General features: G+C 45.8%; 7 protein-coding genes across 11 annotated transcripts in view; 3 read left to right on the top strand and 4 right to left on the bottom strand.

Annotated features, from left to right (window-relative positions):
- Positions 1-1,843: 1,843 nt before the first annotated feature.
- On the bottom strand, positions 1,844-14,399 carry LOC128104563 (dipeptidase 3-like). The gene is given in 12 exon segments (XM_052729507.1): positions 1,844-1,903; positions 2,382-2,472; positions 6,113-6,366; positions 8,052-8,187; positions 8,541-8,616; positions 11,107-11,191; positions 12,150-12,326; positions 12,434-12,503; positions 12,780-12,921; positions 13,003-13,132; positions 13,547-13,673; positions 14,029-14,399. Coding segments are annotated over 12 exon segments (1,635 nt in total). The 5' UTR covers positions 14,316-14,399.
- Positions 14,400-27,289: 12,890 nt separating this feature from the next.
- LOC128103502 (dipeptidase 2-like) lies at positions 27,290-34,595 on the bottom strand. 2 transcript variants are annotated; one of them, XM_052727963.1, is made up of 11 exons: positions 34,482-34,595; positions 33,424-33,715; positions 32,786-32,912; positions 32,369-32,498; positions 32,142-32,283; positions 31,814-31,883; positions 31,524-31,700; positions 31,081-31,165; positions 28,555-28,630; positions 27,713-27,848; positions 27,290-27,602 (listed from the first exon to the last, which is right to left on the bottom strand). In XM_052727963.1, exons 2-11 carry the CDS (start codon positions 33,651-33,653, stop codon positions 27,363-27,365), a joined length of 1,413 nt encoding a protein of 470 aa, XP_052583923.1. In that variant the 5' UTR covers positions 33,654-33,715; positions 34,482-34,595; the 3' UTR covers positions 27,290-27,362. The 2 variants fall into 2 exon arrangements, with proteins under 2 accessions (XP_052583923.1, XP_052583922.1); XM_052727962.1 differs by having other exon boundaries at positions 34,475-34,583.
- A 4,389-nt stretch (positions 34,596-38,984) lies between these two features.
- Positions 38,985-42,281, bottom strand: Dpep2nb (DPEP2 neighbor). The gene is made up of 2 exons (XM_052727964.1): positions 42,215-42,281; positions 38,985-39,280 (listed from the first exon to the last, which is right to left on the bottom strand). Exons 1-2 carry the CDS (start codon positions 42,279-42,281, stop codon positions 38,985-38,987), a joined length of 363 nt encoding a protein of 120 aa, XP_052583924.1.
- Positions 42,282-45,875: 3,594 nt separating this feature from the next.
- On the top strand, positions 45,876-46,392 carry LOC128103501 (60S ribosomal protein L32). Its single transcript, XM_052727961.1, has one exon. It carries the CDS (start codon positions 45,938-45,940, stop codon positions 46,343-46,345), a length of 408 nt encoding a protein of 135 aa, XP_052583921.1. The 5' UTR covers positions 45,876-45,937; the 3' UTR covers positions 46,346-46,392.
- Positions 46,393-48,120: 1,728 nt separating this feature from the next.
- Positions 48,121-49,989, bottom strand: Ddx28 (DEAD-box helicase 28). Its single transcript, XM_052727987.1, has one exon. It carries the CDS (start codon positions 49,971-49,973, stop codon positions 48,324-48,326), a length of 1,650 nt encoding a protein of 549 aa, XP_052583947.1. The 5' UTR covers positions 49,974-49,989; the 3' UTR covers positions 48,121-48,323.
- Position 49,990: 1 nt separating this feature from the next.
- Positions 49,991-96,261, top strand: Dus2 (dihydrouridine synthase 2). Of its 3 annotated transcripts, XM_052727988.1 has the most exons (16): positions 49,991-50,102; positions 53,395-53,536; positions 61,005-61,050; positions 70,297-70,388; positions 72,268-72,311; positions 73,567-73,627; positions 75,805-75,852; positions 82,685-82,750; positions 82,864-82,934; positions 86,299-86,385; positions 89,380-89,548; positions 91,217-91,338; positions 92,536-92,685; positions 94,452-94,539; positions 95,452-95,525; positions 95,718-96,261. In XM_052727988.1, exons 2-16 carry the CDS (start codon positions 53,411-53,413, stop codon positions 95,953-95,955), a joined length of 1,482 nt encoding a protein of 493 aa, XP_052583948.1. In that variant the 5' UTR covers positions 49,991-50,102; positions 53,395-53,410; the 3' UTR covers positions 95,956-96,261. The 3 variants fall into 3 exon arrangements, with proteins under 3 accessions (XP_052583948.1, XP_052583951.1, XP_052583950.1); XM_052727991.1 differs by lacking the exons at positions 49,991-50,102; positions 70,297-70,388; positions 72,268-72,311 and having other exon boundaries at positions 53,473-53,536; XM_052727990.1 differs by lacking the exons at positions 49,991-50,102; positions 53,395-53,536; positions 72,268-72,311 and having other exon boundaries at positions 61,029-61,050.
- A 6,052-nt stretch (positions 96,262-102,313) lies between these two features.
- The window catches only part of Nfatc3 (nuclear factor of activated T cells 3), a 91,551-nt gene continuing 71,509 nt past the window's right edge, over positions 102,314-122,355 (top strand). For both annotated transcript variants that reach the window (XM_052728079.1, XM_052728080.1), the window contains exon 1: positions 102,314-102,655. In XM_052728079.1, the coding sequence (XP_052584039.1) occupies positions 102,553-102,655 (103 nt within the window). In that variant the 5' untranslated portion in view covers positions 102,314-102,552. The remainder of the gene's footprint in view (positions 102,656-122,355) is intronic.

Below are 122,355 nucleotides of genomic sequence, written 5' to 3'. Positions count from 1 at the left end.
CGCCTGTAATCCCAGCACTTGGGAGGCAGAGGCAGGTGGATCTTTGTGAGTTCGAGGCCAGCCTGGTCTACAGAGCTAGTCCAGGACAGGCTCCAAGGCTACAGAGAAACCCTGTCAGTGGGCCACCCTGCACTCCCAGAGCTCAACAGAGACCGGGGGGTGGGGGTGGGGTGAAAGCAGTGATCAAGCTCAGTTGGTAGAATGCATACTACATAAAACAGAGGCACAGGAAGGGGTGCCTGCCTGTAACCTCAGCACTTAGGCTAGAGGCAGATGCAGGAGGCTCAGAAGTTCAGTTATCCTTAGCTACGTAAGGAGTTTGAAGCCGACCAGCGGATGAACTTCACAAACATTTTGCCGAGGTAAAGACACCAGCCAGGAGTCACACAGCATAAGATTCCATTTGTAAGAAATGCCAAGAATAGGAGAATCCACAGAGACAAAAATCAGGTTGATGGCTGAGTGGGAATGAAGGAAGGCAATAGAGAGTAACTGTTTAATGGTGGAGTGTCCTTTTATCATGATTTAAGTATTATGGAACTGTAGAAATGATGATCTGTGAATGTACCAAAAGCTGCTGCTGGGCTAGGGAGATAACTCAGTGGTAAGGTGCTTGCCTTCTGTGGTATTTAGTCTTGTTTGCCAACATGATAGGGCCTAGAGTCACTGAGGCAGCAAGTCTCTGGCACACCTGGGAGAGATTATCAACATTAGGATAGCCTCTAGCCATGCCTTCGAGGAACTAACTAGTTTAAGACAATTGCAGTGAGAAGACTCACTTCAGTTGTGGGCGGAGCCATTCTATGAGTTTTGGTCCTGGATTGTGTAAGAAGGCAATGCCAGGCCTGGTGGAGCACGCCTTTAATCCCAGTACTCCAGAGGCCGAGGCAGTGGATCCCTGCGAGTTCAAGGCCAGCCTGGTCTACAGGGTGAGATCCAGGAGAGGCACCAAAACTACACAGAGAAACCCTGTCACGAAAAAAACAAAAAACAAAACAAAACAAAAAATTATTAGCCAGACTGTTACCACAACGGCCCTGTGGACACCACAAGTTGGGCCACTACCTGTGACCAAGTTGATATCTAAGGGGTGTCATGCCAATCCAGGATTCCTGCACCCCCCGCCTAGGACCATGGTGATGTATGGCCCAGACTGCTGCTGGGGGCCATGTCTGGGTCCATGTCTCTACTGCAGCTGGGCCCTGAGTTGATGTCCATGGCTCTTGTTGCTACCGAGGGCCATGAAGAGGCCTGCACTTGAGGCCATATTGGTAGTAGAGGGTTAAGCTGCTGCCCAGGCCATATAGACCTGGGTGGCCCATGCTGCCACCAGGAGCAACGGTATTGTCTGGTCCAGAACTGCAGCCCTGGGCCACGTCTGGGTCTGTGATACTACTGCAGCTAGAACATGTGTCTGTCCACGGTTCCTGTTAACATCAAAGGCTGAGTGGATACCTCAGGTCTGGGCTGCTACCTGGGGAAATGTTGGTGTTTGGGCCACACCGCCATTTGGGCCATGCCAATCTGGGTGATCTGCAATGCCAACTAGGACCATGATGACATCTAGATGTGCTGTTGCCAAGGACCATGTTTGGGTCCATGGTCCTACCTCAGCCTGAGTCTGTGCTGTCTGTGGCCCATGTTGCCACCAAAGGCCACACTGATGCCCAGTATCTGGGCCTTCACCTGTGGTCTTCTTGGTGCCCGAGGGCTATACTGCTGCCAGGCCCATGTAGACCTGAGTAACGTGCCCGCCACCCAGGGTCAGGGTGTCATTTGGGCCTGAGCTGAGGCTGGGGCCATGTCTGGGTCTGTGGCCCTGACACAGACAGGACCTGTGCTGCTATCTGAGGCTCCTGTTGCCGTCGATGGCAGTGTGGATGCCTGGGATCTGGGTCCACACCTGGGGCCATGCGGGGGAGAGGGGGTGGTGTGGGGGTTTGAGGGCCATGCTGCTGTTGGGTCCTTGCACTGCCAACTGGGACTATGGTGACATCTGAGCCCAGGCTGCTGCCAAGGACCATGTTTGGGTCCACGGTTCAATCACAGCAGGGGTCTGTATTGATGTCCGTGGCACATAGCACCTGTAATGGCCACTCAGACGTCAGGGACCTGGGCCACCACCTAGGGCCAGGTCAGTGTCCAAGGGTTGAGTCTCTGCCAGGGCCATGCTGATCTGAGTAGCCTGTGCTACCACCCAGGGCCATGATGTCGTCCAGGCCTGGGCTGCTGCCGGGGGCCACGTCTGGGTCTGTGGCCCTGCTGCAGCTGTGGCCTGTGTTGATGTCTGTGGCTCCTGTTCCCACCGAAAGCAATGGGGATGGGACTGCACAGAGCTGGCCCCATCCACAGCACTAGGGAGAACTGTCTCTGTCCCTCACCAACTGCACCATTCTGGAGAGCAGGCCCTGCACCTCTCCAGGGCAGCACCGGAGAGCTGTTCCTGCTGGTGGGGGTGGGGGTGAGCCAGGCCTGAGAGTGGGAGAGCTAACCCCACACTCTGTCACTCAGGGGCATGGGCAAGGGAGAGATACCCGCCTTGCTCTTTGCCCCTCATCCCTTGCCACCTACTGCAGGTGGGAAAAGCTGGTCCTGGGGCCGTGAGAGTGGAAGAGCTGACCCTGACCCTCACGGGGTGCAGCACTCCGGAAGAGTGGGCCCTGCACCTTGCTGGAGCAGCATAGTAGCGCTGACCCTAGGGATGGAGGCGCAGGTGATCGGGCGCCTAGGATGTGTATGGGAGACCTGGCCCCACCCTTCATCTACCATATGGTGGAATGGGCAAGGAAGAGATGACCTCCCTCCTCCCCTGCCCCTTGCTGCCTGTGGTGGGTAGGAGAGCTGGCCCTGAGGTCATCAGAGTGGGAGAGTTGGCACTGCCCCCGACTGGCTGCAGTACTAAGGAGAGCAGGCCCTGCACCTCTCCAGCAGACCTGACAACAAAACTGATCCCATTGAGTGGAGCCAAGATGAACAGGGCTGGGGGGCATGAGGGCAGGAGGACTGACATATGGTGGCATGGGTCAGGGGAAAAAATGCACTCCCTCGTCTCGACCCTTGCCACCTGCGGCAGGTAAGAGAGCTGGCCCCAGGGCCATGAGGGTGGGAGAACTGTCCCTGCCCCCCACCAGCTGCAGCACACAGGAGAGTGGGCACGGCACCTCGCCTGGGCAGCACACTTGAGCTGACCCTGTTGGGAGTGTGAGAGCAGGAGAGCTGCCCCTGCCCCCTCTCCGGTATGCCACTGGATGGCAAAGGTAAGGGAAATATGCCTCCACCTCCACCCCTTGCCAACTACTTGTGACAGGTGAGAGAGCCATCCATGGAGGCATGAGGACCGAAGAGCTGGCCCTGACCTTCACTAACTGCAACACTTGGGAGAGTGGGCCCTGCCCCTCACCTGGGCAAAACAGTAGAGCTGGCCCTGGTAGTGTGAGTGCTGGTGAGCTGGACCCAAGAATGTGAGAGCAGGAGTACTGGCCCCTGCTCCTTGCTGTCTGCTACACTGGTAGCTGAGGCAATGCTGGAGAGCTCACCTGAGTGGTGACAATGAGGGAAAGCTGGCGGGTTGATCAACCCAGCTACCACCCAGGCCCAGAACTACAAGGTCGCCCATCCCAACACCCACCTCATCTATGGAGCATGTGAAGGGGACAAACCTACAAGTCCAAAGCTGCAGGAGCTCCATGACACAAGGCAACAAGAGGATATCCAAGAGGAGTCCTAGTGAGGGCCCAGTAGTGAGGGTGTAACGGAAGCCAGAGGCCTCGAACCAGACCAATGACCCATTGCAACAAACACTTACAAATAGCTATATGGGTTAAAGGGTATACTGTGTGACTCACTGAATTTTTGCTGCTGTGTTTTGGTTTTACTTTTACTTTTTGGATTGTTTGTTTGTTTGTTTGTTTTTTTGGCAGGGAGGTTGCAAGGGCACAGGGAGGGAAGCAAGGAGACGTGAGACGAGTGTGTTAGCATTTAGGCATCTGTATTGGCCTGCCCTTAGGGTCCTGACAGGATATACCTCAGCTGCAGCCACTGAGAGCATCTCCTGTGTGAATCGGCTATGTTTCCTTATAAAAGGCGGGCCTTGTACACCTCCTGTCTCTCTCTCCTTTCTCTTTCCTTTCCTCATCCCCAGGGACTGGTCCCTGTCCCCTTCTCTGCCCCTTCTCTTCCCTCCCCTCAATAAATCTCCTACGTGGGCCCTGTTGTATGGTGTGACTCCTTCCCACCATTTTAAAAATACAAGAGTGGGATCAGGATGTGAAATCCACAAAGAATGAATAAAAAGTTAAAAAAAAATTATTAGCCAGACATGGTGACATTCACCTTTAATCTCAGCACTCGGGAGGCGGAGGCAAGTGAATCTCTGTGAATTCCAGGCCAGCCTGGTCTACATTGAGAGTGCCAGGCAGGACAGGGCTATATAGTGAGACTTTGTCTCAAAAGTAAAACATTTATTTATGTGTATGAGTGCTGATTCACCTTCATGCGTGTCTGCACCATGTGCATGTTTGGTCCCTGAGGAAAGCAGAAGAAGGTTTAAGATCCCCTGGAGTTAGAGTTAAGGACAATTAACATGCCAGTATGTGGGGTGTTGGGAACTGAACTCATGTCCCCTGGAAGAGCAGCAAGTACTCTTAACTAACGAGCCCTTTCTCTAGCCTGTTTGTTTTGAGAAAGGATCTCGCTAAGTAGCCCAAACTGGCCTCAGACTTTTGATCTTTCTGCTTCTACCACGTCAGTGCTTTGGGAATTTTCTTATCAGATTGTCTGACTCCAGGCACAAACTGTCAGTTACACAGCTAAAGTGTCTCCCTGGCTGGGACTCATCTTCTCACTCTTTTGGCAGGATTTGGTAATAGTGCACAGAAGTTACTAATTTTAACAACTTACTCTCAATTGTTTCCTTTGCTCGTCCCGCTGTTTATGTCCAGTGTCTCTATATTCAGGCCAGAACTTTTCCCTACATCATCCTGTAGAAGTTTCTTGCTTTTTTAAGAAAGGGTCTTATGCCAGGTATGGTGGCACACAACTTTAATCCCAGGGTTTGGGAGGCAGAGGTAGGCAGATCTCTGGTAGTCCAAGGCCAGCCTGGTCTACAGACCAAGTTCCAGGGGACAGGCTCCAAAGCTACACAGAGAAACCCTGTCTCAAAAACAAACAAACAAACAACAACAAAAAAAGAAAGGGTCCTACTGGGTATCCCTAGTTGGCCTGGAACTCACTATATAGACAGGCCTGGCCTTGAATTTGTAGATGATCTTCTTGCATCTTAAGATTAGAGGTTTAGACGGGCGGTGGTGGCACATGCCTTTAATCCCAGCACTTGGGAGACAGAGGCAGGCAGATCTTTTTGAGTTCAAGGTCAGTCTGGTCTACAGAGCGAGATCCAGGAAAGGCGCAAAGCTACACAGAGAAACCCTGTCTCAAAAAACCTAAAAAAGATTAGAGGCTTGATGGTCACCATACCTAGACCAGGACTGATTCATTCATTCATTCTCATTCATTCTCTCTCTCTCTCTCTCTCTCTCTCTCTCTCTCTCTCTCTCTCTGAGAAAGTCTCACTATGTAGCCCTAGCTGGCCTAGAACTTTCTATTTAGACCAGGCTTGCCTCAAACCTCGAAGTTATAGAAATCTGCTTGCCTCTGTTTCCTGAGTGCTGCCAAACTGATTTTTATATGTAGTAAGGAAAACCAGAAAGGTAGGCTTGATGGCACATGCGCAAAATTCTAGTCCTTGGATGGCAGAGACAGGAGGATCACTTGAACCCAGGTGTTCCAGGCCAGCTAAGGCAATGTACAGAGATTTGCTCTCAAAAACAAAACAAACAAAGCCCTAAAACAAACAAAAACACAGCCTTTCACTGGGAACCTATTCACTGTCCCAGTGATCCTTGGTTACTTTGCTGTATGGGCTCCAGCTCTCAGGATAAGAATCTGGTGAGCTGTCTCCACTGGTCCAGAGGGCCACAGCGGTGGGTTCCCTCACCATGAGTCCTCTGACCCTAATCCCAAAGAAGAAAGGACAGGAACACTCGGCTCGATGTTTCAAATATTTATTCTAAACATAAGCTGGGGCCTGGGCAGTGGGGAGCGGAACTCTGACCTGTGGCCAGATCACCCAAACCAAAGGATGAGGGTTAGGGAAGTGATAGTCGCTATGAGGCCTGGAAGGGGACATGGCGGGGCTTTGGAGAACTTCCGAAGGACCTGATTAGGTGGCCGCTTGGTCACCTTCAAGTATGTGTTCTGGTGTTTTTCCTGGGGCTGAGGTTGGAGGTGGGAGTGGCAGGTGCTACTCAGCTGCCTGTCTGGAAACTTGACCTCCACAGGGCTCTGCCCCCTGCTCTTTTCTCTCACCTGTGGAAGGAGGAGTCAACAGTAAGACACTCCCACCCCTCCAATGCTCCACCAGTGAACCGCCTATGTGTGAAGGCCAATCTCTCTCTCTTTTTTTTTTTTTTTTTTTTTTTTTGTTTTTGGAAACAGGGTTTCTCTGTGTAGAACCTGATTGGCCTAGAACTCACATATCCATAGACCAGGCTGGCTTTGAATGCAGAGATCCACCTGCCTCTGCCTCCCAAATGCTGGGAATAAAGGCACGTGCCACCAGCACCAGCTAGTGATGGCCAATCCTAATTGTTGATTTGAGGACACTTGTAATCAAGTAAAACCCAAGCACCTGGACAATCCTGTAAGAGATTTTCTTTCTTCCTTCTTTTTTTTACATTGTTAATGACATTTTTATTTTATGTGCACTGGTGTTTTGCTTGCATGAATGTCTGTGTGAGAGATCTGTGAGATCCTTTGGAACTGGAGTTACAGACAGCTGTAGGCTGCCTTGTGGGTGCTGGGAATTGAACCTGGGTCCTCAGGAAGAGCAGTCAGTGCTCTGAACTGCTGAACGATCTCTATTACCTCCAGAAATTTTTCTTTTCTTTTCTTTTTGACTTTTCGAGACAGGGTTTCTCTGTGTAGCTTTGTGCCTTTCCTGGAACCCACTTGGTAGCCCAGGCTGGCCTCGAACTCACAGAGATCCGCCGGCCTCTGCCTCCCGAGTGCTGGGATTAAAGGCGTGCGCCACCACTGCCCGGCTCTTTTCTTTTTTTTTAACTTTAGTTTATTTCTTTTCTTTTAGGGCTTTTTTGTTTGTTTTGTTTTGTTTTTGTTTTGAGACAGGGTTTCTCTGTGTAGCCCTGGCTGTCCTGGATCTCGCTCTGTAGACCAGGCTGGCATTGAACTCACAGAAATCCACCCACCTCCCTCTGCCACCCAAGTGCTGGGATTAAAGGTATGTGCCATCACTGCCTGGTCAGAGATTTTCTTGATTGGATCATCTGAGGTAGGAAGACCTACCCCCTAAATCTTGGCCAACACTTTTTGGTGGCTGTCCAAATAAAAGAATATGGAAGATGATGTTTTCACTGTTTGCCTGCTTGCCCTCACGAGCTGGAGAGTTCATAATCCTGTTGCTGAGGCATTTTTTTCACTACTTCTTGAGGCTTTTTGTTTGGTTTGGTTTTTTTTTTTTTTTTCCCCCCGGGACAGAGTTTCTTTGTGTAGCTTTGGAGCCTATCCTGGAACTCACTTTGGAGACCAGGCTGGCCTCTGAACTCACAGAGATCCACCTGCCTCTGTCTCCCAGTGCTGGGATCAAAGGCGTGCACCACCACCGCCCGGCTTTTCCCTTCTTTGGGATTCTGATATAAACTGAAGATCAGCGCTCTCCAGGAATCTTCTGGGACTTCAGCCCTAGATGGAGACAGCTGAGACATCCAGTCTTGTGGACTGAACAAATACTCCATTCTTGGCCTTTCCATCAGGAGACAGCCATTGTTGGACTACCCAGACACTGCCTGTAATACATGCATTAATGTCCCACCCCAGGTGTATATATATATATATATATATATATATATATATATATATATATATATATATATATATATATATATTAAAAAAACTGTGTGTGTGTGTTCTCTATCAGTTCTGCTCCTTCAGAGAGGCATGACTAATACACTATCCCTTCCTTACAACCAGCAGACCTGTTCCACCTGTCCGAAGACCCGAAGCAGGTTTCCTCGAAGGACACCTTGCAGCTCCTGTTCACTCCAGCCCCGCCTCAGCAACTCCTCGATGAGCACTGGGTATGTAGACACGTCCTCCAGCCCCTGAGGGAACCTGTGCAAATACCCACGGTGAGACCTTGGCTCTGATCCTTGTCTAGTGCCTGCTGTCCCACCAGCCCCAGGCACATATGCCCACAATTTAGGGCCAAGTTATTTAGATTAGTGAACACAACTTTAGAAGTTTTTTATAGATAGAGTTCCTGTGGCTACACCCAGCTCACAACAGATCTTCTGGGCTGGGGAGTGGTGCATGAACAAGATTCCTTTAGCCTGGGAGTGGGGAGAGGAGACATGGGCTGGAGACCAGAGCATGTAGTGTAGAGATCTGAAGGATGTTGACTTTTGAATGGGGAACTAAGGCTTAAAACTTCTGCCGTTGCACCCCAGCCCAGGGGAAACACTCACCTTCCAGATCCATCATAGTTTCCACCAATCCCAATGAACTCAGAGCCAATGACTGTCTTGATGTGATCAAAATGATCTAGAAAGTAGAGGATGGTAGAAGAGTTAGCAATTGGGAGTACTTCTAATCTGAGCAGTTCAGTCCTGGCCAGTTACCCGGTTCACATCTGGGTGGCAGTGAAGAGCTGAGTTTATAGTCCCTGGAAGGTCTGCCATTGCCCAGCACGTGCTAGACTAGTAGAGCTGTCTGAGAGCCCTGGTGCTGCAGTTCAAGTCAGAACTGCACAGAGTTGAGGTATGTGTGGGGGCAGGGCAGAGAGATGGCTCTGTGGTTAAGGGCACTGGCTGCCCTTCCAGAGGACCTAGGTTCAATTCCTAGTAACCACATGGTGGCTCACAACTACCTGTTACTCCAGTTCCAGGGAACCTGACATTGTCTCTGGCCTCCAGATCTCCACGGGGCACCAGGGATGCACATGGTACACAGACATACATGTAGGGGAAATACCCATAAACATTTTGTTTGTTTGGTTGGTTGGTTGATTTTTTTTTTTTGAGACAGGGTTTCTCTGTGTAGTTTTGGTGCCTGTCCTGGATCTCACTCTGTACACCAGGCTGGCCTCGAACTCACAGAGATCTGCCTGGCTCTGCCTCCCCAGTGCTGGGATCAAAGGCGTGCACCACTACTGCTTGGCTTTTTTTGTTTTTGTTTTTTAAAATTAAATCAGCAGCCCTCCTATACACAAATGATAAAAGGGCTGAGAAAGAAATCAGAGAAACATCACCCTTTACAATAGCCACAAATAATATAAAATAACTTGGAATAACACTAACTAAACAAGTGAAGGACCTGTTTGATAAGAACTTTAAGTCTTAAAGTTGAACAAGATATCAGAAAATGGAAGGATTGCCCATGCTCATGGATAGGTAGGATTAACATAGTAAAAATGGCAATCTTACCAAAAGCAATCTACAGATTCAATGCAATACCCATCAAAATCCCAACACAATTCTTCACAGACTAGGAAAGAACAATACTCAACTTCATATGGAAAAACAAAAGACCCAGGATAGCTAAAACAATCCTGTACAATAAAGCAACCTCTGGAGGCATCACCATCCCTGACCTCAAGCTCTACTATAGAGCTATAGTAATAAAAACAGCTTGGTACTGGTATAAAAACTGACATACAGACCAATGGAATCGAATTGAAGACCCTGACATTAATCCACGTACATATGAACACCTGATTTTTGACAAAGAAGCCAAAACTATACAATGGAAAAAAGAAAGTATCTTCAACAAATGGTGCTGGCATAACTGGATGTCAATATGTAAAAGATTGCAAATAGATCCATATCTGTCAGCATGCACAAAACTCAAGTCCAAGTGGATCAAAAACCTCAACATAAATCCAGTTACACTTAACTAGATAGAAGAGAAAGTAGGAAGTACTCTTGAACGCATTGGCACAGGAGATCAATTCCTAAATATAACACCAGTAGCACAGACACTGAGAGCAACAATTAATAAATGGGACCTCTTGAAACTGAGAAGCTTTTGTAGGGCAAAAGACACGGTCAATAAGACAAAAAGACAGCCTACAGAATGGGAAAAGACCTTCACCAACTCCACATCTGACAGAGGACTGATCTCCAAGGTACATAAAGAACTCAAGAAACTAGACATCAAAATACTGAACAATCCAATTTTAAAATGGGCTAAAGAGCTAAACAGAGAATTCTCAAAAGAAGAATTACAAATGGCTGAAAGGCATTTAAAGAAATGCTCAACATCCTTAGTCATCAGAGAAATGCAAATCAAAACAACTCTGAGATACCACCTTACACCTGTCAAAATGGCTATGATCAAAAACACTAATGACAGTCTATGTTGGAGAGGATGCAGAGCAAGGGGAACACGCCTCCACTGTTGGTGGGAGTGCAAACTTGTACAACCATTGTGGAAATCAGTATGGTAATTTTCTCAGAAAACTGGGAATCGATCTACCTCAAGACCCAGCCATACCACTCTTGGGCATATACCCAAGGAATGCTCAATCATACCACAAACATACATGCTCAACTATATTCATAGCAGCATTATTTGTAAGAGCCAGAACCTGGAAACAACTTAGATGCCCGTCAACTGAAGAATGGATTAAGAAAATGTGGTACATATACACAATGGAGTACTATTCAGAAGAGAAAAACAATGACAGCATGAAATTTGCAGGCAAATGGATGGAACTAGAAAATATCATCCTGAGTGAGGTAAGCCAGACCTAGAAAGACAAACATGGTATGTACTCACTCATAAGTGGATACTAGATATAAAGCAAAGAACAGTCAGACTGCAACCCACAGAACCAGGGAGGCTACCTAGCAGGGAGGACCCTAGGATGACTGTGGCTTATAATAAGTTTTGGCTGTACCCAATCACTGGGCAAGCTTTAGTGAAACATTTCACTATTAGGATAAGAATCTGTACTGTATCAAGCTGATAATAGAAAAATAAACAAATAAAAATGAAAAGAAGAGGAGGAGGAGGAGTTGAGGTGGGACTTACCTGCCACAGTGGACACATTAGCAAGCAGACTGCACTGCAGCACCCCCATGGACAGTGTCACCATCACGATGCCACCATTCTTTTTCTGGAGGGACAGATAAAGGGACAGTCAGTCCAGCCCCACTGGACTGCTAGTGTGCTTCCCTTACTGGGGGGACCCCTGCAGGACAGCAATCCAGAAGAACCTTCTCTTCTGAGTTTGGGGGTCCCTGGGTGAAACTGATTTGGACCTGGGTTCCAGAGATGAAGGAATGTTAATCAGCCTGACAGCTTTCTTTACTTAGGGTCAAAACTCCCAGTCAGACCTGGTGGTGCATGCCTATAAGCCCAGCCCTTGGGAGGCTGAGGCAGAGGTATTACAAGGTCCAGGTCAGACAGGACTATTTATGTAAGAAGCCCTACCACAAACAAACAAACACGACTCTTCCATTCCTTTTTGGATTTGTGAGGTAGGATTTTGCTATGCAGCACAGACTGGCCTCAACTCATGATCCTCCTACCTCCACATCTCACGTGCTAAGGCTGTAGTCATGTGCCATCATGCTTGGCTTTAAGACCCTCAAGATAGTCAAATGTACTGGCACATGCCTTAAATCCTAGCAACTGGGAGGCAGAGGCAGGCATAGCTCTGCAAGTTCAAGGCCATCCTGGTCGACATATTGAGTTCTAGGGAACCCAGAATCAAATAATGAGACCCTGTCTCCAAAAAATGGAAAAAACCTGGGCAGTGGTGGTGTATACCTTTATCCCAGCACTTGGTAGGCAGAGGCAGGTAGATCTCCATGAGTTTGAGGCCACCCTGTCCTACATAGCAAGTTCTAGGCAGCTAAAGCCTCACATGGAACCCTCTCTTGAAAAAAAAAAAAAGAAGAAGAAAGAAAGAAAGAAAAGGCCAGGCATGGTGGCACACGCCTTTAATCCCAGCACTTGGGAGGCAGAGGCAGGCGGATCTCTGTGAATTTGAGGCCAGCCTGGGCTACAGAGTACACTTCATCTCTAAGTGTACTTAGTCTGATGTTTTGAGGGCCCAGGTGGCTACTCACCAGAAGCTGCAGGATGTCATCAGGAACATTCAGCAAACTGTCGCACACAGCTCTAGCTGCTGAGTGGGAGAAGATCACAGGAGCCTGAGACACCTGCAGGGTCCGCTTCACTAAGGTGTCTGAGGCATGAGACAAGTCTATCATCATGCCCAGGCGGTTCATTTCTTCGACCACTTTCTGCAGGGATAATTGGGTTTGGGAGGGAGCAGAGGGTGTCATGGTGCAAAGGTGGGTGCAAGTATCTGCAGAAAACACACAGGGCGGGGAATGGCAGGAGTCCGCACCTCACCAAAGCTTGTCAAGCCGCTGATGTTAGTGTAGAAGGTGTGTCTCAACTTTGTGGCACTCTCTGCCCTGCAAGACAGGCAAGAGAAAGCACATCTTGCTGGCTATAGCATGGCTATCAGTGACTGGAGGTGGGGGTGGGGGCTCTGTTTATCTATCCCACATCTAGAACAGATGAGGACCAGGGCCAGCTACTTTGTGGAAGTATGAGGGACCTGCTGGGAGACCAGCCTCCCCCAGGGGACCATTGTATCTTCATTTCTTCCGTCAGGCCCATGCCATGGAGAGAAGTTTCCTCACCACACTGTCCACCGCCACGCCACCGGAGCCAGGCACTCTGCTCACCAGGGTGTGCTGCAGGTGAAGGTGAGCGTCAGGTAACGCACTCCGAGCTGGTAGAAACTGCGCAACACCGAGAGGCTAGTGTCCAGTGAGTGACCTCCTTCTACACCGACGAGGCAGGCCAGCTTCTGAGTGTTCTTCAGACCTAGAAACGGGCCGTGAGTCACACAACCACATGCGAAGGAAAGAGCCACCGGTGTCAATCCCAGGCTATGTCCCAGCTCACCTTTAGTCGAGGTCACAAGCTCCAGCTCAGGGTAAGCAGCGCACATTCGGTGAATGAGGTCGATCTGTTCCAGGGCAAGGCGCACAGCATCCCGGTCCTGGGTTTGGCATGGGATGTAGGCTGACCAGAACTAGAGGTAGGTCCAGAGGGCCACAATGAAGCCAGTATGGTCTCCAAACCCTTGGGCCCACCATTCCTGCCTCAGCCCCTCCAGGACCCATTTAACTCAACGGCTCCCCATAGTATCCTCATGACTATTAAATGCTTGGCAGCCAGTGAACAAGGTGTGGACCAATGACATACAGCTGTCTGTCCATGATTCTGTGTGAATGTCCCAGGCAAGGCTATTCTATCGTTTGTCGTTCTGAACCCCAACCTCCACACTCACCGGGGATTTTCTGGTTGTTTTCTATGTATTTCCACTGAACCTGAGCATCTGTGCACCTCACCTGTGTTGGCCTTCAAAGTCCTTATACACCCTTCCTTGTGTTTGCATGACGGTTGCTGTGGTCCCAACACTCCCGTTACTGTACCACTGTGTTACCTGGGCACCAACAAGGCCATCTCGAAGCCTATCCAAGCTGGTCTGGCCATTGGTGAAATTGCGCAGATTCACATCCTGCAGCTTGTTCTGGAAACGTTCTCTCAGGAGCAGAGGCAGGTCGTTATGGCTGGAGAGGTTGTGGTCAGTGTGAGCGCATGGCCTCCAGGTCAGGACAGGAGCTTCAGCCCGGTCTTGTCTCCCCCCACCGTCTCACAAATATGGACCTCCCCTCCCCCGCCCTCCATCCCACCATCAATAGCCTAGGGGTAAGCTTAGCCCTCTTTTGTTTTTGTTGTTGTTGTTGTTTTTTCGAGACAGGGTTTCTCTGTGAAACAGTCCTGGCACTGTCTCAGTAGCCCAGGCTGGCCTTGAACTCACAGAGATCCTCCTGCCTCTGCCTCCGGGGTGCTGGGATTAAAGGCGTGTGCCACCACCGCCTGGCAAGCTTAGCCCTCGTAGGCCCCACACCCGCACACACGCACCCGTCCACAAGCGGGAAGGCTCGCATCAGGGCCCGGGCTTGCTCTCGAAGGCGAGGGTCACTGGTTGCGCCCGGTGTGGTGGAGGCGTTGGGAGTGCCTGCAGTGGTATTGGTCCTGGAGGCCCCCGGCGTGGTCAGAACGCTGGGGGAGCTCGGAGTGGTCTGGGTGCAGGTTACCCACAGAGGCGGAACCAGAAGCAGCATCCCCAGCAGGCACAGCCAGTGCCCGAGAGGCCGCAGGCCGAGCGCGCGGGGACCCTCAACCCCCGCGGGCTGCATGTTGCTCATTCTCGGTCTCAAGAGCCTGAGAAGGGCAGGGATAGGGCAGAGGGTGACAATGGGGGTTCGGACCTTCGATTCAGGGTCCCTAGGACGCGGCCTCGCTCGGAAAAGCTTCCAGTCACACGGCTGTGCAACGGACGCTCTGGAACTTTCCACGCCTAGAAGCGCAGTCGCTAGAGGGCACCACCGCCCTTCCGCTCCCCCAAATGGAAGGGCGCCCCCTTGGGCCTGGCGGGTCTCTGCTTGCTGCTTGCATCTGCTCGCTCACTGCTCCTGGTTTCTGGCTGAGTTGAAGGAGGAGGAAGAAGACTAGTGGGGAACAGCAGGCAGGGGTCTAGGAATCTAACTAATCTCACCCCGCTAGCCAGACGTATGTGTATTAGCGCCCGAAAGTGCCCTACCCTCAATGGGGTCAAATATTCCATATTAGGCTAAGCACCGTTTTGAGTAGTAAATTAGATCTGTGTGGGTTTTGCTAGGTTTTAATCTTGTTTTTGTGGTGAGGTCTCACTATGTTGCCGGGGGCTGGTCTGGAACTCCTGAACTCAAGCTACCGACAGTATGCGTACTGTCATCTAGGGAGTACACCCGCCACTAACAGAACTATTGCCTAGCTGGGTGTGTAATCACAGCAGTCAGAAGGTGAAGGCAGGACTGTGAGTGTGAAGCCAGTTTGGGCTATATAGCAATATCCTGCATGGGGTGGTGGTGGGGGGCACATACATAGCCATGCATAGTAGCTCACATCCGTAATCCCAGCACTTAGAAGATTGAGGCATGAGGATTTCAGAGCATTCAAGGCCAACCTGGGCCATACAGAATCCCAGGGCGGGCTGAACTATAGAGTAAGACCCTATTTCAAACCAAGCAACAACAAACAAACACAGGATTCTCTGTTGAGGAACCTGTGTCTGCATTTGACTGTAGTTAACCTTTTCCTAAACATCCCTCTCCCTCCCAAAACGCCTCTTTCAATATACACTAAAACTACTTCTTAATAAATTTCTAGGGCTGGAGAGGTGGCTCAGTGGTTGAGAGCACTGTCTTCTCTTCTAGAGGTCCTGAGTTCAATTCTCAGCAATCACATGGTGGCTCACAACCATCTATAGTGGGATCTGATGCCCTCTTCTGGTATGCAGGAATATATGCAGACAAAGCACTCATACATATAAAATACATAAACAAAATAACAACAACAACAATAATAATCAATTTCTGCTGTTCTCATAAAGAAAGTGAAGGGCATCACTGAGTGCCGGCACTTGCTGTGCCACAGACTACCTAAGTTCTGTGCCCATATCTCATTTTTAAAAGAGCCAGATGCAGTGGCATGTGTCTGTAACCCCAGCAACCCTGCAGGAGGATGGGACGCCGACACAGAATCTCTGGGAACCATAGTAACAGAAATAAGAAAGACCCAGCCACAGTAGGGTGGAAGTTGGGAACAGACTTCCAAAAGTTGTCCTCTGACCTCAATAGGAATGTCGTGGTATGTAGTCACTGCCCCCTTTCTTTCACACACATACTCATAATAAAATAACTTTTTACAAAGGAAATGAAAAATAAAGGATGAAATTCAGTGGTAGAGTGAGTACCTAGCAAGTATGATGGCCTAGGTTTAAACCCACTACCATATTTAAGTAGATAAGGACATTTTAAAAAACTATCTTCTGCGGGTAGTGGTGGTTCACACCTTTAACCCCAGCACTTGGGAGGCTGAGTCAGGTGGATCTCTATGAGTTGAGGGTCAGCCTGATCTACAAAGAGAGTTCCAGGACAGACACAGAGAAATCCTGTCTCAAAAACAAATGAAAAACAAAACAAAAAAACCTATTTTCTTAGCTAAGTATAGTGGCACATACCTTTAATCCTAGCACCAAGGAAGCTGAGGTGAGTAGCTCTCTGAGATAGAGGCTAGCCTGAGTCTGCAGAGTGAGTTCCAGGCTAGCCAGGGCTGCAGAGGGAGACCCTGTCTTAAAAAAAAAATCTATCTTCTGGGCTGGAGAGATGGCTCAGAGGTTAAGAGTACTGACTGCTCTTCTAGAGGTCCTGAGTTCAATTCCCAGTAACCACATGGTGGCTCACAACCATCTATAATGAGATCTGGTGCCCTCTTCTGGCATGTAGGCAGAACACTGTGTACATAATAAACCTTTTAAAAAATCTTGAAGGCAAAAAAACATTTGGACGATATCAAAGAGGGTTGGGAGAGCACTCCAGTGGAAGATCACATACCTAGAAGGATTGAAGTCTGGATTTGATAACTAGTAAACCTCTCTCCACCCCATAAATGGCAAGGATCCAGGGAGGCTGTAAGTGCAAGCAAATGAGACCTACCTTTGGGTTGTTTCTTCCTCTGGGGACATACGGAGCCAAAGACCCACATTCAACATGAAGGGCACCCTGATAAATACGTTCTTTTTTTTTTTTTTAAAGATTATTTATTTATTTAGAAGAGGACGTCAGATCTCACTACAGATGGTTGTGAACCACCATGTGGGTGCTGGGAATCGAACTCAGGACCTCTGGAAGAACAGCCAGTGCTCTTAACCTCTGAGCCATCTCTCCAGCCCAAATACGTTCTTTGTTTTGAGCTGGAACATGAGAAACACATCCTAGGAAGATAGATGATTCAGAATTAGTGTCCCTAGGCATGCTACAATCATGTTTAACAAGCAATTACTTCTTTTTTTTTAAGATCTATTTATTTATTATGTACACAGTGTTCTGTCTGCATGTATACCTGCACGCCAAAAGAGGGCACCAGATCTCTTTATAGATGGTTCTGAGCCATCATGTGGTTGCTGGGAATTGAACTCTGCGCCTCTGGAAGATCAACCAGTGCTCTTAACCTCTGAGCCATCTCTCCAGCCCCAATTACTTCTTTTCTTATTCTTCTCTCGTACATTACATACTGACTGCAGTTCCCCCTCCCTCCACACCTCCCAGTCCACCTCCCCCCATCTCCCCTCTCCCCCATATCCACTCCTCCTCCGTTTCCCTTCAGAAAAGAACAAGCCTTCCAGGGATATCAACTGAACATGGCATAACAATTTACAATAAGACCAGGCACAAACCCTCGTATCAAAGCTGGGCAAGGCAACCCAGTAGGAGGAAAAGGATCCCAAGAGCAGGCAAAAGAGTCAGAGACACCCCCACTCCCACTGTTAGGAGTCCCACAAGAATACCAAGCTACACAACCATAACATATATGCAAAGGACCTATCTCAGACCCATACAGGCTCCATGATTTCTGATTCAGTCTCCGTGAGCCCCTATGAGCCCTGCTTAATTGATGCTGTGTGCTGTATTCTTATGGTGTCCTTGGCCTCTCTGACTTCTACAATCCCCCACTCCCACCCCACCCCAACCCCCTTCAGCAGGGTTCCCCGAACTCCACCTAATGTTTGGCTGTGGGTATCTGCATCTGCTAAGTAATAACTTCTTAACTTCTGGTAGAGCGACCTAATCTCTGCTAAATGATGCAAACGATGCTGGGACTTGAACTCCTGGAATCACAATGCTTAGACTCCTTGCCAAAGGGTCACTCAGCAGACATTGGCAGAGGAGGAAAGCAGAGTGTCTTTCTTGTTCCTGTTCTTCTCATCATTCTCAAGAGTAGCAGTTGGCTCTACTTGTCAGTTTCTTTGGGCTGTCACAAACCAGCCTTGGCATTAGAGCATCTCTACCTGCAGGGCAGACTTAGAGCCCCATGACATGGATATGCTAGTATGTGCCTATAATTCCAATACTCAGGAGGCTGAGACAGGAGGATTGTCACAAGTCTGAAGATAGCCTGGATTACATAGCAAGATTGTCTCAAAAAAGAAAAAAAATAATTAAAAAAATTAAGCTCCAGCACCATAAGGCCCTTTAAGTATCTAGTTCCCACAAGCACCCCACCTTTTCCTGCTTCTACAATCTAGAAAGGTGCATACAACTTCCAAATTCCTCTTCTGAGCTCACTTCAGTGGCACCTTTGTGCCTTTCTGGCAACTATGTAATCAGATCCCTCTATTTTAAATGCCAAGATGCATTTAAATGCAGCTGGGCACAGTAGTTTATGCCCATAATCCTGGCAATTGGAAGCCTGAGGCAGGAAAAGTGCCTTGAATTAAAGGGCATTCTGAACTACACAATGACTTTAGGCCAAGCTAGGCTCTAGACTTTGTTTCAAAATAAACAAAGCCTAAGCGATAAATAAATCAAAAATTAAAAATAAAGACAACACTATTAAAACTTACTAAACACCGAGTGGTAGTGGTGTCTCCAAAACTACATAGAGAGACCCTGTCTCAAAAAACCAAAACAGCCGGGCGGTGGTGGCACACGCCTTTAATCCCAGCATTCGGGAGGCAGAGCCAGGCGGATCTCTGTGAGTTCGAGGCCAGCCTGGTCTCCAAAGCGAGTTCCAGGAAAGGCGTAAAGCTACACAGAGAAACCCTGTCTCGAAAAACCAAAATAAATAAATAAATAAATAAAAAACCAAACCAAAACAAAACTTACTAAATGCCAGTTCACATAAAGCCAAAAATGGAGCCTGAAGCAAAAGGAAGAAATTGTTCTAATAGGTTGCACAGGCTGTTATGTGAGTGTGTGTAGGAGAGGCAGGACGGATGCTAGTCCATTAGCCAACCCCACCCATCTATATATGGAACAAGGGTGGATTGAACATCCATCATATGCCATCCAGTGCTCTTGAAGTCACTTGGAAACTAAAAGATGAGACAAACTGGACTGATGGAGTACACCTGTAATGTCAGAACCCCAGAAGCAGAAGCAAAATGATCCTAGCAAAGTTGAGGCTAGCCTAGTCTATATACTGAACTCCAAGCTATCCAGGGATACATAGCAAGACTTTGTCCTTAAAAAAAAAAGAAAGAAATAGGGCGGGCACTGGTGGTGTGGTGGCTCATGCCTATAATCCCAGCACTTGTTAATCTGATAAAAGGATCAAGGCCAGCTTGGACCACAGTGGATTGTGTGCAAACCTGGAGCCATATAGCCCTGCCTGGAAGAAAGAAAAATAAGCGCCGTTCTGTTAGACAAAGTGATCAAGAGAAGGCTTCAGCAGAGACGGTAGCGAGGGAGTCATGGGAGCTGGAGAGAAAGCTTTCCTGGAGGAAACAGCGTGTACAAATCCTGTGAGACGGAAATGAGGCCGACCTGTTCCAGCCGCAGTGGAAAGGACTAATATGGCCAGTGAGGAAAGATACAGAGGAATGGATGATGTGATTGGAGTAGGTGTTGGACAGGCTACAGCGGGCTTTGATGAAGAGGGCTGCTTTTGTCTTAGGTCTGAAGGGAAGTTATAGGAGGAACCTAAACAAGATAGTTAAGAACTCTGATGTAGATGCTGAGAAGGTTATTACGGCTGCAGCAAGCTATGCGATAAGGTGATGAGTGTGGACAAAGGAAAGTCTCTCAGCAGTAAGGCAGACAGTCACTCCTAAGGAAGGGGAAGGAGGACTGTCAGCAGAGAAGGAACAGCATAGAGTTGGGGGTGTGTATTCCAAGAATCCCCACATCAGCAACCTGGACCAGGAGGCAGCTACCATAAGCAACTCACCATCTTTAGTACTAGTCAGCCTACCCTGGAGACAGCACAGGGGCCAGAGCAGTAAGACTGATGCTTCTTCCTCAGGCAAGACCAGGAGGTTCCTATACCCTTAGCTAGAGGGTAGAGGTACAGGCCCTGGGGCTCCCAGAGTCTTCTCAATGAAAGTCTCTATTAGCCCACCTCTGCTAACTGGTGTGATGGAAACCAATTTGGGGTTACTGGAGAGACCCAGCAGGATGGCAATTGTGAAACAGGAGACAAAAACAAAACAAACAAGCAAACAAACTCACTTGGGGCTCTTAAGAGGGGCTGAGGAGATGACTCAGTGCTTAAGAGCACTTGCTCTTCCAGAAGACCCGGGTTCAATTCCCAGCACCCACATGGCAGGTGACATAAAATAATTAATTTAAAAGAGGGATGCTAGATCCTAGCACTCACACTAGTTTTTAGGGTGAAGGCCCAGAAATACAGAGCTAAAAGCTTCCAATAGCTGACCACATTGGTGCATGTCTGTAGTCCAGCTACTTAGGAGGCTGAAGCAGGAGGATTGCCTGAGGCACAACCTGAAGGATAGGTTAAGTAATAGAAGGCTTCCACACCTCGAAACGAACAGGTAAATAAAAACTTCCCCAAGTTACCAGTATACAGGAATCAAGGAACAGAGGAACACACTCAGTGACACTGTAGGATGTAATTAGTAAACTCAAAAACATGGAAAATGGGGTGAGAGAAGCTGGGGGAGGGGAAACTGTGACAGAATACAGCATATGAAAAAATATCTTCAATAAAAAATTAAAAGACGCCGGGCGGTGGTGGCACACGCCTTTAGTCCCAGCACTCGGGAGGCAGAGGCAGGTGGATCTTTGTGAGTTCGAGGCCAGCCTGGTCTACAGAGCGAGATCCAGGAAAAGGCACAAAGCTACACAGAGAAACCCTGTCTTAAAAAACCAAAAAAAAAAAAAAAAAAAAATTAAAAGACAACAAAACAAAACACATAGAAAATACTAAGGACAAACCCAGTAATCTTTTCCGATGTCCGTTTCGTACTGGGTGTGATAGTGCACTCCTTTAATCCCAATGCTCCACTGAACAGGCAAGTGGATCTCTGTGAGTTCGAGGCCAGCATGGTTTACATAGAGAGTTCCAGGACAGCCAGGGCTATATTGTGAGACCCTGTCTCAAAAACAAAACAAAGCCAATCGCAAGGAAACATTAATTCTTTTTAAGGGGGAAGACCCACCTACAGATTAAGTCATGACAACTGCATACAATATGGAATAGCTTTCTAATACTAAGATTCAAAAAATCGGTTATAAAAATTGGGCAGTCATGGAAATTTGAACTTGATAGTTTAGAACAATGATGATTTATGAAGCTGGCAGAGTGATACCTGTAATCCTAGTACTTGGGAGACTGAGGCAGAATTGCAGTGAGTTTGAGGTCACCCTGGGGTGCATAGTAATTTCTGTTCCAATCTGAGTTAGAAAGTGAGACTCTGTGCAAAACAAACAAAGGAATGAATGAATGAATGAATAAATAAAAGCACCCAGCACTTGAAAGGCAGAAGCAAGGTGAGTTCCTTGACAGCCAGAGCTAATGAGACCCTGTCTCAAAACAAAACAAAACAAATAAAAAAATATTGTTAGCTTTTTTTTTTTTTTGGTTTTTCGAGACAGGGTTTCTCTGTGTAGCTTTGCGCCTTTCCTGGTACTCGCTTTGGAGACCAGGCTGGCCTCGAACTCACAGAGATCCACCTGGCTCTGCCTCCCGAGTGCTGGGATTAAAGGCGTGCGAAACCACCGCCCGGCTGTTAGCTTTTTAAAGATACTTTAATAATGTGATGAGTTTGTTTGTTTGTTTGTATTTTAGGGTCTCTGACTTTTTTTACACATGCTTAAATATGGATGAAATAAATGTCTGTGATTTACCTTAACCTTTTCTTTTCAGAGCTGTTGCTCAAATCCAGGGCTCTGGACATGATAGGCAAGCATCCTGCTACTGAGCCAGATGCTTCTAAGTGCTGGGATTATAGCTGTGTGCCAGCAGACCTGGAGTCTCTTTTTTTTTTTTTTTTTTTTTTTTTTTTTAAGACAGCATCTCATGTAGCACAGGCTGGCCTCATATTCAGTATGTAGCCAAGGATGACCTTGAATTGATGATCCTCTCAATTCCACCTCCCAAATGAAAGAATTTGAAGACTGTGCCCACCCTAGCCATGTTTGCACAATGCTGAGGAAGGAAACTGGGACTTTGCGAATGCTAGGTGAACACTCTGAGACAGCCACAGGCACGGCCTCATCCTCAGCCCCACTGAGGACTCTTAGATTCTCTTGAGTCCTCAACTGTAGAAGGATGAGAGTTCCATCAGTGTACTCTTGGGTCAGAATAAAGTCAAGAAAAGCCTGTCTGGCCAGGCATGGTGGTGCATGCCTTTAATCACAACCAGGGTGGGAAGAGTTCTTAACGAATTCATCTTACACCGTTTTTCCAAACATACTCATTTAAAGCTCAGAAACAGCAGACCTTTAGAAGTCCCTCTCATTTGCGGGAGGAGAAACACGGGGGTTCAACTGCAGCTAGCTTGAGGTTCCGCCATTCTTTATGGAGATGGGCCACACATGCTGGCCTCCCACAGCTGCCACTGGCTCCCCAGAAGCCAAGGGCTTTTACAGAAGCACCCTTCAAGGGCACCCATAGCAGTGACAGGCAGAGCTGTGTCTGGGATGCCAAGCAGATAGGAGGGCTTCAGCCAGAACCAGAGAGGGACGTGAGAGGAAGGGCTCTGCAGCACAGAGCACAGAGCAGAAGTGACTGACGAGTTCTGGTTTTCTCTGCAGCACCCGTGCCTCCCACAGCTCCTCCTTCCCCGGGATACTACCATGTCCTCTACAAAGAGCATGCACAAGCCCAGATGGCCTGGCATGGAGAGACATACTGCCTGATTGGAGGCTACCGTGTCTATGGGGATGCTCCGCTGGCCACCCCTGCAAAGGCTGAGGAAGAGAAGCCAGCACCCAGGCGGGCTCTCAAGAGACAGAGAGTTCAGGAGGAGTCAGACCAAGATCTAGGGTGTCCTAGTGCCAAAATTCCTCGCCTGAAAATGAACCATGGTGGCAAAGGGGTATCCCCATAGAAGCATGCTGCTTGAGCTTCTCTGCTGCCCAGAGGACAAGCCGTTAGCTGCCTCAGAGGGCTGAGCCCTCTTCAGCGATGACCTCCACTGACCACCGATGTAGACAGGACCGTAGCTGTTCTTTCTGCCCGTGCCCTCTCCAGTCAGGAACCCACTTGCATGCCAACTAGCCATGAGCAAGAAGCCTCAGAGAGAGGAGCAGCTGCTCTGAACAGCCCACCCTCCCTCAGTCTTCTAGAGTCTCTTCTTGGGCAGGAAAAAGGAACAGTCTGCTGTGAGTTGAGGGACAAGTGCAGAGAGAGGATACAGAGGGCCCAAGCTGGGGCTGTCTCTAGGAGTAGACCTCTGCTCTGAATCCTGCCAGCAGCCAGCAGCAGCACAAGCCAGGAGCGGCTGCACTTCCTAAAACTAGAAGCAAAAGCAGTGGCTGACCAAGGAGGCTCCTGCCTAAGTCTCAGGAGGCAGCTGAGGAGCCCCAGGGAGACCTGCTGGCTGGAGTGAGAACACTGTGGACGAAGTCCAGCAACCCTCCCTCCTCCTGCAGAGACAGACACTTTTCTTTATTTCCAGCCCATTTTGGAAACAGTAGGATCCTTTCTGCCCAATAAAATGTTTTTCTGTGACAGGGTTTGAGTTGAAATTCAACTTATTCAATGCTAAGCCTCAAACATCTCTCTTCTCTTAAAGTATATTCCTACACAGAGGACCTGGGATTTCTACCTTCAAAAAGGACACTTGACAGGTACATCTTCTTCTGTACGACTCTTACAAATGATGGTGATTCAAATGAGGCAAGACCCAGTTCTTTAAGAAATGGAAAGACAGGAGCCGGGCGGTGGTGGCGCACGCCTTTAATCCCAGCACTCGGGAGGCAGAGCCAGGCGGATCTCTGTGAGTTCGAGGCCAGCCTGGTCTCCAAAGCGAGTTCCAGGAAAGGCGCAAAGCTACACAGAGAAACCCTGTCTCGAAAAACAAAAAAAAACAAACAAACAAAAAAAATGGAAAGGTTGGGATGTACTCAGTGGTAGCCTGTGCACTTTAATATGCACGAGCGCCGGGCGGTGGTGGTACACACCTGTAATCCCAGCACTCGGGAGGCAGAGGCAGGCGGATCTCTGTGAGTTCGAGGCCAGCCTGGGCTACAGAGTGAGTTCCAGGATAGGCTCCAAAGCTACACAGAGAAACCCTGTCTAGAAAAACCAAAAAAAAAAAAAAAAAAACCCAAAAAACAAACACACAAAAAACCAATTTGACCAGCTCCTCTAATGCATTTTTAAATTGCAAACATTTTCAGAAAATTAAATTGTTGAATACATAGTACAAAAACTAAAAGTAAGTGCATTGAAATTCACATTATTTGGGCCAAGAAGAAGGCTCAGTTGCTGATGTGCCTGAGGTGCAAGCATGGGAACCTAAATTCAACCTCTAGAACCCATAATTAAAACAAAACACAGTGAGTGCTGTTTGTGCTGGTCGTCCCAGCTCTGCAGAGGTGGGGACAGGTGGACCCCTGAGGTTCCCTGCTCAGCCAGTCTCGCCGACGTGGGGGTTCCAGGCCCTCAGAGACCCGGTCTCACAAAAAGGGTGGCTGGCTCCTGAAAAAGCATCTGAGGTTTACGTCTGACCTCCACATGCATACCCACCCACACATGAACCCTCCAACCCACCACATTATTTTATATTTATATAGTTCATTTAAACCCAAATCAGAATTTATTATATTTTACATTGCTTGCTGGCTTCCCCCCACCCCACAATCTCACTCTGTAGCGAAGCTGGCTTGGAATTCACTGTGAAGACCAGGTTGGCCTTGAACTCTTGTCAATCCTTCTACCTCAGTCTACTAAGTACTGGGATTACAAACATAAGCCACAACAGCAATATTGTTTTTCTTTTTCTTTCTTTTTTTTTTTTTTCAGTTTTTTGAGACAAGTTTTCTCTGTGTAGCCCTGGCTGTTCTGGAACTTGCTCTGTAGACCAGGCTGGTCTTGAACTCATACAGATCTGCCTGCCTCTGCCTCCCAAGTGCTGGGATTAAAGGCATGAGCCACCACAGCCTGGCTATTTTTTCCTTTCTTAATAGAAGCAAATTCAACAACTTTACAAAACCCTACTTTTTTTTTTTTTTTTTTTTGGTTTTTCGAGACAGGGTTTCTCTGTGTAGCTTTGCGCCTTTCCTGGAACTCACTTGGTAGCCCAGGCTGGCCTCGAACTCACAGAGATCCGCCTGGCTCTGCCTCCCGAGTGCTGGGATTAAAGGCGTGCGCCACCACCACCCGGCCAAAACCCTACTTTTTTTTTGTTTACCTCCTATTCATTCTTTCTTATTTCTGTTTGTGTGTGCATGTGGGTGGGGGTATGTAGGTATTTGCATGTGTATTTGTGTATATGTTTGTATATGTCTGAGCTCAATCTCAGTGTTCTTCCTCAGGAGCATCCCCTGTGAGTTTGTGTTGTTTGTCTTTAGACAGGGTCTCCCATCTGATCTGGAGTTTGGGGATTAGGTTAGGCTGTCTGTCTGTCTGGTCAGTGAGACCCATGGATCTGTCAGTCTCCAACTCTCCAGTTACAGCTCTGAGGGGAAAGGCTTCCTCTATGGAAGTGTTACAGCTCTGAGGGGAAAGCTATCCTGGCAGTCCTGAGCCAAGGAATACTACAAAGTCACACTGCACAACAAACCTCACACAAGAAATTTATTGGGAGAGACACAAGAGGGTGGCTGCCTCTGCTTGGGTGAAAAGAAGCAGGACACTGAGCTGGAAACCAAGCCGGACAGGCTTATGTAGGGTTTCTTGAGGGAGGAGTTTTCCAGGGTAGAGATTTCCAGGGTGGGGATTGGTGAGATTTCAAGCCAAGCTCAGGGATTGGTGAGGTTTGGTAGGTTTTCAAACCCGGAAGTGGTCTTAGACCTTTTACTCTATACATATCATAATGCCATAACAATGGGCTTTCCTCTTTCCTTTTTTCCTTTTTCTTTTTTCCCCTTTCCCCTTTCCTTCCCTTTCCCTTCCGTCCCTTCCCCTCCCCTCCCCCTTCCTTCCTTCCTTCCTTCCTTCCTTCCTTCCTTCCTTCCTTCCTTCCTTCCTTCCTCCCTTCCTTCTTTTTTCTTTCTTTAATGTGTAAAAGTATTTTGCCTGCATGTATATATGTGTATCACATGTGTGCCTGGTGCCCATGGAGGTCAGAAGAAGGTGTTGGATCTCCTGGAACAAGTTATGTATGGTTGTGAGCCACTGTTTGGCTGCTGAGAATCAAAAACAATTACTCAGGAAGAGCATCCAGTGCTCTTAACTACTGAGCCATCTCCAGCCCTGGGGCTTTTTATTTGTTTTGTTTTTCGAGACAGGGTTTCTCTGTGTAACACTGGCTGTTCTGGAATTTGCTTTTTAGACCAGTCTGGCCTCGAACTCAAGGTGTGCACCAACACGCTTGGTTGGGGCTTTTTAAATTTTGAGTTTGAGGAATTGAATTCAGGTCCTCATGCTTGCACTTTACTGACTGAGGTATCTTCCCAGCTCTCATTTTTTTATTTGTTTATTTTTCTTATGAGACATGTTCCCATGTATCACAGTCTGGTTACATAGTTCAGGCTGACCTTGACATTTCTGCTCTTCCTGCCTCTGCCTCTCAAGTGCTGGAGTCACAGGTATGCATCACCAAGCCTGGTTTTATGCAGTGCTGGGGGTCAAACCCTCCTGGCAAGGCAAGCACTCTACCAACTAAGCTACATCAGCACCCCAGTATTATCTCTTACTGTTATCTATTATTATTACTGCAGTTGCTATTAATTTCCACTCAGGCCCTGGGAGTGGGGTGGAATGGATGCCTAAATAGTTTGTACCTGGTAGAGAGGAACTTCCTGGGTGGGGCCTGAGAGATCACCACATCAAAATTAGTCCAACCATCAAACAGTCCCATCACCCACTATGTGTTGTGGGCTTTGTCCAAAGAAGAATGAAGGTTATTCATGATCCAGTGAGATTCCCTTCTTAGGAATCTAAAGAATTCTCTGAGAGATTGTATGGTGGGAGTCAGTGGTTCAGTTTGTGGATTGAGATGAAATACTCAGAAAGACCCCTAAATTCTAGACCTCTTCCCTGAAGCCAGACCCACCCCACTGGCTTCATCTGGTGCTGACCCCAACCACCTGGGTTGTGCAGATCACTCACAACTTCCTTGAGCAAATGGTGACTGAAATGCCACGTTCCGCAGAGTCTGTGTTACCCTACTCTATCACAGAGGACACTCACATCTGTTTCTACATTAAAAAAACATTTACTTCCAGAAAATGCCCTGCACAAGCAGAGGAGGTTCCAGGGTACCAGAATGACATCTGGGAGGACTGCATGGATCACCAAAGTCATACAATAAAGCCTAAAAAGGTTACAATGGTGAGGCATGACACTATGCAAGGAGAAGATTTTGAGTGTGAACACTTGGATGATAACTTGAGCGTATGATGTGTTGAGGTCTCTGATTGGTTCTCTCCTTGATACTGTTTCTGATGAAGTTGTGGCAAGACGGAGTGACAGGCACTGTCCAGCTGCTCCTCTGGAATCATGTCCTCCAAAGGACGTTGCCGTCTGTTTTTCTCCCGTACCTGGGGGTGACAGTTGTCAGTCAGCAGTTCTTCCAGGTCTCTTGTAGCCCATGATGTTATGGAAGCACCTGTTCAGACCCCGGGCACCGCTCTCTTGCCATCCTGCATACCTGTTCCACCTGTCCGAAGACCCGAAGCAGGTTTCCTCGAAGGACACCTTGCAGCTCCTGTTCACTCCAGCCCCGCCTCAGCAACTCCTCGATGAGCACTGGGTATGTAGACACGTCCTCCAGCCCCTGAGGGAACCTGTGTAGTCACCAGCAGGTGAGCCTCAGACCGGTATCCTAATCCAACTGAAAACTTCCACTCTATCTGAGATGCATCCTCAGCAATGGTCATGCGTGGGAATGGAGACTAGGAAGGAGGAAGTAGTTTGCTCCAGTCCTAATCCTTCAGAGGAAGTCTCAAACCTCTTTAAAAAATTGGGGTTGGGATTTAGCTCAGTGGTAGAGCACTTGCCTAGCAAGCGCAAGGCCCTGGGTTCGGTCCTCAGCTCTGGTGGGGTGGGGGGAATATACAGTGCTGAGCCAGGCGGTGGTGTCTCATGCTTTTAATCCCAGCACTTGAGAGGCAGAGGGAGGCGGATCTCTGTGAGTTCGAGGCCAACCCGGTCTACAGAGCGAGTTCCAGGACAGCCAGGGCTACACAGAGAAACCCTGTCTCAACAACAACATAAACTACAACAACAACAACAGGCAGAGAAGACAGCCAGCCCACACCAGACCTTGCTGACAGCTCAGAGGGAATGAATGGGTCTGTAACAGGTGCATGTGCTAGATAGACGAGCTTTCTCAGAGTATCTTAGTGGGGGCCTTGGGCTGAAGACATACAGGAGAGCTCAGGAAAGAGACGCTGGGGATGGAGAGATGTCAAATGGGCAAAGCCTCATAAAGGCTTTGAGGCCCTTGATGTGGTGAGAGCAGCTTCAGACCAGCCACAGAGGAGTACTCACTGTGCAGTGCCATCATAATCTCCACCAATCCCGATGAACTCGGATCCAATGACTGCCTTGATGTGGTCAAAGTGATCTGGGGAGATGGACAGTCAGCAGAATGGGGCTTCCAGGGGGAGAGTGGCCCTGGAACTAGGCTTGGCTGATCCCGTTCCTCCTCTGATTACAGTCTAAGATTTTTACTTCTTTTTGTACATTAAGCCATGACTTCACAGGGAACAGGCTCCAGCAGCTTGGGCTCCTTCCCATCAGTTCACACAAAGTGAACATCTCTGGGTGGAGGAGACTGGCGCTTCAGTTGACCTTTCTCAGGCGTCCTTTTCTTTCATTTTTCTCTTTTGTTTTTCTTGTTCTCCTTCACCCATTTCAGGAAGCTATCTTGGCTCTTACCTTAATATGCTCAATCTGAACACTTTCTTGGCAAGAATCTTGCCCTTGACTTGCTTGTTTACAACAAAGCCAACAGCATGCTGAGTGATATTGTAGACAGTTTTGCTAAGGTAACATTTAGGAGGTGCTCCTTTTTGATCAGTGGCTATCTCCTTGATGTCTACAATATCACCCTTCTTGTAGATTTGTATATATGTGGTCAAAGCAACAACTCTACATTTCTTTTCTTTCTTTTTTTTTCAGAGCTGAGGACCGAACCCAGGGCCTTGCCCTTGCTAGGCAAGCGCTCTACCACTGAGCTAAATCCCCAACCCCTCTACATTTCTTAAAAGGCCTAGAGAGAGCTGGAGAGATGGCTCAGTGGTTAAAAGCAGTGTCTGCTCTTTCAGAGGACCTGAGTTGGGTTCAATTTCCAGCACCCACGTGCTCATCTGTATTTTCAGTTCCAGGGGATCTGATGCCCTCTTCTAGCCTCTGTGGGCACCAGGCATGTGTGTGGTGCACAGACATGCAGGCAAAACACCTACACACATAAAAATAAACTACTAATAAAAATCAAAACAGCCGGGTGGTGGTGGTCCACGCCTTTAATCCCAGCACTCAGGAGGCAGAGCCAGACGGATCTCTGTGAGTTCGAGGCCAGCCTGGACTACAGAGTGAGTGCCAGGAAAGGCGCAAAGCTACACAGAGAAACCCTGTCTCGAAAAACAAAACAACAACAACAACAACAACAAAAAAACAAAAAAAAAAAAAGAAAAGAAAAAAATCAAAACAAACGAACAAAAGGCCTGGAGGAATTACAGAAGGTGCCTTTCTCCTTCCCCTTTGTGTTTGTCATTCTGACAAACTTGAATCACTGGAAGATGGCTTCTGTGGCCCACACAGCTTTCTCTCATTAGTTACTCCACATACCTGGCACCTGAACTCACACAACTCACCTCAGGCTGGAGTGAAAGCATTTGGAGGGCCACTGATTTAGTTCATATCCAACCTAACTCATCTTTGATTCCAGTCTGGAAAACCTGGCAGGGCCTCCTTTGGACAAGGCTGAAGGCAGGGGTTGAGTGCTTTGGTAGCCCGTGCAGAAGCACAAAGAGTTGGCACATCACTTTAGAACTGACCCCAAGCCCGCTAACAAGGCAGTTTGGATTAGTTGACTCTGGTTCAAGGTAGTACTAAAGTGCTGTGTGTACTGTCTGTCCATCATGGGACTTTTTTAAACCTTACTATTATTATTATTTTTGAAACAGGGTTTCTCTGCATAACCCTGCCTATCCTGGAACTTGCTCTGTATTATCAACTTGGAGGTTAATCCGGGCCTTCATAGGAGGCAAGCACTCTACAAATGAAACTACAGCCTAAGCTCCATCATGGCATTTTTGTCTAAACTGTTAAGGCTGTGCTGACACCCTGAAGTCTTCAGGTCAAACTCAGCACTATTCAGAAAGCCTAGGAGGGAATTGTTTCTAAATCTTTTTTTTTTTTTTTTTTTTTTTCCGAGACAGGGTTTCTCTGTGTAGCTTTGTGCCTGTCCTGGAACTTGCTTTGTAGACCAGGCTGGCCTAGAACTCACAGAGATCCGCCTGGCTCTGCCTCCCGAGTGCTGGAATTAAAGGCGTGTGCCACTACTGCCCGGAGTTTCTAAATCTTTATTGCTGAGCGTGGGCCTTTTCTGGGATTTACCTCAGAAAGTGTAAGTTTTTTCCTTTCTTCCCGTCTCCCTCTTATCTACTTCTTGCCTTCCCTCCTTACTGAAGATGCTGATGTTTACAACTTGTTTTTCCTGTTACATTGTCCTTTCAAGCCGGGTGGTGGTGGTGGTGGTGGTGGCGGCGGCGGCGGCGGCGGCGGCGGCGGCGGCGGCGGCGGCAGCGCACGCCTGTAATCCCAGCACTCAGGAGGCAGAGGCAGGCAGATCTCTGTGAGTTCGAGGCCAGCCTGGTCTACAGAGTGAGTTCCAGGACAGGCTCCAAAGCTACAGAGAAACCCTGTCTCGAAAAACCAAAACAACAACAACAACAACAACAAAAAAATTGTCCCTTCAAAGGCCAATAAAGTTGTCTTTGGGCTTTAAAAAAAGAAAGAAAGGAAAATTAAAAAAAAGATATATCGAGAGGCAGGTTTCAGGAGACTCACCTCCCACAGTGGATACATTGGCTAACGGGTTGCACTGCAACACTCCTACAGAGAATGTCACCATCACGATGCCACCATTCTTCCTCTGCAAGGACGGTCAAAAGGGCACTCAGCTCGGTTCCCCAGCAAAATTATGTGCCTACCTGCCCCTGTGAGACAGCTTTGGGGGCCAGAGGGGATTTCACCTCTCCAGCCTGTGTCATTGAGCAAGGCTTGACTCTGATTTAGGTGATGTCTTGGCCCTAAATTTGAGGGATATAGGAATATTTATCTGCAACAACCTCCCCACCCCAGGTCCAAGGATTTAGGAGCAATGGACTATGGGTTTGTGAGACAGATTGCTCAATCTAGGGGCTGAGGGAATGGAGAGGACAAGGGTTCAGCTTCAAGGCCTCCTGGTTTGAATTTCTTGATTCAGGTTCCAGGGCTAGAAAGTTTCTCACCAGAAGCCGCAGGATGTCATCAGGAAGATTCCGAGCATTTCTGCACACACCCCTGGCAGCCGAGTGGGAGAAGATCACAGGTGCCTGGGACACTTCCAAGGCCCGCCGTGCAGTAGCATCGGAGACATGGGACAAATCAACCATCATGCCCAAGCGATTCATTTCTGCCACCACCTTCTGTGAGGGCAGGTTAGGAGGAAGGTTTCAGGGGTACATAGATGCATGCATTTATCAACCGGAAAAGGGGCATGTGCACTTGTGCGGAGTGGAGTATCCCTCAGGGTCCTTACTTCACCAAAGCTGGTCAGTCCTTTGACGCTGCTGTAGAATGAGTGGACGTCCTTAGATGAGCTCTCTGCCCTGCATGACAGGCAGAAGGCAATCTAATTGGTGGTCATGCCCTTCCAAATTCTTCACCCCTGCAACCCCACAGAGCTAATTAAAAAACAACCCAGATTGGACTGTGCCTGGCAACAGGAAGAAACCCTGTCTTGCTTTGTAAAACCCCAAATACCAGCCCCTGTATATGAGTCCCAGACGATAAGGGTAAATCTTGGTCTACGTCTACAAGGGCAGACTTCTGCCTCAGTGGCCTCACACCATCTGCACGGTGCTCACCAGGGTGTATTGCAGGTGTGTGTGAGCGTCAGGTAGCGCACCCCCAACTGGTAGAAACTTCGAAGCACAGACAGGCTGTTATCTAGTGAGTGGCCACCCTCCACACCAATCAGGCAGGCCAATTTCTGGGTGCTGTTCAGAGCTGTAGGCATAGGTCAGATGGTTATTTTTAGGAGCTAGCGTAGTAGCTTCATCCCGTCTCCAATACCCTGAAGAAGTCCACTTACCTTTAACTGAGGTCACAAGTTCCAGCTCAGAATAAGAGGCACACATTCTGTGAATGAGGTCGATCTGCTCCAGTGTGAGACGTAAGGCATCCCGGTCCTGGGTCTGGCATGGTATGTAAGCGGACCAGAACTGGAGACAAAGCCAGGGGTTGGTTTGTGCAAGGCAGCTAGCTACCTGGGCCTTTAACAGCTGCCAGACTCATGGGTCTAGAGACTACATATAATGAATGCACTGCTTGCTCTGCGGTACTTTCATACCCACCTGCAGGATTACTATTGACTCCACTAGCCACAGCATCCTATCATGGCTTTTTTTTAAAGTCTCTATAGTAACTGAATTCCCATCTGATTAACTTGTCATTTCTGGGGCCCCAATTTCTCCAACCTTCGCCAGCAGCTCTGCTGTGTGTGTGTTACCTGAGCTCCCACAAAGCCATCTCTAAGCCTATTCAGGCTGGTCTGGCCATGGGTGAAGTTTCTCAGGTTAGCATCCTGCAGCCCATTCCGGTAAAATTGCCTCAGGACAAGAGGCAGGTCGTTGTGGCTGCAGGAGAGTCAAGAAAGAAGTTAGGTCGAACAAAATGGGTTGAGTGGTTCTGCCTGTAATCCCAGCACTCAGAAGGCTAAGGCAGGAGCATCATTTAGAGTTTTCAGGTCAGTCTAGGATACTTAATGAGTTCTTGGAGGGGCCTGGGTTAGAGAGAGGGGTGCACGTATACACTCTCCCTCTCCCCTCACCCCCACACTCTCACTGAGAGAACATATGGCTCCACCTCTTTGGTTTCCAGGTCTAGCAGAAATTCTAACAGCTACTCCTAACCCACATTGTTACCCAGACCATACTGAGATAACTTAAAGCCTGGGCGAGGCTGGGGGTCCCTACCAGAGAAGGAGTGATAGAGGAGAAATGCCACCCACTGATAATAGGAGACAGCATCTAGAGGTGGGTAGTAGGAGGACCTTTATTATTCTGGCAGGCTCAGAACCCTCTGCAGCTCAGGAGTATGCTCAGCCCGGTTTCATTCTGACCGGTCTCCAAGCCATCCTTAACGCACCCGTCTACAAGCGGGAAGTCTTTCATCAGGGCTCTCGCGCGATCTCGCAGGTCTGGGAAACTGGGGTTGCCGGCAGTGGTTGGGGTGCTGAAAGTGCCGTCGGGCTTGGTGAGGGCTTTGGGGGTGCTTGGTGCATTGGAAGCACCAAAGATGCCAGGTTTGGTTTGGGTAGGTGTTAGAGACTGTGAAGGCCCGCACAGCAGCAGCACCAACAGGAACACCGAAAGCATCTTGCTCAGGGCGGGGCCAGCGAGCACCGCTTGAAGGTCGCACCGATGAAGGTCGCAAAAGCCTGAGAGAGACAGAAGGTGACCATATAATCGCGATCCTCAACTCAAGCCACGAAGAGACCAGGTCTAGTGAGAAGGGGGTTTGAGGTCAACTGATTGGAGACAGCTCGGTGCATAGCAAAGCAGCACAGCACGGACGGACGCCAGGGGGACCTACAGGCTGTTATCCCAGTCTGTAAGGACGCCTCCGCGGGCTGGGCTGAGGCCTGCAGCACTCACTCAGCTCCTGTGTGGGCGTCCTTTGTCCCAAGCCCTCTCTCCTGTTTCCTCTTCCCAGGGAGCCAGTCCCGGTGCTTGCTGCCTGCTTCTAGGGATTGTTCTCCAAGAAAGTGGACCTGTGGTGCTTCTTTCCACACAGTGAGAGTGAGCCCTTTGCAGACCACATCTTGTCCCTGACTGTAGCCTTCTCTGACGTCTTCGAGGGCCACAAGTGCCCCGTGACACTGCCCTCTCCGCCCTCCCTGCCATTCCTTGAAGACTCCAGGCAGCAATTGGAAACTACTCAGAGCACACACCTCCATACCCCACCCCCATTCTGTCATCATTCGAGGTGACCACTGCTCCCTTCTCCGTGAACGCTGTACCTGCCCAGGACTTTCACGATGAGTATCTGAGTGAGCAACTAGGTGGTTCGGGGAATACTTACTTAGTAGTACAGGAGCAAAGTCAATCAGCTAGTGAAATGGAAGGAAAGGAAACACTTCGCTCGGCAGCAGAGTCCCCACCCCAGCACCTTCTTCCCCCGGGGTCTGCAGACTGACCTCCTACCTCAGCGTGGACGCCAGGACAGAAGTTTGAGTCCCCAGGCCCGGCACTTGTGTCTAGTGGCTTCATACACCTTATCTGTGGCTCTGCGGCCTGAGCGCCGCTAGAAACTTCAAGGGTTTAGTTCCCTTCCTTGCAGGCTCCACCCTGTTGCCAGCCTTCATGCTCACCCTCTGTGCTTCCTCCAGGAACACCCCCAGCTGCACAAGCACACCCGTGAGTGCATGCGTGCGCATGCACACACACACACACACACACATACATACACACACACACACACACACACACACACACACACACACACACACACACACACTGGGCATGTGTTTTTTTGTAGCATCCCATCATTTAAAGCGCCTTCAAGAACTGTGCTCACACTCCACCAGAAAACTTTTTCTGTGCCTGTCAGCCACTCAAGATTCTGTTCTGATTCCTGGCCCCTACTGGAGCGACTCCATTTTTTGGAATCTTCTTCAGGTGGCATGAGGACTTGGAAATGTAAGAAGCACTCTTAAAAAAGGAAATGGAGCCGGGCGGTGGTGGTGCACGCCTTTAATTCCATCACTCGGGAGGCAGAGCCAGGCCGGTCTCTGTGAGTTAGAGGCCAGCCTGGGTTACTAAGTGAGTTCCAGGAAAGGCGCAAAGCTACACAGAGAAACCCTGTCTCGAAAAAAAAAAACAAAAAAAAAAGGAAATGGAGGCCGGACATGATAGCGCATGCCTTTAATCCTAGGCAAGCAGATATCTGTGAGTTCAAGGTTAGCCTGAGCTATATAATGAGTAGGCCAGATAGAGTTACAAAGTGAGCCTTATCTCAAATGAATAAATAATATTAAAATTTAGCTGGGCGGTGGTGGCGCACGCCTGTAATCCCAGCACTCGGGAGGCAGAGGCAGGCAGATCTCTGTGAGTTCAAGGCCAGCCTGGTCTACAGAGCGAGATCCAGGAAAGGCGCAAAGCTACACAGAGAAACCCTGTCTCGAAAAAAAAAACCAAAAAAAAAAAAAAAAAATTTAAAAGGGGAATGAGCAAACTCTTTGAAAAAGGAGACGGAAGTCTTGGACTACTCAGCATGGATGTACCTGTGTTTTGGGGACTACACTAGTGCCTGTTCTCTGTCATAGTGCTGTGCTCTAGGCAGTAACTCCTTGGCTGCTACAGCTAGTAGTAGGTCTCACTAGCAGGCCCACTACAGAATGTGTATTCCTCTAGGGCTGAGCTTCAGACCAGGGCACCTCTTTGCCATTCCAACTCAGACCTGGCTCCTTCTCTTTCCCCTCCCCCACCGCCACTCTCTCATGCAGCCAAGTGGCAAAAGGGAAGAGAAACTCTTAGATTTGCTGGTCTCCATTTCGCAGTTGTGGCTTTGAGGGCAGACTTCATGTTTGTTCCATTCCTAATAAGCCCCAGGAAGTTGAGGGGTATAAAGGATGCAAATAAAGGAGGTTTGAAGAGATAGCTTGGTGGTTAAGAGCATCTGCGTTTGATTGCCAGATAAAATACGCATGAAATAAAATAAAATCTCAAGAAAGAAAGAAAGAAGGGAGGAAAGAAAGAAAGAGAAAAAGCCGGGCAGTGGTGGCACATGCCCTTAATCCCAGCACTTGGGAGGCAGAGGCAGGAGGATCTCTGAGTTTGAGGCCAGCCTGGTCTACAGAGTGAGTTCCAGGACAGCAAGGACTACACAGAGAAACGCCCCCCTCAAAAAAAAGAAAAAGAAAAGAAAAGAAAAGAAGAGGACTCCAAGTGTCCCTCTCTCACTCTCCATCTTATTTTCTGAGACAGGGTCTCTCACTGAACCTAAAGCTCACCATTGCAGCTCCCCTGACTGGCCAGCCTGCCCCAGGCCTTTTCCTGCCTCCGCCCTGCCCTCCCCAGTGCTGGGATTACAGGCTGATGCGTCTTACTTTTTACCTGTGTACTGGGGATCTGAACTCGGGTCCACATGCTTACACTTTACCAACTTAGCCAGTTCTCCCGCCTCTGCTACAGATTGTTTTTTAAATTTTTATTACATTTATTTACTTATTTCTCTGTGTGTGTACATGTGTGGAGGTCAGAGGAGAACTGGCAGGGGCTGGTTCTCTCCTTTCATCCTGTGTGTCTCAAATCAAACTCAGGGTGTCAAACTTGGCAGCAAGCACCTTGACATGCTGAGCTGTCTTGCTGGCCCTATTTTGTTTCAAAAGGTTTTTATTTATTTTTATTGTTTTGTGTGTCTGAATATTTTTCTTGCATGTATATGTGTCTACCACAAGCATGCCTGGTGCCCTCAGAGGTCAGAAGAGGGCATTGGATCCCCTGTGACTAGAGTTACAGATGCTTGTGAGCCACCATGAGGGTGCTGAGAATCTAACCCTGATCCTCTGGAAGAGCAACAAGTGCTATTAACATCTGAGCCATCTCTCAGCCATGGCCTTGTTTTAAAGCAAACCATAGGGCTGGGATCTAGCTCAGTAGTAGAAGGCTTGCCTAGAATGTGTAAAGCCCTAAGTTTGAGCAACAGCACTGGGAATAAGAATAAAAAATAAGTAAAGCAAATCTCAGACATGTATTTCATTCATATGTAAGCATTTATCTCAGAAGGCTAGAACTCTTAAAAAAACAAATCACTATAAAGGCATCTTTAAAATCTCAAAGTACAGTTTCTGAGATTAATTTTTTGTATGTGTGTATGTGTGTGTATTTGGCACACACGGCACAAATGTGGAAGTCAGAGGACACCCTGTGGGTATCAGTTCTCTTCTCCACCATGTGTGATCTGGTGATCAGACTCAGGCTTGGTGACAGGTGCCTTTGCCTGCTGAACAGTCTGCCATCCCTATTTTTATTTATTTATTTATTTATTTTGAGACAGAGTGTCACTCTGCAGTCCAGGCTTGCATGAAACTTAAATGTATGGCCCAGGTGACTCTCAGACTCACAGTAATTCCCTTGCCTCAGTCTCCCAAGTGCTGAGCTTACAGGTGTGTGTCACCATGCCAGACTTCAAGAAACATCTTTATTGTCCCAAACTATCATGTTCAAATCTTCATGATTGCTGACTTTCTATAATTATTTGAGTTTTAGTGTAAAAAATGATATAACATATTGAATGTGGTTGTCATGGTTTAGTTTGTAGTTCTAAAGAGAATTAATTATTTGGAATTGACTTATTGAAAAAAAATTGTTTTGTCCTTGGCGTTTTCCATGTTTTTGAGTTTGCTGATTATGTTCTACCGTATCTGGTGTGTTCCTCTGCTCCTTGTTTCTACTAGAAAGTGGAATATTGGGAAAGCTTTTTTTTTTTTAAACTTATTTATTTAGAGACGTGGAACTCTGTATCACCCATCATGTCCTTCAGCTTGCAGTGTAAACAATGCTTCTCCCTCAGCCTTCTGACTAGCTAGGGCTTCAGGCATGTACCAATGTGGCCAGTTACAGGAAGGGATAACTGTCTTTGTTTTGAGACAGAGTCTTACTATGTAGACTAGGCTGGCCTAGAACTCACAGAGACCTGCCTTCTTCTGCCTCTTAAGTGCTGGGATTAAAGACATGTGCCACTACACCTGGACTATAGGAAGCTCTTAAAACTGTGTTTTCAGGCCTTCACCTCTAAAACTTTTGCTGATTTGGTATTGGTGGTTAAATCTCTCCTTCTCAAGAGTAGGAGTCAGAAAGAAGGTGTACCTAGGTATCCTTGGTAGGCACAGGACTTTAGAAACCAGTTTCTCTGTGAAGGATTTTACTTTAGGGGAGCAGGAAGGCTTGAGGTTTGGTCTTGGACTTTAAGTCAATCGCTGTCACAGAAAATCACTCTATTGAACAGGAGGACCTTCCTAGTGCCATAAGGATCTGGAAATAAAGAAAAGTGTCTGTCTCTGCAGGAGGAGGGGAGGTTTGCTGGACTTCGTCCACAGTGTTCTCACTCCAGCCAGCAGGTCTCCCTGGGGCTCCTCAGCTGCCTCCTGAAACTTAGGCAGGAGCCTCCTTGGTCAGCCACTGCTTTTGCTTCTAGTTTTAGGAAGTGCAGCCGCTCCTGGCTTGTGCTGCTGCTGGCTGCTGGCAGGATTCAGAGCAGAGGTCTACTCCTAGAGACAGCCCCAGCTTGGGCCCTCTGTATCCTCTCTCTGCACTTGTCCCTCAACTCACAGCAGACTCTTCCTTTTTCCTGCCCAAGAAGAGACTCTAGAAGACTGAGGGAGGGTGGGCTGTTCAGAGCAGCTGCTCCTCTCTCTGAGGCTTCTTGCTCATGGCTAGTTGGCATGCAAGTGGGTTCCTGACTGGAGAGGGCACGGGCAGAAAGAACAGCTACGGTCCTGTCTACATCGGTGGTCAGTGGAGGTCATCACTGAAGAGGGCTCAGCCCTCTGAGGGTTCCTGACTGGAGAGGTCACAGGCAGAAAGAACAGCTACGGTCCTCTCTACATCGGTGGTCAGTGGAGGTCATCACTGAAGAGGGCTCAGCCCTCTGAGGCAGCTAACGGCTTGTCCTCTGGGCAGCAGAGAAGCTCAAGCAGCATGCTTCTATGGGGATACCCCTTTGCCACCATGGTTCATTTTCAGGCGAGGAATTTTGGCACTAGGACACCCTAGATCTTGGTCTGACTCTTCCTGAACTCTCTGTCTCTTGAGAGCCCGCCTGGGTGCTGGCTTCTCTTCCTCAGCCTTTGCAGGGGTGGCCAGCGGAGCATCCCCATAGACACGGTAGCCTCCAATCAGGCAGTATGTCTCTCCATGCCAGGCCATCTGGGCTTGTGCATGCTCTTTGTAGAGGACATGGTAGTATCCCGGGGAAGGAGGAGCTGTGGGAGGCACGGGTGCTGCAGAGAAAACCAGAACTCGTCAGTCACTTCTGCTCTGTGCTCTGTGCTGCAGAGCCCTTCCTCTCTCGTCCCTCTCTGGTTCTGGCTGAAGCCCTCCTATCTGCTTGGCATCCCAGACACAGCTCTGCCTGTCACTGCTATGGGTGCCCTTGAAGGGTGCTTCTGTAAAAGCCCTTGGCTTCTGGGGAGCCAGTGGCAGCTGTGGGAGGCCAGCATGTGTGGCCCATCTCCATAAAGAATGGCGGAACCTCAAGCTAGCTGCAGTTGAACCCCCGTGTTTCTCCTCCCGCAAATGAGAGGGACTTCTAAAGGTCTGCTGTTTCTGAGCTTTAAATGAGTATGTTTGGAAAAACGGTGTAAGATGAATTCGTTAAGAACTCTTCCCACCCTGGTTGGCAGCTCCTCTTGGGATCCCTTCATTCAAATCACACTCAACTGTAGCCCTGTTTTAGCTAGATGTTGGCATGGTTTTTTTTTTTCTTTTTGAGACATTTTCTTAACATAATGAAAGCTCTAGCTGCAGCTGGCCTTGAACTAACTCTGTGTGTGTGTGTGTGTGTGTGTGTGTGTGTGTGTGTGTGTGTGCACTGTATGCCCACCTGTATGTGTATGTGCAGGCTCAGAGGCCAGAAGTTTGTACCCTGTTTTCTTTCCTGTCACTCTTTATTTCTTTGAGGCAGTCTTTCCTTGAACCTGGAACTTCCTTCCCCCCAACCCTAAGCTGGAAATCAGCAAGGCCTATACCCCACAAACTTTCATTTCTTATACCCTACACACCTGCACTACAGCTATGCATGAGACCATACCCAGCTTGTTGCCTGTGATCCAAACTCAGGTCCTCACAAACGTGCGACAAGCATTCTTAACCACCACGCCATCTCCCCATGCCCCCACCCCCTTCCTGAGACAGTTGTTAATGTCCAGATTAGTCTGCAACTCTTGGGCTCAAGCCATCTTCCTGCCTTAGTCTCCCAAGTCGCTGGGTCTGCCAAGCTCTGGGTCTGGTCTGTCAATGGCACCATTCCTGATTTCATGCTGTACTACTGAGCTATAGTAGTAAAACTACATGGTATTAGCAAAAAACAGACAGGTTGATCAATGGAATGGAATCAAAGACCCAAACATAAATATACACACCTATGGACATCTGATTTTTTTTTATAAAGAAGCCAGAAATATACAATAGAAAGAAGAAAGCATCTCCAAAAAAAATGGTGCTTGTCTAACTGGATGTTGTCCTGTAGAAGAATGCAAATAGATCTATCTCTGTCACCCTGCACAAAACTCAAGTCCACATGGATCAAAGACCCCAACATAAAACCAGATACATTGAACCTGATAGAAGAGAAAGTGGGGAAGAGCCTCAAAGCCATTGGCACAGGAGACAAATTCCTGAACAGAACACTGGTAGCACATTCACTAAGATCTCAATTAATAAAAGGGACCTTGAAAATTGAAAAGCTTCTGTAAGGCAAAGGACACAGTCAATAGGACAAAATGGCAGCCTACAGAATGGGAAAAGATTTTCTCCAACTCCACATCTGTAAGAGGGCTAATATCCAAAATATTTAAAGAACTCAAGAAACTAGACATCAACAAACTGAATAATCCAATTAAAAATAGGGTACAGATCTAAACAGAGAATTCTTAACAGAGAAATCTCAAGTGGCTGAGAAACATTTAAAGAGATGTTCAAAATCCTTATGCATTAGGGAAATGTAAATCAAAACAACTCTGAGATTCCACCTTATACCCGTCAGAATGTCGAAGATAATAAGCACAAGTGACAGCTCATGCTGGTGAGCATGTGGAACAAGAGGAACACTCTTTTGTTCCTGGTGGGCATGCAAACTCGTACAGCCACTTTGGAAATGTGGCAGTTTCTTAGAAAATTGGGAATTGATCTATCTCAAGACCCAGTTATCCCACTCTTGGGGCATATACGTCACTCTATCATACCACAAGGACACTTGCTCAACTATGTTCATAGCAGCTTTATTCATAATAGCCAGAAACTGGAAACAATGTAGATATCCCTTGACTAAAGAATGGATAAAGAAAATGTGGTATATTTACACAATGGAGTATTGCTCAGCTGTTAAAAAAATGACATGAAATTGAAGGCAAATGGACGCAACTAGGAAACATCATCTGAGTGAAGTAACCCAAGCCCAGAAAGACAAACATGGTATGTACTCACCTGTAAGTGGATATTAGGTGTAAAGTAAAGGGTAATCATACTACAATCCACAGACCCAGAGAGACTAAGTAACAAGAAGGGCTCAATGAGGAATGCATGAATCTTAATACACGGGGAGGTGCTCTGTCTTACTGCAACTTGATATGCCATGTTTGGTTGATACTCATGGGAGACCTGCCCTGTCCTAAACAGAAACAGAAGAGTGGGGTGGGTGGGAACAGAGGGGTGGGGGTGGGAGGGAGGGACTGGAAGGAAAGGAGGGTAGGGCAACTGTGGCTTGGATGTAAAATAAATAAATCAAGAAAACAAACAAAAAGTAAGAATTTGAAGGTACTAGACATGCCTTTAATTCCAGCACTCAGAGGCGGAGGCAGGCAGATTTCTGAGTTCAAGACCAGTTTGGTCTACATGGTGAGTTCCAGGACAGCCAGAAGCAGAGCCATAGTGAGACACTGTCTTAAAAAAGGGGGAAGAGGTCATTTTATAGCTCAAAGGGAAAGCTAAACTGATGAAGATTAGGAGCTTTCTAAATAAACAGTTGCCTAGAGATGACCTGTTATTTGTCCTCAATATTGAGCAATCCTAGTTGGTCTGAGTCAGTGTTAGACCTTTTTTTAACTCATGGCTAGAGAAATTCTGAGGGGTGACAGACAAGCCTAAGAGAAATATAGTCCCCAGTGAAGTTACATGTATACCAAAGGCTCTTGTGCAGATGCCTGGTCTAGATTTACCTGAATAACAGCCTTCACAGGGGATAGAGGACAAGTTAGAGTTAATATAGAAGATTCGATCAGTCATTCTCAGACAGCCAGATTTGTGTCTAGTACAGAAACAATAGGAATGTTTTCCTAAAGGGTCCAAGTTTCCATAGTTACATTGCCATGGGAATGAAGGTTGTGATGTCATCACTGCCTGCTGTGGTCACATATGGAAACTTTTCCTTGAGGGATGGTCTTCCAGGCCTGGATGTTTTAAGGAGAGCAGGGCAAAGGCAGAGAGGAACCCTGGATAGGGTTCTTCCCCACGACCTGCGTATGCAGTCACTCCCTGTGGAGCACTTCCGGGTGGTTACAGCCCCAGTAGCTACTGGAGGGTACGAGAAGCACAAATCCTGAGATCGGTCAGAGTGAAGATTAACCTTAGATAGCAAAATTGTACTTCCCTGCCTCTAAGTGATAGAGAGGCAGAGTTTGGGTAGATTGGAGAGCCAGAGAGGGTGGGTGTGGTGGTGCACACCTTTGGTGCACTCAGAGTCAAAGGCAGGCAGATCTTTTGAGTTTGAGACCAGCCAAGGCAACATAGCGAGACCCTGTCTAAAAAATGAATAAATAAATAAATAAACAAACAAACAAATAAATAAAATCTGGACAGGTGTAAAAGACATACTAGTTAGCAAAAATAAAAGGCAAGGGCTGGAGAGATTGCTTAGCAGACAAGAACACCGACTGTTCCTCTAGGACCTAGGTTTAATTCCCAGCATCCACATGGTGACTAACAACAGTCTGTAACTGCAGTTACAAGGGGATCCAACAACCTCTGGCCTTCAAGGGCACTATATGATTGTTGTTCTCAAACACACATGCAGGCAAAGCATCCATAAGCATAAAATACAAATCTAACTGCCCCCCTGTGGTGGTACTGTGTTCCCCAAAATATTGTGCACCCTAATAAACTTATCTGGGGTCAGAGACAGAACAGCCACTAGATACAAAGGCTAGAAAATGGTGGCACCTTTAATCCTAGCATTCCAGAGGCAGAAATCCATCTGGGATCTCTGTGAGTTCAAGGTCACATTGGAAACAGCCAGGCCTGGTGACACACGCCTTTAATCCTAGGGAGTGATGGTAGAAGGCAGAAAGGTATATAAGGCGTGAGGACCAGGAACTAGAAGCATTTGGCCTGGTTAAGCATTTGGCTGGTTAAGCTTTCAGGCTTCTAGCAGCAGATCAGCTGAGACCCATTCTGGATGAGGACTCAGAGGCTTCCAGTCTGAGGAAACAAGACCAGCTGAGGATCCGGCAAGGTGAGGTAGCTGTGGCTTGTTCTGGTTCTCTGATCTTCCAGTTCACCCCAATACCTGGCTCAGGTTTGATTTCATTAATAAGAACATTTAAGATTCCTGCTACACCCCCCTCTCACACACACAAAACCAGGCAGACAGGCTTCTATTGACCTTGTTTTGTCCGAAGAATACATTCATAGAACCTTTGTCTTTTTACAATGGAGGTCTCAAGAAAATCTAAGGAGCCGCTGTGTATGTAGAGCTGCTTTCAGAGTGCTCACCTCGCCTGCAGGAGCCCTTGGCGCCATCCTCAGCACCACATAATCCAGAATGTGTACTCTTGTAGTTTCTGCTCTTGGGAGTGGATGCTGAGTGATCAGAAGTTAAAGGTCATCGAGAATAATTTCCTCTCAGGGGCTGGAGAGATGGCTGAGCCATTAAGAGCCTTCAGCAGTCTTGAATTCAATTCCCAGCAACCACATGGTGGGGCATGGCCATTTATAAGGAGATCTGCTGCCCTCTTCTGGCATGCAGGTATACGTCCAGATAGAGAGCTCAGACATAACATAAATCTTTTTTTTTTTTTTTTCAGTTTGGAAATAGGATTTATTATTCAATTTCTCTTGTTTTCATTATGCTTCAAAGAAACTATGTTTACAATCTGAAAAGAAGACAATATTTTACTGATGTAATGTTTCACCTAATCTTATTTGAGCATCAATGAGACAACTATGTTGGAAATATCTGTGTTGTGCAAGGCTGTAACCTCATCTTGATCACCATATGAAGTTGGACAAAAGTAGACCCCCACAAAGTTGTCTTCTTGTCTCCACATATCTGTCATGGCCTAAAACCCATAGTCACATTACACAAACACACAACAGATTAAAAAAAAATAAATAAATCTCATGGCATTACATTATCTGGCATTTCTGGATAATTCCTTTAGAAGGCAATACTTCTGAGTTCGAGGCTAGCCTGGGCTACCAAGTGAGTCCCAGGAAAGGCGCAAAGCTACACAGAGAAACCCTGTCTCGGAAAAAAAAAAAAAAAGAAGGCAATACTTCAAGATATTATGTGAAATGGATAACTGACATGATGCATGGAACTACAAATGATATATAAATATCCATAGTACATCAGTTATACAGTTGATTGCCGATTTGCTATTTCATTACATTTCTTCTAGAAAGATGAAAAATTGTTTTTGGATACACACATGAGGTATTTAATGTTTCTTATATTCTCTTCTATTAAGCATTTTAACATTAACATTCTTAATATGTGTTGACAAAACAGCAAATGTTGGGAGCACATCATACACCCTTAGACTTGTACTCAGGAGACTGACACATGAGGATCATGAGTTCAAATGTATCTTTGACTAATTACTAACATCCAAGCCAAGCTGGATGACAAACAACATTTCAAGGGAATTTGTGAAAATATTATAGAAAATAAAACCAGGAACAAAAACCCACCACCCTTACACAGACACACTAACTTGGAAAGTATGATCACACATCTATAAGGAGATCTGCTGCCCTCTTCTGGCATGCAGGTGTACATGCAGATAGAGCACTCAGACATAAAATAAATCTTTAAAAAATTATTAAAAAAAGAATAGTTTCCTCTCAATAAATAAATCTATTCAATTTTTAAAAAAGAATGAAGCAGGCATGGGCTCCAATACATGTAGTAGTAATAATAGAAGGGTGAGGTAGGAAGAAGAGTATGAGTTCAAGGGTAGCCTGGATTATACATAAGACCCTTTCCAAACTACTAAAAATACAAGTCACATATGCCACCACACCCAGCTTTAATCCCAGCATTTGTGAGACAGAGGCAGGAAGAGCTCTCTGAGTTTGAGACCAGTCTGGTCTACAGAGCAAGTTTCATGCCAGCAGTGAGACCCTGTCTCAAAAAAATAACAAAACAAAAGCCAAAACAAACAAACATAGGCTCTCTCTATCCCTGCCAAACTCACATAATGAAATCTACAGGCGTGGGGGCTGGAGAGGTGGCTCAGCAGTTAAGAGCACTGGCTGCTCTTCCAGAGGTCCTTAGTTCAATTCCCAGCAACTACATGGTGGCTCACAACTATCTGTAATGAGATCTGGTGCCTTCTTCTGGACTGCAGGGACACCCGTAGGCAGAACACTGTATACATAATAAACAAATAAATCTTTAAAAAAAAGGGCCGGGCGGTGGTGGCGCACACCTTTAATCCCAGCACTCTGGAGGCAGAGCCAGGTGAATCTTTGTGAATTCAAGTCCAGCCTGGTCTACAAAGTGAGATCCAGGACAGGGTCCAAAGCTACACGGAGAAACCCTGTCTCAAAAAAAAAAAAAAAAAATCTTAAAAAAAAAATCTACAGCCCTTGCGCGCCCCCGCCCCTTCCTTCTTCCTCGGCGCTGCCTGCGAGGTGGCTGCCATCTCTTTAGCGGCATCATGGCTGCCCTCCGGCCTCTGGTGAAGCCCAAGATCGTCAAAAAGAGGACCAAGAAGTTCATCCGGCACCAGTCAGACCGATATGTCAAAATTAAGCGAAACTGGCGGAAACCCAGAGGTATCGATAACAGGGTGCGGAGAAGATTCAAAGGCCAGATCCTCATGCCTAACATTGGTTACGGGAGCAACAAGAAAACCAAGCACATGCTGCCTAGCGGCTTCCGGAAGTTTCTGGTCCACAATGTCAAGGAGCTGGAAGTGCTGCTGATGTGCAACAAATCTTACTGTGCTGAGATTGCTCACAACGTTTCCTCCAAGAACCGAAAAGCCATCGTGGAAAGAGCAGCACAGCTGGCCATCAGAGTCACCAACCCCAACGCCAGGCTTCGCAGCGAAGAAAACGAGTAGATGGCTTGCCTCTGTGCTTTATTTGTGTTTAAATAAAACCACAAAAACTGCAAAAAAAAAAAAACAAAACAAAAAAAAAAAAAAAAAACCAAAACTACAGGTGTATCCAAGGCCATACAAATACTGTATTTGTGTTTAGACAAATTCCTTTTCACATTTGCTTTTTGTTTGTATGTCTCTGTGTAGACCCATTTGTCACAGATTAGTGTTAAGGTCAGAGGACAACTTGAGGTAGTTATCTCCTTCCACCATGTGGGTTGTTAGACTTGATGTCAGGTGCCATAATCATTTAATCAGTTCATTGACCCAGTTTCGGTATTTTTTCTTCGGCAACACTATGGCTTCATATTATTCATTCTTGGATTCCAGATTTATAGCTTACAGAAACATGATGCCAAGCTCATCATATTTATAAGTGTTGTAGGTCATTATATTTAAAGTTGTCACCCACTGGGAGAAGGTTAAGGTGCTGCAAGGGAGAACAGTTGCCAGTGATATTAGTGAGATTGGCAGAATATTTTTGTAGAAATAGTATTTAGTAGAAAACAGACTCATGACACAGTGATATAATACAAATGGACAATCTTTTCACCTCCCTTTTCAAACCGAACAAACAATAGTGTTTGAGATGCAGCTTAGCTCAGTGGTAGAACACTTGACCAACAAGCTCGAGGTCCTGGGTTAAACAGCCAGTAGAGCAAACAACCATGACAAGAAGAAACAACAACAAAAAACCCAAACAATGCTTGGCTAGAGGGCTCAGTAGGTAAGAGTGCATACTTGCAGAGGACCAGAGTTTGGTTTCTAGCACCTTCATAGGAACATTCATGATTGAACGTAACTCCAGCTCTAGGGATCTCACTCACTCTTCTAACCTCTGGAAGTGCCTGCTTCATGTGCCCATACCTACACACAGACACACAGAAATAATTCAAAATTAAATAAACCTTAACAAAACAAAACAAAGCAACCCAATCCAAGCCAACAAAATCCTACATATGATGGAGTGTGAATCCTCAAGATCTACCGAGTTCTGTTCTGATGGTGGTTACTGTTAGGCAAGTCCACACCAAACCATTATTAGTTAGGTGTAGAGGCACAAGTCTCTACTCCTGGCATTAATCAGCCAGGTTAAGATCATTAGTGATCCAGGTGTGTTGGGACATGCCTTTAGTTCTAGTGCTCAGGAGGCAGCAACATGCAGATCTTTGTGAGTTGGAGGCCAGCCTGGTCTATGCAGTAAGTTCCAGGACAGCCAGGCCTACATAAAGATACTGGTTTTTTGTTTGTTTGTGTTTGGTTTTGGTTGTTGTTGTTTTTTGGAGACAAGGTTTCTCTGTATAGCGCTGGCTGTCCTGGAACTTGCTCTCTAGACCAGGGTAGCCTCAAACTCAGAGATCTTTCTGTATCTGCCTTCCAAGTGCTGGGACTAAAAGCATGTGCCACCACCGCCCAGGTAAGAGACCCTGTCTTAAAAAACCATTGGGGAAAAAAAACGGGAAGAAGAAAAGGATCACTAGAGACCAACTTGAGTTCAAGTCAATTGTGGGCTACATAGTGCCAACCTGTTTCAAAATACACAAATCATTTCTTGTCAGAAATCATGACATGCGGTCCATTAAGATAGCTAGGAGGATAAAGACACTTGTCAAGCAAGTCTGGTGATCTCAGTTAGATCCCTGGAACACACAAAGGTGGAAAGAGAGGACTGATTACACACAGTTGTCTTCTGACTTCCACACACATATACAGGAAAATAAAATCATGATATCATATAAAGTCAAAATTCACTTTATTATTATTTTTTAATATGTTAGTCTCCAGTTCTGGCCAGTAGCTTATTTTTCAAATCTCCAAACAGTTCACCATGTTTTCAGAGAGGCAAGGGGTGGTGTGGTGATCCAATGTTACCCACTGACAAGTGTGTTCAACCCCAGGAAGATCCCTGATCGAGCATCTGATTCAAGCCAGCCAACAATTAGGCTTGTTGAGGCAAAGGGTCTTTCACTGAAGTTGCTAGTCCTGGAAGGCTTCTCCTTCGACGGGCTGCCAGCTCAATTTTCTGAACCAGGCTCACATCCCAGGGATGGGTCACAAAACTGATGATGGTCCCTGGCACTTCACTGCCCACACGACCCACCCTTCCTGCTCTGTGGATGTAATCCTGCAGAGTAGGGGGGAAATCATAATTGACAACCAGTTCCACGTGAATGCTGTCTAGACCTCGTGAGGCTATGTCTGTGCAGACAAGTATGTCTTGGGAGCCCTTTTGGAAACTCTGGAAGATACCCGCCCTCATGGAGGCTGGCATTTGCCCTTGCAGCCTTAGGTGTTGGATTTTGTGGTCATCTAGAATATATCCCAGCCAGTTCACAGTGCTGGAGCTGTTGCAGAACACCAGGACGGTTCCCGAGGGTTTTGTCTTATTCACTTTGTCATGCTGTTTGAGGATCTGAACCAGTTCTGTTACCTTCTCTGCTCCCTTTAGTCTCATAAAGGTCTGTCTGACATGGGGCATGATGCAGTGGAGCTTGGAGCTGGTGACGGTGGTTAGACAGTCTGGGCTGGCGACTTTACTCAGCAACTGGTTTACGCCTTCTGGAAACGTGGCTCCCACCATCACTAACTGAGCTTTGGGATTAAAGGGGTCTTCTAACTCAGCGGGACTTTCTGCTATAAAACTCTTTCCCAAGATGTAGGCCACAAGTTCCAGGAAGCTTTCATCCAGCAATGTGTCTGCTTCATCTAACACCATGAAGGAAAGATGCTGTAAGCTGATCAGTTGACTTTTCAGGGCCTTCCACAGAGCCCCTGGGGTGGCCACAAGTACATCCGCTGACGACAGTTTACACAGCTGCAGTTTGAGCTTACCCATGCCGAGGCCTCCTCCAAGCTCTATCACCTGCAGGCCCAAGTACCTACCCAATGACTGGGCCACAGCCTGCACCTGTTGGGCTAATTCTCGGGAAGGTACCAGAACCAAGCCCCGGGGAGCCGCGGAACTGCGAGAGTCCAGGTCTGGCCTGCTCAGGAGACGTTGAAATAGGGGCAGTAGGTAGCTGAGAGTCTTGCCACTACCGGTTTCGGCAGCGCAAAGAATGTGGCGTCCGCGAAGCAGCGGGGGGATGGTTTTCGACTGCACTGAGGTTGGCCGAACGACTTCGGGTGCAGCCTCCTGAAGCGCGAGCAGCACTCGGGGCTCCAGACCCAGGTCCACGAAACTGCGACGGGACGAGAGGTTCGTCAGGGCGGGCGCCTCTTGCTGCACTCGCTCTATGGAAAAATGATCCTGGCGCGATCGCCGATGCTTCCAGCCACGCGAAGCCAGTGGCGCGCACTCCCAACGCCCCAGCGTGAGGCGCGCGGGCTGGTTCAACTCCGGCCGCCGCGCCGAGACCAGCAGGGGGCCAGGTCGCACGAGCACCGGTCGTGGGCCACTCCCACGATCGCTCTGTCGCTGTTGCTGCCGTCGCTGCAGAGCCCGCGGAATGCGCACCACTGGCAAAGGCTCGTCGGAACCGCGCACCGCTATGTTCCGTCGGGGCTCCAGAAGGGATCGAACTGCTGGTGACAACAGCCGCGTTGGCCGGGCTAAAGCCATAGTTCCCTTGATGCCGAAGAGGCGCATGCTAGTGACGTCAAGCACGCGACCGTGGTCTTGAGTACGGTGGCTGGCGCGGCTCAGTGTGGCGTGTGGCGTGAGGCGCTGCAGCACCCTAGGAAGGAGGGAGGATCCTTACAGTTCAGTGGCTGCGAGGTCTGTAGGTTACCGTCGGGCACGGCGACGTGCAGATTGGGGTCATCTTTGGGCAAGGGTGTTCGGTGGAGACAGGAGTGGGGGTCGGCAATAGGAGGAGGCCGTGGGGCCCTGGCTCAAGGCATCAGGAGTGAGGATGGCCTCTGTCAATTGGGTGCCTAATTTCTGAGATTTTTATTTGTGGTCATGGTCCCCTGTCAAGCGTCCCATAAAACTCCAAGGGTGCGGAGTGCGGCGATGGTTGCATAGATAGGCGCTCTGCTCAAAGCCTGGGTGATACAAGTGTAGTAAAGAGTCTGAATGAATGGTGGGCCTGGGGACTGAAGCAAAGGTGGGGAGGCTGGATCTAGGCTCAACCCTGTTCTCTAGTTGAGACTCCGGAGTGCATGCTGGTGGCCTGCAGCTTATTTCGTCTCTGAAGTAGGAGATAAGGTCTCAAACGTTGTCCCTTCCTTTCCAGGCCAGCTTCCCCTCCATCCCTTGTCACCCCTTCCAGCTCTCAGAGTGGACTCACTACCCTTGATATCCATTGACTTCTCAGGCAGATTCTGAGTTGCCCGAATACAATTAGTAAGAAGGGTGCCGTTACCCTTATGGAGTGATCAAGCTTATCTCACATAGCAGACTACTTGACTTGAATTTAGTGCTTCAGGTTATTTAAAAAGTTTTTTTTTTTTTTTAATTTCGTACTTCTTGAACACATCTGGGAAAAAAATGGGTGTCAGATATTTTATGTAGTGAGATGTGCCTGGAGTGGGAGATAAGGCCAATGTTTGTGGATTGATTACCTGGGAGGTTCCTAACATCTGGAGAAAGTGTTTTAATTTCATTAACTAGAGCTGGCCCTTCATATTTATAGGTGGATATCTGTGGATTTTTCCCACGAAAATATTCATGAAAAAAATTGTGTCTGTACTAAACATGTACATACATTTTCCTTTAATGTTACTCCCTAACAATATAGTATAACAACTATTTACATTGTGTTTGTATTGTATTAGTCATTATAAATAATTTACAAATGATTTAAAACATATGGGAGAGGCTTGGGATATAGCTTAGTGATACCATGCTTGCCTACTGTCTTTTATGAAGTCCTAATTTCAATCCCCGCCAAGAACAAAAGTGTATAGATGGGTATGTGGGAATTTTATATAAGGGGCTTGATTGAGCATCAACAGATTTTAGTACTTTAGAACTCTGAGGCTCTTAGAACCAGTCTCTGATAGCTACCTATTGATGACAGTACCATTAAAAAAAATCAACATTTAGTTGGGCATGGTGGCACATGCCTTTAATCCCAGCACTTGAGATTAAAGTCTCTGACTTGGAGGCCAGCCTGGTCTAAAGAGCATGTTCAGGTCAACCTGGACTATAATAGTGAGACCCCATCTTTTTTTTTTTTTAAAGTAGGACAGTAGGACATGGGTTTTTATTTTATTTTGTTTTTCTTCTTTATGGCCATGGGGTGGGAGCTGGGGCCCTGTGCATGCGTACTAAGCAAGGGCCTTACTAGTACCCTACAGTCCCTGTGTTTGATTCTCTCCCCACATCCCTCCTTTTCTCTCTTTATGTAGCCTGGCAGCCCCAGCCCCGATCTTCTCTTTGTTCCTATTGCCTCCCTCTTCACCATAGCTCTAGTATGTGACTACTTTCTCCTGACTCACTGAGTCCCTGTCATCTCTCACGTTGACTACTGAATTGCCTTTGACTTTATCTCCCTGCAGTCCTGCCTGCTGAAAGTCCTTTCTTGACCCTTTCCCCCAATTTTCTATTAATACAACAGTCACTGTGGTCCTGTGAAAACAGGAGTGAGCACCTGCTACCTCTCCTCCTAGAACCCTTTACGAGGTCACCTTTGAAGAGCCAACAAAGTCTTGAGAAGGTCCCACCTACTAGGTTCCTACTTGGCTGATCCAAATCTTCGTTTAAATCTTATCTTTTTAATGACACATACCTCAGCTTCTCTATTTAAAACTGATTCTAATGCTTTCAGTCTTTCTTTGTCTGCTTGATTTTGGTTTTTCGAGACAGGGTTTCTCTGTGTAGTGTTGGTTCCTGTCCTGGATCTCTGTGGACCAGCTTGGCCTCGAACTCACAGAGATCCACTTGTCGCTGCCTCCTAAGTGCTGGGATTAAAGGCGTGCGCTACTGCTGCCTGGCTCTGTGTCTGCTTTTTAAAATTTTTTTCCCAGGACATTATATAATGGTTTATTTATTTATATATTTACTAATTTTTTTGCTAGTACTCCCCTACTGGACTGAACACTCTGCCAGGCAGGAGTCCTATTAGTCCTGCTAGTCTATTTTGTTCTCTGAGACTATGACAGTTTTGTTCCCAAGAGACTATGGCAGTGACTGGCACTTAATGAATAGTTGTTAGATGAATGGCTGAGCATGAATCAGAGATAAGTGTTAGAAGTATGGAGGATGCCTGCCCTGGATGATAGAAGGGATTTTTTCCCCCACTATGTTTCTTTTTTTTTCTTTTCTTTTTTTCCCCTCCTCCCCACCCCCACCTGGTCTTTCAAGATGGGGTTTCTCTGTGTAGTTTTGGTGCCTGTCCTGTATCTTGCTCTGTAGACCAGGCTGGCCTCGAACTCGCAGAGATCCACCTGGCTCTGCCTCCCAAGTGCTAGGATTAAAGGCATGCGCCACCACCACCCGGCTCTTTTTTTTTTTTTTTTTTAAGTTATTTTTGTTTTTTATGTATATAAGCGTTTTTGCCTGCATGTGTGTCTTTGTAGTACATGTGTGCTTGGTGCCTGTGAAGGTCAGAAGAGGGTGTCAGAACCCCTGAAGCTGGAGTTACCGAAGGTTATATGCTGCCCTGTAGATCCGGGGAATCAAACTCAGGTTCTCTGCAAGAGCAGCACATGCTCCTAACCACTGAGATTTCCCTCCAGTTCTATATATTTTTTTTAATTTAAAAATCATTTTTAGCCAGGCGGTGGTGGCACATGCCTTTAATCTCAGCACTCGAGAGGCAGAGGCAGGCGGATCTCGGTGAGTTCGAGGTCAGCCTGGTCTACAGAGTGAGATCCAGGACAGGCTCCAAAACTACACAGAGAAACCCTGTCTCGAAAAAACCAAAACAAAAAAAAATATTTTTAATTGTGTGTGTGGTGGGCATGACCTAGGTCAGAGGACTTTCAGGAGTCAGTTCTCTCCTTCCACTGTGGGTTCCAGGGATCAAACTCAGGTAGTCAGTCTTATAGCAAGTGCTGTTACCCACTGAACCATTTCACCAGCCCACCACTCTGTTTCTAACCTATGTTTTCCCTTTCTTCAGGCATAGCAGAGGAGGAATGATTGTGAATAGCCTCTCCCTGTGCTACCACAATAAACTCATCTTAGCCCCTATGGTTCGGGTGGGGACTCTACCAATGCGACTCCTAGCCCTGGATTATGGAGCAGACATTGTTTACTGTGAGGTAAGGTATTCCTGGTTTTCTGGGAGTCTTAGGGGAGGGGGATCAGCTTTCATCTTTGGGTATGGCAGTGTTTGGGAGAGGGGGAGGCAGAATGGGACCTCCACTCACGGTCTCACTAAAATCAGGAGAGATCAACACACATGACACTGATGAGTTCTGTTGGTCCAGAGGCCCTCAGCAACTCAGGCGGCAGACAGCTGAGGGCCAGATGGGTAGATGGGCATCCTGTCATGTCACTGCCCAGGTCCCCATTCAGTACACCAGTGAACTACTGACATTTGGAAGGAGAGAAAGAGAACCAGATTCAGGGTAAGGACGTTGGATGAGGTTGGCGTAGGTGGCTTGAGGATTTTTTGGTGATAGGTCAGTAAATATATCCACTGGCTGCTCCAGAGATTACTAGGGCTTCAGACCCAGGTTCAGAAAGATCTGATAGGAAAATGGAATTACAAGAGTAAGCTGATACTGGGTAGGGAGGGAGTGTTCTCAGTTGAACACTTATCAGAATTTTCTGGAGAGCTATCAGAACGTGACTGTCAAAATGTGTAGTAGAAGAGACTTCACACCTCGTATCAACCAAGAGGCAGAGAAAATGAACCAGGCATTCATACCCCTTAGACATACTTCCTTCAATTAGGCCACATTTCTGTAAGTTTCTATCATCTCCCAATAGTATCATTAGATTAGCTTGTTGATAATGTCAAAAGCCCCACTTCTGGAAATGTTGCATTAGGGACCAATCTTTTAACAAATAAGTTTTTTCTTTTTCTTTTTCTTTTTTTGAGTTAGCATCTTACTATGTAGTCCAGCCTGGCCCCACAGTCTATTCCATTAGGCCTCAGTTTCCCAAGTGCTGAGAGGTAACATGCTTAGCTCTAGCTACATAAGACCCATCTCAAAACAAATACAAAACCCAAACCAAAAAAACTGTAAGCCATCAGAGAGCTGATAAGCCAGATAAATAAATGAACTTTGTGAAGAAAACCAGAAGGTATTTGATAAGAGAAAGAGGCCACTGGGAACAGCCGTAGTATATTAGAGGGCTCGGGGCTTGAGGAGTGAATAGCCAGCCAGGACACAGAAATCGGACTTGTGACCACTCTGTCAGGTATTTAAGGTTAAGGTTAGGGAGAGGATAGGCAGGTATAGGTAGCTTGAGGTTTAAAAGAAGTAAGGTGACGAAAGTGACTTATAAATGACTTGCATGTTTATAGAATAAGAGGAAGGAACGAATTTGGTACAAGGTGGGACAGGCAAGGTCAGGATTTTGTTTTTGATGCTGGAGATGGAATCAAGGACTTTGCAGGTCTTAGACAAGTATTCTACCATGAATCACAGTCTAGTTTAAAATCTTCTTTTAACAAAATGTTTGTGTGGGGAGGAGCTAGAGTTGCATTCGAAGGTCAAAGGACAACTCTGGGAGGTGGTTCTCTAAGTCCCCCTTGGGTTCTACAGATGAAACTTAGGTCATCAAGTTTGTGCAGGGAGGTCTTTTATTTGCTGAGCCACCTTCCGGGCTCCAGGATTTTTTTTTTTTTTTTTGACAGAATCTTACCTTTGTAACCCAGGCTGTCCACAGTCTCCGGGGTGCTGGGACTATAGGCATGTGCCGCCATATCCAGCTGCCAGCTGTTGTTCACATTTCTAGAGAGATGTGAACAAACATATACTCATCCCAGATAGGGTAACAGTAACAGAGCAAAGTACAGATACCACCAAAGTCCAATTTGCTGAGCAAATGAGTTTTTTATTTTATTTTATTTTTTTGAGATTATAATGATCCAAATGAGTTTTATTGGAGTTACTTGAGGAGTTACATACAGGAGCAGACATGACTCACAGGCACTGTACTACCAAAGCTCACCCCAGCATGGGTGGTGACTCACAAAGGCTGGGAATGTAGAGTGCATTGCACAACTTTCAGGCAGCTAGACAGGTTGGAGAAATGTTTCTTATAGGCAGCTCAGTTGGTTTGAGCCTCTTCTAGATAGCTCAGCCAGTCCCTGTCCTTCTAGGTGGTTTAGCTAGCTAATCTGAGCGAGACAGTAATTTTTAGAAGTCCTAACTACTTGTATATGCTTGGTGGGAGGAGCCTGGTATATCTGATCAGTTTCAATAACTTCCTGAAGCCTTTGAGTTGTTTACTTCCTGAGCCTAAGGTGCTCTCCTTCAGGAAGGAATGTTTCTCATCCTATGTCTTTGAGAGACTCCCTCCAGCATAGAAGGCGAAAGGATGGAAGATTTCACCTCTCTTTAGAATATCCAGTGTTAGCCAGGCCTGGTGGCACATGCCTTTAATCCCAGCACTTGGGAGCCAAAGGCAGGCTGAGCTCTGTGAGTTCAAGGCCAGCCTGGTTTACAGTGTGAGTTCCAGGACAGACAGAGCTACACAGAGAAACCGTGTCTGGAAAGAAAAACTAAACAAAACGGTTCATCTAGTGTGGTTAGCTAGCTTTCCTCCAGGAGGAAAGGTTTTATCTTGGAGGAAATCGCTTCACAACACCAGCCTAAGCTTCTTGGCTGCGTGGCAGGACATGCCCCTCTCTGAGGTGACAGGCAAAGAAGGAAGACGTAATGGAAGGAATCCCTCCGAGAGGTCCCTGTAGGCTTACAGGAAGGTTAGGAAGCCACTCTTCCGTTGGAAATGAGGAAGCGGGTAATGAAATGATCCGTGTGGTATAGTTATTGACCACCATGCTGATTAAGCCCATTATAGTTTTGAGTCCTTTTATTTATGGCCAGACCAAGAGTGGGCCAGACCATGTGCCTCTGAAAGACCTCTTGATGCCCAAGATCGGGTGTAAGGTTTTTTTCCAGCACAAGGGTATCTTGGCAGCCAGCAGCCAAGAAATACAAAGTTACCCTGTGCAGCAAACCTCACACAAGAGCTATACTGGGAACAAACACAAGGGAGTGTGCCTTTGAACGGGAAGAGAGAGCAGAGGGCTGGGCAAAGGGGAGGGCTTGTATAAGGCCCTGGAGCCTGTGCAGTGAGAAGGGTGTTCTTCCTCTGTCTCTGGTCCCTACATCAGAGGTATAGAGTTTTCAAAGACAAAACCATGATTATGGGAGGTAGTACCTTAGTGAGGGATTTAGAGTGGCCTAGTAACATCTGCTTGCTTTTTTTGGTTTGTTTGTTTGTTTTGAGACAGAGTTTCTCTGTATAACCCTGGCTGTCCTGGTTCTCGCTCTGTAGACCAGGCTGGTCTCAAACTTACAGAGATCTGCCTGGCTTTGCCTCCCGAGTGCTGGGGTTAAAGGTGTGTACCACCACCACCACCACCACCACCACCACCCCACCACCACCACTTGACAACATGTGCTTTCTTTGCAAGGCTCAGCAGTATCTCTAGACACTGCATAAGTCTGGTTATAGTCAAGGTCACAGACAGTCCCAGAAGCACTGCCAAGGCAAAGGTAACTGTTAGGGATGGTGGAGTGTGGAAGGCTGAGAAGTGACCAGGCAGAAACAAAATAAAGTTGGGATGGGATGGCATTACTAGTCATTTCAACAGGAACTTGTGGAAGGTGATGCTTTCATCCTGTTCCTGTGGAGATGAGGGTGTAGTTTGACTAGCAGCTGGATATGATTGCTCACAGCCTTATGGAACAGAAAGCTGAGAAGCCTGGTAGGAGATGTGCCTATGGTTGGGGATAGTCCTGCTGTTACTTAGAGTAGCATAGGGCCAGGGGTTTCCAAGATGATGGCAAGGTGAAGTGGGAGGAAGGGAGGAAGAAAGAAAGGGAGGTTCACCTTCTTTCTTTCTCTTTGTTTTTTCAAGACAAAGTCTTATTGTAATTCAGGCTGTCCCCAAACTATCTACATATCTAAGGCTAGCCTTGAAGTCTAGATTTTCCTGACTCTAGCTCCCAAGTACTGTGAGTTCTGGGATTGCAGATATGTGCCACCATGGGCTGGCTGTTCCAAGAATTTAATGCAGAGGACAGAAAGCGTGTTTCTGAATTGAGGTGCACAGAGGCTCACGTCCTTATTCCTAAGTATTTGTAGGGAAATGTGGTAGGAATTGTTAGTAAGCAGGTCCATAAGCTTTCCCAATGTTAGAACGCACCTCGGCAGGGAGGAAGCTGTTTCCTGGGGTCAAGTATTGGGACACCAGACATGAATCATCTACCTCCTCACAACCCTGGGGTGCTCAGCTGTGTGTTATCATAGTTTCTCTTGGCTGGCACTCACCTTTACCCTCCAGAAAAGTTTCTTTGGTTTGGAAGAGAAATAGGAAAAGGAAGAATAAAGAATCACTGACTTCTCAGAGCCTGAGGCCTGGGGGACAAGAAAGACCAAATCCCAAGGAACAGACAACTGTTAACTTTTTTTTGGAGACAGGGTCTAACTATATAGCCTTGGCTTTTCTAGAACTCACTATGTAGTTCAGACTGGCCCCAAACTCCCAGAGATCCACCTACTTCTATTTTCCTGAGTGTAGGAATTAAAGGCATGCACCACCATGTCCAGTAGACAACCGCTGACTTTTCCTTGTTTATGGTGAACTCCACATGCTTCTGCAGGACAACAGAGGGACATGTTAGCTCTTCACCAGTGTAGTCCCTTGTTACCGAGCAGGTTCGGTGGATGATAGATTCTAGGGGAAGCCCCCAGCCTGCCTGCTCTTCTACTCCATCTCTGTCTAGCTGTGCCCTCCCAGGGTCAGGGTGAATGGTGTCCCTCTCCGTTGTACTTGCATTTTATATTCTGTCTTCATCGATAAATGTTTGTCTACTCCATGTCCTATCTCTTCCTAAGTCTGTGCCTGTAGTAAAAAAGACTTGATCCCTGGAGTGCTGGCTGGCACCTTGTCCCTGCCATGCCCATCTTGTTAATTTCATGTACTGGAACAGGTGGTGGTAAGGGCCTCAGCTCTTTAGAATCATCAGCTCCTAAGTGCTGGGATTAAAGGAATCTTTTAGTCTCAGAGGAAACTCCTACACAGTAATGTCTGTGCAAGCTGTGGGTGCCTGGTGCCCCAGGAGGCCAGAAGAGGGCATAGGATCCCTGAATCTGAGTTAGGAGTGGTTGTGAGCTGCCATGGGAGGCACTGGAAATGAAACCTGGGACTTTTTCAAGAGCAGCAAGTGCTCTGAACCACTAAGCCATCTCTCCATCCCCATCGTAACCATTTTTAGTGTATAGTTCAGTAGTGTGAAGTATATCTGTGTTATGAAACAGACCTCATCTTGCAAAACTGAAATTACATAAGAGCAACTCCCCTCTTACCTTCCTCTCTAGCCTCTGATTACCACCATTCTGTTTTCTGTTTCTCCAAGGGACTCAGATAAGCAGAACCATACAGTATTTATCATTGTGTAACTAGTTTATTTTACATAGCATAATGTCTTTTTTTTTAATTTTTTAAATTTTTTTATTTATTATGTATGCAATGTTCTTTATGTCTGCAGGTCAGAAGAGGGCACCAGATCTCATTACAGATGGTTGTGAGCCACCATGTGGTTGCTGGGAATTGAACTCAGGACCTCTGAAAGAGCAGTCAGTGCTCTTAACCTCTGAGCCATCTCTCCAGCCCGTCTTTTTTTTTTTTTTAAAAGTCATTTTAATTTATGTGGGTATGTGCATGTAAGTGCAGTATTTGTGGAGATCACAGGAGGGTATCAGGTCTCCTGGAACTGGAGTTACAAGCAGTTGTGAGCCACCTGATGTGGGTGCTGGGAACTGAATTCTAGTCCTCTGTAAGAGCAGCAGGTGCTCTTAATGTTGAGCCATCTCTCCAGGCTCTAGCATAATGTTTTTAAGATTTATCTAAGTGGTGGTGCACGCCTTTAATCCCAGCACTCGGGAGGCAGAGGCAGGCAGATCTCTGTGAGTTTGAGGCCAGCCTGGGCTACAGAGTGGGTTCCAGGACAGGCTCCAAAGCTACACAGAGAGACCCTGTCTCGAAAAACAACAACACCAACAAAAACCCAAAACCAAAACAACAACCACAAAAAAGATTTATCTAGGCGGTATGTGGTAATACATGTCTTTAATCCTAATCCTGAGTTCCAGGCCAGCCTTGAGCTACGTAGCAACACCCTGTCTAAAAATCAAAAGAAAACAATATAAAAATAAAACCAAATTTACCTAGCTAATGAGATGGCTCACTGGATAAAGACTTTTGCTGCCAAGCCTGATGACCTGAGTTCAATCCTTTGAACATACATGGTGGAAAGAGAGAAACTACTCTCAAGAAGTTTCCTGTCCTCTATGTGTGTGAATGACATGGCATTCACATGTGCATGTACACACACACACACACACACACACACACACACACACACACACTCCCACACACACCTCCCTCCCTTAATTTTTTTTTTTTTTTTTTTTTTTGGTTTTTCGAGACAGGGTTTCTCTGTGTAGCTTTGCGCCTGTCCTGGAACTCACTTGGTAGCCCAGGCTGGCCTCGAACTCACAGAGATCCGCCGGCCTCTGCCTCCCGAGTGCTGGGATTAAAGGCGTGCGCCACCCCTTAATTTTTTTTTAAGTTTATTCCAGGCTGACCACAAACTCACTATGTAGCCAAAGATGACCTTGAACTTCTGATTCTCTTGCTTTTGCCTTCTAAGTGCTGGTATTACAAGTGTGCAACCCACTTCTATTTTTATGCAGTTTTGGGGGTGAGACTCAGGGCTTTGTGCAAGGTAGGCAAGCACTCTACCATCTCTAGCTCGTCTTCCACATCTGCTGAAGTAGTCACTGAACAAAGCATTACGGTCTTGTATCCAGCCAAGAATTACCCACCAGTAGACATCTCATTTTCTCCATTTATAATGGTGATTTTGAAGAAATCTCTTTTTCCTTTTTGTCCTGAATCTGCTGGAATATCTTACCCTGGTCGGAGGCTCAACTCTTTGTTTACATACAGTAAGCTGAGTAGATTTTTCTTTCCTGTGTCTGTCTCACATCTTCCTCTTGGGCTTTTATTCTCTTAGCTTCCCCCCCCCCCCCCCCCCCCCCAGCTCAGGACCGAACCCAGGGCCTTGCGCTTGCTAGGCAAGCGCTCTACCACTGAGCTAAATCCCCAACCCGGGGCTTTTATTCTCTGTTTCTCATTTTGTCCTTGGCTGTTCCCTAGGAGCCCTTGACTAGTAATTGCAGTGGGAGGTTTCTTTGAAGTGGTGGAGCTTGAGCTGAGACTAGTCTCTAAGAACAGTGTCTCAGTGTCTGTATCCTGGACGATTCTCTTCTTTCTAGCACTCTGAGTGGCTCATCCTTTGTTAGCTCCAAATGTCTCCAGGGTCCTGGAGAAAACAGCAGATTCACGGTAGCTCACTCAGGGCCTTGCTTGCCATGCTTAGTTGTAGGAAACAAGACAGTGTGTCCCCAGAGCTGTGGTTTGTTGTCAGCATTGTGGTTATTGGCTAAATGGTGGTCATCAGGAATATAATAAAGATCTTCCATCTGTGTGGAGGCCTGGTGTCCAGGATTGATGAATGTCTTCTGATTCCTCTGCAGGAGCTGATTGACCTTAAGATGCTTCAGTGCAAGCGAGTTGTAAATGGTAAGTGTAGCCCTGGCCTCCGGATTCTGTGTGTGCCCAGGTGGCTCAAGCAGAACTGTCACTGCCTTTGCCCAGGATCCTTCCTTGTTGTATTATATAATTACATAGATCACCTGCTCCCTCAAGAGCAGTCACTGCTCTTCAGATGTAGTGCCCTTAAGTAGACAAGAGCCATATTGTTGACTAGACTGCCCTTAAACATCTGACTTCTACCTATGCCTCTCAAGTAGTTGAAATCACAGACATGCGACATAGAATCATAACCGTGTACCCAAATTTGACTGTGAGGTTCAGAGGTGTAGCTCATTGGTAGAGTGCTTGCCTAACATGTTTGAAAGCCTACATTTGATCCTCAGACTCACAGAAATAAACAAATAAATCAGTTGTGAAACAGGCTATGAATGCCTTTCTCTTAGACTTGATAGCACCGAAATTTCCATATTTCATAGTGTAGGTAGTTTCTTCAGGGCCCTGGAGTAAGCATAACTTTAGTACTGGGCCCAAATCAGACATCTAGTAGTTGAGTGACCTTGGGTAAATCTCATGTCTTGTCTCCATCGCAGTTTCTTAGTAGAGAAATGAAAATCATAAGCCTAGTTTTACTTCATTCATAGAGTTGGATTGTTGCTTCAAGGAGATAAAGTACCAGCAAGTACTTTGCACACATTAAGCTCTGTGGGATGGAAGTAGTTGTGATGCATTGTGAGTCCCTTCTGCTTTATTGATGGGCTTGATTATCTTTGATTAGCATTGTAATCTTCAAGGGTCTAGAAATTTTATTTGTTTGTTTTCTTGGGCTGTCCTTGAACTTGCTGGGTGGTGGAGGATGACTTTGATCTCCTGATACTCCTGCCTCTACCTTTTAATTTCTAGGATTACGGTTGTGTAGCATTGTTTATTTTAAATTTATATGTTATCTTGTGTTTTGAAAATTTAGAGCTGGGTACAGTGTTGCATTCCTTTAATCCCAGCACTTGGGAGGCAGAGCAGGCTGATCTCTGTGAGTCCAAGCCTAGTCAACATAGTGAGTTCCAGGCCAGCCAAAGCTGCATAGTTAGTGAAACCCTGTCTTTTTTTTTTTTGTTTTGTTTGTTTTTTCGAGGAAACCCTGTCTTAAAACAAACAAACTTCAGTATTACTGGGCCAGCGGAGGTAATGTATGCTTGTAACCTCATCACTTTGACAGAGGAGTTGGGAATCTAAGGTCTGTTTTTGAGACCTTGTCCAAAATAAATTTTAGTATTACAGATCTGTATAACCTAGAAAACAAAAATGTTCCAGAATCCCATACCTAAAGTGGAAATCACAAAAGGAATAGTATATGTTTTCCTACACATATAATAAGCATAGTGTTCATATATAAATGTGGCTTGTTTGTCTGTCTTTCCCCCAGGGGATTCTGCCTCACATTCTGCTTTGCCACTTCTTTTTCTGCTAGGACGTTTTCTGTGTCAGAAGCTATAGGTGACTCTATCAGAATGGGTGTTATCAGCTCTTTAGTGGGATTTTCCAGTATTTTGCTGTTATAATGCCGCATCATAACCAGAGAGGACTGCCCAGATCTGGGTTTAAGCCAATAGAAAGTCTTTATTAGCTGGCTGTCAACTACACTGGATGGGTGGGATCCTAGTGTAGCCCCGAGCCTTTCTCGGAGTTAGCTTTTAAGCATAAAAACCATGTTCTAGGTTGACATACTTCAGTTAGCAAGAACAAGTAGTCAGAAGCTGAACTACAGAAGCCAGAAAGCGAGGTTAGTACATTTAGAGACTTTCCCAGAACTATGGGCTTTGATGGATTAGGCCTTTGTTTTAGTTTTGGCAGGTGGTGCTGTCCGCGTGCTGAGTATTTCAGTCTGAATGGCACTTCCTTTTCTTCTCTTTCTTTCTTTTTTGTCTTTGGAGACAGGGTTTTTTTGCATACCCCCAATGTCCTAGAACTAGCTCTGTAGACCAGGCTGACCTCGAACTCAGAGATCTGCCTGCCTCTGCCTCCCAAGTGCTGGGATTAAAGGCATGTGCCACCACTGCCTCTGGGCCTGAGTGGCACTTTCATCATGGAGTCAGTTGTGCTAAGATCTGGGCCCTGTTACAATGACTGCCTATATATTCAGTACTGGGATGTTAATAATATATTCCATTTGTGGGTGTGCTTTACATGCTTAAAAGACCTCCTGTATTCTTTTCTTTTTTTTCCAACATAATATTTTTATTGATTCTTTGGAAATTTCACATAATGCACCCCAATCACACTCATTTCCCAGTCCTCCCAGGTCCACCCCCTCACCCTTGTGGACTCCCCCCCCCCTGCAAAAAAAAGAAAAGAAAAGCAACAAAAAAATTTAAAAAGCTAACTCCAATATGTGTTGCTCATATATTCACTGGAGCATGGTCAAACTCCCAGTGGCCAGCCCCATAAAGAAAACCAAGTCCTTTTCTACCTGTACCCCTCCAGAAGCCATCAGCTGTGGAGAGCTATACTTCACATGCTTAACACAATTTTTTGTTTTTGTTTTTGGTTTTTTTTGTTTTTGGTTTTTTGAGACAGGATTTCTCTATAAATAGCTCTGACTATCCTGGAACTTGATTTGTAGATCAGGCAGCCCTTGAACTCACAGAGATCTACCTGCCTCTGCCTCCCAAGTGCTGGGATCAAATGTGTGTGCCACCACTTCTGGCCCTTATCACAATTTAAGAGTTCTCTTCAATGGCTTCTTGTTTAGGCTGTTACTTTTTTTTTGGTGGGGAGGGGGTGTTGTCATAGAAGCCTTCTATGTCCCTCTTTCTCAACTGTGAGTCTGCAGTCATCGATACGACTGCGAAAGTCGCCTCCTTGCCTTTTAGAGTCAGAGGGAGCACAGATCATGGACTTCCACATGTTTCTGGCAACAGCCCATGCCACTGACATCGGTCAGCATGGTCTCTGGTGGCAGTACAGACCATGGGCACCAACACAGCCCTCTGTCGCAGCATGGGCCACAGACATCATCATGGCCCCTTGGCAGCAGCACAGGCCAGACATCAACATGGCCTCCAAGGCACAGGCCACAGATACCACTGTGGTCCCCACTGGCAGTCCAGTCCATGAACATCAGCATGGTTTCAGGCGTTGGCACAGACCACAGACATCTGCATGGCTTTTGGTGTTAACTATGGCCATATACATCAGCACAACCCCCAGCTGCATCAGGACCACGGACCCCAGCATGGTCCTTGGCAGCAGCACAGACCAAAGACGTTGGCATGGCTCAGAGCCAGGGTGATTGTTTGGCTGGATGGTGTGTTCGGGGATTGAGTCTACAAAACACCAGACTGATGCACACCACCCTGGCGACCTTACTCGGTGACAATGAGTTCCCTACCCTGGACAGCCTTCTCCCACATCTGTCACTGATGTCGTTGTATCTCTAGTTCTGCCTCTTTTCACAACACATTCACTGCTCTGTTCCACCATCTTTCCCACCTCTTTCCCACCTCTCTATCTTATATTTGTTTGTCATAGTGATATTGGAAACTGCAGTGTGTCACGTAGTATTTTTTTTGCCTAAACAGCTTTACATGGAAATAGTCATTACAACAAGTCATTGGTCTGGTTCAAGGTTTCTGGTTTCTGACACACCATAAACACTGGAACCTCTCCAAGACTTGTCTCAGATATCCTGCTGTTGCCCAGAGTCAGGGTTATTTTGCAGCTAGGCAGGATGTCAGGGGCAGGTTCTGTGCGAGCTCCAGGCTGCTGCACACCTCTCAGCCCTCAATGTTGGCTTGCTGAGCTTAACCTTTGTGCTGTAGCATACAGGCAGCACCACTGCTCCATGCTCTCCATCTCCCAGCAGGGCAGGTAGCATGTTGGGTGCCAGCTGAAGGGCCGAGGACCAGCCCTACTCAGTAATAGCATCTGGTTCTGCAGGACCAGCTCCTAGGACCAGCCCTATTCAGTAATAGCACCTGGTTCTGCAGGACCAGCTCCTCCTCGAGCTCTAACAGCTTGTAGACGGGGTAGATGTTGGAGTAGACTGACTCAAAACACTGAATCTGGGGCCAGATGGGTGTCTTCCTGGCAGCGCTGAATTCTTAAGATAGTCTTATGTCATAGGCATATTCAGTCATCTGCCACTTTTTATCATTTTTATGTAATAGTCTTCTTTGAAAGTTAATAGTACTTACTAAAGAGTAAATGAAAAATTTAAGTAAGAAGAGTAAATGAAAGTCAAGACCCCATGTTTAACAAACAAAACAAAAAAAGAATTAAGAAGCCGGGCGGTGGTGGCGCACGCCTTTAATCCCAGCACTCGGGAGGCAGAGCCAGGCGGATCTCTGTGAGTTCGAGGCCAGCCTGGGCTACCAAGTGAGTTCCAGGAAAGGCGCAAAGCTACACAGAGAAACCCTGTCTCGAAAAACCAAAAAAAAAAAAAAAAAAAAAAAAAAAAAAAAAAAGAATTAAGAATAGATGAGCCGGTATGGTGGTGCACACCCTTATTTCAAGTTCTTTGGAGGCAGAGGCAGAAGTAGCTCTGTGAATTTGAGTCCAGTTGGTCTACATAGCCAGCCCCAGTACAGCCAGGATTATAGGGACCTGTCTCAAAAAAAAAAAAAAAAAAAAAAAAGGAGTAGGTGAGATATGATCAGCTTATTTGTAGTTATGTTCAATGAAGTTGCTGCTGAGAACACTAATTATGTAAGTACTGAGCCGTCAGCCGAAAGGAGATACAAAATTAGATTTTAGCACCAGGTTTAGGATTACACCTCTGTAATCCCAGGATTGGGAGGTGAAAGCAGAAAGATCAGGAGTTCAAGGCAAGTTTAAGGCCAGTGGTGGCACATATCTTTAAGACCAGCACTTCGGAGGCAGAGGCAAACAAATCTGAGTTTGAAAACAGCCTGGTCTACAGAATGAGTTCCAGGACAGCCAGGGGTGCACAGAGAAACCCTGTTTTGAAAAACAAAACAAACAAACAAACAAACAAAAATCAAACCAAGGAGCTGTAACTCCTGTTCCAGGAGATCTGACACCCTCTTCTGGCCCCGGAGGGTACTGCATGCTTATGGTACACAGACCTATATGCAGACAAAACACACATACATGTAGCTGGAGTTTTCCTGCCTGGCCCACAGTCAGGACAAATCTCTCACCCGCCAGTCCCAAGCCGCTCAAACCCGATCAAGTAAACACAGAGACTTATATTGGTTACAAACTGTATGGCCGTGGCAGGCTTCTTGCTAACTGTTCTTACAGCTTAAATTAATCCATTTCTATTAATCTATACCTTGCCACGTGGCTTGTGGCTTACCGGTACTTCACATCTTCCTTGTCCTGATGGCGGCTGGCAGTGTCTCCTACTTAGCCTTCCACTTCCCAGCTCTATTCTCCTCCTTGTCCCGCCTATACTTCCTGCCTGGCCACGGGCCAATCAGTGATTTATTTATTGACCAATCAGCAACACATTTGACATACAGACCATCCCACAGCACTTCCCCTTTTCTTTTCTTAAAAAGGAAGGTTTTAACCTTTACACATCTCCAAAGTCAGCTTGGTATATTTGGGAATTTGGGCGTAGCTTCTCTTACTACTTCCTGCTGGAGGGGGGCGCTGTATCTTCTGGGGAAACAAAGAAAATTTTAGGATCATGGAGTAGTCCGTGAGGCTGTATCATCTGAGCCAGTTGTCTTGAAACGGTTCTGGATGTTGGATCATCTGGGCCATGGTGTCATCGGAGACCTTTCAGGGGGTCTTGGCTGGTCAAACCTGATGTATCTTACTCTGGAACAAATCCATAGCCTCTCGCTTTCTGTGGAAACAAAAGAGACTCTTTTCCAAAGCAACATATCCTTACATCCAAATTTTGAAGTCAAAGTATCTTTAAAATATATATACTGGTTTAACTCAGCTTCCTTTACAATCAAATATCTCTCTGTAGTTAAGAATCCCAAAGACAACACAATCCAGACTCTCTGTGTAATAGTCATCTCTACGTGGCTTATTTTTTATATTAATTTTACTGTCTCTTTAAAGACTTTATTTTTTAAAACCATGTATTTGTTTCTATACTGTATATATCACCTTTTTTTGTCTCTTTCAAGCCTACGTATATTTTACACACATTTTAAACTATTACATCTGAATCTGTCTTATTGTGAATCTATTGCTTTAAGCTGCAGCAACTGTGGCTGCTGGCTCCGCCCACCTCAGCTTCTCAACTTGGCGTGGTACTTTACCACCAGCTCTGGGAGCTATCGTGGGTCTATGCTTTTATCCAAGCAGCGTGTAGCCCAGAAACCTCTTTTTTTGTTTTGTACTAGCAAAGGCTAAATCCACAATGTAGCTTAATGTGCCACTTGCAGAGGCCTCATTCCCGCCATATGGCGGCAGGTCGAGCGCGCACGCCAGCAACCCGCCAGTAGCTCAAACCGGCAGCTGCCGCTCATTTGAGAGAGACAATTAGGAAGCTGTTTTTAGCTCCGTTTTAGAATCTTTTTTCTCAGGTTTTAGGTGGAAACTCTTGCCCCACGTTGGGCGCCATTTGTAGCTGGAGTTTTCCTGCCTGGCCCACAGTCAGGACAAATCTCTCACCCGCCAGTCCCAAGCCGCTCAAACCCGATCAAGTAAACACAGAGACTTATATTGGTTACAAACTGTATGGCCGTGGCAGGCTTCTTGCTAACTGTTCTTACAGCTTAAATTAATCCATTTCTATTAATCTATACCTTGCCACGTGGCTTGTGGCTTACCGGTACTTCACATCTTCCTTGTCCTGATGGCGGCTGGCAGTGTCTCCTACTTAGCCTTCCACTTCCCAGCTCTATTCTCCTCCTTGTCCCGCCTATACTTCCTGCCTGGCCACGGGCCAATCAGTGATTTATTTATTGACCAATCAGCAACACATTTGACATACAGACCATCCCACAGCACATACATATAAAATAAAAAATTATAAAAACAAAATCAAACAACACAAAACTAGATTCCTTTAAGCCTCTGGTCACATTTCATCACTTGATCAGTATAACCTTGTTTTACCTGTGTTACTATTCAAAGTCATGCTATTTAATACATACTAAGGCATGTGTATATACACATATACATCACAATTAATAACAGTGTAACTCATGCCTGATTGAAGGTTATCTAGGGTTGAGGATACAGTTCAGTGGTAGAATATTTACCTAGCATGTGGGAGGTCACTGAGAAAGAATAATTCCAGCCTTTGGAAGGCAGAGGCAGGAAGATCAAGACTTCAAGGCTTGAGCTATATAGAAAGACCCTGTCTCACAAAAATCAATCAATCAATAAATAAATAAGTAAATAAAAATAAAAAAATTTAAAAAAAGAAAAGAGAAAAAAGAAAAACAACAGCAATAAAAATAGAAGAAAATTTTCAACACATGTATTTCATCCACTAAGCTCATCTCAACCTTTTTGTGATTAGAAACAGTATTAGAAGGTAGACAAAGCCGGGCGGTGGTAGCACACACCTTAATTTCAGCACTCGGGAGGCAGAGGCAGGTGGATCTCTGTGAGTTCGAGGCCAGCCTGGTCTACAGAGTGAGTCCCAGAACAGCCAGGACTACACACACAGAGAAACCTTGTCTCGAAAAACAAAAACAAAAACAAAAAAAAAAAAAAAAGAAGGGTTAGTGGTTAAGAGCACTGGCTGTTCTTGCAGAGGACCCAGGTTCAATTTTCAGTACTATATGGTAGCTCACAGCCATCTGTAACTCCAGTCCCAGGGGCACCAATGCCCTCTCTGGCCTTTGAGAGCAGCAGGCACACAAGTGGTAGGTATACATGCAGGCAAGACACCCATACCCATAAAATAAAAATAAAAAATTTTAAATTAAAAAGAAAGAAAAGTATTAGAAACACTACATAGCTCTTTATCACTATGCTTGGAGTCATTTTATTTATTTTATTTTATTTTGGTTTTTACAGACAAGGTTTCTCTGTAGCTCTGGCTTTCCTGAAACTCACTCTGTAGACCAGACTGGCCTCAAACTCAGAGATCTGCTTGGAGTCATTTTAAACAATGACAGTACCAATATTAAAAAAAAGCAAGAAACCACTAAATATTACTTAAAAATACTTTTTTTTGAGGCGGGGTCTCCTGTAACCTACTCTGGCATTGAACTCATTGTGTAGTTGAAAATGAGTTTGAATTCCTGATCTTCCTGCCTCAGTCTTGCAAGTGGTAGGATTACCGGTGTGCACCACAAATGGTTGGCTCTGAGCAATACTACAGTATGAAAATAAACAAGAATATCCCCTTGTTTGACCTCAGCTGGGAAAGTGACTTGATTTTTTTTTTTTTTTTTTTTTTGGCCACATTTTGTCTGCCTGTGAATGATTAGAGATATTGAAAATACTGATTTGCGCCGGGCGGAGGTGGCGCACGCCTTTGAGGCAGAGCCAGGCGGATCTCTGTGAGTTCGAGGCCAGCCTGGTCTACAAAGCGAGTTCCAGGAAAGGCGCAAAGCTACACAGAGAAACCCTGTCTCAAAAAAACCAAAAAAAAAAAAAAAATACTGATTTGCAAGTCATAAATAAATTGTAGTAAATAAGGGAGTAAAGAAGGCTGTCTGGGCACTGCATAATTAAGAAATGATAATTTTGCTGAACTTTACAGTGCTACTTTCTAGAGCAGCTTGGGCTCAAGTTTCATATATGTCCCTTTCTCCTAGGTAAAATGATAATAGCATGTTAAAAATTGCAGAATGTTAACTATAAACATGCCATTTATCAAATAATTGTAATCTGAGCTACCATCACTCTGAAAAGAGACCATCATCAGCAATTCAAAAAGCTTCTAAGTGCATATGTATTTCCTTTAAAAATATATATCAAGCCAGGTATGGTGGCACATGGCTTTAATCCCAGTACTTTGGAGGCAGAGGCAGGCAGATGTACGTGAGTTTGAAGCCACCCTGGTCTACAAAGCAAGTTCCAGGACAGCCAAGGCTGTTACACAGAGAAACCCTGTCTCAAAAAAGACCAAAAACAAAACCATAAATAAATAAATAAATAAATAAATAAATAAATAAATAGGAAAGAAAAGGGATAGAAGAGAAACTCTGTCTCAAAAAAAAAAAAAAAAAAACCAAAAACAAAACCAAAAATAAGTAAAGAAAAGAGAGATAGAAGAATATATATGTAGATCTACTTTCCCCCTTTCCAGTTCGTAGTTTTGCTGTGGCTTCCAAGGCTTAGGCTAAGTTGAACTTGCGTCTTAATTAGGTGGTTTGTGTTTTCTTGCAGAGGTGCTCAGCACAGTGGACTTTGTTGCTCCTGATGACCGAGTAGTTTTCCGTACATGTGAAAGAGAACAGAACAGGGTGGTTTTCCAAATGGTAAGAGACACCTCCCACTCCAGTGTCTAGTATCCTGAGGGTCCCTGTTTTCTAGAATTTCCTGCTTATGCCTGCCAGTGTTGAATGCCTGTAATACACTGTACAGTGGTGGCAGCCTATGTTTTTGGTTTGAATGTTTTTCAGAGATTCATTCATGATTAGGTACACTGTTGGAGACTGGAAATCAAGCTGTTGCAATCTGTTCTATGTCTCCAGTCTCAAACTTAGTTAATTATAGGAATTATCTGTTTGATATGACTTCTGTATTTATTTATTTTTAATCCTGAGGATTGATTATTTTGGCCAAATTATTTGTTTTTACATAGGATATATAAAAATCTTAGGTTTTCTAAAGATCAGTTAAAATCTATGTTACAGATATAATTATAATATAGCTTTTCTCTTTGTTTTTTCTTTTTCATTTTTTCTTTTCTTTTTTCCTTTTTTTAAAATCTTTTCTTTTTTTGGTTTTTCAAGACAGGGTTTCTCTGTGTAGCCCTGGCTGTCCTGGAACTCACTCTGTAGACCAGAATGGCCTTGAACTCAGAGATCCGCCTGCCTCTGCTTCCCAACTGCTGGGATTAAAGACATGCATCACTACCACCTGGCTAGCTTTTCTCTCTTTCTTTAGTCATAGCTTAGTGTTTATTTAGGAATAGCTCCTGAATGACATTTAGATATTTTTTAAATTTAATAACAATGGATAGACAAAATACATGGCAAAATATTAATTGTAGAATTTGAGTGGTGGGTATCTGAATATGTGCTATAAATTTTTCCCCTATTTTGGTATGTGGTGTGTGTGTATGTCAGAAGCTGATGTTTGATATCTTCCATGATTGCTCTTCATTCTGTTGACTGAGGCAGGTCTCTTGCTGAACCCGGAGCTTGCAGATTTGGCTAGTCTAGCTAGACAGCTTGCTCCAGGGATCCTCTGTTTCTGCCTTATAAGCACTGGGATTATAGACAGGCTGCCACTTCTGCCCACTTTTTTAAAATAAAATTTTATTACATTATTTATTATTTGTGTGTGTGTGTCTGTGTGTGTGTCTGTGTGTGTACGTGTGTGCCATAGTGCACATGTGGAGGTAAGGGGACAACTTGCAGGACTACCTTGTGTGTCCCAGGGATTGATCTCAAGTTGACATTCTTGGCAGCAAATGCCTTTACCCTCGGTGCTGTCTTGCTGGTCCCTGCCTGGTTTTGATGTGGGTCTGAACTCTGACCTCACGCTTGCACAGCAAGCATTTATTTCCTGAGCCCCTCTCCAGCCCCTGTTTGAAAGTCACCATGGCATTAATGAGGTTGTCTAGTCCTTCTGAGTTCATCTATTTCCTTTGTTGGGGAACAAGTCTAGTGTACTGGCCTGACCCTTTGTTTTTGTTTTTTTTTTTTTTTTTTTGGTTTTTCGAGACAGGGTTTCTCTGTGTAGCTTTGTGCCTGTCCTGGAACTCACTTGGTAGCCCAGGCTGGCCTCGAACTCACAGAGATCCGCCTGGCTCTGCCTCCCGAGTGCTGGGATTACAGGCGTGCGTCACCACCGCCCGGCCGACCCTTTGTTTTTTTAGTTATTATTATTTTATTTTATGTATATGTATGTCTGTGCACCCTGTGTGTGCCTGGTGTCTACAGAGGTCGTTGGCTTCCCTGGAGCTGGAATTATAGACATGTAGGTGCTGGAAATTGAGTTGAGATTCTTGGGAAGAGCGACCAGTGCTGAGTCATCTCTCCAGCCCCGAGTGGGCCTGACTCTTATACTTCCTGACATATGCATATGCATGCATGCATGTATGTGTGTGTGTGAGATACCAATAGGTGTGTTTGTCTACATGTGTGCACTTGTGTCAAGACAGGTTGATGTAGTTTCTTGTGTTCCCAGGGGACTTCAGACGCAGAGAGAGCCCTTGCTGTGGCCAGGCTTGTGTAAGTTCTTCCCTCTTTGGGAATGCCTTGTCTCTTCTGTAAGCTATGAGACCTTAATATCACCAGCAACCCATCTTCTGCTTCCTAGCCCCTTACTTTCTGTTTTCAGGTGAAGGGAACTGGGTTTCTTTCCCTGTGCTATCTGAAGGCTGGCCTGGAACTCTTGTATACCCACTATGGTTATATCCTAGAGATCCTCTGTACTGAGCCCTCATTTTAGTGTTTATTCATGAGTTTCCCTTTCCAGGGATTCTTCTGAGATTCCTGAAGCTTTAACCCTCATGGAATGTCGATAAGATTTATTCCTTCCTGATTTAACAGTCAGGAGAACGCATGGTTGAAGTGATGGCCTTTGGAGTTAAAGCAGAGCTCAGTTGGAATTCTGGCTCTGCTCTTTGCTAACTGTGTGAATGTAGGTAAATTACCTATTATTATTGAGAACTTTGTTCTCTTATCTATAAAATGATATCTATCAACCTCTGGCATTATAGGAAACAACAAATGAAATAATGCATGTCATGTCTTTGCAACATGTGGTACATAATGAGTGCTTCACATTAGCTCTTGTGGCTAATGACTGAGAGAGTAAGGAAGAACTCAGGCCATAACTGCTGCATATCACAGACTATTATAAACCAGTGGCTAATGTGAGGAGCTCTTCTATACACAGAGTTGTCTGGAGTAGCCAGTTTTGCAGCTCAGCAAATGAAGCCAGCCCGTTACAACTACCATCAGCACCACCGCTTCCTCTTCCTCGTTTTCTCTCCTGTGTAGCCCAGGTTTGCTGCAAACTGATCTTCCTGCCTCTCCTTTCTGAGTGTTGGGATTACATATGTTTGCCACCATACCTGGCTCAGTTCAGTAACTTTTATAGAAGATGTGCTCTGGCAATGGCCTCTGCTCATACCACTTTTCTACATTGACAAATGGATTTCAGTATCCCAGTGAAACGATAGTCCTAGGATGGAGTTTAGACAGTATTTGAAATACCTGATACGACCCTCAGTGTAGTAAAGTCCTTTGCATCCAGCTCTTTATAGATATGTATTCCTTATGTCTTTCTTCTGGGACTCTGCTCAGATGAGGCAGTTACAGTTTGGGGATGGACTCTTTTCTGATTTTCAGCTTTTGTTGTTGAGAATTAGTGTTTCACAGGCCCAGGAGGCCCAGGAGAATGAGGAGCACAGAATATCTTTCATCTATTTCTTCCCTCAAGTAGAATATTTATTACCTTTTCTCCTTCATGTTTTTCCAGAGAAAATGATGTAGCTGGTATTGATGTCAACATGGGCTGCCCAAAAGAATATTCTACGAAGGTAAATGATTTCTTTATTCCTTATAAGTATAACTGTGCGGATTAAAGAGACTAACTATACATGACAACTAAGGTAGTACCTGGCTCTGGGCCAGCTGGATCCTGTGCTGGATGAGGAAAATGCTCAAAGGGATGTTATTAGGCTAGGTATGATGGTACATACTCATAATCTGAACTTGCAAAGGCTAAGGCTGGAGGATGATGAGTTGGAGGCTAGCCTAAGCTACAGGTTGACCTTGAACTTCTGAGTCAACAGTCTTTACCCACAAGTGCTGGGATTACAGATGTTGCCACCAAATCCAGTTTTATGAGATGTAGGGATTTAACCAAGGTCTTCATGTGTGCTAAGCAAGAGTTCTACCAACTGAGCTACATCTCCAGCTCTTTCACTTTATTGTTAATGAATTCAGACTTTTGCAGATCCTATGGGTCAGCAAGCTGCCTCATTGGGTAAACGTGCTTGCCACACAGGCCTGATGATGTGAATTCAATCTCTGAATTCTACTGTGCAAGGAGATAATCAACTCCTAAAAGTTGTCCTCTGACCTCTACACATGCGCTGTGGCATGCATGTACCCCCTCCCCACACACCATACATACATACAGTAACAGTAAATAATATTAAATTGATAGTGATTCTCCCTCTAGGCCTAGAGAGATGGCTTAGCAGTTGAGAGTGCTTGCTGTTCTCCTAAAGGACCTGGCTTCAGTTCCCAGCACACAAGTCAAGCAGCTCATAACCACTTGTAACTCCAACTCTAAGAGACATGATTTCTTCTTGGCTCTGAGGGCATGCCCACACATGTGGCATATATACACACAGATACATACATGGCAGCGCACGCCTTTAATCCCAAAACTCAGGAGGCAGAGCCAGGAAGATCTCTGTGAGTTCAAGGCCAGCCTGGTCTACAGAGCGAGATCCAGGATAGGCACCAAAACTACACAGAGAAACCCTGTCTCGAAAAACAAAAAACAAACAAACAAACAAAAATCCCTTCTCTATTCCCCGTCCATGATTTATTAAAATAACTCATAGCAATTGTGGTTTACAACTGCAATCTTTTTTTTTTTTTTTTGATTATTTTCTTCTTTATTTATTTTTTAATGCCGAATGCCGTTTACTGAAGGAGGGAGGAGGTCTTAAATACAGGCTTCCAGCACAATGGGAGAACCCTAGAGGGCAGAAGTTCGCTACAGATGTTTTACAATCTTGCATCTAAGCTGTCCAACTGTAATCTTAGCACCCAGGCTGAGGCAGGAGGATTTCAATGAGTTCAAAGCCAGCTTGAACTTATCCAGGATTATATAACGTGATTCTGTGTCAATAAAACAAAACACAAAGTAATTCATAATATTGTCCAATACTTCAGAAATATAGATAGGTAGTTATGAAAAAAGCAGGAAAATTATTGGTAAATAAGTCTATCGTCAAGAAACAACCATTGGCAGGAGTGGTGGCTCACTAGATAAGGATGCTTGTCACCAAGCCTGATGACCTGGGTTCAAACTCCAGGATGCACATGGAAGGGGAGAACTGACTCCTACAAGTTGTCCTCTGATCTGCACACTTGTATATACACACACAAACACACAAAATCAATAAATGCTAAAAAGTTTTAAAAGAGAGAGAGAACCATTGCTGTCATTGTTGGACTTTAAGTTGCTCCATGAGTTGGTGGTTTTCATTTGCTGGACTTTTTTGTTTTTGTTTTGACACAAGATATATCTATGAAGTACAAGCTAGCTTTGAACTCACCACTATGCAACTGAGGCTGACCTCAAACTCTTGATCCTCCTGACTCAGCCTCCTGAGTATGTGTGCCATTATGCTCAGGTGGACTCCTTATTTTAAGGATACAGTAGATGGTGGGTTCAGTTTGTTATGACTCTGAGATCTCTTTGGGCATGTGAAGTCCTAAAAAATAAAATTTTAGTGCCCATTTCTAGATTGATACATGGTTTTGCAAAAAATGGTCAGAATGGTAGTTTTTCCAATTCATCACATTCTGGTTCCTGATGGGGTCTGTGTTGTGCAAACAAGGCTGCCTTCCTCTGTGGTTAGGGAAATGCCAGTTTCCAGTGGACCTTGGCTACCTTATTGCTACACTATGTTGCCTTACCGTGGTTGGTACCATTGTCCTTCAATCGTAAGACCTTCTGTGTGCTTCTCCGTAGGGAGGAATGGGAGCTGCTCTGTTGTCAGACCCTGACAAGATTGAGAAGGTAAGTGACAGTAGGGTCCTCAAACATTCTGTGACTTAGATTACCTAAAATGTCATTCCTATTCCAAATTTACGGAAGTCTACCTAGATTCTCTATTTGGGTCCCAGAGGGGAAATTTTTAATTAATTTATTTTTATGCATTATGGGTGTTTTGCCAGCATGTATGTCTGCACTATGTACATGTAGTGCCTGAGAACATGATTGGATCCCCTGGAGATGGAGTTAACAGACGGGATCCTCTGCAATAGCGTGATGCACTCTTTTTTGTTTTTTTAAATTATTTATTTATTTCATGTGCATTGGTGTTTTGCCTGCATGTACATCTGTGTGAGGGTGTTGGATCCACTGGTACTGGAGTTACAGTTGTGAGCTGCATGTGGGTGCTGGGAATTGAACCTGGGTCTTCTGGAAGAGCAGCTAGTGCTCTTAACCTCTGAACTATCTCTCCAGCCCACGTGATACACTCTTAACTGCTGAGAAATCTCTCCAGCCCTGGCCTGAAAATTTTTACAAAGTAATTTGGACATGCAGCTAGATTTAGGAACCCTACCTCAGTCTGGCTTCAGTGCACTTGAGTTCTGTCACTGAGAGCCAGAGGGCCTGAGAACTCAGGTATGGCCTCCTCTCTGTTACCACTTTCTCTTCCAGGATTATCTGAGAGCAGAGGGCAAGTCACTGTGGGTAAGGGCATGCTCGAAAGTCTGGGTGTATGGATGGACAGGCCTCTCCTAGGGGGCTGGATGAGAGTGTCAGGGTGTCCCCTGCATATGGCCCATATGGATAGAGTATACCACAGGCCACTTCCCATCCCCTGCTCCCCACCCCTTTTTTGAGATGGGGTCTTGCTGTATAATTGTGGCTGGCCTGGTACTCTCTATATAGCCTAGACTGACCTTGAACTCTGAGCAGTCCTCCTGCCTCAGCCTCTTGAGTGCCCTTTGAGAGCAAACCAGGCCAGGATTATATAAGGCAAGCTGAAGTTAATCTCCCTTTGTTTTCCATCCTTTGGAGAGTTTACAAATGGGCTTAATGAGGACCAGGAGATAGGTTGGGCTGCCTGGGCACGTGTGGGTAACAACCTTGCCCTACTTTTCTTTCTTAATTTTCCAGCTCTCACCTTATTGCTCTACTGGCTCTTTTGACCTCCTTTTCATCCTCCATTTCCACTTCCCTGCCTGGGTTTTGAGCCTCATAGTGCTTTCTACAGACTTGAGTGACTGCAGTCAGACTCAGCCAGTGAGAGCTGCCATGGTGTCTGCTGGCTGTCACACCTCAATCCTCTATATCCATCATGCCAAGGGGTCTCTGGGATGTATAGGAGTCACTGTATGCTAGGTATCTTCTCATTTTTCCGTTGTTCAGCCTCAGATAATGTCCCTTTAATCTATTATACAATGCATCTTTGCTTATAAAGTAGTTTCCTTTCAATGTCCATTACAGTATTTCATTTGTTCTTTAAGTCTCTTAAAGTAGACATGGCAGGCATTTGCACTTTCTCTTTCTCTCTCTCTGTCTGAAACAGTGTCTACTTGTGTTGTCCATGCTCGTCTCAGACTCCTGGGCTCAAATAATTCTGCAGTGTTAGCACTATGTATTAGTTACCTTTCTGTTGTTGTGGTAAAATACCATGACCAACGCAACTTCAAGAAGGAAAGGTTGGCTGGGCAGTGGGGGCCCATGCCTTTAATTTTGGTGCTTGGGAGGCAGAAGCAAGGGAATCTCTGAGTTCAAGACTAGCCTGGACTTCAGAGTGAGTTCCAAGACATCAGAGCTTCACAGGGAAACCTTGTCTCAAGAGTTTAATAGGATTATACTTCCAGAGGGGTAAGAGTCCATCATGGCAGCAACTGGGCAGGAGTCAGAAGCTGAGATCACAGCTTTGACCACAAACTTTAATCGGAGAGAGTAATCTGGAAGTGGTGCAAGGCTTTTAACTCTCAAGGCCTGCCTCCCAGGGATGAACTTTGTACTTTCTCCATCAAGGCTGCACCTCCCCATAACCTCTCCAAACAGCACCACCAAGCTGAGGACCAAGTGTTCAAATGCCTGAGCCTATGGGGGACATTTCTCATTTAAACCACCACATACCACCAGACCAATTTTTATCTTTTTGATAAAAAATATTAGCCGGGCGGTGGTGGCGCACGCCTTTAATCCCAGCACTCGGGAGGCAGAGCCAGGCGGATCTCTGTGAGTTCGAGGCCAGCCTGGGCTACCAAGTGAGTTCCAGGAAAGGCGCAAAGCTACACAGAGAAACCCTGTCTCGAAAAAAAAAAAAAAAAAAAAATTAAACTAAAACCCCAAACGAAACAGAAAAGAAAAAAAGAAAAAAAAGCCAAAAACCTAAAAATGAAATTCAGAAAAATAAAACCAGAATATATATGTATATGTATGTATATACACACACATATTTATTTATTGGTTTTTCAAGACGGGGTTTCTCTGTGTAGCTTTGGAGCCTGTCCTAGAACTCACTCAGTAGCCCAGGCTGCTCTGAACTCACAGAGATCCGCCTGCCTCTGCCTTCCGAGTGCTGGGATTAAAGGTGTGGACCACCACCGCTGGCTAAACCAGAATATTTAATTGAAACTGAATTGGATGTGTGGTACACATATACTTGAAATACCAGCAGTTGGGAGGAGGAGGCAGGAGCAGCAAGAGTTCAAAGCCAGGCTGGACTTTATGAGACCTTGTCTCAACAGACCAAAAAAAAGCACAGAGAGAAAAACTGAACTGCTTAAGGTCCTAGCAGACAGAGCCAACTTTGGAGTTTCGTGACTTAGTACTAACCACGGCGTTAGTGCCCTGCTCAGTGACTCCTCGTGCCAAAGGTGGTTGTGGTAGTTCTTAAACTTCTAGCCACAGTTCAGTAACCACCTGAACTTTAGAGCCTGCCGTCAGACACCCTGTGCATAATGGAGTGCATAACTGTGGATCTCAAGTGGTTTCCACACTCGAGCAGGAGATGCCTCAAAAGAGCTTATGATTCATTCCCGTGTGCACACAGGTGTTCTCGCTGCCCTCCATCCTCCTGACTTCTTAGGCCACTGATGCTTGGGTCTGTCCCCGACCCGCCTTAATGAGGCACATTTGTCAAGAGGCAGCAGTGATGCATTCCATCGCAGAAGCTTGGTTCATTCTGCTGCGGTCACACAGGCCAGCTTGGACTAGTAAATGGGGTCTCCCTCATGAAAGGGAGGGTTCAGGCTTCCACAGTGAAGTTAGATGTGACTTCGGCAGATGGGGCAGGAGTCAGTTCAGGCCCACACTGTACTTGCAAGCTGGGTATGGCTGAGAACTTTGCAGGTACTTTGAAAATTTTCTCAAAAGATGCTCATATGGGGTCAGGAAAAAACTTCGGAAATACGTAGTGATGGTGGCTGTGCCACATTGTGAATGCAACTAAATTAGTTAAAGAAAAGATATATAAAAAAAGTGTTTAAGCCAGGTATGGTGGCACACGCCTTTAATCCCAGCAAATGGGGAGTGGGGCAGAGATAAGTAGATCCCCGAGTTTGAGACCAGCTTAGTCTACAGACCAAGTTCCAAGATAGCTAAGACTACACAGAGAAACCTTGTTTTAAAAAACAAAGCAAAACTAAAAAAGAAAGGTAGCAGACACTTAGAGTCTCAATCAGTACTCAGAGGCCGAAGGATTGTGAGTTTGAAGGCATCCTGCACGAAGTAAGGGAGTCCAGGCCAGTCTGGGATGTATAGTGAAACCCGTTTCCAAAACCAAGAAGTTGGGCAGAGAACTTACAATGGCAAATTTCTTTTTCCTTCTTTTTTCCCCCCTGCTTCCTTCTCTCCCGCCTTCCCTTCCTCTCTTTCTTTCTTTCTTTTTTTTTTTAAAAAAGATTTATTTATTTATTATCTATACAGTGTTCTGCTTGCTTGCATGTACCTGAACACCAGAAGAGGGCGCCAGATCTCATTACAGATGGTTGTGAGCCACCATGTGGTTGCTGGGAATTGAACCCATGACCTCTGGAAGAGCAGCCAGTGCTCTTAACCTCTGAGCCACCTCTCCAGCCCCCCGCTTTTTTTTGAGAGAGAGAGGGGATCTTCTTTCTACATGCCAGCCTGGCCTGGGGGTCTGGTGAGGCCAGCCTGCCATGGGTGGATGTACTGTTTCCCTACTCAGAACTGGATTTTTGTTTCTGGTCCTTTCCCTTCTCTGCCAGGGACATGAGGCATGATTTAGAGTTTCACAAATTTCATGCTACCACCTGGCGATAAGATAGCCTCAGGGGGCTGGAGAGATGACTCAGACATTAAGAGCACTGGCTGCTCTTCCAGAGGACCTGGGTTCAATTCCCAGCACTCACATGGCAGCTCACAACTGTCTCTAACTCCAAGATCTGACACCCTCACACAGACATACATGCAGGCAAAGCACCAATGCAAATAAAATAAAATAAATAAATTATTAAAAATAAAAAGACAGCCTCAGGAAGCTGGGCAGTGGTGGTGCACACCTTTAATCCCAGCACTCGGGTGGCAGAGGCAGTAGATCTCTGTGGGTTCAAGGCTAGCCTGGTCTACAGAGTGAGTTCTAGGACAGCCAGAGCTATTACACAGAGACACCCTGTCTCAACTACAAAAAAAAAAGGCGCAGGAGGTACCCATTTCTCCCCAGTGTGATCGATCCTGCAAGTGGCTAGGTCTTTCTCTTGCCCAATTTCCTTCCTGATCTTTAATATGCATGTGAACAGAAATTCTAAAGTACCTAGAACTACTTAGAATGAATCAAAAGGAAGTTCTCTGAGACTGAATACTGTATCAGACCAGTTCTTTTGTCCTCACGTTTCAAAGGGTTCAAAGTAAGCACTTGCAAGGAAATCTTCTGGAGATGCTTGTTGATTTGTGAGAAGGGTTTCACATAGTCTGGATTGGCCTTCTACTCCTTATGTAGTCAAGAATGACCTTGAACTCTTGCTCCTCCTGCCTCTACCTCCCAAGTACTCCACCATGCCCTAGCTAGAGTGAGCCCGGCAGTCCCCTTCCTTAAAGTGCAAATTCCCCTTTAAGGCTCGCTTGACAGGATGACTGTGGGAAATCAGGTCTAGTCTGCTGTCTGAGGCAGCACCTGGAGAGGGTTCCTTCCTTCCTACTGGTCTTGCTAGTGAAGTGTCTGCCTTTCAACAGGGTTTCTTGGCCTGATGTCTTAAGGGCCTTCCCCTGGTCTTAGACAAGGCCTGTTTCACTATAACTGGCTCTCTGCTGCCCCCATCTGTCTAGAATCAAGATAAATGCAAGTACTCACCCCTATCTGATAGTTGCTGCCTAGGTGGCACCTCTGTTGGTTCGAAGTCCGGTTTTTGGAAGAGTGCTGTTGAGATCACCTTCCTTCCCTTGTGTCTGGCCTGAAAGTTTTGATGTAGAAAGAAGATAACAATGCTGCAGACATTCGTTGTTGTTTATATCTCTCTTGATCTCTGATTTTCATGTTGCTACCTCCCTGACTACTCTACTGTGTGACTTACTGATCTTTCCTTGCAATCTTTTCTAATTGTTGTATAAGAAGCAGTTAAAGGGTTGGGGATTTAGCTCAGTGGTAGAGTGCTTGCCTAGCAAGCACAAGGCCCTGGGTTCGATCCTCAGCTCAAAAAAAAAAAAGCAGTTAAAATACATTGAATGTGTTGTATTTTCCCTTTATAGTTCATATATTTGTATATCTGACTTTTCAAAAGAGAAGGATTCATGAGGACAGAGCCAAGGTCCTTAAAGATCTTCCTGTTCTCATTCTATAGTTCTGGGATAGCCCTTGGAATATTCCTTTTACCCACAAAAGAAACTGTCAGTCACTGAGGGGTGGTGGTGCATGCCTTTAATCTCAGCAGTCAGATTCAGTGTCAGGTGGATCTCAGAGTCTGAGGCCAGCCTGGTCTTCAGAGTGAGTTCCAGGATATCCAGGATTATACAGAGAAACCCTGTCTTGGAAAAAAAGAAGAGGAGGAGAAGGAGGAGAAGAAAGCTGTCGGTCATGTGTTCATAACCAGGACTAAGCCTCAGGGTTATATTGAGGGTGTTGGGCAATGATTTTGAAAGCACAGATTTCTATTTACTTATTTTATATCCTGGCCATAGTTTCCCCTCCCTCCTCTCTTCCCAGTTCTTTCCCACAACTCCCCGATCCACATCTCCTCTGTTTCTGTTCAGGAAGGGCAGGTCTCCCCTTGATATCAACAAAACATGGCATATCAAGTTGCAATAAGATTAAGCACCTCCCCATGTATTAAGGTTGGGCAAGGTGACCCAGTATGAGGAGTAGGATCCCAAAAACCAGTGAAAGAGTCAGAAATAGCCTCTGCTTCCATTATTAGGAGTCTCACAAGAGGACCTAGCTACACAACTCTAACATATATGCAGAGTGTCTAGGTCAGTCCCATGAAGGGAAAGCACAGGTTTCTAAACTCTGTCCCTTGAGACCCATTCAGGAAATAATGTGGTAGGATCTAAGAGTTTGTGTTACTCAAGCTTTCCAGGTAATTCTGATATTTTTCCTTCAAAGAGTCACTGTGTTCCACACAGGACTACATGCAGATCCATTTACTCCTTCCTTCAGTGTATTTAACGTGTGTGTATATATTTACCTTTATGTACCAGGCAGGGACTTGCTAGTGTTGGGATTTTAGCATAGAATAGAGGCAGAATCCTTGCTCCATGGCGTTTACATGTAAATACATTCAACAGATAAATGCAAGTAGTCATGCATATACCAACTGTCTGTCTACTTTAATCATGGGTCTTGTAGGGGTGTTAACTAGTGTAAGCAGTGTGGTGGTTTGTTCCAGAAGAGATAGATGTGCCTGTCTACTCCTCTTTGCAGATCCTCAGCACTCTTGTTAAAGGAACACACAGACCTGTGACTTGTAAAATCCGAATCCTGCCATCGGTAAGGATATGTTATTTGAAGGTTATTCTCTTGGATAATGTTAGATCTTAGGAGTCAGCAGCCTCTTCCTTGAGTCTTAATGACCACCTTGTGCTGTAATCTTTCTTACCCAGCTAGAAGATACCCTGAACCTTGTGAAGCGAATAGAGAAGACTGGCATTTCAGCCATTGCAGTTCATGGGAGGTGAGTGTTGCCTTCTTAGTGATTGGCAGGGAGATTCCTCAACAGACCCTACGTGACAAGCACTTCTCTGTGTATTTAGTTTACCTCTGCCTAGCTCCCTGATAGCCTGTGAATCCAGAGAACATTGAAACTCTCGTGGGCTTGCATTTATTCATTCATTGATTACCTTCTGACGGTAGACACAACTTCAAACATTAGAAACACAAGAGGGGCCGGGCCATGGTGGTGCACGCTTTTAATCCCAGCATTCGAGAGGCAGAGGCAGGCAGATCTCTGTGAGTTCAAGGCCAGCCTGGTCTACAGAGTGAGTTCCAGGACAGCCAGGGCTACACAGAGAAACCCTGTCTCGAAAAACCGAAAAAAAAAAAAAAAAAAAGAAAGAAAGAAAAAAAGAAAAGAAACACAGGAGGAAGGGGAAGGACCCTGCCTGCAGGATGTGGAAGTGGTGGAGGTGTGGAAGTGTGGAAGTGCAGAGGTGCGGAGGTGTAGAGGGGGTGCAGTTTGCTTAAAATTGTATCACATAGCCAGGAAATGAATCTTATTTCCCCTCCTTTCCTCCCTCCCTCCTTCCTTTGCTCCTCCTCCTCTCTCTCTCTCTTTCTCTCTCTCTCCCTGTCCCTCTCCCTCTGCCTGTCTCTCTCTCTCTCTTTTTTTTCTTGTGCTGGGGATTAAATCCAGGGTCTTGTATATGCTAGGTGAGTGCTTTGCCACTGAGGAATATCCCCAGTCCATTTCCGTTTTGGTTTGGTTGTTATAAAGTCTCTTAGAGCCCAGACTGGCTTTAGACTTGTCTCACAGCTGAGGCTGGCCTTGAACCCCTGATCCCCTTGCCTCCATCTCCTAAGTGTTGGGATTATAGGTATTCACCACTATAAACAATCCCATCCCCCCCCCCCCCCCCCCCCCCCCCCCCGCCTCTCTCTGAGACAGAGATTCACTATACAACCTAGGTTGCTGGAACTTTTATCCTCTGCCTTAGCCTCCCAAGGCTGGGATTACAGACATGAGCCACCGCACCCACTGAATCTTTTTTCCTTTCCACTTCATTGAGCACCGGCTTCTCCCTTGAATGACCCCACACAGACGGCTGTTCACTTGAAGGCACTGGCTTCCTTGCCTGCCCTTGCTGGACTGCCAGCTGTCCCAATGTCTGCTAAACAGTTCTTGTATCTATCTGTAGCTCATGTGTTCTCTATAGGGAACTGAGTCTTTTTTTTTTTTTTTTGATTTTTCAAGACAGGGTTTCTCTGTGTAGCTTTGCGCCTTTTCCTGGAACTCACTTGGTAGCCCAGGCTGGCCTCGAACTCACAGAGATCCGACTGGCTCTGCCTCCTGAGTGCTGGGATTAAAGGCGTGAGCCACCACCGCCCGGCTTTTTTTTTTTTTTCTTTTTAAAAGATTTATTTTATTTTTAATTATGTATATGTGTGGTGTCTGTGTGTCTCAGTGCAGGTGCTTGCAGAGTCCAGAAAAAAGTGTTGGATCCCCTGGAGCTGGAGTTCCAGGAGGTTGTGAGCTGCTTGATATGGGTGCTGGGGACTGAACTTGTATCCTCCATAAGAGTAGTGTGTACTGTTAACTGCTGGGCCATCTCTATACACTACACACACGCACACACACACACACACACACACACACACACACGCGCGCGCGCGCGCGCGCGCGCGCGCACACATAAATATGGGAGAGGGGCATTCTCACTCTTGCTCTGACTGGGCTAGGCTGACCTTGAATTCTTGTGTCCGTTTTGTCTGTTTTCCAAGTGCTGGGGTTATAGGCAGGAGCACTGGGGCCCGCTAAGCCAGTGTTTCTGAAGGCTGCTCTCTATCTCCCTGTCGAACTTGCTCCCTGTGCCTAGCATGTCTTTTTGTATGCAATCCTGATAAATAGACTTTGGCTGACATCCTTTTTGTAGGGGAACTCAGGGGCTTGTAGGAACAGCCCAGATTGCTGGTTACCCCTGTTACTAAGTTTTGGGGTATACCCTGAACAACAATACACAGAACAGTAAAGTGGAGCTGTATGGCTTGAAGCTAGGAGGGCTTGGAAGTGACACATGCATATGAATACACATACTGATTTCCTTGCTGAGGCAGTGGGCTCTAGACTCAGTTGCCTGATTTGAAATCCCAGCTCTGCAGTTTGCTACCTATGTATCCTTAGGAAAATCATTTAACCTCTCTAATTATCACATTCCCCATTTGTCAATTAGTACAATTTCTGCTTCATAGTTATTTTGAAGCTTTTATGGGATTGTGACTATTGCCTTGCAAACAATATTAAGAAAACTTAGTTTTTTTCCAAAAGTTGGATGCAATTAGAAGACAGATTTGGGAGAGTTTAAGGAAGAACTTCCTGACCAGCAGAAACTCAGCAAATACAGCTGTTTAGTATGGTATAAAATTGGCTGCTGGGGCCGGGCGGTGGTGGCGCACGCCTTTAATCCCAGCACTCGGGAGGCAGAGCCAGGCGGATCTCTGTGAGTTCGAGGCCAGCCTGGGCTACCAAGTGAGTTCCAGGAAAGGCACAAAGCTACACAGAGAAACCCTGTCTCGAAAAACCAAAAAAAAAAAAAAAAAAAAAATTGGCTGCTGGGGATATAAGGAATCAGAGGTGGAAGCTGGCTTGGCAGGCTCTTCTGAGAAATCAGAATATAGCACAGGAGCTACGTTCAAGCAAGAACTTGTCACCTACCTCTCCTGCTTGTCCTCACACATAGCTTGGGCCAGGCATGGCTGTAGCATACCTAAGATTTGCTTACTCATGCACAAGAACTTTTTTTGCTGTTGACCTTGGTAGGAAGGAGCCCTGGGTTGTGTCCTGCTTCCCCAGTGGCTTATCGTGACGGTCATGGTCTGTGGTCGGCCCTGGTGGCCCCTGGAACAGGGCCTACCCCGTGTCAGGTGCTTCTCCCAAAGATCAGCTGTGCAACTTGGCCTCAGCACAGGCAGCTGTGTGGGAGTGGCCAGTCTGAGCAGTGGCAGCTGTTCCAGGTCCCTTGGGAAGGGCAGGCTGGGACTGTAGGGATAGCATTTTTGTGACACTGTCTCTTATTTCTGGCAGAGGCAAGGGGAAGCCAGGGAAAAGCAGTGTGACCTTGGGAACCAGGCCACCCTCATTGGTCCTCTGTGGCTATGCCCCATCTTCAGGCTCCTGAGAACCAGCCTTAACATTCTCTCTCTCTTGCCCCTTAGGACAGAGTTCCTCCCCTAGGTCAGGGAGGCCATTCCCAGCAACCTCTCTTAGATAACCACATAGCTATCTGATCTGCTTGAGGTTCAGTAGGAAGGACAGTAGGAGTTTAGGAATGTTATGGCTTTTGGCTCTCAGCCCCCAGGCCCCATCTCTTTTCTTCATCTTTAAGGAATCGGGAGGAACGGCCTCAGCACCCTGTCAGCTGTGAAGTTATAAGAGCCATCGCTGAAACCCTCTCCATTCCTGTCATAGCCAAGTAAGCCTTCACTCTTCCTCATTTACTTTGTGCTCCACCTCATTCAGAGAAGACTTGCGCCAGCACATTAAAACACTGATACTTTTTTTGAAAAGAAAAAGGGGGTGGGGGAAGTGCTGCGGGATGTTCTGTATGGCAAATGTATTGCTCTGATTGGTTGGTAAATAAAACACTGATTGGCCAGTAGTCAGGCAGGAGGAAGTGTAGGCGGGACAAGGAGGAGAATAAAGCTGGGAAGTGGAAGGCTGAGTCAGAGAGACACTGCCAGCCGCCGCGATGACAAACAGCATGTGAAGATACCGGTAAGCCACGAGCCACGTGGCAAGGTATAGATTTATAGAAATGGATTAATTTAAGCTATAAGAACAGTTAGCAAGAAGCCTGCCACGGCCATATAGTTTGTAACCAAAAAAAAAAAAAAAAACACTGATACAAGCCAGACATGGTGGCATACGCCTTTAATCCCAGCACTATGGAGTCAGAGAGGCAGATGGAACTCTGAGTTCAAAGCCACCCTGGTCTATATAGGAGTTCCAGGACAGATAGGAGAGACCCTGTCTCAAAGCAAACAAACAGAACACTCCAAACAAAACCGAAACAAACACAGGACTGGCAGATTTACTTTGCAGTTAAGGGTGTCTAACACCAAGCCTGACCATCTGAGTTCAGTCCCTGAGAGCACCGAAACTTGCAACTTGACCCCTGACCTCCACTTGGGTCGTGTCAGATATCTCCCTCATACCCAACCAACCAAATAAATATAAAAAAGAAATACTTAAAAAACTAACCATATGTGCTCACAGGGGCTTGCAGAGACTGAACTGACAGCCAGGGAGCCTGCATGAGACCGACCTAGGCACTCTGCATGTATGTTACAGTTGTGTAGCTTGATCCTCTTATAGGACTCCTCACAGCAGGAACAGGGACTGTCTCCGACTCTTTTACTGGCTTGTGGGACCCTACTCCTCATACTGGGTTGCCTGTAGCCTCAATACATGGGGAGGTGCTTAGTCTTACTGTGACTTGATATGCCATGTTTTATTGATACTCATGGGAGACCTGCTCTTTCCTGGATGGAGACAGAAGAAGAGGAGATTGGGGGGTTGGAGGGGGAATGAGAGGGAGGAACTGGGAGGGGAGGACGTGGGGACAGGCTGTGGCTTGGATGTAAAAATACATAGATGAACAAAAAAGCAAAAGAAAAAAAACTGACCATAAGGAAAAGGGGGAGAAATGGAGCAAAAATAGGAAGTTAGGAGCGAGGCTGACACTGGTGTTTGGACCCAGAGCTCAGAGCGCTCTGACGGTGGGCTAGGCAATGGGTAGGAGTAAGAATGTGGACGGTGGAAAGGCTGCAGAATCAGACCTAGGGCAAGACGATGCCACACCTAGAGTTAGGTATGCAAGGTCAGGGGCAGTGTGAGGAGTCCCAAGCCAGAGCTCTTAGCAACATGACTCAAGGAACATAAAGCAGGCAGAAGAAATCCAAAGGCCAGGTAGTGCACACCTTTAATCCCAGCCCTTGGGAAACAGAGGCAGGTGGATCTCTGAATTTGAGGCTAGCCTCGTCAATGTAGAACGTTTTAGGACAGCCAAGAAAATATAGTGTGATGCTATCTTTGAGAAAGAAAAAGAAGAAAGGATGGATGGGTGGATGGATGGATGGATGGATGGATGGATGGATGGATGGATGGATGATGCCAAGCATGGCGTCACACATCTTTAATCCCAGCACTTGGGAAGCAGAGGCAGACAGATCTCTGTGAATTTGAAGCCAGCCTGGTTTATATAGTGAGATCCAGGACAGCCAGAGTTATATAGAGAGACCCTGTCTTAAAAGAAAGAAAGAAGGAAAGAAAGAAAGAAAGAAAGAAAGAAAGAAAGAAAGAAAGAAAGAAAGAAAGAAAGAAAGAAAGAAAGATCCAAACAAGAATTCTGGGCAACTACAGGCACTTATGCTAGCAAGTGTGGGGTTTTGATGACCACTCCAAAGATTTAATAGTAAGACTATACCTAGTCGTCTGTGTTGGCCACCTAGGAGTCCAGCTCAGCCTTGTACCTCAGGAAAGCACAGAGACTCGGGGAGCTTGGACATTGGAAACAGGGAAGTCCTGAGGAAAGTTCCCTCTGACTAGTGGGAGGAAGAAGTAATGATGGGGTGGTTGCTAGGCCTTATGTACTAAGAGAGAGAAATTTTAGAGGTGACTTTGAGGACTGACTCAAGACTTTGGAGCTAGTTGCTTTTCCTGTCCCCTCAGGGCTCTCCCCAGCACAGGTGTCTCTGGACTGAGACTGCTTCCTGACTCTGGATGAAGTAGTTGAGAACAGAAAAGTTTCTTAGAGCAGCAGGGTGGAAGGAGGAGGATTATGACCAAACTGAGTCTCCTCATTTCCCACCGTGACCCTCAGTGAGTGTGCCCTTCCCTCAGTCTAGGGTTTTGACCTAGTCCTTAGAGGGTCTCTGGACGACTTCTCAGCTTGGAGTTTTTCCTGTGGCCGCAGTTCCACAGGGTTTTTTGTCTTTGATTTTTAATTTTATATTTTAGACAGGTCTTACTGTGTTGCCCCATGCTGGTCTAGGTCTGACTAGGTAGCCCAAGCTTACCTGAAGACAGGATTCTTCTGCCTTAACCTCCTGGATGCTGTGGTTACAGGTGTATACCACTGTACCAGCTAATAACTCAGTTTTAGTCCTACATCTTTAGATATTATCTGCCTTTGGCCACTGTTTTGGGTAGTAGAGAGGAAAAGTCAAATTTCTAAAATACCTCTTCAATGACAGACATGGATGGTTCAGGCTATTTTATGTATTACTTTATGTTTCTCACTTACCAGTAGGGTATGCTTTATAATCACTTTGTTAAAGTTCTAATAGTTGAAGGGACTTGGCTAAAGCCATACTAATAATGAATGGCAGATCTGGAAATCACCTTTTTCTGGAAATACTGGTGGGTTCCATTGTGGGACTCTTCCTATGCCCCTGTTGCTTTTTAGTGGAGGATCTCATGACCACATCCAGAAACATTTGGACATAGAGGACTTTCGACAAGCTACAGCTGCCTCTTCAGTGATGGTGGCTCGAGCAGCCATGTGGAACCCCTCTATCTTCCTCAAGGACGGCCTTCGTCCCCTGGAGGAAGTCATGCAGAAGTACATCAGATATGTAAGTCTTTGCACGTTTTCTTTCTTTTACGTTTTAGTTTTGACATAGAGTCTCATAGCCCAGACTGCCCTCTAATCCCTTATTCTCCTGCCTCTACTTCCTACATGTTGGGATTACAGGCATGTGCCACCACATGCTTGAGAATAGCCTTTTCTAAACCAGTTTCTTTTCACTATGAGTGTAGTAGTTGTGTTAAAGGATTTTTTTTTTTTTTTTTGGATGAGTTCACTGGGTACAGTCCCAGGGGTTCTATACTGGGCTGCACACGTACATGTTGAGCAGAGACAATAAGTTGTCCTCAAAGTTCTTCCATGAGTTGGATCTGAACAGAAGTTCCAGCCCTCTCCCGGGGCAGTTTTCCACCTCCCTTTTCAGTCTCAAGTCTCACTAATGCCTGGGGTTCCCTGTGCTCTCCTCAAGCTGAGGCATTCGGGTGCTTTTCATGACTGTCAAGCTGGGACGGTAGGATGAGGCATGTGTCCAGTTCCTGGCTTCTATAAAGCTTCTGTCCTAGAGCCTCCTTTCCCCGGTGCTGTAGCCCGTACTCTCTTGGTTCTGAGTGTCCTGGTGCATAGGTTGGTGACGGTTAGCTCTTCAGCAGTCTAAGTCAGCTGCAGACAAAGGGCCTGCTCAGCCCAGGTCAGCTGTCCTGCTCTTCTGGCCACCTGGCAAAGCGTGTGGCAGAGAAGACATGTTCAGCAGTGCTGAGCCTGCTTACTAGGTGAAAGGTGATGCTATCACTCTTGCTCAGCCATCATTTGGCAGCTTTCAAGAGGGTGTGTTGTACTAGAGAAAGAGAGTAGCCTCAAGCATCAACATGGATGCTTCTGGTCTGATCAGGTGCTTTCTGGGCCAGACAAGCTGAATCATGGTCCTGCCCCTGGCTGGAACTTACTCACTTATTCCATACCTTCTCCTGAGCATGCCATGGCACCTTCCTAGGCACTGAAGACAGGCCTAGAGGAGATTCTACAAGTGTAGGGGGTGAGCGCTTGGAGGGGGTTCTGGAGGCCTGTCTATAAAGCCTTTACTTCTGGCTGCTCTCCTGCCCTGCACCTAGCTGGGTGAACATCCATGGTATTATTTCTGGGTAGCCATCTTGCTTCTCTGGGCCTCACTTCTCAGGCTCTAGAGTAAGGTAACAGCCGTATTTATCGTTGTATAGATATACAAATTGATAAGTCATGTGTATGAACATGCTTAGTAGATGGGGTTGTGCCCCACCCATGTAGGGGAAGTTGGAGAGAGGTTAGTCCAGATATAGTTGATCCTGGTTGTAAGGAATAGAAATCTTACCTCTGTCCTAGGGCTGGATTTGCCCTGCCAAAATTTGGTGTGTTCCTTTTCTCTACCCCAGAAGATGCTCAGCATTAGACTCCCTGTGGTAGCCTGTGGTGACTGAAGCATGGGTTGATTCTTTATACTTTTATCCCTCAGTCAGGCTGTCTAGGTGGGTATGCTGTTGAACCTGAGCCTTAGTTTTATGTTCAAACTTTGTATGACCGTGGGAGGGATAGATGGCAGGGCTGAAGTAGCTCTTATGTGGGGTCCCATAGGCTTGGCTGTAAGCACACTTCTGACGTCCTCCTAGAGCCCCTTCCTCCCACTGGCAGCTCCGATCTCAGTGTTTCCTGGTAACGGGTGGGCTCATGCTAGTTCTCCTCTCAGGCGGTGCAGTACGATAACCACTACACCAACACCAAATACTGCTTGTGCCAGATGCTTCGGGAACAGCTGGAGTCGCCCCAGGGAAGGTTGCTCCATGCTGCCCAGTCTTCCCAGGAAATTTGGTAAGAGTTCAATGGTCTACCCATCTATTCTTGCAGACTTAACCCAGACTTGACCTTGATCCCTAAGCTTATTTTGCTGAAGGACCAGGGTCACAGCTTCTGAATGTGTATGTATAGGAGTGGGGTGGTAGTATAGTTTTGCTTCATAGAAGTGGGGGACTTTCACAGCATTGAAACCTTCCATTCTTCAGCTGATCTTAGCAGCAGTTTGGTAACTAGGGTACTGTTAGAATGGAGGGACGCAAAAGATAGGCCTGGGAGCTCCTGAGGAAGAAGGTTTTCTGTTAATGGGCCTTTTGCCTGCCAGGCTAACAAAACCAAGTGGTCAAGAGAGACAAGGCTTTAGAATGGAGCTCTTGACAGACGCCTATACCCATTATCCTGGTCAGCGAGGCTACCTCTGGGTCCTTCAGATCTAGTACAGCTTTAGATCAGGTGACTAACACCTGGCGGTCCTTGACAACCCAGCTTTGTCCCAGCTCTTTTGGCTTCCTGTCTACTGTTGCCATAACTCACGTTCGGGTCCTCTGTCTTAAAGGTCTTGTCTCCTCATGTTGGCTGTCTGTACCTTCCTTCCTCTAAGGCTTTCTGAATCATACTTGCCTTCAGGGACCCACGTGCATAGGTTTTTTCTAGAAGGGAAAGCTCTTCCAGAAGCCTTTTTCCATCCTTGGCTTGTGCTGCTGTTTCCGCCCCATCCATACAGGCCAAGCAGCTGAACATAGTGTATTTGAATTTTAAAACAGAATGTAACTCTGGAGCTCTGAGTGGTTCAGACTAGGTCCATGGTAGCTATGGGCAATGAGGAATCAATCGGTCCTCAGGCCTTTGTCTTTTGCACCCATGGGCCCTCTTGAGGATGATCCATCCCATCAGTTTAGGTCAGCTCTGCCATGCCTGGCTGGTTCAGTACATCCATCTGTGTGGTCATCCTTGGAAGAGGACTGCGAATCATGGGGAATAACCTCTGGATTCTTTTCTCCCCAGCCCAACCTCCCTCTAGTGTTCACACTCAAAGATTCAAATTCATTTTCTACTTTCCATTCTAGGCAGATGCTAGGGTATGTAGGAAGCACCTTCTGATGCTCAGACCCTGTGTGGTACAGGAGTTTCTTTGTGGTTGGGTAATGGGCTCCTGCAGTACCTTGGATGCTGTTCCACTAGGGTTTCTATCCTGTTCCACCTCTTTTTCCATAGTGAGGCCTTTGGCCTTGGTGCCTTCTATGAGGAGACCATTCGGGAGCTAGATGCCCGGCGAGCTGACCTTTTGGCTAAGACTCCAGAGGCAGTTGAAGAGCCAGCTGAAGACACTTCTGGCATCATTAAGATGGCTATCAGGTTTGACCGGTAGGTTTCTAGTATATTCCAGGGCCAGTTGCCTAGTGGTTTTAGTGGCTGTTATATGTGAATAATGTCAAGCTTAGGAACTACAGGTCTTCTTAGTGTGGATACTTGTTCCCAGTCTTCAGCTTCCCAAGAAGGTGCTTTTTTTTTTAAAGCCACAGAAAGCTGCACATAGAGCTTAATTGGCTATTCCTTTTTTTTTTTTTTTTTTTTTTTTTTGTTTGTTTGTTTGTTTGAGACAGGGTTTCTCTGTGTAGTTTTGGTGCCTTTTCTGGAACTCACTCTGTAGCCCAGGCTGACCTCAAACTCACAGAGATCTGCCTTCCTGTGCCTCCCGAGTGCTGGGATTAAAGGCATGTGCCACTACCACCCGGCAGAAGGTGCTTTTTGTTACTGTTTTTTGTTTTGTTTTTGAGACAAGGTCTCTTTTCATAGCTCTAGCTATCCTGGAACTCATTATGTAGACCGGGCTGGCCTTGAACTCACAGAGATCCACTTGCCTCTACCTCCAGAGGTCCGAGATTCAAGGCATGTGCCACCTCAAGACTTATTACTGTATTTTTTTTTTTCCAAGACAGGGTTTCTCTGTGTAGCTTTGGCTGTCATGAAATTCACTATGTAGACCAAGCTGGCCTGAAACTCACAGAGATCTGCCTGCCTCTGCCTCCCGAGTACTGGGATTTTATGTGTGTAACACTACGCCAGATTTTTGTTACTGTATTATTTAAAACAGGGTCTCATGTAGCCCAGACTAACCTTGAGCTTTCTATGTAGCTGTTGATGACCCTGAACTCCTGATCCTGTCCGCGCCCCACCCCACCCCACCCCACCCCCGCCCCAGTAGGTGTTTTCAGGGAAGACAGTCCCCGAAAGCCCAGGCAGCATTGGTGGGGGCATATTTTTCTAAGACAGACAGAATTGAACTTCACTTTTTTCCTGACCCAGTCATTCCCTTTCACAACTTGGGACAGCAAGATAGGTCGACTGTTCCTCAGTCTGTGCTTTTCCCCTGAAGCTCTTCAATGGTCCTGGAACCTTGACTTTACCTGACTCTGTACCCTGCCTACACCACTGCCGATCACCAGGCCAGTGGCACGCTCTCTAGACAGAAGTAGCCTTAGTCTGATTCTTGCCTCACATTTTGATCTGGCTTTGAATGGTGCCCTCATTCTTGTCCCCTGCCATCTGGGTCTGAGCCTTCTCTAGTCTCCATACCCAGACCAGGAGCCGGTCTCATCTGGCAAGGGCTTGAGGTGGGGTTAAGAGGACAGCCGTTGGGCGGTCATATGCCAGAGGGAGTTCCCAGTGGAAGAAGGAACATGTCCCTTTCACCCTGTCGTGGACTGGTTCTGGCCCTGACACTGGTCAGATGGACTCATGGGGGCACTAAGCTGGCGCTCTCAGCCCACTGTAGGGCCACCTCCATTCCTACCTCCACCCATCCCCTCAAATCTTATCTTGAAAGGCAAAGTGAACCTTCTTTCCTGGCTTCTGAAGGCTATTTTCCAGGCTGCAGCTCAGAGAACTGGGAGTTCTCACATATGCACTCCTTGTTATTCTAAGCATGTAGAAGCCCATCTTCCCTTTGGATTAAAACCTAGGCTGCAACTGCTGGTAGAACAGGGAGAGTGTACAAAAGCCCTGGGGCAGCTACCTGATATCTCAGTTTCTCCAGTTCACCTATCATTCAGTGGCTGATTGGTGGCTTTTGCTAAGGGATAGAGTAGATATGGTGAATGGGCCTTAACTGTTTCTCCTCCTTTCCCAAGGAGAGCATACCCACCCCAAATTACCCCCAAGATGTGCCTGCTGGAATGGTGTCGGAGAGAGAAGTTGCCACAGCCTGTGTATGAAACAGTGAGTTTTTCTGTCTATTGCCTGTCTGGCATCCAACCACAGTGCTTCCTGCACTGGTATCATCACCCCAGTACACTCATAGCTTAAATGCTCAGCTCTAGGATGCTTTGTTAGCATCTGAACTTGATTCCCGTAGATGGGCATAAGTTGCTAGTAGTAGGGGTAATTACTGATAGCCTCTTACCTCCGACCTTGGGCTATTGTCCAATTCTGGCAGATATATCCTTGGATTGGGCTTCAGCCAGTGGGGCACAGAATTATGCCCACACATAGGGCCCCTGGGGTGGAAACCTTGAAGTAGTCTTGCTTCACTTCCTTTGGTCCCTGTGGCTGCTCTGTCTTTCGTACTGGCCTTCTGGCCTCCAGGCTTACACTTTCTGGGCCTTGTGTCCCCTCTACCAGAGTGACATTTGGAAAACAAATTGAACCTCTGTGTCTTGTTCAGGTTTCCAGCTCCCCAGAACACAAGACCCCAAATACCTTGCTGTTTTATCTCTTCCACTCAGCTTTCTACTCCAGCCACATCCCCTGAGCCCTCTGCCAGATGTACCTGCTTTGCCCCTACCCTTGTCCCTTCCCAGTCCTTTGCCATCTGGTGAACTCCTTTTTGCTGGGAACTGGCCCACATAGAAGTCAGCAGGCAGAGGCCCTGTAGTCAGATAAGAGTTCTAATGGTCCTTCGTTTAGTTCAGTGACAGAGCTCTGACACACTCGATACCATTGTCAATTTGCATAACTGCCCTCTCCCCGACGCCACCACCCCCAAGATGCAGCAGGTACTTTCACATGGGCGGAGCATGTGATCAGGCAGCCTTCATTTGACTTGAGTTAGAAGTACTTCCCTCTCATTTGAGTGTCCTTCATGTGACGCAGCAGGTGGGCAATCTGCTCTTTCCTTTGCTCTCTCCCCAGGTTCAACGACCTTTAGATCGCATGTTCTGTTCTGTTGTCACTGTTGCAGAACAAAAGTACCAGTCCACATTGTGGTGAGTTTCTCAACGGATGGCAGGAGACAGCTGGTGTAGGGATCCAAGTCTACTTTTGGTCTGGGGGAGTTGGGTGTATAGTTTGTGAGGGCACCAGTTTTATCGGAATCTCTTCAAAGGATGAAACTCAGGATTTCCAGGCTGTAGACCTGCTGTTTACTGGCTTTATGAATTTTTGCTTCATTTACCCAGGGACAAGTCCAAGAAACTAGCGGAGCAGACTGCAGCCATTGTCTGTCTGCGGAGCCAGGGCCTCCCTGAGGGTCGACTGGGTGAGGAGAGCCCCTCCTTGAACAAGCGCAAGCGAGAGGCCCCTGACCAAGATCCTGGAGGCCCCAGAGTTCAAGAGCCAGCACTACCTGGGGAGATATGCAAGAAGCCATTTGTTACCCTGGGAACTGGTGAAGATAATCTCCTGGAAGGATGTTGACTACTGTCCCTGCCCTGGTCACCAGTGTGGGGAGCTGATATGAAGGTGGTTATGGGTGCTGGGGCCTAAACCAGGTGCCATTGGACAGTTTGCTGGCCCTTGCCATTGAAGAAGTTAGGGTTGTTGACCCAGGCCATCAGTCTGAAACAAGTGCCAAGGAGTGTCCAGTGGTAATACTATCTCCTCTCATAGGTCTGAATGGTAAGCCAAGTTCCCAGTGACCTGAATGTTTTTTGAAAACAAGGCTTTCAGGCCGCACCTCTAACTTGACATTGGTACCGTGCAATAAAGACAGACTGACTTTTACCCATGGCCAACTGTTTCAGCCTTGGACTACATCCTGGCATAATTATTGTACCTACCCTCTGTGCAGAGCTGGAGAGTCCCAAGGTGTGCCTCTTGCATGTAGGGGATGAGTGGACCTTTGGCGTCCCCTGGATTTTGGTGAAAGCAGGAAAGGACCAAGAAAACCATTTTAATGGTGGGAAACCTGAGGTGTTAATCATCATTTGACTTTCCTGATGAGAAGTTCTGTGTAATCTCAGGAAAAACAAGGGTATCTGATACCCCAGTAAAGGGCCAACCTAGTAGAGTTGCGGGGGTGGGGAGTGGTGGTGTTAAGGGCCCCAGAGTTGTCTCCTTTATGCCTTACAACTAATTTGAGCTCAGACCTGATGGAGGAAGTGCCTGCTCAGGGCAGGGAACACCTGGGGGCTGCTGATGGCAGCCATTTGGCTTTTGTGAAATGCAGCATTCACAGATCACACTGTCACTTTCCCCACCCCAATCCCATTTGAGGTGGAAGGAAGTGGTAGGTGAATTTCCTCCTGGCAGTGAGAAGCAAACAAACAGCTACCCCCACATTTATTGGGGCCTCCCCACTCCCCTGCTGGGAGGGGTGGCCTGACCAAAGGTCCCTGCCCTGCCCCACCCCTGCTTCCTCTGCTGTAAACAGGCTGTGTGACCTTCCTTTTGCCAGGCTGTGTGGGGGGAGGACTCCCCTCTAGACCAAACCTGCCTTTCCCCCCAAGTTCCCTAGGACAGCCTCATGGCCCTGTGCCAGGCTGCAGCCCCTGGCCCTGCCTGTCTCTGAATCAAAGCGTTAGTTAGGCTTGCCTTTTTTTTCCATGGATACCCACACTTGCTTTTCTTTGGTAGATAAGATTACCATACTGCCAGAGGCCTCTCAGTGGGGCCCCTTGCATTTTGACCTTGGGTAACTCACTTCTAGTAATCAATTGTCCTCTGATAGGTACTATGTGGCTATGTGTTTCTGCTTGCTGAGAGACTGCTGTCAGAGTAGGGGGCCCAACTAAGGAGGAAGACAGTCTTGGTCTGATCTCAGCCATCAAGATTTAGAAAGTTGGTATTTGGATTTGTCTGTTTCTACTAAACCTTTCTTTAATTCCCCTTTTACTTTTCCTCATACTTAAGACTGGAAGTAGGAAGACCAAGGCCCCAGAGGACCACTTCCTCCAGGCATGCTGGAAGAGGATTCTGGGGACAAAGCATCACATGCTGTCTAAGTGGTCCTGGGCAGTGATGTCAAGCCTCTTCTCCTACTAGTGTGGTTTTCCTGGGGAAACCCCTTCCCTGGCAAGGTCAGATTAATTTTCTCTGCTACAGGAAGCAGAGACAAGGGTAGAGTGCTGCTACCATTCGGGTTGCTTTGAGGAGGAGGGAGTGAGAGGAGCTCTGAGGACCCTGGGGAAAGGCTTAAAGCCAGCTGAGGAGGGGCTAGTTAGTATGTGTCCAATGATGGGGGATAGCTGGCAAAGATCCTGGATGAATGTGTTGGTCCTCAACCTCAAACGGTTTCTTCATTAGCATTAGCATATTCTAATGATGTCTACTTTGGACTCTGTGACCTGCCCAACCAAGATCTGGGACTGACTGAGAGGCCCAGTCAAGCCTGAAGCCTGATTGTCTTCTAGTCTCTCCTTAGAATAATTCACTTTAGAGTTCCCAACCTCTTCCTAGACTCGTAGTAGTTCCAACCATTCATGTCCTTGATTGAAGCACTCTCCTTAGTGTATCACATTATGGGGGTCTTTTTGTTTTGTTTTGTAATAGTATCCTGTGCAGTCCAAGCTAGCCTTTATTTATTTATTTATATGTATTTGTTATTTTTTGTTTGTTTATTGTTTATTACTCTGTGTGTGAGGATGCATCTGGATATTGAGGATGACTTTGTGGAATCAATTGTCTTTATGTGGTTTCCAGGGATCAAACTCAGGTCATCAGGCTTGTGTGGTGAGTGCCATCTTGTTAGCCCCTTGTACAGGTTTTTCTTTTTAGAATTTATTTTTACTTCCAGCTTTATGCTGTGCTGGGGATTGAATTTAGAGGTTGGGGAATGCCAGGAAGCAGTTTCATAACTGACTGTCTTAGTTAGGGTTTCTATTGCTGTGACGAAACACCATGACCAAAGAACGAGTTGGGGAGGAAAGGGTTCATTAGGCTTACACTTCAGCATTGCTGTTCATCACTGAAGGAAGTCAGGACAGGAACTCAAACAGGGCAGGAACCTGGAGGCAGGAGCTGATGCAGAGGCCATGGAGGGGTGCTGCTTACTGGCTTGCTTCCCATGGCTTGCTTAGTCTGCTTTCTTATAGAACCAAGGACCAGAAGCCCAGGGATGGTACCACCCACCACAGGCTGAGTCCTCCCCCATTGATCATTAAATGAGAAAATGTCTTACAGCTGCATCTCATCAAGGCATTTCCTCAACTGAGGCTCCTTCCTCTGATGACTGGTTAACACACAAAACCAGCCAGTACACTGACCTGTATCCTCAGTGACAAATGTTTTTTGTTCTTATTTTTCAATAGAGTTTTGTTATGTAGCCCTGGCTGGCCTGAAACTTGCTATGTAGACCATGCTGGCTTCCAGCTTGTGGGGAATCCTCCTTAGTCCAGCAGGAGAAGACAAAGTGATGGCCTGTGTTCTCATTACTGTGTGCTGACTCTAGTAACTGATGTTTTGAAGTTGTGGTTGTCTGGTCTTAACCTATCCACCCAAACTGAAAGCTGCTCGGGCTCTATGGCCTGCACTGGCATAGAGGTAGAGAGCAGGTCCAGCAAACTGAGGGTTTAGAGCGGTGATGGGGGGTTGGGGGGCTTTATATGGCACAGAGAGGAAGAATGTCTGAACTTGAAGGTTCCTGGTTTTCCCTAGTATGAAACAAGGGACGGGGCTAAACTAAGCTGTACCATCCCATGGCTCTGAGGCACAGGAGAAGCTTCAGCAGTAGAGTCCCACCTCAGGCCTGTGGCAACAGATGAAAGAAAAAGGTTGCTTTTGATTCTCAGGCCTGGGCCATGATTTACACAGAAGGGGAAAGGATCTGCAGAGACCCCCCCCCCCCAGTCTCTGTCTACTCTGAGATTCTGTCTACTCTACTGTACCTCAGGCCCCTGAGAGATCTGCAGAGACCCCCAGAGTCTCTGTCTACTCTGAGATTCTGTCTACTATACTGTACCTCAGGCCCCTGAGAGATCTGCAGATGGAGTAGATGATGATCAGGAGCTTGGGGGGTGGATTTTGGCCGTAGCTGGGAAGCAGTGAAAAGAGTATGCATACCTGAGGAGGGGAGCCTTCACGGCCTACAGGATCCTAGCCATTTCGATCCCCTGGCCCCGCTCCCCACAGTCCACTCTGCCTTTCTTACAAAGACAGTGACTCACTCCCTACCATTGGTTCTTATGTCTGTTGAGCCGTTATCACTCTATGTTAGAGTCTTAGTTTACCCCAAACCAGAAGCCTTCCCTACAACATGACCCCTTTCTAGATATTCTCAGGTACTCGATGTCTGGGGAAAAAAGATCTGTTGCTGAGCATTTAATAAATGGGTGGATTTTTCAAACCATCTGTAGCTTTTCTGTGGTCCCTTATGAAGTGTTGGAATTGACAGGCCAGAGTCTACATTTTGCCTCCCTAGCCAGATTTTGATTTTTTTTAAAGATTTATTCATTTTGACTTTATGTACATGAGTGTTTTGCCTACTTTTATATATGTGTACTACAAGTGTGCCTTGTGCCTGTCGACCCAGAAGAGGACATCAGATCCCCTGGAAGTTACAGATGGCCGTGAGCCACTATGTCAGTCCTGGGAACAGAATCCAGGTCCTCTGGAAGAAGAGCAAGTGCTCTTAGCCCCTGTTTTATCTCTCTCTAGCTCCTCAGCCTAATGGGCTGAGCCCCTGGTTCAGGTGGTTATAACTGGAGGGAGGGTAGACTGGGTCCACTTTCTCAATCTAAATTATGAGTGTGTGTCTCCAGATGGGGCTGAAGTTGCTTTAAGTTTTATGGGAATGGGGAAGTAAGCTGACCAAATTTTGGGGACCTTATAGAATAATGGGATCATGAGAACTGGTTGGTAAACCTGTCTCAGACAAAAATTTGCAGAGCTGATGTAGCATTTGGTCTCCTAGTTTCATATTCAAGCTTTCTAGGTTGGACTCCCTGAAGCCAAGATAACTTATTGTGAAGTATTTTTCACCTACCTAATATGTTAACTCCGTCTGCATTTTTTTATTTGTTTGTTTTGAGACAGGATCTCATGTGCTCAAACTGTCCTCAAACTCACTAGGTAACACAGGATGACCTTGAGCTCCTGAGCCTTCACCTTGCAAGTGCTAGGATTACAGGCATGTGCCACTAAGCCTGACTGCTTTCTGTTCGGCTGCTTTAATGTCCTCAGTCAAGTGTTCCATATGGAATTGACTATGTTAGTTTCCTGATTTAAACCTTTGTGGTTCCCCACTGTCCTCAGGATAAAGTCCAAGCATCACAGTGATCTGTTGTACTCTGCCCACCCATCCAGAATCACCTTTGACTTCTGCCCACTGTCCCCTCTCTGGAACAAACTTTGCTCATCTTTTGTCTGGATCTCCAGTTCCTGCTAACCTGTTGAGGCCCTGTAGTTGGGTGTGTGTGGGGGTGTTGAATGTCCTCAGAGCTCCTATCATAGCTCTAATCTCTTTGCACAGTAATTATATATTTGCTATTCCTCTCTCCTAACCCTGAAGGCAGACTATCTCTCTATCTCCAGGTCCTGCATAAGTACTGGCGTAAACCCCTGAGCAGGAATGAACCAGTCTAAGATGAATGGCTCACATGCTCAGAACATTCCTTGCTCTTCTGAACCTAGGCTTAGTGGGGCCTCACTAGTAGCCTAGAAATCACTGAGATACCAAGATCTTTGCAAGGAGCTTGTCTTTGCCTTATCCTCCCAGGGGCTTTTGTGAGTAGTATGAGATGTGCTGTTGTGTGTGTGTGTGTGTGTGGGGGGGGGTCCTCTGGCTTCTCTCAACTCCCTCTCAATCATGCCTAAGTAAACAAGACCGAGTCCCCAGACTCCAAGGTTTGATGACTTGGGCTGTGCCATATCTCACTGGGAAGGCAGGCTCTTTGAGGTGGAGCCAAGATTGAAAACGGGTTCTTTTGACAGTGTCACTTCCTATATATGTGGTCATTAGCTCGGTGTCACAGTACTTCTCAGTTTCATGGTTGTGTACGGGGACGCAGAAGTCAAAAGGTGCCTGTTCCATCAGGGACCAGACCTGGCCCCTCTGATTTAGATGAAGCCTAGGAACGCACTGTATCCTCAAGAGAGCAGCTATCTGCGCCGGCTAGTGGGGACAAAGGCACAGCCACTGAGGCGGGGTGGTGGGGTGAGTGGAAGAGGGCTCCCCACAGGGGTGGATCTGAATCAACTCCAGACCTGTCTCAAGGTTTCTTTCAGCTCCGCCCTAACATACCGAGAAGCTCGAACCAATCCCCTGACCCTCTCGAGATTCCGCCATTGAAGTTGGTATGGAGGGATGCGAGAATGAGTGGTGTATAAGTAACCTTGAGGTGGTCTGATGCCTCCTCTCTAAACCCAGCCATAAGGGGGAAATACTCGGTGGGGGCAAATACCAGGATACCCATAACCCTAGCCCTCTGCTACCCCCTCCTCGACGTGAGTTCTGCCCAATGGGGAAAGGGATAGTCTCCAACTGACCTATGGGGGGTTACCAATCTAACTAGACGGCGCTATTGGCTCTGCACTCGTCTTGGCTTAGAAATCGCGGAAGGAAAAGACTTTAACTACAACTCCCGAGAGGGAGCAGGGCTCTACGCTCCTCGTTCACGTGACTTCCTCCGCGCAGAGGATTCACGCGATAGGCTGGCGAGGAGGCGGGGCCCATGACTGTCAGCGGAGCCCGAGGCCTATGGGCCGCCCCGTCGGATGGGAGCCCGGCGGGGGGCGGGGCGGGGCTGGGCGCGCTGCAGGGCGCGGGAGCGCGCCGGCGGCGGCGGCGACGGCGGCGGTGGCGGCAGTGGCGGCGACTGTGGGAGGGGGGGGCGGGGAACCTTGGTTCAGGCGACCGTGGCTGTTAGGCACCCTCGACTGGCGGCGGTGGCGGCTCCTGGTGCGGCGGGGCGCTCGGCCAGCTTTCTAGGTCGGAACGGAACGCTTTGCTTCGCGGGCCCCGCCCGGAAAGTTTGCAGTGCAGCCGCGACCTCCTGGCCGGCGCGGCCCAGCATGAAGCGGCGCTGAAGAGCCGCCGCGGCCGCCTGAGGAGGAGCCGCAGCACCCGGGGCCACGCCGATGACTACTGCAAACGGTGGCGCCCACGACGAGCTCGACTTCAAACTCGTCTTCGGCGAGGACGGGGCGCCCGCGCCGGTGTCCCAGGTCTCGCGGCCTGCAGGTGGGTGCCGGGCCAGCCCGGACTGTGGAGCGTGCCCTCCCCGCGCTCCCGCCAGCTCGCCTTTCCCCTGGTCCCCCTGGTGCGTGCGTGTGGTGAGTGAAGCCTGATTTAATTTGAGGAGGAGGAGGAGGAAGAGGCGTGTGGTTCGCGGCGACGTGGAAGTGGCTTGGCTGGAAGCGAAGTCGTAGGGAACTCGACTCCGGGAGGCCGGTGGACGCCCGGAGTTTAGAGGCAGAGGGTTGGGGCCAAAGCCCCAAGAGGTTTCTGGTTGTCGCTGCTGTGCCAGCGTGGTGCTGAGGAAACGTCCCCGTGAAGCAAGCGTAAGCGCACATAGCTGGTTTTAGGTGGTTTGTACAATTCTTTATTTGAAAGATGCGTACTCTTGGAGTGTAGGACCCTTTTAAAATTCGTGTATTTTCTTAGATCTACTTTGCTAGGAGAGTAGTAACACGTTCGAGAAATTGTTCAATTTTGCAAATTTATATTCCACACTTAATTTCAAGTATACTATAACGGACTTTTCTGAAAACTGGGTTTTACCTGAGCAGAGTGTTTCTAGACATTTTTCTTTCTTTCTTTCTTTCTTTCTTTCTTTCTTTCTTTCTTTCTTTCTTTCTTTCTTTCTTTCTTTCTTTCTTTGTTAGAGTGCTTTTTTTCATAAATCCCTTAGAATGTTCAAGAAGTCATTTTTTTTTTGTTTTAAGAAAAAGCTTTTCTCAGATTTTTTTTTTTTAAAGGCGATCTTAGGTTGGGAAAGCCGGGCACCATAATGCTTGCAGGTCAAACCAGTCAGGAAATAGAAACAGGATGATGACTGGGGACTTAACGCTCTCCTGTGACCTGGTTTGGAATAGTGTGGTTCATTAAGTTCAGTTTTCCTATTACATACGTAAGAGAACTTAGAAAAGAAGATGGATAAGGGCATCTCTATTTATTCTTTCCGGTAGTGAGTTACTTACTGTTATTCATATTATATTGAAGTTCAGTAGGTTGTTTTCCCAGAGTTGCATTGAAAGAATTTTTTTTTATAAGCCGAGTCTTTACGTGGTACAATACCAATTTTATTAGTTCCTTTTCAGCCTTTATATGTTAGATGCCTTTTTCAATGTAATAAATAATTGTAATAGTTAAGTGTTGGCCGTGTTTATTTTCAGTTCCATTAGCATTATGTGAGCCAGGCTTATTTTGAAGATACTGCTGGAGACTTAGTTGTGTAGTGTTGTGTTGATGCAAAAAGTCTCGGGTTCCTGAAGGAAGCTGGGAAGTAGGTGAAAGAGATACATAGCCCAAATAACTGTATTATTAGGCAAACTGAATTGTGATAAATTTTATATATAAAAGAAACAGAAAAAGCGGGGTTTATGGAGAATTGAATGGCATTGAATTAATTGTACTTAGATTATGAAGACTGAAAAAAATAAAAACAACTTGTTTTAGTGAATTTTTGGGAAGAAAGTTTGTAACTTGATTTGTAATTGGAATTCCTAGAGGTAAACATGAACAGTTTTATTTTTTACCAGAAGCCTACTTTAAAATGTTCTAGGAGGTTTTCTTCCTCTCTTTTCTTCCTTTCTTTCATTTTTTTCTATCATTTCTTTTTTAGATAATCTATCATTTCTTTTTTAGATAATCTCTAGTTCCAAGTGATCTCCTGCCTTATCTTCCAAGTGCTGGGATTGGAGGCATGTACCATCATATTCAGTGGTCTTTTTTTAAAAAAATACTTGTTTATGGTGAAATTTATCAGAAAAAATAATTTTGTTTGCTTTTGTATTTTATTGAGACATTATCTCATTATGTATCACAGGCTAGCCTAGAACTCACTGTGTAGCCAGTGCTGGCCTCAAAGCGGAAGTATTCTTCCTGCTTCAGCCTCTGAGAGTATTGGGATTACTGAAGTGAGACACTACCCTCAGCTATTTATTTAGCACAGTTGTTGAATTTTAATGAGGAAATACCACTTAAGTTTTGAATCAATCGTATTTTGCTTTTTTTTCTTTCATGATAATTAGTATTGTTTTGGTTCTTTGGCTGACTGGTCAGGTCCATAAGATAGCAGATCTTGGTAATTTTGGCCTACATTGGTTCTATGTTTTTCTGAAGGTTTGAGAATAGATAGAGCACATTGAAATTCCCATACAGTGAAAAGGTTTTTGAAAAATTCTTCGTGGAGGCTGAACATGGTGGCGAACACTTTGAATCCCAGTTCTTGTGAAGCAGAGGTAGCCTGATCTACATAGAGAGTTCCAGGATAGCCTGTCGTTTTGTTTTTTGTTTTTTTTTTTAAATCAGGCTATTTTGTTAAATTTTTTCCTAGTATCTAGCTTCAAACTGATCATTTATTCCAATAAATATAGATTTTAGAAGCATTAATGCAGTGCCAGGCAAAGTATTTAATGTAGCTCATTGTTGTTCCGTGTTTGTAACCCAGTACTTCAGAGGAGGTAGAGACAGGCAGACCACAACAAGTTTGAGGCCAATATGGTTTATGTAGAGAATTCGAGGCTATCCAGAACTATATGGTAAGACCTTGCTCAAAAAAAACCAAAAACAACAACAAAACTTACCTATGTTTAATGCATTCCATTATTATAAAGAACAGCTTCTAGTACTCCAGTGTACTGTTTGCAGTGCTCTAGTTTGCTGTTATAATAATTATCTGAAAATTCAGTTTCTTTGTGTGTGTGTGCATGCGAGTGTGCAAGTTACAGGACATCCTCTGATGTCATCCTCAGTAAAGCTGCCCACCTGTTTTGAGATAGGATCTCTTCATTGTTCTGGAGCTTGCCAATTAGGCTAGACACTAATTTATCTATCTAGTGAACCCCAGGGGTCCTCATGTCTCTGCCTCCCCAGTGCTGAGATTACAAACCTGTATCACCACACCCAGCATTTTTACATAGCTTCTGGGAACCAAACTCAGGTCCTAAAAACTTGTAATGCAAGTACTTTACCTACTGCATTCTCTCCCCATCCTAATTATTTATTTAGACAAGGTCTTCCTATACTGTAGTCCTAGGTGTCCTCTCACTATGTACTAGAGGATGACCTTGGACTCTTACTTGGAACTATCTCATGTGATCCTCCTATTTCTACTTCCCAAATGCATGTCTTAACCACATGTGCCTGCCTAGCTTTTAATTTCAGTTTGTGTATTTATTTGAGACAGGGTCCCACAAAACATAGGCTTGAACTTACTCAAAGTTTTTGTGTGTGTATCCATGTGCACACACGGAGGCCAGAGGAGGAAGTGCAATGTTCCACTTTACCACTCTGCTTTGTTCCCTTGAAGATAGGATCTTTGACTGAATCTGAAGCTATGCTGGTGGCCACAAGCCTGAAACAAACCTCCTGTCTCTACCTCCACCTTGCTGCTGTTATAGACAGTTGTAAGCCACCCATTGTGGGTCCTCATAATTGTTGGACTATCTTTCTAGCCCCAAAATTTATTAAATATTTTCTAGTCCAAAATGAGAATCACCAGAAGTGCATGCTACATTATGTGTATCTTATCTACAGCTGTTTTTGAGTTTTTGGAGAAGTATCTTTGCTTTATAATGTATTTCTGCAAGAAATTTACTTTACATAATCTCATCAAATATTAATATACTTTTTTTTTTCTTTAAAGATAAGGTTTCCTCTGTATCCCAGGCTATTCTCAAATTCATGGTAATTTCCTGTCTCAGCTACACCTGCTACACAGGTTTTTCCTGTGTAAACTAGAGGGCTTTTTCCTAGATAGAACCTTTGGCTGTAATTTGCTTTTACTTTGTCTAGTGCTCAGTGCTGTCAATATAATTTACTATCTCTTTGATAAATTACCCATCTAATGTCCCAGTTTTTATTATTTATTTTTGAGGTACAGTAGTCCAGGCTGCTCTTGATCCTCTGTCCATCTCCCCTATGCCAGGATTGCAGACCTGTGCCACCATGCCCAGCTCAGTTTTCATTTTTACTCAGTGCATTTGTTCAGTCTTTTGTAAATGGGGTAATACACATGTCATGAAGCTCACAACTGCTTGTAATTCCAGCTCCAGGGAGGCCTCAGATCTTTGGTCTCTGAGGGCATTTGCACTCACATGCATGATTTAAAATAATAAAATTAAAAAAAAAAAACTGACATGAGTTGGAGTATTTGGTCTTAGATATTTTTATTTTATTCTTTTGAAAGTTTTTTTTTTTTTAACATTTATATATATGGGTGTTTGTGTGTGTATGCAGTGCCCTCAGAAGCCAGGAGTGGGTGTGGGATTTCCCCTGGGACTGGAGTTACAACTGTGTAGGTCATGGGAATCTAATCCAGGTCCTCTGGAAGAGCAGTCAGTGCTCTTAACTGCTGAGCCATCTCTCTAGCCCTAGTTTCATTACTTTTTTTTTTTTTTAAATGCTGAGCATGGTGATATACATCTTTAATCCCAGCATTCTGAAGGCAGAGGCAGGAGGATCTTTGTGAGTTCAAGGCCACCCTGGTCTCCATAGTGGAGTTCCAGGACAACCAGGGCTATACAGACTTTATCTTAAAAAAAAAAAAAAAAAAAAAATCTTGCTACATTTACTTCCTTTGTGTGTGTGTGTGTGTGTGTGTGTGTGTGTGTGTGTGTGTGTGTGTGTGTGTGTGTGACATGCGTGTTAGGGGTCAAAGGACAACTTGGGGGAATCTCTCTTCCTACTGTTTGGATTTCAGGGTTAGAAATCAGGTTTTCAGGCTTGATAGCAGTGTCTTAACCCACAATTTTAGTCTTTACTCTTTTCAGTGGATTTACCTCTTTTCTTAGTATAAATACTGATGTTCTTTTGCTTTAAATTATATTGTTCTGCTTTTTTTTTTTTTTTGGTTTTTCGAGACAGGGTTTCCCTGTGTAGCTTTGCGCCTTTCCTGGAACTCACTTGGTAGCCCAGGCTGGCCTCGAACTCACAGAGATCCGCCTGGCTCTGCCTCCCGAGTGCTGGGATTAAAGGCGTGCGCCACCACCGCCCGGCTTGTTCTGCTTTTTTGATTTACTAACTCAGTAAGGTTTGAAAGGAGATTGATTCAGTGATCATATAAGTATTATTGGATATTTAAATCAGGATGAAAAAAAGTGCTTATTAGGATTTTCTGTAATATTTGTACAGCTCATTTATTAGGTATTATAGAAGAGAATTTGGTGTCTGCCAGTCCATATTTTCATACCATAGACTAGATTTTTCTGTAGACTTGGATGCAGTGAGAGTGTATTGAGTAATTGAATCAGTGGTTAACATTTCACTGTTTACCTGGAATAATAGCTTAATATTCTGCTTTTGTGAGCTTGTTTTTTTTTTTTTTCTTGAGCTGAGGACCGAACCCAGGGCCTTGCACTTGCTAGGCAAGCACTCTACCACTGAGCTAACTCCCCAACCCCATGCTTGTTTTGTTTTGAAGTAGGGTCTTATGTATGTCAACCCGGGCTATGTAACCAAGACTGATCTTGAACTCCTGATCGTGCTGCCTTCCACCTCCCAAGCACAGGGATTACAAGCATGCACCATTATGCTTAGCTTTATTTAGTTCCTTTATGATGGGGTCTCGCTAAGTAGTCCTAGCTGGCCTGGAACTCGTTATGTAGATCAGGCTTTTTAAGAAAAAAAAAGGGGAAGTGCTGTGGGATGGTCTGTATGTCAGATGTGTTGCTGATTGGTCAATAAATAAATCACTGATTGGCCAGTGGCTAGGCAGGAAGTATAGGCGGGACTAACAGAGAGGAGAATTGAGAGAACAGGAAGGCGGAAGGGAGACACTGCCAGCCGCCATGATGACAAACAGCATGTGAAGACGCCGGTAAGCCACGAGCCATGTGGGCATGGTATAGATTTATGGAAATGGATTAATTTAAGCTATAAGAACAGTTAGCAAGAAGCCTGCCACGGCCATACAGTTTGTAAGCAATATAGGTCTCTGTGTTTACTTGGTTGGGTCTGAGCAGCTGTGGGACTGGCGGGTGAGAGAGATTTGTCCTGACTGTGGGCCAGGCAGGAAAACTCTAGCTACACCTCAGACTGAAAGAGAGTGAGCTCCTGTTTCCTCCCCCATTATATTCTCCTCGCCCAGCCATGTCATTTCCTGTCTCCACCTCCCTAGTGCTGGGATTAAAGTTGTGAGATCCCAAAGGTGTGTGCCACCACTGCCTGGCCTCTGTTGTTAACTAGTGGCTTAGCTCCTCACTCTGATCATCAGGAAAGCTTTATTTGTTAGATCACAAACAAAATATCACCACAGATACTAGCAGAGTTGTGTGATAGAGGTAAGTAAGTGTATATTAGTGAGTATTAGAAAAAAAAACCCACCAGGGGTGGGGTGGGAATGGGGATGGGACAAAGTAAGAGTGATAATTGCTTTGTTAAAAACATTGATCTAGCTGGGCAGTGGTGGCACTCACCTTTAATCCCAGTACTCAGATGGCAGAGGCAGGTGGATTTCTGAGTTTGAAGCCAGCCTAGTCTACAGAGCAAGTTCCAGGACAGCTGGGGCTACACAGAGAAACCTTGCCTCAAGCTAACTAACCAACCAACCAACCAACCAAATAAATAAACTAATTAATTAATTAATTAATTAATTAATTAATTAATTAATCTAATGTCGGGCATGATGATGTATACCTGTAATCCTAGCACTTGGATAGTGGAGGCAGGGGGATCAGGAGTTCAGGATTAGCTTGTAAATATTAGATAAAAAGTTTGAGGCCATCCTGGGCTACCTGAAATTCTGTTTCCAGAAACCAGTATAATAAGGACTGGCAAGATGTAGATGGCAGTCAAAAGACTTGGTATGCAATTCTGATGACCTGAATTTAATCTCTGAACTCCCTGTAAAGATGTAGGGAAAGAACTGATTCCAAAGTTCTGACCTCCATATGCACACTGTGACATGCACATGCCTGCACTGATGCATCATACATACTTTATATAAATACATACGTACGTACGTACAGTAATTTAAAAAAGAATTTAAGAAACAAATAAAACAAAAACCTATGTTCATCTTTTTTTATAATTTATTTTTATTTTATGTGCATTTATGTTTTGCCTGTGTGTGTGTATGTGTCAGGGTTTCGGGTTCCCTGGAACTGGAGTTACAGACAGTTGTGAGCTGCCATGTGGGTGCTGGGAATTGAACCTGAGTCCTCTGGAAGAGTAGTCAGTGCTCTTAAACGCTGAGCCATCTCTCCAGCCCCCCCATGTTCGTCTTTAAAAAAAAAATAATATTTTTTTGGGGTGTGTGTGTCTGCATGCCCTGCCACAGCTTGTGTGTAGAGGTCCAACGACAACTCGAGGGAGTCAGTGCTGTCCTCCCACTCTGTAGGCTCCAGGGATTGAACTCAGGTTGTAGGCTGGAGGCAAGCACTTTTACCTGCAGAGACGTCTGGCTGGCCCTCATTCTTTCGTTTTCATCACGTTGTGTTTTGGGACTGGGCCTTGGGTTTGTGTGTGTGATTTTTGTTAGTTTGTTTTGCTTGCCAATATTGTATGTAGTCTTTTTATTTCTAAAGACATATCTGTAATGGTACTGCTACTGATTTTACTTCAGTCTGCTTACAAATTAAAATTGTCCCAGTCTTTGGAGAGCTTTTTTCTTTCAGCTCCAACCCTCCAGAGATAGGTGAAAATTGTTCTGTAAAATCCTCCGGGTTCCTGGAGATAGTGACTTTCTCAGTAGTTACAAGGATAGAAAGGCCCCACTTTGTGTTAATTTTAGAGCAATCTACATTACCTGCTGCTTCTCTGTGGGAGTGAGAGCATGCCCTATCCTTGATTGTCTTGAGGCTTCTGGTTAAGTTCCTCCAGTTCAGGTGGTTTTGCCAAGAGTCTTCAACCTTTTCTCAAGCATCCACAAGCAGTATCTCAATACTCTAAAAGAATCTTAACTCGAGGAGGATTTCTTTTTTCTTTTTTTTTCCCCGTTTTTTTTTTTTTTTTTTTTTTGGTTTTTCGAGACAGGGTTTCTCTGTGTAGCTTTGCGCCTTTCCTGGGACTCACTTGGTAGCCCGGGCTGGCCTTGAACTCACAGAGATCCGCCTGGCTCTGCCTCCCGAGTGCTGGGATTAAAGGTGTGCGCCACCACCGCCCGGCTTTTTCCCCGTTTTTTAAGATAGGGTTTCTCCGTGTAATTTTTGGTGTCTGTCCTGGATCTTGCTCTGTAGACCAGGCTGGCCTCGAACTCACAGGAATCCACCTGGCTCTGCCTCCCAAGTGCTGGGGTTAAAGGCGTGTGCCACCACCTCCCGGCCCGAGGGAATATTGTTCATTATGGCAGGGAAGGTTAGTTGTGGTAGCTGAGGTGTGGTTGCTGGTTACATTGTTTAATAATCAGAACACCAAGATATTGTGTTCTGATTATTGTGTTCTGGTATTCTATTATTTTTCTTTACCTTTTGAGACAAATTTGTAGCCCAGACTGGGCTTCAATTCTCTCCCCGCCCCCTCTTCTTTTTTGAGACAGGGGACAGGGATTCTCTGTGTGGCTTTTTGGAGCCTGTCCTGGAATTGTCTCTGCAGACCAGGCTAGCCTAGAACCATTCACTGAGATTGAAGGTGTGCGCCACCACTACCGGCTTTTTTTTTTTTTTTTTTTTTTTTTTTTGGTTTTTCGAGACAGGGTTTCTCTGTGTAGCTTTGCGCCTTTCCTGGAACTCGATTTGGAGACCAGGCTGGCCTCGAACTCACAGAGATCCGCCTGGCTCTGCCTCCCGAGTGCTGGGATTAAAGGCGTGCGCCACCACCGCCTGGCTTGTTGCTTTTTTTGAAGTAGGGTTTCTCTGTGTAACTATCCTGGAACTTGCTCTGTAGACCAGGCTAGCTTGGAACTCAGAGATCCACTTGTCTCTTCTTCCCCAGTGCTGGGATTAAAGGTGAGGGCCGGCTGGAGAGATGGCTCAGATGGTTAAGAGCCCTGGCTGCTCTTCCAGAGGTCCTGAGTTCAATTCCCCGCAACCACATATCACAACCATCTATAATGAGGTCTGGTGTCCTCTTCTGGCATACATGCAGGCCTAACACTGTATACATAATAAATAAATAAACAAATAAATTAATTTAAAAAAAAAAAAAAAAAAAAAAAAAGGTGAGGGCCATCACGGCCGGTTTTGCCCTTCAGTTCTTTTTTGTTGATGGTTTTTGGTTTTTCGAGACAGGGTTTCTCTGTGTAGCCCTGGCTGTCCTGAAACTCACTCTGTAGACTGGGCTGGCCTCAAACTCACAGAGATCCTCCTACCTCTACTTCCTGAGTGCTGACTGGAATTGAAGGCATGCACTATCACTGACCAGCACCATCCTGTTCTTAATCCTGCCTCAGCTTCTCAAATGTTGGGATTATAGGCATGCATACCATGCCAAACCTAGAAATACAATTTTAAGAGCTTTGTTATTCCTGTACTTTCTAAGGTCTTCACATTTGCTAATACAGAAAAGATATTTTGGCATGTATTCTGAAATATTCGTAGAGGTTTTACTGTAGTGTTTTTATTTGTAGAGGTTTTACTGTAGTGTTTCATAGAGTAATAATTTAAATTTGGGAGGAGAAAGCAAGAGGATCAAGAGTTCAAGGCTAGTCTTAGCTACATATCAAGTTCAAGGCTAGCCTGGGGTACATCAGAATCAATTTAATGGCTTTTTGTTTTGTTTTTCTTGAGACAGGATTTCATGTATTCTTGGATGGTATTGAATTTGTATACTGAAGATGACCTTGAATTTCTCATCCTCCTGCTTTAGAGTGGTGAGGTTGCAGATGTGTGCTGCCACACTCAATGAATGTGGTACTAGAGATCGAACCCAGAGCCTCCTGCATTCTAGACAAGCACTCTCTACCAGCTAAACTGTATCACTAGTCCAGAATCTACTTACTATTAATGACTTACCTTTCGACTGCATCCATAAAATATCCCTAAAATCATGGTTATTTTTATGGCAGGCATAGTCCAAACTCTGCTTTTGAGGTTTGCTTTCTTTTTTCCAGTTAAGTCTAATCATAAGGACCTTTTTGAAGACAAATTATACTGTTTGCTTTTCTTTGGTCATAAAAACTGATAGTAGGGACTGGAAGAGATCTCAGTGATTAAGAGTGTTTGCCTCTTTTGCAGAGGACTGGAGTTTGGTCCCACAATGAAGTTTGCAGCCACCTGTAACTTCAGTTCTGATGGGATTCAATATTCTTTCTAGCCTTCAAAGGTACCTTCACACATGTGTTTGTGCACACACACAAATGTACACACACATAATAAAAATCTTCTTTTAAAAAACTGTTATTAATTGCACTGTGTGTGTGTGTGTGTGCGCGTTCGCATTTATGCACATGCCAGGGAATGATATACCACTGATTATAGTTCCATTTATGAAATAGAAACTTTAAAAAAAGGTGATGAATTGTATTATCAGTTCTTTCTCATCATTTGGTAGTTGAAAATATTTTAAAATAGGGGTGGAGCTGAGGAGGCTATAATGCAGTGAAGGCAACCACATTACTCCTCAGAGGTTGGAAACCTGAGTAGGTTGAGCCCTGTTTGATAGCATGCTGTATTTTGGTCATAGCAGTAACATGAATAAGGAAGGTGTTGTTTAAAGCTATCCTAGTGGGTAAAGAGAATAGACACAGCAAACTTGGCAGGAAGCCTGGCTTCTAAATCATCAAATCCAAGTCATCAAATTTGCCTCAACATGCCATATGAGGTTCAGGTAACAGAGGAGTGAATTTTATTCAGGGAGACTTGAAAGAGACACAAATAAGAGCAAGCTTCTTGTGTGTATATATTATATAACTTTCCTGTTTGCTTGTAGTTGGCAAGCTTTTGGCAAGAGAAACAATTGGAGCTGTAAGATTTAAGTAAGATAGCCTGTGAATTGATAGCTTACAATAAGCTGAAATTTGTTTGGAAAATTCTAGCTAACACATTGGTATTTGTGTGTGAAAAGGAACTGTAATTCAGTGAGAGCTTGAAAATCCCAGACACACTTAAGAAGTAACTTAATGCCGGGCAGTGGTGGCGTACGCCTTTGATCCTAGCACTCAGGAGGCAGAGCCAGGCGGAGCTCTGTGAGTTCGAGGCCAGCCTAGTCTACAGAGCGAGATCCAGGACAGGTGCCAAAACAACACAGAGAAACCTTGTCTCGAAAACACCAAAAAAAAAAAAAAAAAAAAAGTAGTAACTTTAAATTTCATTTCCTATAAAATGTATAGTTTCAGTATGTCTTGCTGCTAGCAGAAAGACCTCTTGCATCTAAGCTAAGCATTTCAGCCAAGCCTAATGGCTTCATCCTGCAACTCTAGTATTTGAGAAGCTGAGGCAAGAGGACTGCTGTGAGTTTGAGTCTGACCTTGGCTTCATGGTAAGTGCTAGGTCAGCCTGGATTTTAGTGTGAGATCCTTAGTCAAACCTTTATGTCCCCTGATTTTATTTTATTTATTGTCAGTGGTTTAGAATTTTGTATTTCTTTTGTTGTTGTTTGAGATAGGGTTTCTCTGTGTAGCTTTTGGCTCCTGTCCTGGATCTCGCTGTGTAGACCATGCTGGCCTCGAACTCACAGAGATCTGCCTGGCTCTGCCTCCTGAGTGCTGGGATTAAAGGTGGGAGTCACCACCGCCTGGCTGTATTTCTTTTGTATTTTATAATTTGAGGTAAAATTGTTATCAGCTTTACTTTTTTTTTCCTTTTAATTTTTATTTATTCTTCTCTCATATAGTACATCCTTACCACAGCTTCCCCCCCTCCACTCTTCCCGGTTCCCTATCACTCCCCCCCTACCCCCAAGTCCACCCCCTACTCCAGAAAAGAGCAGGCTTCCCAGAGACATCAACCAAATATGGCACAACAAAATACAGTAAGACCAGGCACAAACCCTCACATCAGGGCTGGGTGAGGCAATCCAGTAGGAGGAAAAGGGTCCCAAAAGCAAGCAAAAGAGTCAGAGATACCCCCACACCCACTCTCCGTTGTCCTCCCAAAATACCAAACCAACAACCATAACATATATGCAGAGGACCTAGCACAGACCTATGTAGGCTCCTCGATTGCTACTTTGGTCTCTGTGAGCCCCCATGAGCCCTGCTTATTTGAGTCTGTGGACCGTGCTCTCCTGATGTCCTTGACCCCTCTGACTCCCACAATTCTTATCCCCTCTTCTGTAGTCTTCCTTGAGCTCCAAGGGGAGAGAACCAGTGGAGACCTCCAACCTTGCTCCCCACCTAATGTTTGCCTGTGAGTCTCTGCATCTACTCCCATCAGCTGCAGGAGGCAGCCTCTCTGATGATGACTGGACTAGGCACTGATCTATGAGTATAGCAGAACATCATTAGGAATCATTTTATTGATTGGGGGCAGGGAGAATGGCCATATTTGGTTTTATCCTAGGTCTCTGGGCTATCCTCCAGTTCCTGGTCATCCAGGCAGTGTCAGCATGGATTTAATTGTGATACTCTTTATCATAATCAAAAATGGATGAAATTATATGAGCTCTAAAGCTGGATTAATTTTAGATAGATTTATTTATTTATTTATTGAGGCAGGGTCTCTCTACATAGCCCTGGCTGTCCTGAAACTTGGTGTAGACTAGACTGACCTCAACCTCATAGAGATTAGCCTGCCTCTGCCTCCTGAGTGCTGCCATTAAAGGTATGTGTCACTATGTCTGGCTCAGATTCTTCTTACATTTTTCAATAATGTTCCCAGGCAGGATCTGACCGTGGCAGTCTTCATGCCTCAAGCTCCCAAATGGTGGGATTACAGGCATGTGTTCCTATGCCTAGGTGTCATTCGGAAATTGTTAAAGCTAGAAGGTGGTTATATTGGGCTAAGTGTAATATTGTCAGCCTTTATGTATGTTTTTAAATTTCCACAATAAAATCTTTAAAAATCCACACTCAGTCTGAGTGTGGTGGTTCTTGTCTTTAATCTTAGCACTCAGGATACAGAGGCAGGTGGATCTCTGTGTGTTCAAGTCCAGCCCAACCTACATAGTAAGACCCTGTCTCGATGATTATGATAATAATCAAGCCCTTCAAGCTCTTTAAAATGACAGAATAAGAAAAATGCTCACTTTAGAAAATAATATTGTAAGGGAAAGACTCATGAGACCTTACCTCTCCTTAAGTAGTGTCACTTCAGTTGCCCATGCTCCTTTAAATGATATCTCTCTCCTTCCTCTAGTAACCCTAATTAAAGTCTATTTACTTACCATAAAAAAGAAAAGGAAAATTAAGGGGGGAAAAAGAGGGATTGGAGAGATGGCTCAGCAGTTAAGAGTACTTGTTGCTGTTGAAGAGGACCCAGGTTCAGTTCCCAGCACCCACATGATGGCTTACAACCATCTGTAACTCCAGTTCCAGGGGTTCCACTTCCCTCTTCTGACCTCTACAGACATCACTTAGTTAACTCCCTAACCCTGCTTGTTTTTAAAGACAGTGTCTTTTTATGTGACCCAGTCTCAGTGAGCTCCTGGACTCAAGCAGTCTGACCTTTGCCTGAGTAGCTGGAACTACAGACATATATCACTATTGGTGTATGTGCATGCATGCTGTATATATGCTGGTACACATGCACTTGTGTGTGTGTGTGTGTGTGTGTGTAGAGGCCAGAGGTTTGTGTCTTCTTCAGGAGCTGTTCACTTTGTTTTGGGGTTCTTTTTATTTTTTTGAGACAGGTCTCACTGTTTCCTGGCTGGCCTATGTTTACGAGGCTGGCCAGGGGAACCTATACCCTCATCAGGCCTCTGTGAGCACCAGGCATGTGTGGGGTGCACAGGCATACATTCAGTCAAAACACTCATACACATAAATAAGTAAATAAATACTTTAAAAGAATATTTTTGTTCTGCATTGGTGGGATATATTAATAATAGAAATTGGTATGTGTCAAATTATGTGTTCATTATAGCACAACGCTTCTCAGCATATTGTTTTTTTTTTGTCCCAGTCCCCCCACCCTCACCCCTGCCCCCAACAGCGTTTTTCTTTGTAGCCCTAGCTATCCTGGACCTCACTCAGTAGACCAGGCGGCCCCGAACTCACTGAGAACCTCCTTCTGACTCCTGAGTGCTGGGATTAAAGGCAGGTGCACCACCACCGCCAGGTTTACCATTGCTTGTTAATGAAACTACAAGAATATATTACTTTACTTTTTGTTATTTTTCTTTTCAATGTAACATCAATTTTATTTTAAAAAAGCCCAATCCATCTGCCCTATTCCCCCCCCTCAAGGGATCTAACAAAGACCTCAGGAAGGGCCAGCTCCAGCCAAGCAGGGGTTACTTTTTGTTATTTTCTGTTGCAATATTTTTTTTTCAGATTCAAGCTATAATGTAATTTTCAACAATTTTTCTTATTTGTTTATTTGTTTGTGTTTGCACGTACACATGCCCAGAAGCTAGAGGAGGATGTTGGGCAGTCTATTTTACCATGCTCTACCTTATTCCTTTGAGATAGGCTCTCTCATTGAATTTTACATCTTTTGCCTCAGTTTCCTTAGTACTATAGTATTACAGACTTGTGTTGCCACACCTGGCTCTTGTTAAATCTTAAATGGGCATCTGTTTGTTTTTCCTTTTTTTGTTTTTTGAGTCATGGTTTTGCTCTGCTGCTTAGGCTGGCTTGAAGCTCACTATACCTCAAATTTGATATTTCTGCCTCAACCTCCAGATAGCTGAGATTAGAGCCATGTGCCACTATGGCTTTCGACGGTTTCAAATTTTGAAGCTTTTCTCAGCTATGTGGTGATTGTTGTTACCTGCTTATCACTTAAAATGGGGCACCAGAATTATATATTGTGTGATCACAAGTGGTGTTTGCTAACTGCAGGGGTTTTTACTAGGTTACTTTTGAAGTCATTATCTGTAGTTCTTTTTTCTTAGGTTAATTAGATTCCCAAGTGAGAAGTCTGCCAGTCTATTGCCTAGAGAGTGTGAGTGTGTTATGCTGTGAGCCAAGGGAGTAGAAGAGCACCTAGGGTTTCAGTGTGCACGTTTTAGAGTTACTTTATTTCATCATCCTGTTTTTAGTATGGTTGCCCAGTCATCCTTCTACTTGTCAGAAAATTTTCGCTTACTGCCTAAAGAAAAAGTAGAGTGGGGAGGTGTGGAAATTTGGGAGCAGGGTTAATTGCTCATTAAAAAAAAAAAACAAAAAACTTTGTACCCCGCTAGTTTTTTCGTTTTATCTTCACTTCTTCCTAAATCAGGATTTGTTTATTATGAGTATATAATACAAAGGCCACAGTATAATTATTGTGTGACTGTGTGTCTGTGCCTTTCATTTAGAATGTTTCAAGGCTCATTCAAGATGTAGCAGCATTTCTTTAGATGTAGCAGCATTTTTAAAATTTATTTTATATTTTATTTTTTATTCTTGTTTTTGTTTTTGTTTTGTTTTTTATTTGTTTTTTGAGATAGGGTTTCTCTGTGTAGCCCTGGCTGTCCTGGAACTCATTCTGTAGCCCAGACTGGCCTTGAACTCACAGAAATTAGCCTGTCTCTGCCTCCTGAGTGCTGGGATTAGGATTAAAGGCTTCCCTCCCTCCTTCCTTACTCCCTTCCTTTCTTTTTTCCTTCCTTCCTAACTTCCTCCCTCTCTCTTTCTCTCCCTTTCTTTTTTTTAAGATTTATTTATTCATGTATTTTATGTATATGAGTGCTTTATTTGCATGTATGCCTACATAACAGAAGAGGGCATCAGATCTCATTACAGATGGTTGTGAGCCCTTTGGCCATTTCAAATAACACTGTTACAAACATATGTGTACAAATTCATATATAGACCTATTTTCATTCTCATGAATATATAACTGGGAAGAATTGTTTAATCCATAGTCATTCTTTTTGTTGTTTTTGCTTTTTGAGATATAGCCCAGACTGTTCTGGAACTCACTATGTAGCTCAGGCTGGCCTTGAACTTGTGCCAATCCTCCTGCCTTAGCCTCCTGAGTACTGGAATTTCAGATATGAGCCACTGTGCCTTGCTAAAAATTTGAAAGCAGAGCTGGACTGAGGAGCCAGGTGTATATAGCCAAGGGTGATCTCAGATTCCTAATCTTCCTAACTCTGCCTCTCAGTGCTGGGATTATGAGCCTGTACTGCCATGTAGATCTTGCTTACTTACTGATTGACTGTTGTTGTTGCTATTAATTTTTGTTTTGAGACAGTCTTGCTATGTATGCCTCAGCCATCCATCTGTTGGAATTACTGGTGTTTGCCATGAGGCAGAGGCAGAGGCAGCAGGATCACTGCAAGTCAACACAAGACTGGTATCATAGAGAGTTGTAGGTCAGTTTTGTGTACATGGCAGTTTGCAGACCAGTCAGGGATTCATGGTGAGATACTCCCTCACCGACACTTCTCTATCTCAAAAACAAAGCAAAAAATGCTAGGTATATAGCTTGATGGAGAATGTTTGCCAAGTATTTGTAAAGCACTGGGTTCAGTTCTGAGCACTGCAAAACTATATCACTGTGTCCCAAGCAGCAGTGTGGCATCCACTTAGGTGTTTTTTTGAAGTTACTCTTCTCTATCATTGTGGGAAAGTAACCCACATAATTGAATGTGGCCAAGTTCCAATAAAATTTTATTTATAGACACCTGAATTTGAATCACATTATTATATCTCATAAAACAGTTTCTTTTAAAAACCATTCTTAGCTTGTAGGTTGTCATAAACAAAATAGCAGGTGGTAGGGACAGATTTGGCTCACAGGCTGTATTTTGCCAACTCCTGGTTTACTGTTAGTAAAGACATGAACAGGCTATCACTGTTTTCCAGATTATTGTCTGCTTTCCTAGGGCCCTCTGGTGGCTGATAGAACATTTAAAATAAATTAAGTCTTGAGGTGGTTCTGGAGCATCATGACATCTAGTGTGGTTGGAGTGACTGCTGTTATTTTCAGAATTGGGACTTTTAAACACATAGGAAAAAGATGAAGCAGTACATTACTTTTTGTGTTCATGTCTTTGTACTACTTTAAGACATTCTGCATGTGTTTATATGTGTGTGTGTCCATGCTCCCGTGCACAAGGAGGCTAGTGGAGGATGTTATGTGTTGTCCTCTATTGCTGTTCACCTTGTAGCCTTGAGACAGGCAGGGTCTCTCACTGAATCAGAAGCTCACCATTTCAGCTAAGCTAGCTCGCCTGCTAGGAATTCCTGAGACCTGTCTGCCTCTCAGCCCTCAGTGCTGAGGTCACAGACACAGGCAGCCATACCCACCTCTTTTCGTGGTTTGATAGCGATTTGGGTTCAAGTTTTCATGTCAGCACAGAAAGCACTATTACCCAATGAGCCATTTCTATAGCCTCAAGACATCATTTATGTATATGCTTTTTTTTTTTTTTTGGTTTTTCGAGACAGGGTTTCTCTGTGTATCTTTGCGCCTTTCCTGGATCTCACTCTGTAGACCAGGCTGGCCTCGAACTCACAGAGATCCGCCTGGCTCTGCCTCCCGAGTGCTGGGATTAAAGGCATGTGCCACCACCGCCCGGCTGCTTTTTTATCTAGTTTACTTGGAAGGAGGTATGAATTTCAGCATTAATCAACCACTGAAATAACATTGGTATAACAATCAACATTAGAATGAAACTATAAAGTCTCTCATGGGTGATTTCCACTTAAAAAAATACGATTTTTAAAGTTTATTCTTAAAAATGAGTTTTTTTTAAAAAACTGGATTATATAATGATGAAGAATATAGTAGTTGCTAGTATAGTTAAGTCTCTGGCAGGACTTGCTTAGTATTAAATATTCTAGCAAGGGGTAGATTTTATCTTACTTTATTCTTATTTATTTTGAGAAAGAGTTTCTCTTTGCAACCAAGGCAAGCCTTAAACTCTATCCCACTGCCCAGGCTGGAGTACTGAGATTACACATAGGTGTGTCATCATGCCTAGCTGGGGAATAAATTAAAAATTCTAGCTGGGTGGTGGTGGTGATGGTGGTGGTGGTGGTGGTGGTGGTGGTGGTGGTGGTGGTGGTGGTGGTGGTGCTGCACGCCTTTAATCCCAGCACTCGGGGAGGCAGAGGCAGGCGGATCTCTTTGAATCCGAGGCCAGTCTGGTCTACAAAGTGAGTTCCAGGACAGGCGCAAAGCTACACAGAGGAACCCTGTCTTGAAAAACCAAAAAAAAAAAAAAAAAAAAATCTAAATTTATGAAGATTAATAATCAACTATAAGTTAAAATCCTCAATCAGTTATTTTCTATTTAGGTAAAGGATCTAGTGATGTCTGGCTTTTTTTGTTTTAATTTATTTTATGTGTAGGGATGTTTTGCCTAATATGTGTCTATATATTATGTGTGTGCCTTGTACCCACAGAAGAGGATATTGGATTCCCTGGGACTGGAGTTACAGACACTTGTGAGCTGCTATGGGTGCTGGGAGTCAAATCTAGATACTGGGTGTGCAGGCACAGGCCCTTATTTAATTCCAGCTCTTGGGAGGCAGAGGCAGGAAGATCTTTGTAAATTCAAGGCCAACTTGGTCCACATAGTGGGTTCCAGGACATCCAGAGCTACATAGTAAAACCCTGTCTCAAACAAACAAACAAAAAACCTGAAAAGCAAAACAAATAAACCCAGATTCTCTAGAAGAGCTCTCAACTGATGAGCCGTCTTTCCAGCCCCAAACAGTGGCTTTTGTAAAATGGTCTGCTGTATGAAAACATGAATTCTTAATGATATAACTAAAGAGGAAGAAGATGTCTGTGTTAATTATAGACACTTCTTAAAAGAGAAATCTTGAATTTTATTGCAAGGAAACTGAGACCTACAGAGAGAAATAATGTGAATAAGAGTCAAAGTTAATGGTAGCACAAAAAACAACCAACCATACCCTCACCAAAAAAATTAATAAAAATCTACCATTTGTTTTTGAGACAATCTCACTGTGTATCCCAGAATGGTCCTCAAACTCACTGCCTGGCCTGCCCTGGCCTAAAACTGGTGATCCTGTTGCCTCCCAAATTCAGGATTTTAAGTATGAACCATCACTCCCTCCCAACCCCCAAGGGCTTTTATTTCTCTCTCTTCCCCCCCCCCCCCCAGACAGGGTTTCTCTGTAGCCTGAACTCAGAGATCCACCTGCCTTGCCTCCTGAGTCCTGGGGTTAAAGGCATGTGCCAACACCACCTGACTTCCCAGGTGCTCTTCCTTTTTCTTTTTATTTCTTTTTTTGTTTGTTTGTTTGTTTTTTTCAAGTCAGGGTTTCTCTGTGTAGTTTTGGTGCCTATTCTGGATCTCGCTCTGTAGACTAGGCTGGCCTCGAATTCAGAGATCTGCCTGCCTCTGCCTCCTGAGTGCCGGGATTAAAGGTGTGTACCACCACCGCCTGGCCCCAGGTGCTTTTCTTTTCTTTCTTTCTTTTTCTTTTTTTTTTTTTTTTTTTCTTTTTTTTTTTTTTTTTGGTTTTTCGAGACAGGGTCTCTGTGTGTAGCTCTGGCTGTCCTGGATCTTGCTCTGTAGACCAGGCTGGCCTGGAACTCAGAGATCTGCCTGCCTCTGCCTCCCGAGTACTGGGATTAAAGGCATGTGCCACCCCGGCCCGGGCCCCTGGTGCTTTTCAAAGACTCTTGTTTCATTCAGTCTTAACCTGCAAGTGCCAATTATCATTTGAAAAATATTTCTATCATTAAAAAAAATTCTTGCAGGGTGGTGGTGGTGGCATACGCCTTTAATCCCAGCACGCTGGAGGCAAAGGCAAGCGAATCTCTGTGAATTTG

The sequence above is a fragment of the Peromyscus californicus genome, unplaced genomic scaffold, assembly GCF_007827085.1.
Source record: "Peromyscus californicus insignis strain IS unplaced genomic scaffold, ASM782708v3 Scaffold_8__1_contigs__length_139910024, whole genome shotgun sequence".
Taxonomy (NCBI): Eukaryota; Metazoa; Chordata; class Mammalia; order Rodentia; family Cricetidae; genus Peromyscus; species Peromyscus californicus.
The sequence above is the reverse complement of the archived record's forward strand: the minus strand, read 5'-3'. Positions and strand labels throughout refer to the sequence as shown.

Excerpts from the sequence above, each read along its gene's own strand:
- Ddx28 (XM_052727987.1), bottom strand. The coding sequence starts at position 49,973 with ATGCGCCTCTTCGGCATCAAGGGAACTATGGCTTTAGCCCGGCCAACG.
- LOC128103502 (XM_052727962.1), bottom strand. The coding sequence starts at position 34,547 with ATGAAGCCACTAGACACAAGTGCCGGGCCTGGGGACTCAAACTTCTGT. Across the intron at positions 32,913-33,423 it reads GACTTCCCGCTTGTAGACGG|CCACAACGACCTGCCTCTTG; the intron begins GTGCGTTAAGGA and ends ACTCTCCTGCAG. Across the intron at positions 31,166-31,523 it reads ATGACATCCTGCGGCTTCTG|AGGAAGAATGGTGGCATCGT; the intron begins GTGAGAAACTTT and ends CCGTCCTTGCAG.
- LOC128103501 (XM_052727961.1), top strand. The coding sequence starts at position 45,938 with ATGGCTGCCCTCCGGCCTCTGGTGAAGCCCAAGATCGTCAAAAAGAGG.
- Dpep2nb (XM_052727964.1), bottom strand. The coding sequence starts at position 42,281 with ATGACTGATCGAATCTTCTATATTAACTCTAACTTGTCCTCTATCCCC. Across the intron at positions 39,281-42,214 it reads CTGTGAAGGCTGTTATTCAG|CACCCGTGCCTCCCACAGCT; the intron begins GTAAATCTAGAC and ends TTTTCTCTGCAG.
- Dus2 (XM_052727988.1), top strand. The coding sequence starts at position 53,411 with ATGATTGTGAATAGCCTCTCCCTGTGCTACCACAATAAACTCATCTTA. Across the intron at positions 75,853-82,684 it reads ACCCTGACAAGATTGAGAAG|ATCCTCAGCACTCTTGTTAA; the intron begins GTAAGTGACAGT and ends TCCTCTTTGCAG. Across the intron at positions 91,339-92,535 it reads CAGTCTTCCCAGGAAATTTG|TGAGGCCTTTGGCCTTGGTG; the intron begins GTAAGAGTTCAA and ends CTTTTTCCATAG.